Source organism: Suncus etruscus, chromosome 3, assembly GCF_024139225.1.
Source record: "Suncus etruscus isolate mSunEtr1 chromosome 3, mSunEtr1.pri.cur, whole genome shotgun sequence".
In the NCBI taxonomy this organism is placed as follows: domain Eukaryota; kingdom Metazoa; phylum Chordata; class Mammalia; order Eulipotyphla; family Soricidae; genus Suncus; species Suncus etruscus.
In genome coordinates, this window is record NC_064850.1 from 145,139,240 (window position 1) to 145,283,418 (window position 144,179).

General features: G+C 41.6%; 1 protein-coding gene, 1 non-coding gene and 1 pseudogene across 2 annotated transcripts; 2 read left to right on the forward strand and 1 right to left on the reverse strand.

The window, feature by feature from the left end:
* Positions 1-6,526: 6,526 nt before the first annotated feature.
* On the forward strand, positions 6,527-6,632 carry LOC126004717 (U6 spliceosomal RNA). The gene has a single exon (XR_007493979.1). It is a non-coding gene; the product is annotated as a U6 spliceosomal RNA (small nuclear RNA).
* A 12,031-nt stretch (positions 6,633-18,663) lies between these two features.
* Positions 18,664-89,934, reverse strand: YES1 (YES proto-oncogene 1, Src family tyrosine kinase). Its single transcript, XM_049770070.1, has 12 exons — positions 89,713-89,934; positions 45,222-45,494; positions 37,653-37,752; positions 35,958-36,056; positions 33,772-33,875; positions 33,531-33,680; positions 30,453-30,608; positions 30,118-30,297; positions 28,271-28,347; positions 25,774-25,927; positions 20,611-20,742; positions 18,664-19,199 (listed from the first exon to the last, which is right to left on the reverse strand). The coding sequence occupies exons 2-12, from the start codon at positions 45,484-45,486 to the stop codon at positions 18,991-18,993; spliced, it is 1,626 nt and encodes a 541-aa protein (XP_049626027.1). The 5' UTR covers positions 45,487-45,494; positions 89,713-89,934; the 3' UTR covers positions 18,664-18,990.
* On the forward strand, positions 40,624-40,721 carry LOC126004899 (uncharacterized; annotated as a pseudogene).
* Positions 89,935-144,179: the final 54,245 nt, after the last annotated feature.

The following is a 144,179-nucleotide window of genomic DNA, read 5'->3' on the forward strand; positions in this document are numbered from 1 at the left end:
TGGGTCAGTCAGAAGCATTGTGGATATTTAAAGAACTTCAAACAGAAAAGAAGTAAAGGTCTAATTTGGATGAGCAAAGAGGCAGGCTTGGGCATGTAAAGAAGAAAGAAGGGGAATCCCAGAAACCTTTAGTGATGGTGAAGTCAAAGACCAGCAGGGCATCAGTTTACCATGGAATGAAGAAGAGATTAGGTAAATGGTATGGGGCAGATAAAGGAGACACCTCCAAACCAAATAGGTCTGAGTAAGTGAATAAGGAAAATACCTGAAGAATGGTGCTGTGACAACTTGTTATTCCTAAATAATTATCATTGTCCTATTATTTTGGTTGTTGTCTGGGCTCACTATTCAGCCTGTCTGGTGTGAAGCCTGGTGGAGGGGACAAAGCAAGCACTGCTGCAGAGATAAAGTGGGCTGCTGGAAGGCACAGATACTTCTGCTGCCCTGAGAATATTATAGTTTAAAGCCACTGTAACAAATGTTCTAATAATATGAGGCAGAACATGATAAGTTTTTGGAAGAGACAGAAAAGATTAAAGTCAAGCCACAAGCACTGTGAGTTGAACGCACACAGAGCTGAAGATAGATCCATAATAACAACAGACTAAGCTGGTTGAGTTTTTCCAATAGTGAGGATGGGGCAAGAGGAATTTAGGAGGAAAGTAAATCTTAGGTGAGGTGATAGTGTTAGTAAAGGGACAAAAATGGTAAAACCTAGAACATCCTCAGGTTTGGCAATCAATCACCTTGATCTAATTTAGTCCTTGGGTTCCTGAGAGGGAGAGTGGGGCATGTACATGCCATGATTAAAATTTATACAAGACAGTTTCTAGGCTTCATGGATAAGAAGCAAAGGAAAAGAGAGATCTTGCAGAGGAGCCTTTTATCAGGGTCAAAAGGAAGAAGTGAGTCCAATATGACTTATTGTTTTTTCTTTCTTCTTTTTTTTTTTTTTTACATTTTTTTGGGGGGGCACACCCATTTGATGCTCAGGGGTTACTCCTGGCTACGCACTCAGAATCGCCCCTGGTTTGGGGGGACCATATGGGATGCCGGGGGATCAAACCGTGGTCCGTTCCTTGGCTAGCGCTTGCAAGGCAGACACCTTACCTCTAGTGCCACCTCACCAGCCCCGACTTTGTGTTTTTTATTGCTTATAACAAACAATCAAAACTAATCCAATGGGCCGGAGCGGTAGGGTATTTGCCTTGCACATGGCTAACCCAGCACGGCCTGGATTTGATCCCTGGAGTCCCATATGGTCCCCCAAGCCAGGAGCGATTTCTGAGCTCATAGATCCCTGAGTGTCACTGGGTATAGCCCAAAACAAAAGCTAAAACAAACAACCAAAAACACCTAACCCAAATGGAATAATTCCTAAAGGATCAGGAGGGAGGGTAGGGAAGGGTATGGAAGGTAACAAGTTCAGATTTTGAAGGTCAGTGTTTGGCATGAAGGTGCAGAATCCAGTGGGAAATATCCAGGTGGCAGCTGACCTTAAGGTGAAAGGGAAGATTCAGAAGTTAATGAAAACACTGAGTAACAAAAACGCTTAGACTCAGTAAAAAAAATAGAAATTTTTATTGGAAAGTAGAAGATAAAGAAATTCCTCATGCAGGAAGGATCTTAGTATAGGAACAAGTTAAATATGGCTTGTTTGGGCCCGGAGAGACAGCACAGCAGTGTTTGCCTTACAAGCAGCCGATCCAGGACCTAAGGTGGTTGGTTCAAATCCCGGTGTCCCATATGGTCCCCCATGCCTGCCAGGACCTATTTCTGAGCAGACAGCCAGGAGTAACCCCTGAGCACCACCAGGTGTGGCCCAAAAACCAAAAAAAAAAAAAAAAGACTTGTTTTTATGGGGATTTTAAATTGGAAAAATGGATATTTGTATTATCTCTTGCAAAAATTGAAAGAATCATACAGACTGGTCTGTCTGATTTAAGTCTTTGGGGTTATCTATTTAACCATTTGTCGTAAGTATTGTCCATTATTTCTTAGTGTCTAGAAAGTCTAAGCCCTGGGGCTGAATTTATGATCTTGGGAAATTGCTAACTTCCCTTCCTCAGGAAGAGACCAAGATTTTGCAGGAATGTTTAAAGTGTGCAATGGAGACAGTTATAATGGAACTGTCAGCAGTTGGCAAGATGAAACGAAGGCTTCCTTTTTAGGACATGCAATGAGCTGGGAAAGGCAGTGAGGCCTGAGCTCTTGAGAAGAAATCTGAAAATCAGTACATAAAAGAGAAATCCAGGGGGCCGAAGAGATAGCATGGAGGTAGGGTGTTTGCCTTGCATGCAGGACGGCAGTTCGAATCCCAGCATCCCATATGGTCTCTTGAGCCTGCCAGGAGCGACTTCTGAGCGCAGAGCCAAGAGTAACCCCTGAGCACCACTGGGTGTAACCCAAAAACCAAAAACAAGTATATATAGCACTTAGTAATTCTATTACAAGGTTTGTTTTACTCCTAGAAAATTAAAAACCTTTGTTACCACTAAAAACCTGTAGAAAATGTTCATACTAGCTTTCTAGCCCCAAATTTGGAACTATCAAAATATCCACCAACTGGACAACAATCAGCTGTGAAATATTAGTTTAAAGAAGTGTTTCTGAATTATTTAAAGATTCACAAAAGCATGACAGTCAGAATTGAACAGGTGGTGAAGCACTTGCCTTGCATGCAGCCATACTGGCTGTGACCTTGGATCAAATCCCTGAGCATGACATGATATAGGTGGGGGTCACTCCTAACCAGAGAGCCAGGAATAACTTGTACATCACTACATATGGTCCAACTCTTCCCTTTGTCCTATCAATAAATGAAATCTTTTTTTTTTTTTTTGGTTTTTGGGCCACACCCGGTAACGCTCAGGGGTTACTCCTGGCTATGTGCTCAGAAGTTGCTCCTGGCTTGGGGGACCATATGGGACACCGGGGGATCGAACCGCGGTCCATCCAAGGCTAGCGCAGGCAAGGCAGGCACCTTACCTTTAGCGCCACCGCCCGGCCCCAATAAATGAAATCTTATAAGAAAAACCAGGAACACAAACTATGATTCCATTTATTTAGGAAGGTGTAACGTTTTGCTGTACAGTTTTTAGTGGTTGTCAGATCAGGAGTTGAGAACTTATTGACTACAGAGACAGAAGGGAACTATTTGGAAGTGATGGAAATATTCTATCATTATTTGGGTTGTGGTTTCATAAGTATGCATGCTGAATTCTACACAATGCACTAAGAACTTCCTTTTTTAATTTGTTTGAATTAGAATTTTTCTGTTTTCAGTTTCTCAAAATTTCTGCTGTACTAATGCCACCTTTTCTCATTTTTAGCAATAATAAGCATTAAAAAAACAAACAACATAAAAGAGAGAGATCAGTCAAAAATGACAAACAAAACAAACAACACCCAGATCTGGATCCTTTGAGATAAAAAGCATACTCTCTTATTCTATAGCAAGGGTCCACATGTGGCCCGCTAAGGATATTTATCCAGCCTGCCAGCTCTCCAGGCCAGCAGCTGCTTGTTATCATTATTTTTATTTATTTTATTCTTGGTTTTTGGGTCACACCCCAGAGTAGTCAGGGGTTACTCCTGGCTCTATGCTCAGAAATCGCTCCTGGCAGGCACAGGGGACCATATTGGATGCCGGGATTTGAACCACCGTCCTTCTGCATGCAAGGCAAACGCCCTATCTTCAGGCTATCTCTCCAGCCCCTGTCTTCTTTTTATTATTATTTTTAAATAGAAGTCCAGTCATCGGTAGGAGATGGGGCGGGGAATTATGGGAATCGACGTCCGGCTTTCGGGCAGTGAAAGGATCCGAACATCACAGCCAGACTACAACTACCCAGGATTCAGAGGGGAGAACTGCAATATCCCCCACGGGGTTCCTCAAAAGGCCCGTTGTGGATGTCTTTTTCCCCTTCGTGGATGGTTGAGGAATTTCCGAAGAGATGCTTGGCATTATCTCAGGCAAAATTGTGGCCTCTATCAAATAATTTGGCTCATAAATTCCAACACCAAAGATTACTAAGAAAAACCCTTTTATGGATATGTATAACCCTAAAAGTTCAGACTATGTTTCAAATATGTCTTTGCAGTTGTAGTTTCTGGTAAACAAGGGCAAAATTGACTGCTCAGAAAATAGGAAAACACATTTCAGGAGATTTGGGCTCTTCCTGTGCTTGACCCCAAAAACAATGGAGTCCAGCTCAGGAAGATCAAAGTTTCTAGATACTTCTGACCTCCTCCTAACTCTTGTTTTGCATTTGAGGATGGTTGTTAAAAGCTGCCCTGAGTGTTACCTTTTCTCTTGCAATAACCTTGCTCTGTTATTGTAAATATCCTTCTCTGCATCTGGGACTGGCTTACCCCTATGAAAACCCGTTTGGAAAATAAACTTGTTGCAGTCCTGCCAGAAGAGGATGTTGACCTCACATACTCTATGTGTGGTTTCATTTATTTCATATTTCTCATATGCCGGTCCGGGCAACCCACTCTCCCCGAAGTGAATTCATCGAAATCCCACTGGCGCTGCAAGACAGAGGCCGCTTGCTGCAGTGGGGAAAATGCATTGACCTAATCTCTAGTACTATGTGGTATGTCTGCACAATAAATCTTTAAAATTGCAGAGTGCAAAATTTCTTAAAGGAGCCTAGTCATTAAGGAGACAGAACTCTGCAAATGTCAAGTGGGTATTGGAACCTGCACAAGTGTGAGTGAGCCTGAGGTAAAAGCGGAGTTTCACCAATCATAATGACTATCACATTAGCCAAAAGAAGGCCCATAGTTCCCATTGAAATACTGGTAAATTTAATTTAATTTTACTTCATTTTAAATATCGTATTTGTTCCCATTTTGTTTCTTCACTTCAAAATAAGATATGCAATGTGCATAGGAATTAGTTCATAATTTGTTTTTAATACAGTCTGGCCCTCCATTGATCTGAGAGACAGTAACTGGCCCGTTTTAAAAGTTCTATAGGGTACTTACTGTTTTAAGATCAAAGATTTCGGGGCTGGAGAGATAGCATGGAGGTAAGGCGTTTGCCTTTCATGCAAGAGGTCATCGGTTCGAATCCCAGCGTCCCATATGGTCCCCCGTGCCTGCCAGGAGCAATTTCTGAGCATGGAGCCAGGAGTAACCCCTGAGCACTGCCGGGTGTGACCCAAAAACCACAAAAAAAAAAAAAAAAAAAAAAGATCAAAGATTTCATTAAACATTTGTAAGAGTGTAAAAGAAATTTAAATATTACTTAACCTTTAGAAGGAAGTAAAGCTGAATTTTCTTTTTTTGGTTTTCAGGCCGCACCCTGTGATGCTCAGAAATCGGTCCTGGCTAGGGGAACCATATGGAATGTCGGGGGATCGAACTGCCATCATCCTAGGTCAGCCGCGTACAAGGCAAATGCCCTACCACTGCGCCACTGCTCTGGCCCCAAAGCTGGCCAAAATCTGGCCCCAAAGTCTCCAAAGGATTTTCTACCTTTATTATTGTGTCCCTTCCAAATCTTTGAATTACTTTGGCACATCAATTTTCCTGTATCTACCCAATTTAGTTTCTGAACTTGCTAATTCTTTAATTTCCCCAGTTTCTTTTTTTGGGGGGGGGGGGAAGGGGGTTGTTGCTATTTGTTTCAGGGCCACAACTAGCAGTGCACAGGGGTTTTTCCTAGCTTTGCACTCAGGAACCAATCCTGGAGGACTCGAGGGCTCATATAGGATGCTGGGGAATCAAATCCAGGTTGGCTGCATGCAAAGCAAGCTTTTCCCCCCACTGAAATATCTGCTTTTTTTGTTTGTTTGTTTGTTTTTGGGCCACACCCGGCGGTGCTCAGGGGTCACTCCTGGCTGTCTGCTCAGAAATAGCTCCTGGCAGGCACGGGGGACCATATGGGACACCGGGATTCGAACCAATCACCTTTGGTCCTGGATCGGCTGCTTGCAAGGCAAATGCCGCTGTGCTATCTCTCTCCACGCCCCCCACTGAAATATCTGACTCGTCTGTTCTTTTTCTCTATTTGTTATTTTTTTTTCTTTCTTTACTTGTTTTTGGACACACCTGACATTATTAAGGGGTTATTCTTGATTCTGCTCTAAGGAATTACTTCTGGTGGTACTTCGGGTAACACATGGGGTACCGAGGATTGAACCTGGACACCTAAGAAAGCCTTACCCTTGGGCCCGGAGAGATAGCACAGCAGCGTTTGCCTTTGTAAGCAGCCAATCCAGGACCAAAGGAGCTATTGCTGAGCAGACAGCCAGAAGTAACCCCTGAGCACCGCTGGGTGTGGCCGAAAACCCAAAGGAAAAAAAAAAAAAAAGCTTTACCCACTTACCCACTGTACTATTATCACTCCTGCCCCTCCTGTTTTGGAGAAATCTACTTCTCCCTTTTATATCTTGTCAACTATTCCAAATTTCTTAGTTTCTCTATCTCCCTAAATGCTGTAACTCAGATTGTATAGACCTGAAGGAAGGTGTTTGATAACTGGAGTTGAACTGTCATCTTAAAATCAACTATCGTGCTCGCTTCAGCAGCACATATACTAAATTGGAACAATACAGAGAAGATTAGCATAGCCCCTGCGCAAGGATGACATGCAAATTCATGAAGCGTTCCATTAAAAAAAAAATCAACCATCATCACCTATTTCCTAAAAATCTGTGGGCTATTTCTACTTTTGAATAATCTAGTATAATTTTTTTTTTGGTTTTTGGGCCACACCCGGTGTCGCTCAGGGGTTACTCCTGGCTATGCGCTCAGAAGTCTCAGAAGTCGCTCTTGGCTTGGGGGACCATATGGGACGCCGGGGGGATCGAACCGCGGTCCGTCCAAGGCTAGCGCAGGCAAGGCAGGCACCTTACATCTAGCGCCACCGCCCAGCCCCAATCAACTTTATTATTTCATTGATTTTTCTAAACTTTAAAACATTTCTTTCATTTCACTTAGCACTCCTGTACCATTTTTTTTTTTGGCTTTTGGCTTTTGGGTTACACCCAGCGATGCTCAGGGGTTACTCCTGGCTCTGTGCTCAGAAATTGCCCCTAGGGGCTGGAGAGATAGCATGGAGGTAAGGCATTTGCCTTGCATGCAGAAGGACAATGGTTCAAATCCTGGCACCCCATATGGTCCCAAGCCTGCCAGGAGCGATTTCTGAGTATAGAGCCAGAAGTAATCCCCGAGCGCTGCCAGGTGTGTGTGACCCAAAAACCAAAAACCAAAAAAAAAAAAAAAGAAAAAAAAAGAAATTGCCCCTGCTGGCTCAGGATACCTGGCCACTTGCAAGGCAAATGCCCTATTGCTGTGCTGTCTCTGTCCCCCTCCATTTTCATTTTTATTCACTTTTCATTCATTTCTATTCATGAATCAATACTTTTTTGAAAAACCCCTGGCCTCACACATGAAAGGCTTATGCTTTACCTCCTCCTCCTCCCCCCTCCCCCTCCCTCTCTCCTCCGTTACTGCACTCAGAAATTGCTCCTGGCAGAAACGGTGGACCATATGGGATGCGGGGATTCAAACCACCATCCGTCCTGGGTCTGCTGCACGCAGGGCAAATGTTCTACCGCTGTGCTATCTCTCTGTCCAATTAACATTAATTTTTATGGTAATTTTAGCTTTAATACAAAAACTTCAACAAGCGCAGTCACCATGTCTGCATTTGGTCAGTTCCATACTCTCAGCTTTTGAAAGAGATGTATACCAAACTTTGAAAAATTATGAGTACACTGGCCACACAGTTAAAAACTAGCAGCTAGCAATCTTGGGAGGAGAGTATGGGCCAAGTCTCTGCCCTGCCAAAACCACATTAGCAGCACCCATCAACCACAATCCCCACTTTGCCAATGAATGGTCCAGCTTCACTTCTCTAGGGCTCTGCAGAGACACCACTGACCAAAACTCCATTTGGACTGACATCACCAGAACTTTTTTGGAGTGAGTGTGGGCACCCTCCCTCGGCATTATTCTACTTCCCAAAGTCCTGGTAACCAAAAATAAATTCCACAAGAGGTAGTATCAGAAATGGTGCTTGAAATTCCTGGACTATGTGGCTGATAACCCTAAGTTTTAAAATATTGTTATCCTTGTAGGAACATACCAATTTAGATACTCATGTGTATCTAAAGTCACCTAATGTTCAGAAACAGAAGAAACAACAATGATCAATAGCAATAAGAGCTTATTAAGCCTAACAATGAGTTAGTTACTCTAATTCTGAGTACAAATTTTCTTGTTGCTGTACTTTTCCTTTTCAAATTTATTTTGCTTTCACTTACCTGGAAACAAATGTATTATGATAAACTATATAAAAACATGATAATTTCTTTAAATAATTTAATTTAAGAATACTGCTATTTCATAAAAAATTTTTGGGCCACACCCGTTGATGCTCAGGAGTTACTCTTGGCTATGCACTCAGAAATCATTCCTGGCTTGGGGGAACCATATAGGATGCTGGGGAGGTTAAACCTCCGTCAGTCCTAGGCTAGCGCTTGCAAGATGCCTTACCTCTAATGCCACTGCTCCAGCCCCTCAGAAGATTATTTTAAAGACAGATTTCATTGGGCTGGAGCAATAGTACAGTGGATTTGGTGCTTGCCTTGCATACTACTGATCCAGGTTCAACCCTAGGCATTCCATATAGTCCCTTGTGCATTGCCAGAGTACAGAGCCAGGAGTAACTTCTGAGCACTGCTGGGTGTGGCCCCAAACCCAAAATACGAGTAACAGTTATAATGGGGCCAAAGTGATAGTACAAGGAATAGGGTGTTTGCTTGCACATGGCTGATGCAGGTTGGATCCCTAGTACCCTTTGAGGTCCACTGAGCATCGCCTGGAGTGCTTCTTAAGCTCAGAGTCAAGATTAAGTCTGAACACTATCAGGTGTGGCCCCTAAACAAAGCAGGTTTTATTTTATACCCTCCCTCCTTCTATTTGTTGTTATATTCAAATGGGGGCACACACACTGTGCTCTGGGGTTTACCGGGGTTGTTGCTTACACCCACTGTCCACAGTGCTTACTGAGGTTTGAGGTGTTTGTGTACAGCCTCATAGTTGAGGCAAATGAGGGCTGATATCTAGGATATACAAAGCACTCAGAAAGGTGAGCTCCAAAAATATCTAATAAAGCCATAGAAAAATGGGGAGAAGAAATGAACAGACACTTCTCCGAGGAAGACCGAGATGATCAACAACCACATGAAAACATGCTCACTTTCACTCATCATTAGGGAAATCTAGATCAACAATGAAGTACCACCTTACACCACTGAGGATGGCACACATCAAAAATAACGGGTCCAATCTGTTGGCGGGGATGTGGTAAGAAAGAACTCTCATCCACTGCTGGTGGGAATGCTGCCTGGTCCAATCCCTATGGAAAACTGTGGAGAGTGCTCAGTAAACTCAGAATTGAGCTCTCATACGACCCAGCAATTGCTCTCCTGGGTATCTATCCCCAAGTCGAAAGGACATTCATCCCAAAGTATGTGTGCACCCCACTATTTATCGCAGCACTCAATACAATAGCCAAGATTTGGAACCAACCTCAAAGTCCAATAACAGATGAGTGGATCGTGAAGATGTGGTATTTATACACAGTGGAATAGTACATAGCAGTTAGAAATGATACAATCATGGATTTTGCAGCAATATGGATGGATCTAGAAAATATTATGTTAAATGAAGTAAGCCAGAAGATGAAATATAAGTACAGAATGATAGCTCTTTTCTGAGGTACTTAGAATATATACCATATATACATATAATACTCCAAGAACAAGTAAAATGGTCTAATAGGGTAGAAACTCCAAGTACTGTGGTTACAGCATTTACTGGTGAGAAGTGTTCAAAACAAGTGGAAGAGGAACAACACAAAGCCTCGATTATCCATTATATCATAAAGAAACCAGCAAAAACAGTAACAACATTTTAGAGTGAAGAGGTTTATAATCAGCCTTTTACTACAAAGGTCTATAATAATGTCTTAGGGAGCTTAGATACAGATACAAGTGAAGAATATGATTGGAAGCCAGAGACTCCAGTGGCAGCGTTTCCTAACAATATGTTTTAATGCCTTAATCTTACTAGGTATAAAAGAACCTCTCAGCTTCTCTGACCGTAGGGATTCTTGGATACATAGGGTGGACACCCTAATTTGACACCTCAGTGCTCAGTCATACTAGAAGCCATATTGTTTACATTATGAAAATGTCTGAAAAAAATAAAAAAAAAAAAAGAAAATGTCTGGGTTTTTTTTTTTTTTTTTTGGTTTTTGGGTCACACCCAGCAGCGCTCAGGGGTTCCTCCTGGCTCTATGCTCAGAAATCGCTCCTGGCTGGTTTGGGAGACCATATGGGATGCTGAGATTTGAACCACTGACCTGCATGAAAGGCAAATGCCTTACCTCCATGCTATCTCTCCGGCCCCATGAAAATGTCTTGATAAAAAACTCCAATATACGCTTTTTCTCTGATTTATGTCCTCTATTAGGACCTGAAGCATATGATCATTCAGACCACTGAAACAGTCAATTGTGAACTACAGACTTATATTACAGGACCTACTTATCGAACATATTTGGGCAAATTAACATTTCCTTCCTTTCTCCCTAATTCTTTCCTTCTCCCCTTCTTCCTCTTCTTTCTTTTCATCAATTCAATCTGTCAAATAAAACCCAGTTAGTTTCTCTTTAGGAAAGGAACTTCGAAACATAATGTGCAGCGGACAATACTACATAGGGTAGCCACCTACATAGGTAGGCTTCATTAACACATTTTTTAGTACTCAAGATTTGACATCTATGTATATCCTAAACTTCTCTAGCCATTATCTAACCCTGAAACCTTCATTTAGCAAGGCCCAACCCCATCACTGATGAAATGCCCAGAAACTGGAACACCTCCCAACTCTGACACACTGACCCAATCTCTTTTATTACATTTTTTAAATTTATATTTACTATATTTACCTATTTTTCTGTTCTCTTATCTTTTGCTCTCCTTTCCTCTCTTTCTTAAGGTTATCCATTCTATTAGGGTCAAGCCTCTAACACCTTTAGAATAGATCACTACTGTATGTCTTTACGTGGGCATGAGTACATAGAGGACTCCTCTATGAGAGCCAAACCTAAATTGTAAACAGTCCATGCCTATAGTGTATATAATTCCCTCCTATATACCATTCTTCTTCCCTCACTTCAGAACTACTATCCCTTCAACCCCCAATCCCAATTGATATCCCACCTTATTAACGCTCTTTACTCTCAGTTCTTAACCCATTAGGTATCAAGATTGACCTCTTGTCTCAATAAGCCATCATCAAACTCCCAAGCGAAGGAACACCCACTCAGTCCCACATTTTGTCCCCAGGCAAGAAACTACAACCAACACTCCTTCTGACTCAATCTCTGTGGCACTATTAACCTGCTCCCCCCCACCCCCAAATGTGTACTGTTGCTTGATACCAGATTCAGCTCCAGAAGGATCCCCAGTGCAAGAACTCTACCTGAGCCCTTTGTGCTGCAAACCACTTCTCAAACTCAACAAGACCAGGGTGGGTGATGAAAATGTGCCCTGGATTCTACCCCTCACAAGAATATCTCAAAAGACAATGGGGAAGCCTATATTTCCTTTATAAGTTTAAGACCTCTATAATGCTACCTCTTAACCTGTTTATCCCCAAATGTAAGGTAGCTTCCTGCATCACTTTGTTCCCTTAATTACTTTTTAAAAACTCATTTTATATATATATATATATGTGTGTGTGTGTGTGTGTATCTCTATCTCTATCTATCTATCTATCTATCTATCTATCTATCTATCTATCTATCTATCTATCTATCTATCGAGAGTGTGTGTGTCTTTGTTTTATTCTCTTCCTTAACTTCACCTGTTTTGGTTCTGCTTGGTATAAAAATCTACAAGAAAAAGTCTTGCCTGGGATAAAATTATGCTCAGGTCAAAACCAGAGCACAGAGATGAGGAGATGATGGAGCCTGACACTCTCACCCCCAAATGCACCAGAAATATAGCACCATTTCTTCTCTCAAAGGCATATTAAAAAAGGGGAAATTTCATGTATAAAAACAAGTTATCTACAGATAATAACTCATACATTTTATTTTTTGGGCCACACCCATTTGATGCTTACTCCTGGCTAAGCACTCAGAAATCGCCCCTGGCTTGGGGGGACCATATGGGACGCTGGGGATCGAACCGTGGTCCTTCCTTGGCTAGCACTTACAAGGCAGACACCTTACCTCTAGCGCCACCTCGCCAGCCCCAAGAACTCATACATTTTACAGTACAGGGGCACCTTCCACCTTGAACATCTGTCATGTGGTCCCAACTTAGACTCTATATGATTAGACAGCGACTGTCCAACCCTGAACCCTAGCTCTCAGACATAAAACCGACACAGTTCTCTGCAACAGCTTCAGGAACCAATCTCCCGCTGGGACATTCTTAATACTGCTCTGACACCAACATGCTTCAGTTTTGATATGACATCCTGAAAATGAGGAAATGGCAAAACTTGATCTAAGAGCACATTTCTTACCTCACCACCTAATGATAAGATAAAATCAGAAGACACATCCTTTGAACTATGCAAAAGCCAAGATCGCTAACTACAGAAGACTGTGACAAACATGGCTGGGCAGAACTTATTCTGGTACTAATATAAAAAGACCCTAGTCTAAGCTTTGGCCTATGATCTGTACAACAACCAAGATCTCGAATTCCAGAGATCTGACGAGACAATTGCAACTGAGCAGAACTTTTTTTTTTTTTTGGTTTTTGGGCCACACCTGGCGGTGCTCAGGGGTTACTCCTGGCTGTCTGCTCAGAAATAGCTCCTGGCAGGCACAGGGGACCATATGGGACACCGGGATTTGAACCAACCACCTTTGGTCCTGGATCGGCTGCTTGCAAGGCAAACACTGCTGTGCTATCTCTCCGGGCCCTGAGCAGAACTTCCAGAAACATAATGAAAGACTCTATCCTAGGCTTCATCCTAGGATCAGTGTAAAAACCAGTATCGCCAATTACAGGAAATTGAACAACAGTGATGAATGGGAACTTCTAAAACTGTAAAGAAAGATTCCATCCATGATTGAGTGAAAAGTCTCCAGACACCACAAAAGCACCTAGGGGAGAGTAAAAGAGCATGTACAGAGCCTGTAGTTATTCCCATGACAATACTTCAAGGATGGAGAAAGCCTGTATCTCTTAGGCCAAGGGAATTCCCTTTCTAATTTCCCCAATATTTACTGTGCTGATGCAAAAAAAAAAAAAAAAAAGCAGCACAAATTAATTTTTTTGTCATTGTTATTTATTTGTGTTGTTTTGTTTTTATTTCGGGACTGGGGTTGTTTGGTTGTTGTCTTTATTGCTATGGTGCTTTTCGGGTTTTTTGATTTTTTGTATTGTTTTTCTTCTTTTCCCTTTCTTCTCCAAATTGATATTTATAGGCTGTAGAAGAACTCCTGTTTTTTGCTTGATTTTACGCCCCCCCCCCTTTTTCTTTCCTTCAAACAGGACAACATAATTTGAACCATCTTGTTCCACCTCACAAATTGAGGAGAAAATAATGAAGTGTACCAAGATCAGTCGTATGAACATTGAGTAGAAATAAAAAATGATCAGACTTAAACACCAAATGCAAAGCCAACGACAACAGAATTGATACCTAATCTACAAGCTAGACACAGAGGGGGCCACTTATATTAGCAGCCCAAGGGGCAAAGGAGGGATGCATGCTGGGAACTGGTGGAGGGAGGACTATACTGGTGGTGGGAATGCCCCTGATTTAATGTACCAATGTACACTATGTACCTAAAATATTACTGTGAAAGATTTGTAATCCACTTTGGTCAAAATAAAAATTATTTAAAAAAAAATGAGCAGGAGGTGACCACAAAGATGAATGCAGTCGCTGGTTAGTAGAAAAGACATAAGGGATGAAAACTGTGACCCAGCCTAAAAGGAACCTTTGGTTGATGGACATAGGACCTCAGAGGTAGGAAACCAGGGGAACCTTGGGGGGGGGGGGCAGGGAAGGGTGACACGCAATGGTGCTCTGTGCTTAGGAATTATTCCTGGTGGTGTTCAAGGGACCATATGAAATGTAAAATCAGGGTCAGTTGCATGCAAGGCATTTAAATGCCCTACTTATTGAACTACTACTCTGGCCCCAATACCTCAACCTCTTTGAGATAGCTTACCTTTTACAATCAGCTCAGTCCCTTGCAGTTAATGAACCTTGATCATCACCAGGAAAGATATGTGAGCATCACACTGGGATTAGCCCTCACATGCTACCAGATGTGGTTGCCCCTCCCCAAAATCAGACACAAAAGGCCAGAAAAAAAACAAAAAATACCCCACAAAAGGCCAAACACCAAAAACTGAATCCCGGCTAGATAGATAAGCCTTTAGAGTATGGAACAGTAAACTTCTGATCTAAGCATGTATCACTTATTTTAGAAAAGTTAAAAAAAGAGTTATACCTTTCTGTATCAATGTTAGGTCAGAATGTTTCAGGTAATAAAAACTCAATTTGGTCTAATTTAAATGAGGGAGAAAGGGCAGAAGATGGGGCTGGAGCTATAGCACAGCAGTAGGGCATTTGCCTTGCATGGAGCCAACACAGGACGGACCCTGGTTCGATTCCTGGCATCCTATCTAGTTCCTTTCCCTGAGCCTGCCAGGAACAATTTCTGAGCGCAGAGCCAGGAGTAACCCGAGTGCCACCGGATGTGACCCAAAACCCAACCACCCCAAAAGCAGATGTTAGGGTAACAAATGCTATGTAGCACACATTCTCATCAGCATACTGGTTTTTAGTTTGTTTGGGGTTCACAACCAGTGATGCTCAGAGGTTACTCCTGGCTCTGCATTCAGGTATCACTTCTGTAGGCCTTGGGAGAACCATTGGGATGCCAGGGATGGAACCTTGGCTGGCCATGTACTAGGCAAACACTCTGCCTGCTCTACTATATCTGGCTCCTTTTTTTTTTTTTTTTTTTTTTTTTGCCACACCCGTTTGATGCTCAGGGGTTACTCCTGGCTAAGAGCTCAGAAATTTCCTCTGGCTTGGGGGGACCATATGGGACGCCTGGGGATCGAACTGTGGTCCTTCCTAGTGCAAGGCAGACACTTTACCTCTAGCGCCACATCACTGGCCTCATCCTTAATTATTAAAACACCTACCAAGGGTCTAGGGAGATAGCATTGGGGCTAGGGGGTCTATTCCTTTTCTGCATGTTTCCAGTTCTGAACAGTGATGTAGGAGTGCGGTGGGTCCTGCAGCTGCAGGGTTAAAACAGCATCAGAGCAGTGCTGTTTCCTTAGGCCTCAGCATGAGTCACACTGTTCAAGGGTAGGGCTCATATAGTACAGTCAGAGTGGCCTCTGAGCCCTCTGAACACTACTAGGAGACCCATCCCAAACGCATAACAAATAACTAATAATGATAATATTTATAGAAGGCAAGTTATTTGGAAAAAAAATCAGATGTGTCTATGTACAGAAAAACCTCAAACTAAAAGGGTGGGCTAACCATGGATCAAGCAATAAATGGTGAGAAAATGAATTATTTTTGGGGAAAATCATACTGATATTACACTTCATACCCAAATTAAAGAGAAAAGTGAAGGAGAAAAGTCATTACATAGAACAAATGAGATGAATATTTAATTTGGGGGTGCAAAGAACTTTTTTAAGCATAAAAAAATCTCACATCATACAAATGTATAACTTAGATGTCAAAAATTACACGTAAAAATCAAAAGATAAACAGTAAAATAAGAAAACACTTTAAAAACTTATAAAGTATAAAAATACTTAAATGTTTACTACAAGATGTTGATTAAAAGTCATTTTTCTAAAATCATTACAAAAACTAACTTAAGTAGTAAAAGGCAAGTAACATTACCTATTGAAAAATAAATGCTTTCAACTGGCTATTTATAACTTAGTTTAATTTTACTTTCATTATACTCATATAACAGAAATATAACAAACATAGACATAAGGCTCATATATTATTCACTTTTAGAAAATTAACCACTATGGTCAAATGTAGACATCTTTTCTATCTTTCTTATTAGTGTCTGAATAGCATCACTCATCAGTCATATAATTTCCTGTGTATAAATCATTAACTGTAGTGGCTGATACAAAACTTAGAAAAATGTCACTAACATTTAATGGGAAGTTAACCACAACAAATGTTCTAAAATGCTTTGATTTAATAGAGAATTGGCTCAATTCTGTTCCGGATATAATTAACCACTATTTTTTTTAATACTGGAAGAACAAATTCAGTATATACTAAAATACAAATTTTAAAAATTTGATTAAAAAGTATGAGTAACGGCTATAAAGATAAATAGATACATTCAAATGAACATTTTATTTCAATTTGACAAAGTAACAATTCTTATAAAAATATTAAGTTTTAGGCTACCATTATTCATTTTAAAAAATGTGCCAGATGATTGTTTATGCCAACTTCACTTTTTGGTAAGGGTTAAGTTCCACATTTATATATTAAAGATGAAAGCTGTTGGAAAAAAAATCTTCAAATGTACAAAGATGTTTATTTTTCTTGGCAATTCAAAAATACATAACCATTTAAAATGAATACACATTAAGTTAGTGTTTTATTTCCTTACTATACAAATAATATGAGAAACTGGTCTATTCTGTTAAAACCTCATGAATACCATCAACTGTCCCTGGCTTCTTTTAATGAACAGAATTAGTACATAAACAGAATGTTGTTCTTTCTAAAATGTTTACAAAAATTATAATATCAAAGTTCACAGAAAGCCCAAAATTTGATGTCAATTAAGGGCAATTGATAATGGCAGTCTTCTCAGGATGATCTTCTTGGAAGAGATAGTCAATACTAAGTAGATTACATAAACATAAGAAACCACCATAATTTTTAGTACCAAATTGTTGCCAACTTGCCATGAAGTTCATTTGTTACACTGAAAATTTTGAACTGTAAAACAATACAATGGTCCAGGAATTGTAATCGAATGATTAAGTCAGGTAAGTGATGGCAGTTAAAAATTATATTCTAGGGCCGGAGAGATAGCATGGAGGTAAGGCATTTGCTTTTCATTCAGAAAGACAGTGCTTCAAATCCCAGCATCCCATATGGTCCCCCGAGCCTACCAGGGGCGATTTCTGAGCATGAGCCAGAAATAACCCGAGTGCTGCCGGGTGTAACCCAAAAACTAAAAAAAAAAAAAAAAAAAAAAAAAATTCAGAGCACAAAAATTATATTCTTAAAATATGGGGACCTGGTACATTAGTTTTTTAAGTATGATAGAAATTCTTAAAAACAGAAATACAACAGTTGTCAGATTCAGTTCTTTGTTAGACACAAACCACTAATATTGCTATTCAAAATCATAAAAAGGTTTTTCCCTAGTATCTTTCTTTTCAAATGGAGTATATTCTACCCCATTATTTTGAATGTATCTTTCCCCCAAATCAACTAAATTATAAACGGAAACAATGATCACCATTACATACATTATTTTAAAAAGTGAAGTAGATTCAAATCTGGATTTGAAAATCAGAGTTCTAAAACTGCTTTGCAAAAAAACTATCACTGAAATTAGTAGGAAGTTTTAAGAGTTTTTCTGAGGTTGAGGTTTTAACACTCATTTAGTATTTATGTTACTAAAGGTTAGTTTTACAGTTAGACTTATAACTCCTAACATTTCAGAAAATAGATAAGTGAAGAGCTTTGAGTGCCAGCAAAGCCATTTTTGTCACTTCATAAGATCAATAATAAACATAACATTTCATCCTTCTGTTAAACTTTCACATTTTCTCAGTATTTCTTTTAAATATTTTTGTTATTCTATATTCAATATGGGCAAAAGTGCATACAAGTCCCTGATCCAGTGGTATTTTATATTTGTGGCACCCATCACCATCAGTACATACAGTAATATATCAGTCTTTTTTTTTTTTAAAGGGACTGCTTAAATGATGGGTCTTGTAGTTTCATGCAATCTAAAGGTGAAAAGATTTCTCCTTGAAGAGTACAACTTTAATTACATATCATCTTCTGTTAAACAAATCAAGGAAACCTTATAAAAACCAACTCACTTTCTACTTACCTTTCTTTAAACTGAATTATTTAGAAAACACTAAAATGAAAATTTCTGCTACTTTTCTGTTCCATTAATTTTAGTTTAGTGCACTTACTTTCAATTCCATTAGAGGTCTAATATTTAATTACATTTTAAATGTTTATTTTCCTCTTTGAGTCTAAAAACAGCCCATTTCCATGCAAAAGGAGGCATTTATTAAGATTGCATATTTCTGCTTTTGACAATGAATTTACATTCATTGTTTTAAAAACTGGAATGGAAGTGTTTGGTCCCATAAAGTTCCTTAATTTGGGGCCCGGAGAGATAGCACAGCGGCATTTGCCTTGCAAGCAGCCGATAAAGGACCAAAGGTGGTTGGTTCGAATCCCGGTGTCCCATATGGTCCCCTGTGCCTGCCAGGAGCTATTTCTGAGCAGATAGCCAGGAGTATCCCCTGAGCACCGCCGGGTGTGGCCCAAAAACCAAAAACAAAAACAAAAAGTTCCTTAATTTTAGGTATATTCTCATATATTAAATATTTACTCTTAAGAAGTCTAGATTTGGGGGTAAGAGTGATTAATAAAGAGTTGTCTTATCTTTGCTTTCATTTTCACTATTATCTAATTCTTAGCTATACTTTCTTTGGACCCTGAAATAAGTAGAAAAATTCATCACTGGTGCTTCAGTTTAACCCTTGGGGGGAAAAAGTGGTTTTGTGCAACCAATCTGGTATTCCAGTTTACCATTAAAAACATGCAGAATGAAGATTTTTCTTCTTTTGATTCCTGGATGCATGTAAGACGACGACAACACAAGGTCTTTACATTTTGGCAGATCTGTGCATAGAAAATAGGCTACTTGATCTATAAATTTTCTCCTGGCTGGTACTGTGGCTCTGTAGCTGTGAAATAGTCTTCCAGGAAGGACTGGATATATTCAAATGTTGGTCTTTCATCTGGGTCCCTCTTCCAGCAAAGATTCATCAATTCATGAAGGGATTCTGGACAACCTTGAGGGCAAGGCATCCTGTATCCGCGTTCTACCTGTTCCAGCACTTCACGGTTGACCATGCCTAACACACAAGATTTAAAGTGTATTTTTTACATGATGCCAAATACATAATCAAAGCAAAACAAATTGCCCACATACTGACATGAAACAGAGTAGTTTTGTGAGATAAATCAAAGGTTATTTTTAATTTTTTTTAAATTAGTTTTGGGAGATTTTTTTGAGTCATACCCGGCAGTGCTCAGGACTTATTGCTGGCTCTGCACTCCCATTGGACTTGGGGAGCATATGGAGTTCAGGAACCAAACCCAGGTCAACTGCATGCAAAGCAAATGCCTTCTTACTCACACTGTAATATCTCTCTGGTCCCTTCAAAATTTATTTAAATGTCAAAATATCTCCACAAGAACATGAGAAAAAGATAACACGTTTTAACTATTTAATTTTCTAATTCCACCTAACATCCTACTTTTAACACGAATGTTCTCATAAGGCAACTCCATTTAAATTTGAGATTTTAGAGTACTACTACTTAGCTCAAGAGGAACATCATAACAAGGTATCATTACGAAAAAACTTTCTAAAATGTTAGAAGGGTCTTTGTCATTTCTGCCCAAAATAATACAAATGAACCTGTATCACTTCACTTCTCTGAGTTTCCTTATATAATATTGTCTGTTAAGCTTTCAGGCTATTGTACAGTTTCTTCTTGTAGTTTTTTGTAACGCCCTGCTCCACCATCATCAGTGGCTCCCCCTAGATTAATCATAAAAATAGTACACACCTAATTACTAGGGGGAAGGTTGTATTGGGGCTAAGGAAGAAGAACCAAATATTTAAGATATTTGAATACTATTATCTGATAGAAGACTCTATTGGGGGGTGTGTGATAGAACAGTGGTAGGGCATTTGCCTAGTATGTGACCCATTCTGGATGGACCGGGGTAGAATCTCTGGCGAGCCTGCCAGGAGCGATTTTGAGCGCAGAGTCAGGAGTAACCCGAGCGCTGCGGAGTGGGACCTAAAAACCAAAACCTAAAAGGCTTTATGGGAAAAGGCCTGTGGTAGAAAGTGGAAGTGAATGCATTATCACCATGTGTACCTGTCCCTGTCCCTGCCTTAATGATGATCATAGGCTGCTATCCATCCAATGCCAAATTAAAAAGAGGAAAGAAAATGAAAGATGGAGACATAAAGAAGAAATAAAGCGGGGCCGGAGAGATAGCATGGAGGTAGTGCATTTGCCTAACAAGCAGAAGGATGGTGGTTCGAATCCCGGCAATCCCATATGGTCCCCTGAGCCTGCCAGGAGCGATTTCTGAGCATAGAGCCAGGAGTAACCCCTGAGCGCTGTTGGGTGTGACCCAAAAACAAAAACAAAAGAAATAAAGCCTATTCCCTTCTCCTCTTATTTTTGTTCCTATTAAGTTCAAGTTAAAGTCACTAAAGGGCTAGCTAAGCATTATAAAACTTACCTGGATATGGCACTCGGCCCTTGGTTACCAGTTCTGTCAGTAGAATCCCAAATGACCATACATCAGACTTGATTGTAAATCGACCATATAGTGCAGCCTCAGGAGCTGTCCATTTAATTGGAAATTTTGCACCTAAAATAACATAGATAATTTTGTATTAAAGTGACTTTAAAATCTATAAAAAGATAGTCTAACAGGGTTAACCTTTTATAAATATCCCTATTGTATGTTTGATGTAAAATTCCTTAAAAAAGTAAGATATATATATAAAAAATTCTTTAATATTTAAACCATGTTAGAATAAATTAGTCTTTCTAAGAAAATATTTAATAACTTAAGAAAAAGATAGAAATGAAAGAAAATACAGGTTAAGGGCTAGAGAGTACAGCAGGTAAGGTGCTTGCCTTGCACACTCCTGACCTGGGCTTGATTCCTTGGCACCCTATATTGTCCCCTAAGCATCAGGAGTAATTTCTCAGAGCCAGGACTAATCCCTGAGAATTGCTGAGTGTGCCCATACACATCCAAAAATCAAAAAGAAATACAGTTTGCAACCAGAATGTGATCTATATATAGTCTAAACTTTTGAAGTCAGTCCAACAACAGAGTCTGGTGGCTGTATCTGCTGCTGATGGCATATTCTGGTGTATTATCTACTGGTTGGTAGTATTCTCTCTTTTTTTGGTTTTTGGGTCAAACCCGCGGTGCTCAGGGGTCACTCCTCGGGGGACCATATGGGATGCTGGGATTCGAATCACCGTCCTTCTGCATGCAAGGCAAATGCCTTACCTCCATGCTATTTCTCCGGCCCCTATATTCTCTTTTTTATTTCATGGCATCTCTCTGGAAAATTTTATTGTATTAAACTTTATAAACATTTCTTATTAGTAAAATAATAAGTATATGTATGCTTTTAGTGTAGCAGAAAAAAATTTTTTTTGTGTGTGTGGTTCCATTTGTTTTTTTTTTTTTTTTTTTGGGTCACACCTGATGGCTCTCAGGGATTACTCCTGGCTCTGCGCTCAGAAATTGCTCCTGGCAGGAATGGGGAACTATATGAAATGCTGGAATTCAAACCACCATCCATCCTGGATCGGCTGTGTGCAAGGCAAACACCCTACTGCTGTGCTATCTCTCTCTGGCTCCTGGTTCCATTTTTTAAATGAAAACCAGGGAGCCACACCAGGGGTTACTCCCAGCTCTTTGTCTGGGGTATTCAAGGAACCATGTGGAGCTGGTGACTGAACCAAGAGTTCCTACTTGTAAGCTTATGTTCAGCCAAAAAGCATTTTGTTTTGTATTGGGGCCATACCCAGCAATGCTCAGGGGTTACTTTTGGCTCTGTTCTCAGGAATCATTCCTGGTGTTGCTCAAGGGACAATTTGGGATGCTGGAGATTAAATCCAAGTTGGCTACATGCAAGACAAGATCCCTCCCTGTTGTGCTATCTGCAGCCCCAAAAGCATACTTTTTTTTTTTTGTGCCACACCTGACAGCCTGGCTCTGCACTCAGGAATTACTCCTGAGCCCACTCCTGGGAGGGCTAGGGGGACCATATGGGATGCAGGGGATCAAACCCAGGTTTTCCATGTGCAAATCAAAGGCTGTACTATTGCTCTAGCCCCAATCATATTTTCCTCTAATGGGGTCCTTATATCTAGCATTTGAGACTACAATGTTTGTCAAAGAGAAAGTAGAGCATAGAAAGCAGCCCAAAGAGTATATACTGAATGCCAAGAATTTTAATGGGCCACTCATAGAAATGCGTGGGTCCAGCAGTGCAATGATCAAGCCACTAAAGCCAATCAGACTCTAGGGATCATGCACACCAGGAATTGAACTTAAGGCCTCAAAAATTCTATGCATGTGTTCCAACACTGGAGCCATCCCTGACACTAATTTTGTTCTCTTTACTTTTGTAGATGTGTTGATTCACTATAGGCATCATGCAGGATGAACAACCTATAATTTCTGGGGCCAGGGAGATAGCATGGAGGTAGGGTTTTTGCCTTGCATGCAGAAGGACGGTGGTTCAAATCCTGGCATCCCATATGGTCCCCCGAGCCTGCGAGGAGCGATTTCTTTTTTTAAAGCATTTATTTTTTTATTTATTTTTTAATTTTTTTTTTTTTTGGTTTTTGGGCCACACCCTGTGACGCTCAGGGGTTACTCCTGGCTATGCACTCAGAAGTTGCTCCTGGCTTCTTGGGGGACCATATGGGACGCCGGGGGATCGAACCGTGGTCCGTCCTAGGCTAGCGCAAGCAAGGCAGGCACCTTATCTCCAGCGCCACCGCCCGGCCCCCGAGGAGCGATTTCTGAGTGTAGAGCCAGGAGTAACCCCTGAGCGCTGTCAGGTGTGACCCAATAAAACCAAACCAAACCAAAAATCTTTAATTTCTTCAAAGTTCTGCTCTTTGATTTTGTTGTTGTTGTTTTTGGGCCACATCTGGTGATGCTTGGGGTTACTCCTGGCTATGTGCTCAGAAATTGCTCCTGGCTTGGGGGACCGTCGGGGACCTGGGTCAGCTACATGCAAGGCAAACGCCCTACTGCTGTGCTATCACACAGGCCCCTAAAGTTCTGCTCTTTGAAACATCAGAGAAGCACAGAAGCTACTATTTCTCTGTAACATTCCTACAGTACTTTCCAAATACTTTTTGTCACTACATAACAGGTGCTTCTTACAGTTGTTTAGAGTTATCAGGAGCCAGAGCGATAGTGCAGTGGTAGGGTGTTTGCCTTGCATATGGCTGACCCAGGACGAATCTGGGATCAATCCCCGCATGCCATATGGTTCCCTGAGCCAGGAGCGATTCCTGAGAGCATAGCCAGGAGTAACCCCTGAGTGTCACTGGGTGTGACCCAAAAACCAAAAACCAAAAAAAAAAAAAAAAAAAAATGTTATCACTCTGCTTATAAAAATAGAAGTCCTGGGGCCGGGTAGGTGGCGCTGGAGGTAAGGTGTCTGCCTTGCAAGCGCTAGCCAAGGAAGGACTGCGGTTCGATCCCCTGGCGTTCCATATGGTCCCCCCAAGCCAGGGGCGATTTCTGAGCACATAGCCAGGAGTAACCCCTGAGCATCAAACGGGTGTGGCCCAAAAACCAAAAAAAAAAAAAAAAAAAAAAAATAGAAGTCCTACTACCTACTAAGTAATAAATAGATAATGCCAAGCAATACACATTCATTACTTCAAATTTCACAATAGTCTTGCAAAGAATTATTAACTAACTAGTCTTTTGGTATTTAATAAGGAGACTGAAGTAAAATCTAAAAGATAGAATTTGGTTGAATTTCTGGGTCAATAATATATCAGTATTTAAAAACCCATACTTGGGGGCCAGACAGATAGCATAGTAGTAAGGCATTTGCCTTCCTTGCATGCAGCCGACTGAGAGGAACCCGGTTCGATTCCTGGCATCCCATATGGGCCCCCAGCCTGCCAGGGGTGATTTCTGAGTGCAGAGCCAGGAGTAACCCGAGGTCTGCTGGGTGTGGCCAGTACTACATGTGGGGTGGATGCCTTGCAGATGATAGGCTCAGGTTTAATTTAATCTATGGCATCCCATATGATCTCTTGAGCATCATTAGGAAGGATTCCTTAGTACAGATCCAGGAGTAGTCCCTGAGCACTGCCAGGTATGGCCCAGCCCTTTCTCCGCCCCTCAAAAAGACAAAAAAGACCCAAAATACTGTTGGGATTGGAGAAATAGTACAGGTAGGGTGCTTTCCTTGCATTAAGCCAACCCAGGTTCAATCCCTGGCAGCCATATGGTCTCTGAGCACCATCAGAAGTAATTCTTTTTTTTTTTTTTTTTTTTTTGTTTTTGGGCCACACCCGTTTGACGCTCAGGGGTTACTCCTGGCTATGTGCTCAGAAATCGCCCCTGGCTTGGGGGGACCATATGGGACGCCGGGGGATCGAACCGCGGTCCGTTCCTTGGCTAGCGCTTGTAAGGCAGACACCTTACCTCTAGCGCCACCTTCCCGGTCCCCAGAAGCAATTCTTGAGTGCAGAGCCAGAACTAACCCGAGCATTTCTGGACGTGCCCCCCCCCCCCCAAAAAAAAAAAAACCTAACTAAATGTAGCAGCTTACAATCTAGGACTAAGAGCGATAGTACATAGAGTAAGGCACTTGCCCTGCACATGGCCACCCCAGGTTTGATGCCCAGCACCTCATATGGTTCCTTAAATATTGCCAGGAGGGCCCGGAGAGATAGCACAGTGGCATTTGCCTTGCAAGCAGCCGATCCAGGACCAAAGGTGGTTGGTTCGAATCCCGGTGTCCCATATGGTCCCCCGTGCCTGCCAGGAGCTATTTCTGAGCAGACAGCCAGGAGTAACCCCTGAGCACCGCCAGGTGTGGCCCAAAAACCAAAAAAAAAAAAAAAAAATATTGCCAGGAATGATCAAAGCGCTCAACTTGGTGTAAGCCCTAAGTACCACCAGATTTTGACAGTACCCCTGCCACAGCCAAAATAAACAATTTTGTTTATCTTATGTTATATAAGATATATAAAATTTCACATTATATGAAATATATAGCATTATATATATCTTTTCTGGTTCCAGCATGAATGAAATCTGCAGTTTTAAACACTGTCACAAACATTTATTTTTATTATGGTTTGGGTGCTACATCCGGTGAATATCAGGGTTTACTCCTGTTTCTGTGCTAGGGATCAAACCAGGTTAGTCACATGCAAGGCAAACATCCTACCCACTGCACTTTGCTCCAGCACCACAAACTATTTTTTCTATAAATCTTTTACTTTTCTTTTTTCTTGTTTTAGTTTTTGGGCCATATGGGTTACCCCCAATTCTGTCTCAAGAAGCCTATGGTGCTAGGGATCAAACTTGGGACTCATGAACAAAAAGCATTCACTCCTGTCCCTAGGTTTCTTATTTATTGACATATAAAAAGGAACTTAGAGCAAAGTGAACTGCTTGCTATAAATATAGTGTAAAAACACCAGTCAAGTTCTTCTTTGCAGAAAATCATACTAAAATTCATGCCTAATTTTACTGATCCAAATCAATGTTTCTATGATTCTTCTGAGTCAGTATAAGGCTATTCTTATTCTGTATAATCCTATATTCAAAGAATGGTAAAGTATGTTGAACATTAGATTACAAACATTTATTAAAAAGTGATTTTACCTTGTCTTGCTGTATATTCATTGTCCTCAATTAACCTTGCTAAACCAAAATCTGCTATTTTGCACACAAGATTTTCTCCTACAAGAATATTAGCAGCTCGAAGATCTCGGTGAATATAATTCATTCTTTCAATATATGCCATTCCATCAGCAATCTTGGGAGAAGATATGATACAAAGGAGGAAGAAGACAATTTTGGTTAGTGCTCAGTCAGATCTATGAAATTCATACATCTTGGGCAAGGACGAGGCTTGAGGTCCTGGGTCTGCCCTCCCTTCTCAGTAGCATGTGTATGGTTCTGGTAGCTTCTAAGTACTACCAGGACTGGCTCCGAACAATCAAGAAAGAAACAAAAAAATAAGTCATATTTTTTGAAAAAAAAAAAAAATGATATTAATAAGACACTGTCAGGCAGATAACAAAAAACTAAAGCATTAACCTGGAGGAATGACATAAGAGGAAGAGAAATAAGAGATGTATACACAAAGCTTAAATATGGATCTGTCTCTTTACCATAAAAGCAGTTTGTAAACTAAGTTTTTGTACCACTGAGTTTTTTTTTTTGTTTTGTTTTTTTTTTTGTTTTTGGTTTTTGGGTCACACCCGGCAGTGCTCAGGGGTCACTCCTGGCTCTATGCTCAGAAATCACTCCTGGTAGGCTCGGGGGACCATATGGGATGCTGGGATTCAAACCACCGACCTTCTGCATGCAAGGCAAACGCCTTACCTCCATGCTATCTCTCCGGCCCCACCACTGAGTTTTTAAGAGTCTTAAAGTCATGAGCATGTAATAGGTTGGCACAGCTCCTAACAAGCAGTTTCTTGGCATAAAGTTCTAAACAGCAAGATTCCATGGACACCCAGATGCTAAGAGTGCAATCTTAGAATCAACATGTTAATAAAAAACAAATAAATAAATGAATAAATATCTATATAGAAACTATAGATACATCTAGATTTCATTCAAAATATATCTAGAATTCATCTAAATAGAAACTTTTTTTTTTTTTTTTTGGGTTTTTGGGTCACACCCGGCAGTGCTCAGGGGTTATTCCTGGCTCCAGGCTCAGAAATTGCTCCTGGCAGGCACGGGGGACCATATGGGACGTCGGGATTCGAACCGATGACCTCCTGCATGAAAGGCAAACACCTTACCTCCATGCTATCTCTCCGGCCCCTTGATTTGTTTTGACTTCTGGGCCACACCCGGAGGTACTCAGGGGTTACTCCTGACTCTGCTCTTAGGAATCAGTACACGCTGACCTAGGATAGACCTTGGTTCAATCCCCTGGCGTCCCATATGGTTCCCCAAAGGAGGAACAATTTCTAAGCACATTGCCAGGAGTAACCCCCTGAGCGTTACTGGGTGTGGCCAAAACCAAAAAAGGAATGATATATTTTAGAAACTGACCTTTTTTGTTTGTTTGTTTGTTTGTTTGGTCACATCTGGCAGCACTCAGAGGTTACTCCTGGCTTTATGCTCAGAAATCGCTCCTGACAGGCTCAGGGGACCATATGGGATGCCAGGATTCAAACCACTGTCCTTCTGCATGCAAGGCTCACGAAAGCCTTACCTCCATGCTATCTCTCCGGCCCCGAAACTGCTGACCTTTAAATACTAAATTAAATTATAACAGAAGATCAGATTAGGTATCTCTGATGTTCCGTTCAGCTCTAAAATTCTATGATTTTAGGGGCTGGAACAATAGCACAGTGGTAGGGCGTTTGCTTGCATGCGGCTGACCCAGGGTTTGATACCCAGAGTGCCATATGGTCCCCCGAGCCAGGAGTGATTTCTGAACGCAGAGCCAGAAGTAACCCGAGCCAGTGTGGCCCCAAAGCAAAAACAAAAACTAAAACAAATTCTATGAATTTGGAGCTAGAGAATGAGCACAGAGGGTAGGGCTTTTCCTTCATCAGGCCAACCCGGGTTCTGGCCCATTTGGTCTTCTGAGCCTGAGAAGAATAATTTCTTTTTTTTTTTGGTGGTTTTTGGGTCACACCCGGCAGTGCTCAGGAGTTATTCCTGGCTCCAGGCTCAGAAATTGCTCCTGGCAGGCACGGGGGACCATATGGGGCGCCGGGATTCAAACCAATGACCTCCTGCATGAAAGGCAAACGCCTTACCTCCATGCTATCTCTCCGGCCCCCGAGAAGAATAATTTCTGAGTACAGAGCCAAAAGTAGGCCATGAGAGGCACTGGGTGCCCTTCCCCCAAATCCTATTAATTATGTTATATAAATAATAGTATTCTATTAAGATGATGATTTGCTTTGGTGGCATACCTGGTAGAGCTTAGAAGATGTACCTAGCTTGGTGGTCAGAGGTCACTCCTAGCTATACTTGGGGTACAATGTGGTGTCAGAGGTCAAACTTGAGGGCTCCTGAATGTGAAGCAAGAGTTCCGCCCTTTAAGTTCTCTCTCCATCCCTATCTTACAATTTTAATATTCCATTTCAATTCAAATTTCATCTATGTATCATCATCATTAAAGTACCTGAGCAGCCATATCAACCAGTTGTGGGAGCTTCAAATATTTTCCATCTCCTTCCTTCAGGAAATCTAACAAACTCCCTATAAAAAAATCAAGACATTCAAGAAAAATCAGAAGTCTTAAAATTGGATTACAACATTCTCCCACCTCCAGATCATTGCATCACAATTAAAACAGCTCTTTATCCTTTTATCCTCCCTCCCTCCCTCCCTCCCTCCCTCCCTCCCTCCCTCCCTCCCTCCCTCCCTTCCTTCCTTCCTGGTTTTTGTGTTACACCCAGCAGCGCTCAGGGGTCAGTCCTGGCTCTACGCTCAGAAATCGCTCCTGGCAGGCTCGGGGGACCATATGGGATACCGGGATTTGAACCACCGTTCTTCTGCATGCAAGGCAAATGCCTTACTTCCATGCTATCTCTCTGGCCCCAGCTCTTTATTCCTTAAAAAAAAAATTTTTTTTTTGGTTTTGAGCCACACCCAGCAGCATTCAAGGGTTACTTCTGGCTCTCTACTCAGAAATCACCCCTGTCAGGCACAGGGGACCATATGGATGCTGGATTTCAAACCACCATTGGTGCTGGGTTGGCTGCTTTCGAGGCAAACACTACCATTGTGCTATCTCTCTGGCCCCTATTCTTCAATATCTTTGCAGCTCTTAAGATTCTTATAAAAGAACATAGCCTGAAGTTTTAGACACTTTTAATAGCATCTAAAAATTATGTGAGGCACTGTGCTTTAGGCCATTAGTATGTTTGGCCATCAATATATATATGCACCTTAAAAAGTTATCAACTTTTGGCGGGGGTTCTTGTGGAAGAAAAAAAATTTCTTTAACAGTGCATTGTAGTTGGCCCTGTTACCACTAGATGGAACTACAGTTAGTGAGGAAAGTCTACTAAAGAGAGGATGTAATTATCACTTTAAGAGGTAAAAAAGAGGGCCCAGAGATAGCACAGGGGTGTTTGCCTTGCAAGCAGCCGATCCAGGACCAAAGGTGGTTGGTTCGAATCCCGGTGTCCCATATGGTCCCCCGTGCCTGCCAGGAGCTATTTCTGAGCAGACTGCCAGGAGTAACCCCTGAGCAACGCCGGGTGTGGCCCAAAAACAAACAAACAAAAAAAAAACAAACAAAAAAAAGGTTAAAAATGAGTAGATAGGAGGGAAATAGAGGGGGAAGAAGGGACCACTCAGGACAGCTCAGCTGTAGACTGCCTACTTTGCAGTGAGAAGTCAGTGAGGCTGCAAGTTTAATTACTGCTATTGCCTCACATTATCCCAGTTGGATCCCTTTAGTGCTATTTGAATTCTGAAGTACTTCAACCAAACTCATTCGCAACTAAAGTGTGCAACATTTAGCACTACACTCAAGTGTACAAGTACTGCAAGGCCCTGTAACTTTCATGCTCACAGAAACAATCAAGAAGATTAGAGCTGGAAAGATAGCACAGAGGTAAGGCGTTTGCCTTGCATGTGGCTGACCTGAGACAGAACCAGGTTCGAATCCCAGCATCCCATATGGTCCCCTGAGACTTCCAGGAGTGACTTCTGAGTGCAGAGTCAGGAGTAACTCCAGGGAGACACAGGGTATAACTAACTCAAAAAAACAGAAAACAAAAAAACAAAACAAAAAAGAAAGAATAGAGGAAAAAATGATGAAATGTAAGAGCGTTATTGTCAAAAAATAGTTGATGGCTCACTGGTTCCTGGTGGTGCTATAGCAACTGGGTATAGAACAAAACCAAAAATAAATAAAATATTTCATTTTAAAAAACTGTATGTATAAAGTAGAAATAAAGAGAGGTTTCCCCTAAAATTTATCAATAGAATACCCTAAGAATTACAAAACACACATACCTTTTGACATAAATTCAGTGACTATGTAAATTGGTTCTTCAGAAACAACAGCATACAGAGGAACAAGTTTATCATGTCTTAACTTCTTCATAATCTGAGCCTCTTGAAGAAAAGCTTCTGGCATCATTGTGCCTGGTTTTAGTGTTTTGATTGCTACTTTTGTCGTTCCATTCCACGTTCCTAGAAAAACGACATTTATATTACCTTTTAAGATTTTTTTTTGAGAAATTGAATAAGTAGAAATTACCTTAAATATTTCAAAATATTTTATCATAAACTATGGCACTAACTTACGACTAATTAAGAACAACCAAAACAAAATTCAGTATTCTTACCCATCCATACTTCTCCAAAACATCCTTGTCCTAGCTTAACCTCTAGTCGCAAAGATTCTCGAGGAATTTCCCAAGCATCTTTTGCCAGGCCCTGAGTCTGGGGTTTCACAGTTGGACACACAGTTGTTAACTTATGACATAAGCCATCAGCATGTTCTAGATGAAGGAATAGGTACACTTTAAAATTACTTATAAAAGGACTGTAAATACTTTAAAAAAGAAATGTAGAGAGTGAAAACAAAAACAAAATATCATAGGGAGCATAAACCAAAATAAAAGTGACTAGATTTATTTAAAAGTAAAAACAGAGAGAGGAGGGGGATTGTGTATTAGAAGCAAAGCATACCATAAATCAAACAATTTTTGGGGCCACACTCGGTGATACTCAGGGGTTACTCCTGGCTATGTGCTCAGTAATCACTCCTGGCCTGGGGGAACATATGGGACGCCAGAGGATCGAACCTCGGTCTGTCCTAGGCTAGCGCATGCAAGGCAGATGCCTTACTGGTTGCACCACTGCTCCGCCCCAAATCAAACAATTTTTTTAAACACATTTGTAAAAGCTTTTTTTTTTTTTTGGTCCTAGCTTTTGTGCTAACAGTATAACACCAAGTATCTTTTTATAAACGAGTGTTGAAAAACTTAAGCCAACTTTCTCATGTCTCAGTTAAAAATTATGGAGATGAAACTAAAAGCCTGTTTCTAAGTTCTGCTTTTGGGGCTGCGGGAGTTAAGGAATTTGCCTTGCACATGGCCAACTCTGGTTTAAACATAACATATGATCACCAGGCAAACCAAGAGTAAATCCAGGCATAAAGCCAGAATTAGCTCCTGAACTGTGCAGGTATACCTCCTTGCCATACCCTCAATGAAATTATTTTTTAAAAATGTTTTGCTTTTAACAACTGTGTATTGGGCCCGGAGAGATAGCACAGCGGCGTTTGCCTTGCAAGCAGCCGATCCAGGACCAAAGGTGGTTGGTTCGAATCCCGGTGTCCCATATGGTCCCCCGTGCCTGCCAGGAGCTATTTCTGAGCAGACAGCCAGGAGTAACCCCTGAGCACCACCGGGTGTGGCCCAAAAACCAAAAAAAACCCAAAAAAAACCAAAAAAAAACAAAAAACCAACTGTGTATTATTTCTTTCCAAAGAGAATGATTGCTATTTCTTTTTGTTTGTTTGTTTTTGGGTCACACCCAGCAGTGCTCAGGGGTTACTCCTGACTGTGCTCAGAAATCGCCCCTGGCAGGCTCGGAACCATATGGAATGCCAGGAATCGAACCACTGGTCTGTCCTGGGTTGGCCGAGTGCAAAGCAAACACCCTAACACTGTGTTATCTCTCTGGCCCCAACTGCTATTTCTAATACCCACTATTACATATTAAAAAAAAAAAAAGTCTAAAAAAAAATAGTCTTAATTCAGAACTAATAAAGGACATACACCCCTAATTTAAAATGACAACTTGTGAACTCTGCTTATATAATCTTTCTTACTGAAAATAAGACATGTCCCTTCCCATTCTTAACAAGTGACCACACAAATCAACATTTTAACAAGCACAATCACAACTGATGCTCATGTTTGGTACACTTTTGGATCAAGACTAGTGGTTGATTTTGATACTTTTTGCTACCAATAAAGAGAATACAATTTTAGGATAGTAGACTATCACAATGAATACCTTTCAATTGTCCTAAATGACTAAACAATGTCTACAATTTGGGGCCGGAGTGGTGGCACAGCAGTAGGGTGTTTGCCTTGGATGGACCGTGGTTCAATCCCCTAGCACCCCATATAGTGCCCCCCAAGCCAGGAGCAATTTCTGAGCGCACAGCAAGGAGTAACCCCTGAGCATCACCAGGAATAGCCCCAAAAGCAACAAACAAAACAAAAAACAGTAAACCAAATGACACCAGAAATAGCTTCTTCTTTTTCTTCTTTTCAGAAATAGCTTTTTTTTTTTTTTTGGTTTTTCAGGCCACACCCTTTAGATGCTCAGGGGTTACTCCTGGCTACGTGCTCAGAAATTGCCCCTGGCTTGGGGGGTCCATATGGGACACCGGGGGATCGAACTGTGGTCCTTTCCTTGGCTAGCGCTTGCAAGGCAGACACCTTACCTCTAGCACCACCTTGCCGGCCCAAATAGCTTTTTTTTTAATTTTTTCTTTATTTACACATCTTTTTTTTTTTTTTTTTTGGTTTTTGGGCCACACCCAGTGACGCTCAGGGCTTGGCTATGCACTCAGAAATTGCCCCTGGCTTGGGGGACCATATGGAATGCTGGGGGATCGAACTATGGTCCGTCCTAGGTTAGCATGCACAAGGCAAATGCCCTACTGCCTGCACCATTGCTCTGGCCCCTAAAATATGTATTTTAGTAACTTAAAATTGTTAAATTTTAATAATCTACCTTTGGATTTAACTGTTATAAAATAAAATGTTAACAAAGGCACTATACCAAAAGAATATAAGGATTCAAATCATGGTAGTAATTTGAGCATATATGGGGATCAGAGATTGAATAGTGTGTAGGGCACTTGTATTTGTCTGACCCAGGTATGTTTCCAGTCATCCCAAACGGTCCCCTCAGTGCACCTGGAGTAATTCCTGAGTGCAGAGCCAGAAGTTACCTCAGGGCACCACCAGGTGTGGCTCAAAACCAAAATAACAACAACAACAATAATAATAACAACAAAATTTTAGAATATAATCTAGTTCAATCGGGTAACAGTATAATCTATTTGTCATTTGAAATCCAGAATAAACAGACATCAACTAAGCACATACTGCTGTGTAAAGTAGTACAATAAACCTTAAGAAATATGAAGACCAGGGGCCGGAGAGATAGCATGGAGGTAAGGCGTTTGCCTTTCATGCAGGAGGTCATCGGTTCGAATCCTGGCGCCCCATATGGTCCCCCGTGCCTGCCAGGAGCAACTTCTGAGCCTGGAGCCAGGAGTAACCCCTGAGCACTGCCAGGTGTGACCCAAAAACCACAAAAAAAAAAAAAAAGAAGACCAAGATTCTATTCTCATTATACATGAGTAAATTACCCTCATCTTTGAAATATTCACATACCTGTGTAGTGTTTTACCAGTTTCTGCAGGGTTTCAAATTGTGCTCTGGTTGTGATATAGTAACCACCATTGTCAAGTTTCCTAATTTTGTAGTGTTTCACATTGTCGCCCCTTACTTCATCCCAGTCACGAATAGACAGGGAAAAAGCACCTAGGGGAAATATTAATTCTTTTACTGTCTCTGTACCAAAAAGTGTATCTGAGAAGAATTTAAATTAAGATCAACATAACAATATCAATACCTTTAGTAGTTTCGCTTTCTCTTACTAAGAAAATACCTCGTTGATTCCCTGGATTTAGAAGTAACCTTTCGGCATCTTTTCTCCCCATTTTGCCAAAATACCATCTGGAGAAAAAATAAAGAATATTCTGAATTAGAATATGTCATAAAATTCATACATATATAAGTATTAATAACAATGAGCAAAAGAAGATAAAAAATAGCTATAGATAAAACGAAGTAAAATAATGAATCTACTTATTAAATAGAAACTTTATAGATATTGCTATCAAAATATACTATGTCAGGACAAGAGTGATAGCACAGTGTTTACCTTGCACATGGCTGACCTGGGAACCAACCTGGGTTTGATCCCCAGCATCCCATATTGCCCCCTGAGCCTTGCAATTTCTGAGAGCAGAGCCAGGAGTAACCCGAGTGATACCTGGGTGTGTCCACACACACACACATGTATATAATATATATTTATGCATATATACACACACACTATGTTATAGTAATTCCATACACTGGCTGCACAGTATGTCTCTTTACTTCACTTGGCTGTCACAAAACCAGTAAGTAGAATAAAGAAAGACAATAATAATGAGTCTTTCAATCAGCAGAAGATAAAAATACTGAAACCTGAATAGGAAGAACAGAAATGGCAGAAGTTCTGAGGCAGTAGTGTGATCATTAGTGTTCAGTAAGATGCAAATAAACTATAATACATTACTGGGAATTCTAAATTAGGCTGGGTTTGACTCAATAGGGTTTTCTGAATAAAAGTCTTTTCTATGGAAGAGCTAACCAAATAGTGAAGTAAGGTAAAAAATAAAAGCACCAAAGTAGAACATCTTATGAATACAGGCAAAAGGATAAACTTAAAACTAAAGTAGTATCACTGAGGGTAAACTTTATCTTTTTAAAAGTCATAAGAATTGTATTCTTGGGCCCGGAGAGATAGCACAGCGGTGTTTGTCTTGCAAGCAGCCGATCCAGGACCCAAGGTGGTTGGTTCGAATCCCGGTGTCCCATATAGTCCCCCATGCCTGCCAGGAGCTATTTCTGAGCAGACAGCCAGGAGTAACCCCTGAGCAATGCCGGGTGTGGCCCAAAAACCAAAAAAAAAAAAAAAAAAAAAGAATTGTATTCTTGGGCCTGGAGAGATAGCACAGCGGCGTTTGCCTTGCAAGCAGCCGATCCAGGACCAAAGGCGGTTGGTTCGAATCCTGGTGTCCCATATGGTCCCCTGTGCCTGCCAGGAGCTATTTCTGAGCAGACAGCCAGGAGTAACCCCTGAGCATCGCCGGGTGTGGCCCAAAAAAACAAAACAAAACAAACACAAAAAACAAAACAAAACAAACAAAAAAATTATATTCTTCCTAAAAGAAAATCACAAAAATCTACAAATCAAGCACATAAGTTAAGAAATTAATACTGGGGACTAGGAGATAGCTTAAATAGTGGAACACATGCCTGAATTTACAAGGCCCTGAGCATTCAATCCCCAGGATGGCATGGTCTGCCCAGAAACACCAGGTAGCCTTGGTGGGCCTTGAGCACCAACGGATGTGGTCTTGTTGGCCCAAGAGCTGAACTGTAGCTTGAAATGCCTGGAACCAAGTATCAGCAGGAGTGGCTTCTGGGGATCCCAGCATTGCTGGGAATGGCACCTCTCCTTCTTTCGCTCTCTCTATCTTTTGGTATATATAGATTAAGAATTAAGGGTAAATTTCTGAAGAGAAACTGAATAATATAAAATGCTGATAAAATAAAAGCTGTAGGGATCGGAAGAGTGGTGCTAGTGGTAAGGAGCCTGCCTTGTGCGCGCTAGCCTAGGACAGACAGTGGTTTGACCCCCCCCCCCCCCGTTGTCCCGTATGGTCCCCCAGGTTAGGAGCAATTTCTGAGCGCATAGCCAGGAGTAACCCCTGAGCGTCACCGGGTGTGGGCCCCCCCAAAAAAATTAAAAATAAAAGCTTTAAAACAGGCGTAATGTAAAATTATTAATACAGATTCATTTCTAATCCTACTGTGAGTACTATGTCTTCTATTATTAATTTTTAAGTAACATCTATTAATATGCTACATTAGCTGTATTAAGACTGGTATATAATTGTGTGTACAAAGTTGTGGTTATGTAGGATATGCATCAAAATGCTTTTAAAATCAGTATTATTAATAAAATATGAAGTTGTGCCATACTCTTCAGCCTGAATGGAATCCGCAGGGGCTACATAATTGCTAGGGATATAGCCATTCTTTCCTGTGGCAATTGATCTTGCTTCCCACCAGTCTCCTTCCCTGTAACACATAAAACAACAATTACCACAGCTCAGGATATATTCTACTGAAGGGTTGTTTTATATCTTAAGTAGTAAAAAGTTTTACTTCCATTTTTTATTTATGCATTCATTTGCTCATGAATCAAATTTAAAGATAATTTTTAAAAACAGGCTACAGGCTACATCAATTAAAGGAGTAAGACTGAGCAAAAGTAATACTGCACATTCCTGCTCCAAAATAGTATAATTCTAGATTAAAACCTTTGTGATACGTTTTTTAATTCTTTCAAACAAGGCAATAAATGACAAAGAAGAAAACAATTTGAGGTAAATCTTCTGAATTTTTCAGTTTCAATTGACTATTAAAGTTCTACTGAGACAATTTGCATACCGTAAAATCCTAATTTAGATATATAATTTAAGGGCTTAAGAGATACTACAGCAGGTAGGTAGGTGCTTGCTTTGCATACATTTGACCCAAGTTCAATCCTTTGAGTTGCATATGATCCCCCACAAGTTCCATCAAGAGTGATCCTTGAGTACAGTGCCAGGAGTAAAGCCTGATAATGCCAGGTGTACATCCCTCCACATATATTCATATGTGCATTTTCATTATCCATATATAAAAAAACCCTCATAGCCTTAATTCATCCCCATCCTTCTCACTTCCTATCCCCACCACTGTCAACCACTGATTTTCTGTTTCTATAGATTTTCTTATAACAGGCACTTCATAAAAAGTAATCATATAAAATGTGGGATTTTGACTTTCTTTGCTTGGCAAAAATTTTTGAAGCTCATCTATGCTGCAGCATAATTTAGGACTCTCTCTCCCCCTTTTTTAAGTGTCAAATGATTTTTCTCTTTACCAGTATGTCCAATATAGGTAGAAGGCAAATGAATAAAAAGGGGGAAGAAACTTAATGATAATTTGTTTGTTCTCCTATTATGTTTTGCTTTGATCTTGTTGGCAACTGGTAGCCACTGAAAAATTTGAAAGCAAAGGAACATGCTCATCCTTAAGCTCTGGAAATATATACAGCAAACTGAAATAAGGAGGAAACATTATTGAAGCTAAAATACCATAAACATATGAGAAGCTACAAGTGGTTATTATGCCTGCTATTGAAATTATGGTATATATCTTCAAGAGAAGCCCTATGCTTTTTATGGAGAGCCATATAAATGATTAAAGGTTAAAAGTTTCGTAAGAAAAAAGCAACTTCACCTGGTCAGTTTGAGAATTCCTTTTTCTTGTTTAAAAGACAAAAAAAGGTCTTTAAATCATCTGGTACTCAACTAATTAAGAAGTCAGAATTCACTATATAAAGATTAGGTTTTTTGTGATGTATTTACTTGTATATATTCCCATAATGCTAGTTCTTAAATCTCTAACACTTATTGTAGGACCACAGCAGCACTTTTTGGGGAGTACTTGTAGCTATAGCAAAATTAGCCCATGTTTAAAGAAACCAAATGCATAATCCAATCCAATGGGCAAAAAATATACAAACCAATTTTATTTTTGAATGAATCGCACAATTAGTTCAGTGATTTCAGTACAAAGAAGTGGTTTCTTCCAGTATTTCCTTCATAAAATATCTGCAATACTTACGTATTGTTAATTATTTGAAACCTTTCACTCTTCTTAAATGAAAGATCCTCTGTGGTTCTAGCTTCATAATCATATAAGGCCACAAATATAGTAACACCACCTATTGTAGAAAAAGTTAAATTATAGATAAATTAATGAAAGAGAAATAAATCATTTCCAGCAAAGCCATAACTTTCTTTCTAGTCTCCAGAATCTAGTTTTAAATATTAGAGATTTGGTCAGTTGATGTTTTAAGAGTATTTAGGTTGCCATAGCGATAAGCACTGTGATAGGGAGTTTGCCTTGCACACAGCCAACCTTGGATGGACCCAGTTCAATTCCCGGCATCCCATAAGATCCCCTGTGCCTGCCAGGAGCGATTTCTGAGTGCAGAGCAAGAGTAAGCCCTGAGTGCTGCTGGGTGCTTTTGGGTGTGACCCAAAAACAAACAAAAAGTATTCAGATGTTTTAAGACCTTGTTCTAGACTTAACAAGAAAAAAACATCTAACCTCATCAAAAAATGGGGAGAAAAATGAACAGACAATTCCTCAAAGAAGAAATACAAATAGCCAAAAGGCACATGGAAAAATATGCTCCACATCACTAATCATCAGGGAGATGCAAATCAAAACAACTATGAGGTACCATCTCACGCCACAGAGACTAGCACATATCACAAAGAATAAGAACAATCGATGCTATGTGGTCCATCCTAGGCTAGCGCTTGCAAGGCAGACAACTTAACTCTAGCATCACCTCTCTGGCCCCTAAATAAAGGTATTATTATAAATAAAGACCGTGTTCTAGGGGCCAGAGATTGTACAATGGGTAAGAAGCTTGTCATGTATATAGCTAACTTGGGTTCAATCCCTGATAACCTATATGGTACCCAGAGCTCACCAAGAGTGAACCCTGAGCACAGAGCCAAGAGTTAGTCCTGAGTACTGCGAGTTGTAGCCCCAAAACTAAAAACAAGACCTTGTACTGAACTCTATGAATTATGAAGTCTACAGATCCGGTGAAACAATCTAAATTTTGATTCATAGCATCACCATTTCAGGCTTAAGAAAAGCCTTAGTTCAAACCCATGCCTTGCCAGAAAAAGTACAAACTACTATTGGCACTGATCATCAATTTCTCACAAACAATGGGTGAGCATTTTAATAAGGTTTTTAGTAAGATGATTATTTTAAAAGGTGATGTTTCCTTAGAAAATAAGTGATATAGTTGATATTAATTTTAAATTCCAATAAAAACTCATATATGGTATTACACTTGAAAATGTAAGTGATTAGAACCCTAAATAAACTTACCTGCCCAGGAATAAAACATCTCCTTTATCATGCATTTCTATGAGTTCCAGTCATTTATTTATGGTCTACTTGATCTATTTGAATGTCTAATTTTACATTTTACTCTAATTATCTTTAAAATTTAAAACCTTGGTACAAAACACAAAAATGTTTCTTTTATTCTGCTAATGCATATAACACCTAGGTCTTTCCTATGCAAAAGATATTACTAGCTACTTAAGTACTTAAGCCAAGTATGTAACTGGTGCAGTCAGTTCTCTCTACAAAATATTGCTTTCCTATTTCTGTCAGCCTAATAAAACCTTGCTATTTTTTTAAGTAGGAGCCTCCTAATCACAATCTATATCTACTTCCCTACATTCACATCCATTTCCCACAAAACTGCTGGATTATAATTTTTGTTCGTTTTGGGCCACATCCAGCAGTGCTTAGAAGTTACTACCATTTTGGTGCTGGAGGATCACTCCAAAGAGTGGTCAAGAAACAATGTGGTGCCAAGGATCAAACCTGTATTTTCTACATGCAGACCATGTGGGCAGTCTGTTATCTCTCTGGCGTATTTTTTAAAAGGAAATAAAAGTGAAATTCCTTTATCTCTCTTTGATTCCAGGAGCTGCTCTACAGGGGGTGGTCCTTACCCAACACCCCCCCCCCAACTGTAAAAATAGTTTTGGTGCTGGAGCGATAGATAGGACAGGGTTAGGGTATTTGCCTTGCATGCAGCCAACCTGAGACAGACCTGGGTTTGATCCTTGGCATGCCATATGGTCCCCCGAGCCTGCCAGGAGCTGATTTCTAAGTGCAGAGCCAGGAATAACCCCTAAGAGCCACTGAATATAACCCAAAAACCAAATACCAAAAAAAAAAAAAAAAAAAAAGTTTTGCTTTGGCTTTTAATAAATCCTAACCTTTTTTTTTTTTTGGTTTTTCGGGCCACACCTGTTTGATGCTCAGGGGTTACTCCTGGCGAAGTGCTCAGAAATTGCCCCTGGCTTGGGGGGACCATATGGGACGCCGGGGGATCGAACCACGGTCCTTCCTTGGCTAGCGCTTGCAAGGCAGACACCTTACCTCTAGCGCCACCTTGCTGGCCCCAAATCCAAACTTCTTACTATAAGGTTACAAGATTGTAAGTATTCTGATTTCAATTCTGTATCATACATATTATCTCTGCCCAAACTATACTCCTGAGTAGTCCTCAAAACTGCTTAAGTGATGGGCCAGAGATAGCAGCACAGTGATAGGGTGTTTATTTGCCTTGCCTGTAGCCAATCCAGGACGGACAATGGTTCAAATCCCGGTATCCCATGTGGTTCCCCCATGCCTTCCAGGAGCAATTTCTGAGCCCAGAGCCACGAATAACCACTGAGCGTCGCTGGACCCAAAAACAAAAAACAAAAACAAGCAAAACAAAACAAAAACTGTGTTAAGTGAATTTGGACCTCCTAAATTTAAAATGTATTTTTTTTCTTTCCTTTTTATGGGTGTGAGTATAGGGGCCCAGAATCCAGAGGTTCTCAGGTATTACTCCTGGCTCTGCACACAAGAATTACTCCTAGCAGTGCTTGAGGTACAATAAGGAATATGGGATGCTAGGGATTCAATTCAGGTTGGCTACATGCAAGGAAAGTGCCTTATCTGCTGCTGTACTATTGCTCAGGCCCTCATAATATGTGTTGTGCTCACTTCAGCAGCACATATAATTAAAAATTGGAACAATAAATAGATTAGCATGGCCCCTGCGCAAGGATGACATAGTATGTGTTACTTTCTTTCCTCAGAAACTCTTCTTAGTTCTGCTCACATTAGGCTATTCTTATCAAATTGCAGCCCAAATAATTACTTCTCATAATAGTTTTCCTTGGCCTATATCAGTATTTCTCACCTCAAAGTCATATGGCTCCTTGGAGCTGAGAGTATTTCAATAGATGAGCAATAGATGGAAACCAAATAAATAGGGGTGCAGGACTGGACAGCACAAGACTAGATGGCCAAATGGTAGGACAGGGGAGCGACAAAAAGAAAACACAGTGAGATGAGGTCATGGTCAGAAAACAGATTGAGAAAGAATGACCTAAAGGACCATCTTCAATCATTCTGACTAGATAGATATCCATAACATTTTTAAAGGCATTAAGTCATCCATCTGGTTGTTTATTCACTATTGTTCAGCCTTCATTACTGTTACCTCCATTCAAATAGAACTGAACTTTTTCCTGCATATAGCTCTAGATCTGGTACACAGACAGTGCATGTTTGTTAATGAATACCCGAACAAGCTATTTCACATAAGCAATCTGCTTTAGGTAATTATATGTATGTCTTTAATTATCAACATGTATTTTATTTTGCCAAATACATAATCCTGATAATAATAAACTTTTGATGATGACTATATGGCCATCCAATTAAGTATTTATAAAGTTAGAAGGTAGAATTTAGATTGCAATTGACTCTGAGGTCCATACCACTCCAAATGAACAATTTAATAGAATAAGAGTACATCATTATGGCCACAGTTATTGGTATGGAGGTGAGGACTCTAATGAAATAATTTATAGACAGGCCTATAAAGCAGACTCCTCTTTTGCCCTCACCAGTTTTAAGAACATCATATTGCTCAATTTTATGCTGGTAGCTGTTTTGCCAAGCCTAAGGATGAAATGGACACTACAGGGACTGCAGAAAAGAAATAAAAGAAAAACCAAAAAAAAAAAAAGGTAGAAAAGGGGCCGGATGGGCCCGGAGAGATAGCACAGTGGCGTTTGCCTTGCAAGCAGCTGATCCAGGACCAAAGGTGGTTGGTTCGAATCCCGGTGTCCCATATGGTCCCCCGTGCCTGCCAGGAGCTATTTCTGAGCAGACAGCCAGGAGTAACCCCTGAGCACTGCTGGGTATAACCCAAAAACCAAAAAAAAAAAAAAAAAAAAAAATAGAAAAGGGGCCCGAGAGATAGCATGGAAGTAGTGTGTTTGCCTTGTATGCAGGATGGTGGTTCGAATCCCGGCATCCCATATGGTTCCCCAAGCCTGCCAGGAGCGATACCTGAGCTTAGAGCCAGGAGTAACCCCTGAGCGCTGCTGGGTGTGACCCAAAAACTAAAAAACAAAACAAAAAAAGAAATAAAAGAAACAAACTCAAGAAACTGCCATATTGAGGTCCGAGGTAACTAACGTACAGAGGGTAGAATGATCCTCAGAACCCCAATGCCAAGCAGAACCCCAAGCACTGTTAAGAGTGATCCCTAAGCACAGAATCAGGAGTCAGCCCTGAGTACTGCCAGGTATGGTCCAAAAACAAACAGAAGTCTGCCATATCAATGAATCTTGGAGTTCCTTCTATTTTGTAAAGCCAGTGTGTTTTTTGCTACTTAAGGGAACATACTGATATGTGATCCTTCAAAGAGATGCTTCAAAATTTCTGATTACAGGACGGGAGCAATGGCACAGTGGGTAGGGCATTGGCCTTGCACATGGACAACTCAGGTTCAATCCCTGGCATCCCATAAGGCCTCCAGGCCTGCCAGGTGCGATTTCTGAACACAGAGCTAGGAGTTACCCCAGAACACCACTGGGTGTGGTTCAACAAAACAAAACAAAATTTCTGATTACTTAAAACAATAATTTTTTTGAGGGTACAGTTGTGCTCAGTGCAAGTGCCCTTGCTCTGTGCTCTGGGGACCATATATTGTACAAGGGAATCAAATCTGGGTCAGCTGTCAGTGAAGTACCCACATACTGTACTATATTTCTCTGGCCAGTTCCTGACTATTTCTTTTTTTTTTGAGCCCCCTCACCCCCCAGTTCCTGACTATTTCACATACTTTAATTTTGGGTTTTTGGCTGCACCCAGATGTGTACAGGGCTTCCTCCTGTCACTGTGCTGCTCAGGGATCACTCTAGGCAGGATAGGGAACTACATGTAGTGCCAAGGATTAAAGCTGGGTCAGCCACATGCAAGACTTCTTCAATTCCTAATTATTTTGTTTTTGAATTATATCCAGCAGACTTTAGGACTTATTCCAGCTCTGCTCTCACAACTCACTTACTGGTGGTAAGGGGTAAGGAATTGAGGTAGGGGAAGTGGAGAGGAACTTATGTGGTAATCGGTATAGGAAATTGAATGTGGACGAGGCTTATGCAAAGCAAATGCCCTGCCCACTGTACAATCTGTCCAGCCCTTGAGAATCTGATTTTTTTGTTTGTTTTTTGGGACACACCCGGCGGTGCTCAGGGGTTACTCCTGGCTGTCTGCTCAGAAATAGTTCCTGGCAGGCACGGGGGACCATATGGGATACCGGGATTCGAACCAACCACCTTTGGTCCTGAATCAGCTGCTTGCAAGGCAAACACTGCTGTGCTATCACTCCGGGCCCGAGAATCTGATTATTTTAAAGCACTATGGTTCCATGAAAGGTTGCCAGCTATCACTTCTTACTGTTCTCTAAAAGTTTATCATAATATACCTATATATTCGAGCATAAGCCGAGTTTTTCTGACACAAAATTTGCGCCAAAAAACCCGAACTTGGCTTATACTCGGGTCATACAGGTTATTTGATTCGATGCACATGCACTAAATTAAATGCACGTAGTCATCTTCTGCCGTGTGCTGGAGGGGGCGGTGCTTCAGCTCAGTCCACAAGTCGCAGCTGAGCTGAAGAGGGAGGCAGCTGAACTGAATTGGATGCCACTGAACTATTTAACCCACAACATTCAATAGCACATTTAATTAAGTGAAAAACCCATTTAAGGCAGTAAAGTCATGTAAATGTTTATACATCCTGAATCCTTATAATCAGGGGTTTTTCAGTATAAGGATTCAGGATTTTTAACCCCTTATTTACAATGCTTTACTGTCTTAAATATTTTATTCACTTTATTAAAGTTGCCACTGAATACTATGGGTTAATGTGGCATGTTAATGGTATATAGTATATCAAATAATCATGTATTGTAAATGCAATAAAGTATTTAATTATTTATTTATTGATTCCTCAATCATAATTGTTTTGGGTATATATTTTTATTTTTTATTTATTTTTTATTTTTGTTTTTTTTTGGGTCACACTCGGCAGCGCTCAGGGGTTACTCCTTGCTCTATGCTCAGAAATTGCTCCTACAGGCTTGGGACCATATGGAATACCAGGATTTGAACCACCGACCTTCTGCATGCAAGGCAAACGTGCTATCTCCATGCTATCTCTCCGGCCCCATATTTTTATTTTTGAAGTTTACCAGTGACTGCTGCATTTTCCACCTTGGTTTATACTTGAGTGACTAAATTTTCCCAGTTTTTAGGGTAAAATTAGGGGGGTTGGCTTATACTCGAGTATATATATATGGCTATATACTTGAGTATATACGGTAATAAAGGTAGTTCTGGAATAAATGACTAATAGGAACTCTCAGGCTTATTATCTGTGACTGGAAAAAAAACCCCCCAAAACAAAAAAAAAAATAAACACGGGGCCAGAGAGATAGCATGGAGGTAAGGCATTTGCCTTTCATGCAGAAGGATGGTGGTTTGAATCCAGGTATTCCATGTGGTCCCCTGAGCCTGCCAGGAGCGATTTCTGAGTGTAGAGCCAGGAATAATCTCTGAGCGCTGCCAAAAAACAAAAAACAAAAACAAAACAAAACAAAACAAAAATAAAAACACTCCACCAAAATTTGGGAATGTAGCCCAGCATTTAGATAAGGCTTCACATGTGTTGGTTTGATCTCCAACAATAGAAACACTAAACTCTGAGCTTCAGAATAAAAAAAAAAAAACTTAACTATCTGGCATATTTTTATACCTCCAGTATCTGCCACACAGGATGCACTCAATATTAAAACAAAAAATAGAGTAAAGAAAACATTTAAGGGTGTAGCCCAGTATATGTTTACCATCAAATTATTACCTAATTTCCTTGAACAGTATCTATATATACAATGACTTAATTTTTAATTATAGACTTAATTTTTTTACATAAGATTGACCTTAAAAGTTCTTGACTGTTGGGGCTGGAGAGATATCATGAAGGTAAGGTGTTTTCCTTGCATGCAGAAGGACGGTGGTTTGAATCTCGGCATCCCATATGGTCCCCCTGTGCCTGCCAGGAGCGATTTCTGAGCATGGAGCCAGGAGTAACCCCTGAGCGTTGCCAGGTGTGACCCAAAAATCAAAAAAAAGTTCTTGACTGTTATTTTTCTTGCAGCAGATAAATCTTATATATACAATACCAAAGGTGAGATTTGCAAAGTGATACCAGAACTGATCATTTCAATCTCACCTGTTAAACCAACAGGATATGAACTTGGCACCGCTGAAAATGATGAAGATGCTCCTCCAAAAGGTGTTACCCCTGAGGATCCTCCAAATGGTGTCATGGAAAGACTGCTAAAATTTACAGATGTTCCCTTTGTTGAAGATGACGGTGTCACTGTTGTGTGTTCTGTTCCATACTGGTTGATGCTTGGACTGACAGGTTCTGGTGTATTTTCAGTTCTATATTTAATGGAAGGACTTTTGTTCTCTTTACTTTTAATGCAGCCCATTATCAAATCTACAGAGGAGATAAGGCAAATATTTTGAGGTTAATATAAATGACACTTCCAAATGGCCCAACTCTGTGACCGAAATCAAATAATATGTGCAGACAAATCCTCTCAGGTGAGATCAAACTACAGGGCTGAAAACTGGGACTTTTTTTCTGGAAATGGAATTGGGCCAAGCCTCCATGTACCCACCCCGCTATGAGAAAATCCAGCATTGCCCACAGCCACCATTTCCCAGCAGAAAAATGGCCTACCTCCTCTACCAAGCTCCAAATGAAAATAATGGCCACTGATACGTCCTAGGCAGGCTGATCATGGCTGATATCTCTGTGGGATTCTCTGAAAGGGGTGGGGAGCACATGACCCTTTCTGCATGAACTACTGTAGTCCAGTGTCATTCCCTAAGCCCTCCAACTGAAATGGCCCAGCCAAAGCATTTGTTATAGAATTAAAAAAAAAAAAAAATCAGGGGCCAGGCGGTGGCACTAGAGGTAAGGTGCTTGCCTTGCCTGCGCGGTTCGATCCCCCGGTGTCCCATATGGCCCCCCAAGCCAGGAGCAGCTTCTGAGCGCATAGCCAGGAGTAACCCCAAAATCGGTTTCTCAAGTTAAAGACCATTACCAGGACACATGTGAGAAAGGACAAAAGCATGAACACAGGGATCACAGGTGAGTGGGGGATGAGAGATTAAACACAATAATCAGGTTTGGATGATCAGTAGAATATTGGTAAAGGTGACATGAAGAATAAAAAGTCATCTCCCTGGTATTTACTAAATTCATTAAGCAGTTTCCATGTGTGTGTGTGAACAAATTCAAAGTTTCCAGTTTCAGATGATGGAAAATAGTCACAATTGAGGTATTTAGAAAAAGTATTTTTTCTGGACCAGTGAGCTTTGTTTCAGATTTTACTTTTCAATACTGTGAGACTTTATGCTTAAGTCTACAAGGGATTTGATAATAAAATGAAAAGCTCAGTAAAAGGTAGAAAGTAGAGAGATTAACAATTATTTCACAGTTTAACCATACCAACTAGAGGTATGGCTTTGGCCTGTTCTCATCAGCCTCCTTCTATACTCTGGCTCAGAAGAGAAAGACCATCACCTTTTCTTCCTCTTTTTCCACCTTCCCCTCCTCTGTGGACGCCTCCATGGAGCCTAAGAAACCAGGCTGTGGCCAGGGTGCTGCCCAGAACACTGTGCCACCACCCACCTCTGCTGAACATGGTGTTGGAAGGCACCGCAGGCCAGGAAGCATCCCAGAGGCACCTCAGTAGCTGCCATCAAGATCTATATCCTGGGCCCGGAGAGATAGCACAGCTTGCCTTGCAAGCAGCTGATCCAGGACCAAAGGTGGTTGGTTCAAATCCCGGTGTCCCATATGGTCCCCCGTGCCTGCCAGGAGCTATTTCTGAGCAGACAGCCAGGAGTAACCCCTGAGCACCGCTGGGTGTGGCCCCAAAACAAAACAAACAAACAAACAAACAAAAAAAGATCTATATCCTGCACAACTACCCAACAGTGGATGTGATTCAGCTCAAATACCTGTTGAAGCAGTGGCCTCCTCACCCAGCTGGCACACTCCAAGGCAAAGGGTGCCACTGGCAGCTTCAAACTAGTCCCCAAACCCACAAGGAATGTCCAGTCCAAGAAGACAAATCCCAAAACAGTCTCCAGAAATCCAGGGGGTGCTGTGGGGCAGGGGTCCAAGAGACCTGGCAAAGCCAAGAAGGATCTCCTAGCCAATGCCAGGCCAAGAGGAACCCCAAGACCGGTGAGGGGAAGATGGTGAGGGCCAAACCGGGAGCAGCCAAGGAAAAGCCCCCCTCCCCTCAAAGGTCAACAAGACCAAGAACCTTCCCAAACTGGGCTAAGTAAAAAATGGAGTGCAGAAACCACAAGGGTGAAGGCAGTCCAGCCTAAACCAAATGCTTTCAAGGAGAAGCCTCCCAAAAATGGCTGCCTGATTATGGACCCCCAAGGCCAAGAAGACCATCTCACGGCCCAAAATTGCCAGAAAGGCCCCTCCCAGCGGGAAGCCAAAGGCCATGGGAGGGAGGAACAAGCCAGCAGTTATGCCTGAGGTAGGCCCTTTCCTGTGCCTTCCCCTATCCCTTGGCATATCCCAAGGCTGAGTCAGAGCTGAAAGACCAGGGTAACCAAGACCAAGCCAGAGTTCAAAGCCCAGAATCACCAAGAGCTAGAAGAGTACAGCCCCCCACTCCAAAAAGAAGGCAAAAGTGAAGACCCTGGGGGCTGGCAAAGCCCTGCCTCCTCCCAATGGCAGTGGGGCCCAGCATGAAGCTGCACCTACACTACTGACCAGGTACAAGAGACTGGACATGAGCCCCAGGGTCTCCATATCCACAGCAGTGGGCAGGAAGGCAGACATCAAGAGCTCGAAGGAGAGAGGCTGAGAGTCTGCAGGAGCTTTTATTCTCCACAAACCAAAAACTGTTGATAAAGTGATGTTTCTTTTCTAAAAAAAAAATAAAATGAAATAAATAGAAAATAAAATAAAATTCATCCAAGAAATCTAAAGTGTGAAGAATGAAAACAATGTAGCTATATGAATTTGGCCTATCCCCATAAATATAAAAACATGGTTGGAAAATAATCCTCAATTTAAGATTAGATTCATAGTGGGCATACGAGGATAGACTTTCAGGAAGATGATTAACTCTGATGAAGACTGTACATCATGAAGCCCAGTGGCATTTACACTGAGCTTAAAAGGCAAACTGATCAGTAATTAGGAACTGAATAATTAGGTAACTTGAGCAAGACATTTATTAAAATTTATTATTAGTATCATGTAGATAAAAGCTAAAAGGCAGTAAGTTAAACAACTTAATGACTAGGACATGAACGTAAGACTTTTCAGAATCTAAACTAAGTTCAGAATATACTTATATTAGGACATTTTTCTATTATTTATCTAATTTGCTGACCTCTATCACAGTTCTCGGTGTAAATTAGTACACTTTGTTACTCAGTACCCACTCTCTTGTTGATAAAGAACTCAGACTCTGTTTACCTTCCTCAAATTTATCCAAGCCCTTATCAGTCCAATTCCAGGCAAAGGCAAGACTGACTTTTACTCCCTTCGTTTACCCACTGTATGTTCCATGAACATCGACAGTTTTCACATTTGTAAAAAATCTGAGTTATGAATACTGTTTTCCTTCACTAGATGCCTAAATGTGAAGCAGGTTTCCCTAAGACTAGATCAGATTAAGCAGCTTTTAGAGGGCCCGGAGAGATAGTACAGCAGCGTTTGCCTTACAAGCAGCCGATCCAGGACCAAAGGTGGTTGGTTCGAATCCCGGTGTCCCATATGGTCCCCTGAGCCTGCCAGGAGCTATTTCTGAGCAGACAGCCAGGAGTAACCCCTGAGCACCGCCGATATGACCCCCCCCCCCAAAAAAAAAAAAAAAAAAAAAAAGCAGCATTTAGATAGGTGGATACCAATATACTCAAGAGTGGTAGAACAGAAACATAAAAGACCCAGGAAATTGGATCTTTACTGCTCCTATTTAGGTATTAAGTCACATAACGTAACTATTCTATACTAAAACTTCAGTCATAAAAATTTATTAGATGAGAAAAATGTATCTACTGCATAAACCAGATTTATTTTTTTTTTTTTTTTTTGGTTTTTGGGCCACACCCGGTAACGCTCAGGGGTTACTCCTGGCAATGTGCTCAGAAGTTGCTCCTGGCTTGGGGGACCATATGGGACACCGGGGGATCGAACCGCGGTCCGTCCAGCTAGCGCAGGCAAGGCAGGCACCTTATCTTTAGCGCCACCGCCCGGCCCCTAAACCAGATTTATTTTACTTCAATGTTAATTGCAGCTATAAGGATCATAAATAATAAACACTCCAGTCAGAAGACAATAATATTAAATTCCTTCAAAGTGTTTTTCTAAGCATAAACAAATCTTAAAAATGTAAAGTACATGGTCTAAGATAAAATTTAAAATGTAATAAAAACTATCATACTGGGCAGGGGCCAAGGTAGTGTAGCACAGTGGTAGGGCATTTGCCTTGCACATGGCTGATCCAGGATGGATGTGGATTCAATCTCCGGCATCACATATAGTCCTCCCAACTGTAGCAATTTCTGAGTACAGAGCCAGGAGTAACTCCCTGAGCACTGCCGGTGTGGCCCAAAAAAACAAAACAAAACAAACAAACAATTTTTTTTTTTCTTCCATAAGGGGATATTTGGTTGAGTATAAGGTACACTTGAATTTAAAATCAAAATTATAAAAGTTTCGGGCCCGGAGAGATAGCACAATGGCGTTTGACTTGCAAGCAGCCAATCCAGGACCAAAGGTGGTTGGTTCGAATCCCGGTGTCCCATATGGTCCCCCGTGCCTGCCAGGAGCTATTTCTGAGCAGACAGCCAGGAGTAACCCTTGAGCACCACCGGGTGTGGCCCAAAAACCAAAAAAAAAAAAAAAAAAAAAAAAAAAAAGAAAAAAAAAGTTTCATAATTTAAAAAAATAAAGTTTTAGCATTAGATATACTTTCCTAAAGTTTTTGTTTTGTTTTGTCTTGTGTTTTTTTTTGTTTTTGTTTTTGGGCCACACTCTGTGGTGCTCAGGGGATACTCCTGGCAGTCACGGGGGACCATATGGGACACCAGGATTTGAACCAACCACCTTTGGTCCTGGATCGGCTGCTTGCAAGGCAAACGCCGCTCTGCTATTTCTCTGGGTCCTTGTCTTGTGTTTTAAATGAGTATGGAGGTAGGGCATTTGCCTTGCATGCAGAAGAACGGTGGTTCGAATCCCATCATTCCATATGGTCCCCCGAGACTGCCAGGAGTGATTTTTGAGCATAGAGCCAGTTGTGACCCTGAGCGCTGCTGGGTATAACCCAAAGACAAAGAACAGGGGCCAGAGAGATAGCATGGAGGTAAGGCGTTTGCCTTTCATGCAGAAGGTTATCGGTTCGAATCCCGGTGTCCCATATAGTCCCCCGTGCCTGCCAGGAGCAATTTCTGAGCATGGAGCCAGGAGTAACCCCTGAGCACTGCCGGGTGTGACCCAAAAACCAAAAAAAAAAAAAATTAAATAAATTGGGGTTCCCGCTTTTTCACAGAACCTTGGGACATAGGCTACTTTATTTTACCACATATTCCTACATTTTTCTACAAAACTAAGAAGGAGTCCAGAGAGAGAGCATGGAGTTAAGGTGTTTGCCTTTCATGTAGAAGGACAGTGGTTTGAATCCCGGCATCCCATATGGTCCCCCGAGCCTGCCAGGAGCGATTTCTGAGGGTAGAGCCAGGAGTAACTCCTGAGCACTGCTGGGTGTGACCCCCCCCCCAAAAAAAAACTAAGAAGAAAGGAACAAAGAAAGGCTGGGGGCCAGGGACCAAGTGGTCTTGGATGCATTGGCAGGGAAATAAATAAGAACAGAACTAAATATCCAAGCCAAAGTCAACAATAATAGAATCAAGGGATCTAAACTTTAACAATGTAAACTTAAAGGGGCCTATTATATTGGCAGGCAGGGGACAAAGTGTGGTGGTATAGGATGTACTCTGGGTCCATTCATTGGTAGAGGTAGGCTGACACTGGTGGTGGGAAGGGTCTGACTCATTGTATATCTCAAATTCAACTATGAAGGATTCTGCTGATCACAATTGTTTCAATAAAATAAAATAAAAAGATAGTAGGATCGGAGCAATAGCACAGCAGTAGGATGTTTGCCATGCGCGCAGCTGACCCAGGATGGACCCGGGTTCAATTCTGGCATCCCATATGGTCCCCCGAGCCTGCCAGGAGTGATTTCTTTTTTTTTTTTTTTTTTTTTTTTTGGTTTTTGGGCCACACCCGGCGGTGCTCAGGGGTTACTCCTGGCTGTCTGCTTAGAAACAGCTCCTGGCAGGCACGGGGGACCATATGGGACACCGGGATTCGAACCAACCACCTTTGGTCCTGGATCGGCTGCTTGCAAGGCAAACGCCGCTGTGCTATCTCTCTGGGCCTGCCAGGAGTGATTTCTGAGTGCAAAGCCAGAAGTAGCCCCTGAGATCTGTTGGGTGTGGCCCAACCCCCCCCCCCCTTCCCTCAGCTCTAGGGTGGGAAGGGTACAGGGTGTAGGGAGGGCAGATCCTGGCTTCCGGCTCTCTCTCAATCCTCTCCTGAGCTGGAGGCTAGCTTTAGCAGGCATGGAGTTGGGGGAGACCCCATGTGGATGGCTTTCTCCCTAACTCGGGTGCGCTGGAGCCTTGATAGGCCCTCAGCCTTCCCCTCTTCTGCCCCCGGCCTCCAGGCCTTCTGGGGTGGCAGCCCAGGCGGCCACCAGAAATGGTTGGTCCTAACTTGGGGTGTTCTGAGATTTGCTCGGTTGTGCTAAGTTTGTCCCTGGCAATTTCTGACCACTCTGCATATGGAAAACTGCGCGGGGGCTAGTGCCCCCGCGCGCACTGCATTATTAAGAGTATTCCTTATCTTTATGCTATGTTTTGCGTATTCAGAATGTCCATTTTTGTATTCTGCCCTTTCCCACACCCCAACAAAGCTCATTTTTACTCCTTAACTCTCTCACCCTTCCAAACATCACTAACCCACATTACTCTTTTTAACTTCAGTATTGCACAATCCTAATCACAGACCAAAGCCATGCATTGTGTGTAACAACCCCAAACTGTTTCAAAAGACATAAAGTGTCTGGACACGTATTTCTTTAGAATATTTTGTGTTTTTTTCTCTGACAACTGTAAGTATTACTAAATATTTTCTTATATAGTGACGATTCTAACCACTTTTTATCTTCTCTTTATGAGCTGTTCAACAAGGAATTTTGGTGAAAGAGTCCCCCACTTTAATGCTTATGATTGAACCATGTCATGGGGATTGTTGGACTTGTTCTTATGGCCCCCATATGCACCAATAAAGCCACGTGGCATTGCTCCTTTTTTGCATAGGCACATTAAAATGGGAAAATACTATACATACAAATTAGATCCTATCTAATAGAGATTGGAATACACAAATCTTGTAGTGCAAAGGGACCTTACACCCTGAACATTGACATAATGACCTGGCACAGGCCTCAGAAGAAAGGGTATTTTCCATTCACCCTTGAACCAGGGAAGCCATCCACGAAACATCCAGGTTTGTCTATAACATCACCTGGAAGCAATCCTCTACTACCGAAGACCCTACCACTGCTCAGACATTGACCTGCTCAAAAGAGTCTTCCCTTAACACTGAGAAGACTTAACAACAACAGCGACCTGCTTACAGGACAGGGCTTCCTGCATTACCCTTTAATGGTGAGGTGAAACGAGAAGGCACTCCACACATCTTGACTTCACTGTAGGATATGCAGATTCCAGGATCTTTAATACAGAAACATGATATCAACAACAGAGACTGTGTGAAAAGTGTGTTGGCACTACGGACAATGTCTTGGATTGGACAATCTAACTTGCCTGGAGCCTAGAGTTGGTCTTATGTCAGAAAACTTCAGGGGTAGGGTCTCTTTATATTTAGGCCAAGATTATTCCTTTCCGGGCCCGGAGAGATAGCAGAGCGGCGTTTGCCTTGCAAGCAGCCGATCCAGGACCAAAGGTGGTTGGTTCGAATCCCGGTGTCCCATATGGTCCCCTGTGCCTGCTAGGAGCTATTTCTGAGCAGACAGCCAGGAGAAACCCCTGAGCACCGCCGGGTGTGGCCCAAAAACCAAAAACCAAAAAAAAAAAAAAAAAAAAAAAAAAAGATTATTCCTTTCCATGCCCCTCATATTTTGGTGGGCCTATGCAAACAACAATTGCCACTCTAACACCGTTTTTACTGTGCTCCTTTGACTCTAATCCTTAAAAAAATCCATTTAAAGTTTGAGGTTAACTTAAGCTAATATGCATGTACATGGAAATGTAAAAAATACTATGCCTCTAATGTTTAAGGAGTTACATAAGTTTTATGGCTTTTGATTGCCTTGTGTGCTGTTAAGAAATATTATAATATGTTACAATCTGGGGACTTGAGGGACAAAGTAATTGTACATGGATTCTGTTTTATTTATATTAATGTTCTTTGGCTGAAAGTTCAAAGTTAAGATATCAGCAAGGGGACTTCTTCTGAGAATTATGTTATGGGTGATTGTCCTTCCACTGTAACTTTACCTTGTCCTCTTTCTTTGCATCTTTGTTCTCATAATTCAAAATAAAAAAATAAAATAAAAAAACAACAACACCCAAACCAAAACGCCCCTCATAAAATCAGTAATTACAGAGCAATCTGATCTGATCTCCCACAGCTACTGCCTTATTTATTTTGGAATTTGAGTTGACCTAAACAAAGTCAAAACAGAAAATGCTAATTACCCTAATTTGCCAGCCAGTCACAGCTTATCAGGCAGTGCTCCACCCGTAGGTTCCTTAAGAGACATTTGGCCTAGAAGGTTACTGAGAATTCTTTATTTATTTAGGGAACAAGAATGGGCCACACCCAGCAGTGCTTAGGTCTTGCTTCTAGCTCAGAGATCATTCTTGGAGGTGCAGAGTGTACTATAAGGGGTGCCAGGTATGAATTCAGGTTGGCAGGGTACAAGGCAAATGGGGTATATGTAAAACTATCTCTCCAGCTCCTTAAAAGTTGTCACTTTACAAGCCAGTAATAGCTATATATCTTAGCAAAATGTACTAAAAAAGAAACCCTTCCAAACTGAAATGAATTTCTTTTCTTTTTGCTCTTTTTGGGCCACACCTGGTGACACTCAGGGGTTAATCCTGGCCAGGGGGACCATATGGGACGCTGAGGGATTGAACCATGGTTCGTTCCAGGTTAGCATGTGCAAGGCAAACGCCCAACTGCTTGTGCCACTGCTCCAGCCCTGAAATAAATTTCTAGGCTAGTCTTTTTCTTTCTACTCAAATGAAGCCAGAGACTCAAACGATTAATACAGAATGCTATGCCTCAGGGACTCACCTGCAATTACTAGAACAAAGTTAGGCTAAGACGTGATGTTTACCTTGCCCTGCATCACATCTAACCTACTTTTTCTCATCTTCCTAGCCTCTGATTCATCTTTTAAGTATTTACTCAACATCCCTACTAGCATAAAAGTATCTGAAATCTCATATTTGAGGAACTTCTCCAAAACAGATCTTCAAGATTCCTTATCTCAGTTATATGTTAACACAATTTCTCCAATTCAGGTGAAGAACTGAAGCCATCCTTATTTCATATCCTATATCCAATTCCTCAGCAAATGCTTTGGTTCTATTTTCAAAATGTATTCAGCACCTGAAAACTTTACTCCATCTTCACTATCACCCTAGTCTAAATCACATTATTTACTTATTTATTGATTGATTGGTTTTTTTGGGTCACACCTGACAGCTCTCAGGGGTTCCTCCTGGCTCTATCCTCAGATATCGCCCTTGGCAGGTTCAGGGAACCATATGGGATGCCAGGATTCGAACCACCGACTTTCTGCAGACAAGGCAAGCATTTTACCTCCATGCTATCTCTCCAGCCCCTAAATCACATAATTTATTACAATAATTCAGTAGCCTAAATAAGACATTCCAAAACTTACTTGTGCTGCTCTCCCCTTTCAGGAAAAATAGTGTCCTTCCAAATTCAACTGTAAGAAAACTAACTGAGGGGCCCGGAGAGATAGCATAGTGGTGTTTGCTTTGCAAGCAGCTGATCCAGGACCAAAGGTGGTTGGTTCGAATCCCGGTGTCCCATATGGTCCCTGCCAGAAGCTATTTCTGAGCATACAGCCAGGAGTAACCCCTGAGCACCGCCAGGTGTGGCCCAAAAACCAAAAACCAAAAAAAAAAAAAAAAAAAAAAAAAAAAAGAAAGAAAGAAAGAAAGAAAGAAAACTAACTGAAAGTGACTCCCAGTCCCCCAACTGCTCCTAAACTTGACAGGATAATTTCAGCAGCACTTCTCAGGGACATCACTTTGGGACATACTTGCCCAAATACTTGTTCCTACCTTTTCATCCTGTATAGGCATTTTTTGAGGTATTGGAACTATATATACCCTTCCAATATAAACCTTTGCAAAGTCTCCTTAGCAAAGTCACTGCTTTGCTATAATCTTCAAAGATTACAGCACCTGTATGGCTCATCCACCTCAGCTTATTTCAAAAGGTTTGCATTATTATCACCTTTTCTTTATTTAGGGGAGTCCTCCAACTACTACTTAGGATCCCTGGGGGTGGGGTTCTCCAAGTGATTCTTGGCCAATCAGACCTGTGGTTCTTGCAGTTCAAGGACTGGAGAATGTGGTGCTGCCTAAACCTAAGCCTAAACTACCCTGGCAGTTCTTGGAGGTCTCCAAGGTTTCCCCATCAATGCTCAGGTGATCATGAGGAGCCAGAGTCTAAGGCATGCAAGGTGTGAGCCTTAATCCCTGAACAATCTCTCTTATGACTCTGTCACTGACACCATCCTATTTAAAGCAATTCCCCTTTAGCCTGTTTTTCCTTGATAGCATTTATTACTACATAAAACATAGAGCTGAGAGTTTCTCAACTTTACCCTATAATGGCAATTTATTGTGTTAATCAATCTCAGATAGAACCAAAACAGGCTTGGAGATGAAGACAAAAAAAAAATCTATTAGGGCCCGGAGAGACAGCACAGCGGCATTTGCCTTGCAAGCAGCCGATCCAGGACCAAAGGTGGTTGGTTCGAATCCCGGTGTCCCATATGGTCCCCTGTGCCTGCCAGGAGCTATTTCTGAGCAGACAGCCAGGAGTAACCCCTGAGCACCGCTGGGTGTGGCCCAAAAATCAAAAAACAAAAACAAAAAAACAAAAAACTATTAGATACTGCACCATCAGGAGGCAGAGAATGTTTTTTTTTTTTAAGCATAACAAGGGAATATGTGTTAGGATTCGAGTTGACACCCATGTCAGCACTGAGAGTCAAAGACAACTCCAATAATACAAGGTACAAAAGGAAGTTTATTCGGTTAACCGAGGTCCGAGCCTCATCCAACTAAGGGAGTCTTTGGCAAGGACCCCGGGTCAAACTTTCAAGTGGTTTATATAGAAAATATTTGTTTTGAATATCACACTACTTTGAATGCATTTTTTTAAACCTTTTAAAAGGTAGTCATAGTCTTCTGGAGTATTTCAGCTGGAGGTGACATTTGGGAATGTTAAGAACACCATTATCTGAGGTTCTTAACTGGGATAGGGGGTGCTAACCACTCTAGGTGGACAGAGGTTAGGGATGCTCTTAGCCATCGGACAAGTATCCAGGTCAGCCCCATAACAAATATTATTTAGTTTTGAAAGGCAATGGTATAGAAGTTGAGAAATTCTTTTTTTTTTTTTTTTTTTTTTTTGGTTTTTGGGTCACATCCGGGCGGTGCTCAGGGGTTACTCCTGGCTGTCTGCTCAGAAATAGCTCCTGGCAGGCACGGGGGACCGTATGGGACACCGGGATTCGAACCAACCACTTTTGGTCCTGGATTGGCTGCTTGCAAGGCAAACGCCACTGTGCTATCTCTCCAGGCCCAGAAGTTGAGAAATTCTGTTCTTGAATCTAAATGTTGCTGCCCTCATTTTGGGTACATTTTAAGAAGTATTTTAGTACTTGATTTTTTTGTTTTTGTTTTTGTTTTTGGGTCACACCGGCACCGCTCAGGGGTTACTTCTGGCTCTACGCTCAGAAATTGCTCCTGGCAGGCTCGGGAGACCATATGGGATGCTGGGATTCGAACCAATGACCTTCTGCATGAAAGGCAAACTCCTTACCCTCCATGCTATCTCTCTGGCCCAGTACTTGATTTTTTGAGGGGCCATACTTAGTTGAGTTTACTTCTGACTCTGTGCTCATGGATCTCTCCTGTTGGGTATTCCAGGTACCATATGGGGTGCTAGAACAATCATTTCACTGTATAGATGTCTTTTTTTTGGTTTTTGGGCCACACCCGGCAGTGCTCAGGGGTTTACTCCTGGCTGTTTGCTCAGAAATAGCTCCTGGCAGATATGGGGACCATATGGGACACCGGGATTCAAACCAACCACCTTTGGTCCTGGATCGGCTGCTTGCAAGGCAAACACCGCTGTGCAACTCTCCGGGCCCACTGTATAGATGTCTTACTTAACTCAGTAATTTTTCTGGCTCAATTTTAGTTGTCTAGGTATATTCTGATTCAAACCCTGGTTGTCAAGGGAGCCTTATCAGATAGAGCACTCCAAGATCATCAACCCCTAGTTTCTTATTCCTGGAGGGCACCAACTTTGGTTTTATTTCAGAGTTAACTAACTCTCTCTATGCCTTCAGCTAGGAGTGGAAAAGTACACTAGTAGGATTTGGGGTTGTCTTTTTTTTTTAATGTATAAACACCCCCCTTCACCAGTGCAACATTCGAACCATCAATGCCCCAACCCTTCTTCCCAACCCTTGCCTGTATTTGAGATAGGTATTCTACTTCTTGTCTAAGTGTAGAGTTCCCTATCATGGACTTAAGAGGGGGAATAGAGGTCTTTACATATGAAAAAGTTCACAAACTACTGTAGTCATTTTATATTGAAGTACAACATAAAAGAGTAAGCAAGGGAAGGATGAGAATAGTGAGCAAGGGATCAGTGGTAGAACACACACACACACACACACACACACACACACACACACACACACCTTTGCTTGAGATTTGATTTCTCACAAGAAGAGGGGAATAATAGATAGCAGAAGAATAGTGTCTAGGCCACAACGATCTTGTATTTCCTTCTACTTAGCTATAATTGCTCAGTCATTATAAGTGGCTTTAGCTATATTTGTACTCATTTAATATTTACTGATAAAAATCACTGTGTTGTAATATGATTCTGATTAATTCTATCTAAAAAATATGCCTAACTTTTCCTTTCTATTTTCCCCATATTTTGCTGGGCCTAAGCAAACAACAATTGCCACTCTCACACCTTTTTTTTTTTTTTTTTTTTTACTGTATTTAACTCTTATCCTTAAAAAATAAAAACAACAAGAGCTTACTAAACCTTCTGCTATTGCTTTAATGAGTTCATTGGTGATACAATAATTTTTACAAATATACTTGCTACTGAACTTTTTCTTCTTTCCTTTTGCTTCCATTTTTTTAGATTTTCTATCTATTTTCTATTTTTTAATAATTTTGCTTTTGGTCATCTTGAAACAAACCTATTATGATCAGTTATGTCAACTATGTGATGCATTTTCTTTAAATAAATTTATTAAATAAAAATATGCCTAATAAATGTCTCCCCACCCCCCAGTTCCTAGAAATCAGGGCCAAAGAGATAGTAAAAAAGATAGGCAACTTGTCTTAAATGCAGACAACCCAGGTTCAATCCCCAGCACCACATATGGTCCCCTGAGCACTGCCAGGAGTGATCCCTGAGCAACCCAGGCCTGGTCCAAACTCTAATCTACTTTCTCTTTTTCCTCTCTATCTCCCCCACAACTCTTTCTTTCACTCTTTCTCTCCTTTCCCCTCCCTCCCCAGAAATACTCAAAGGTTTATCAATTCCATAAATCAGATACAAGTTTTCAACTTTATTTCAGGTGTTCATTGCCTATTTTGTTTCAGAACCTGCACTGATACAGTATGTTTAGTAGAACAAATGTGAAGTTATTTTTAAATACATCTGCCTCTGTCACTAGCAGTTAACATTTCAATTTTACTAGTTATTGACCATGCTATACATTTCCATTTTATCACTATTTAATTTAAACCCATAACAATCCTAATAATCTTACCAGAAAAGAGTCAATACCACAAATGTTATATCTGAAGGACCTGATACCTACAAGGTTGTGATTTGCTCAAGGAGATGAGGCTGAAAGTGAGCACAGCTATAGACTGATCTTCGGAGCCGAGACCTGTGTTGCATTTTTTACTATCCACAGTCTCTAGGGAAGTTCTATGCTTAACACTTGCTTTTCTTTGATAGGTTATCAAAATGTTAAAAACATGGTAACTTTGGCAGTAAGCTTACATACATTACCCAAATCAGCCAAGTCTGAAAATGGGATTCTCCCACACTTCAAGACCCTACTGCCCTTACTATTAGTAACAGTAAGGATTTAAAACAGATTTAGTCGGGGCCGGAAAGATAGCATGGAGGTAGGGCATTTGCCTTGCATGCAGAAGGACGGTGGTTTGAATCCCGGCATTCCATATGGTCCCCTGAGCCTGCCAGGAGCGATTCTGAGCACAGAGCCAGGAGTAACCCCTGAGTGCTGCTGAGTGTGACCCCAAACAAACAAACAAACAAACAAACAAACAAACATAAAGTAGATTTAGGGGCCGGAGCAATAGCACAGTTGGTAGGGCGCATAGTAGGTAGGGCGTTTGTCTTACACAGGCCGACCAGAGATGGACTGGGTTGGATTCCTGGTATCCCATATGGTCCCCCAGCCAACCAGTAGTGATTTCTGAGCGTAGAGCCAGGAGAAACACAAGAGAGCCACCAGGTGTGAACCAACAACCTCCAAAATAAAGATTTAAAATTCTCAGATAACGGGGCTGGGAAGGTGGCGCTAGAGGTAAGGTGCCAGCCTTGCAAGCACTAGCGTAGGACGGACCTCAGTTCGATCCCCCAGCGTCCCATATGGCCCCCCCAAGCCAGGGGCGATTTCTGAGCGCATAGCCAGGAATAACCCCTGAGCATCAAACGGGTGTGGCCCAAAAACCAAAAAAAGAAAAAAAAAAAAAATTCTCAGATAACTTATACTTTTAGACTTTTAAAAATACCTTTAAAGGTACATTAGTTCTATAAAAACAGATGCTAACCAACTGACACTGCATCCAGCAAGAGGGTGGAATGGGAAGCCACAACTGGGCAATAAACCCAGAGGGTTCCAGTTCACAACTAACCATTTTAAATGCTACAGACTTAATTTCTGGGACCATGCTTTTCTTGCATGAGGTCCACCTGGGTTTGATCCCCAGCATAACACATAGTCCTCTGAGCCCATCAGGAGTAATTCCTGTGTGCAGAGCCAGAAGTAAACCCTGATCATCACTGGGTGTTACTCCTACAAAAAAAAAAAAAAAAAAAAGAAAAAGAAAGTAACAATAGCACGCAGCCAAACCAGGACCGACAGTGGTTCGAATTCCAGCATCCCATATGGTCCCAGAGCCTGCCGGAGCGACTTCTGAGAGCAGAAGTAACCCAAGCACTGCCAAGTATGACCCCCCCCCCAACAAAACAAAACACCACGTTATAAAAGAGTAATCAGTGTCCACAGTCCATGATGCTCAAAAAGCCATTAACAAAGTCCATGTAGTTCTCTTTTGTTTTCAATCCCTTCCACTTAGCATGAAACACAAAACACAGGTAGGAACATGAAATAACAGAGAATGAAGCAGCACAACTTAAAAAGGATGCACTTTACGTGACAAATTTATGTGTAAATTCATTTACATGTAAATGCAAATGAGTTAATTTGCTAAGAGTAAAAAGGAGAAAATGAGCAATGAAAACTAAGCTTAAACTTTCTCCCTCTCTTCCTTCCGCCATACTCTGTGGCACTCAGAGGTTACTCCTAGCTCTGTGCTCAGAAATCACTTCTGGCAGGCTCAGGGGACCATATGGGATGCCAGGAATTGAACTCCAGTCCATCCTGGGTCGGCAGCATGCCGGTGAGGTGGCACTAGAGGTAAGGTGTCTGCCTTGCAAGCGCCAGCCAAGGAAGGACCTCGGTTTGATCCCCCGGCATCCCATATGGTCCCCTCAAGCCAGGGACAATTTCTGAGCACAAGATACATTAATAGTACTCACTATCATTGAATTATGTTTTTATGTATGCAGAAATAGCTCCTGGCAGGCACGGGGGACCATATGGGACACCGGGATTCGAACCAACCACCTTTGGTCCTGGATCGGCTGCTTGCGAGGCAAACACCACTGTGCTATCTCTCCGGGCCCCACCTTCCTTTTTTCTTATGCACAGTTTATGACTACTCAATTTTCAGGACTTAGTTTAAATGGTCAAAGAATCCTAATCTCTCTTTTTAATTCTTGGGGCCACACCGAAATTGCCAGAAATTGCTCCTGACTTGGGGGACATGAGATGCCGAGGATTGAATCCACATCATGAATCCACATCCGTCCTGGGTCAGCAGCATGCAAGGCAAAAGCCCTAACACTGTGCTACCACTCTGGACCTATTTATAAATTTATTTTACTTCTTTGGTTTTTGGGCCACTCCAGCCAAATCCTAATCTCTTGTGCTTTCCTACATTTTGTTCCCTCCTCAGAGCATCTACTAAACATTACTTTTATTATCTGGTTTTTTTTTTTTTTTTTTTTGGTTTTTGGGCCACACCCGGCGGTGCTCAGGGGTTACTCCTGGCTCCAGGCTCAGAAATAGCTCCTGGCAGGCATGGGGGACCATATGGGACTCCGGGATTCGAACCAACCACCTTTGGTCCTGGATCGGCTGCTTGCAAGGCAAACGCCGCTGTGCTATCTCTCCGGGCCCTGTTTTTTTTTTTTTTTTTAAGCAGTTTATTTATTGATTGGTTTGGGGCACTCCCAGCTCTCAGGGATTACTCCTGGCTTTGTGCTCAGAAATCGCTCCTGGAAGGCTCAGGGGACCATATTGGATGCCAGAAATTGAACCCGGGTCTGTCCCAGGTTGGCCACATACAAGGCAAATGCCCTACCATTGTGCTATCTCTCTGGCCCCTCTCTGTAAACTTTGTGAAGCATAAACTTTAGGAAAACAAAACATGCCGTGTACTATAGTTTGGCTTAGTGTTTAGCTGCATATTATTTCCCCATAAGGGAGATATGGCAAGGCACTAGGGTGCACTAGGACAGTTCAGAGGGCAATAACAGCCACAGATACAACTGGGAACTGTTTATTCATTGAAGAAAAAAGTAAATTTTCCAGGGGTTGCTGAGTTATTTTCTTTCTGGAAAGAAAGTGGTAGCCAAATAAGTTTGAGAGTCTGTTTAACACACAGTAGTTATCTAATTTTTTAGAGTGGGTGAATAAGAACTAACTTTGGGTTAGACATACCTTTCAATACTATCTCTATCATTTATTAGTTTCTGTAACCCTTGATCTGGGCCAGGGTGATAGTACAGTGGGTAGGGCATTTGCCTTACATGAGTATGACCTGGGTTCAATTCCCAGCATCCCTTATGGTCTCCTGAGCCCTACCAAGAGTAATCCCTGAGAGCAGAGCCCTGTGTACTGCTGGGAGTGGCCCCAAGACAACAAAAGAGGAAATGAACTGTGATCCTTGATCCAATTACTAATCTCCCTTAAGCTTTGATGTTGTAGAGAAGGCATTGTAATATCATATCTTGCAGCTTGTGAGAATTCCTGATGATGTAATAAAGTGACTAACATATACCCTAACAAAGAAACATTGCTTTAACTCTCTTCTACAAGAACAGAATAGAGGGACTGGAGAGATAGCACATCAGTGTTTGCCTTGCAAGCAGCTGACCTGGGACCTAAGGTGGTTGGCTCGAGTCCCAGTGTCCCATATGGTTCCTCGAGCTTGCCAGGAGCTATTTCTGAGAGATAGCGAGGAGTAACCCCTGAGCACTGTCGGGTGTCCCCCGCCCCCCCCCCCAAAAAAAGAACAGAATAAAGGGACCAGAGGTAGGGCATTTGCCTTACATACAGCTGACCCAGGACCAAACCCCATTTTGATCTCTGGAATCCCATATGGTCCCCCAAATCTGCCAGAAGCGACTGCTGAGCACTAAGCCATGAGCGACTGCTGAGCACTGAGCCATGAGTAACCCCAGTGCAGCTGGGTGTGGCAGAAAACCCTCCCACCAAAAAAAAAGAATGTAAATGAGAAAACGTAAGCAAAAAAAAAAAAAAAGAATTTTAAAAAGTTTACAGTGCTGATGAGCCAGAGAGATAGCACAGCAATAGGGCTTGCCTTGCACACAGTCAACCCGGGATCGACCCAGGTTCGATTCCCAGCATCTCATATGGTCCCCTGAGCCTGCCAGGAGTGATTTCTGAGGGCAGAGCCAGGAGTGACCTCTGAGCCGCTGGGTGTGGCCCAATCCCCCACCAAAAAAAGTTTACAGTGTCTCATGAAAGACAAAGACCTGGACCCGGAGAGATAGCACAGTGGCGTTTGCCTTGCAAGCAGCCAACCCAGGACCAAAGGTGGTTGGTTCGAATACCGGTGTCCCATATGGTGCCCCCTGCCTGCCAGGAGCTATTTCTGAGCAGACAGCCAGGAGTAACCCCTGAGCACCGCCGGGTGTGGCACCCCCCCCCCAAAAAAAAGAAAGAAAGACAAAGACCTAAGAAAAAACTAGAAACAAAACATAAATCATAGAAACTTAGCTACTTTTTTTTTCTGGTTCATCTTACTGATCTTCTTTTCTTTCCTACCTCCCTCCTTCTCCACTTCAATTCAAAAAAAATTTTAATAGGGGCTACGCCAATCAGAGCTCAGCCCAAGGCAGTGCTCTAGACTGCCAGGGCCACACCTAGCACTGCTGGGGGTGGAGGGTCGAAGGAGCATGTACTTGATTTGTCTTCCAGGGCTCCAGCTTCCCTTTTTAAATTCCACTACCTCCTCTATAACCCACCATTGGTGGTGTGTTTTCTTTTTAAATCTCCATCATCTCTGCTACTCTGTTCCTCTATCTTATTCATTACTATGTCAGAATGACTCTCTTAGCTCTTTAATTTCACATGGCAAAACTCAGCTGTCAAGAATTGCAAAGTTAAGACCTTCATTTTAGAGCAATTCAGAGGGTTCTTCAGTCAATCCCAAATTCCTAAAGGACTTGCTCAGATTAAGCCAGCTGCTCTACTTCTGGGTCAATCTTCTCTAGCCAACAGGTGGGATCATGGCTGCAACATGCCTATATTCAAAACACACACACACACAATTCTGATATATATATATATATAAAACCGAAAGTTAAATTGATTTCTTATGGTTTAAAATCTGTATTTTCAGCTGAAAATGTCATGATTAAAGCTTTATGCTACTATAGCTGCTAGACAACATAATGCAATTAAATTATGAGAATGGCTTAATTGATTTAACTTACAAAGTAAAATAAGGTGGTTAGCAATTACTAGTTAGGTCTCAGGGAAATAAATAAGCCAGTATGTGATACATCTTCCTTTTTTCTTATCAATAAAATTACTAGTATCTTTCCTTACCAAATTTTAAAGCATCAGTCTTAGGACAATAAAGAGGAAAAGAAAAACTCATTTTGTTTTAGGTGGCTGGGAGGAAAGAGAAGCACTAGAAAAGGACTGCAGGCTGATAAGACACATAAGGACCACCTTGCTCAAGTTGACATTCTGAACCTAACTATTCTTTTCTTGCACTGAGCTCAAAGGGGAAGCTGGTTGATCTCAGCTAACAGAAATCATGAGAATTTAAAGAAAGAAGACTGTAGAGAAGCCATAGCTGCACTGAACCTGGCAGGCACCGGTAGGTCTGGTCTCTGGGCTCAGACCAAGGAGCATTCCTTGGATGAAGGTGAAATCCCTGCCCTGTTGGAGGGCCCAGCGCTCTATCCACTCATTTAATGACTTCCACTCATTTAAATGGCTGCCCCACACTTGAAGATTATCTGTAAGTCAAACTGAACCAGATAAGCTGAGCCACCATGCTACTAAATTATCTTAGTGACACAGCTGCTGAAGTGTGTGACCACAAATGCAGCTGTGCAACATCTCCGAAGTTCACAGTACTGACAACCCAGAAATAGTACTGACATTCAGAAATGTAGAAAATTAGAGATGGGGCTGGAAGTGGGTTGGAGCAACAGTACAGGGAATAGGGTGTGTGCCCAACCCTGATTCTATCCCTGGCATCCCTTAGAGTCCGCCATCAACTTCCAGGAGCAATTCCTGAGTGCAGAGCCAGGAGTAACCCGTAAGCACTGTCAGGTGTAGGCCAAAAAGAAACAAATGCACCAGTTAAATGGAAAAACTGCGTAGAAGCCATCTAAAGGCAATGAGTGAAAACATGAACATAAGGCTCAATTAGCCTCTAACAGTTCAAAATCCTCACACAATAACTTCAGTAACACCATTCTGAAATATATGATATATGAAATATATCTTGTAACAAGCAATAAAAAATAAATTACTTTATGCCTGCTAAGAGGATAGGCTGGAAAGGTGGGTGATAGCTTTGGACACTGGTGTTTGGACTGGAGTTATTTCTCCATTTCTTTTTGTGATTAACTTCTATTTTCAGTGCATCATGGTCTCAGAAGATAAATGATACAATTTCTATTCTCTTGATTTCATGGAGCTGTGTTTTGTTTTGTGGCCCAACATGTGAGCTATCTTGGAGAATATCCCATGTGCAATGGAGAAAGTGTATTCAGCTTTTGGAGAGATAAAAAGCCCAATATTTATCTACTAAACACCTAGCTTCCATTTCTTCCTTCAAAGCCAGTATTTTCTTGTTGAGCTTTAGTCTGGTTGATCTACCAAAAGGCTACAGTGATGTTGACGTCCTCAACTACTGTTTTGTTGCTATCAATGTCTTTCTTCAAGTCTATTAGCAACTGTTTCTGTGTATGTGTGTGTGGGGTTATATTGGGGGCTGCAATGTTACTTATGGGTTACTCTTGGCTCTGTGCTCAGGGATCACTCCTAGTGGTGTTTGGGGGACAATATGGAGTGTCCAGGATCATACCTAGATTGGCTGCATTCAAGACAAATGCCTTACCAGCTGGACTATTTCTTCGGCCCCATTAGTCATTTTGTTTTGAGGATTTTGTCTGTCCCTCATTAGGTGCTTATGTTTAGGAGCATGAATTCTTCCTGGTGCATGTATACCTTGATCATTAAGAAACATACTCTCGGGGACCGGAGAGATAGAATGGAGGTAAGGCGTTTGATCTGCATGCAGAAGAACGATCGTTCGAATCCCAGCATCCCATATGGTCCCCCGAGCCTGCCAGGAGCAATTTCTGAGTGTAGAGCCAGGAATAACCCCTGAGCACTGCTGGGTGTGACCCAAAAACCAAAACAAAAAACAAACAAACAAACAAAAAAAACAATAAAAACCCAGCCTCTCTGTCTCTTATATATATTTTTGAGCATGAAGTCAATGTTGTCTGATATACGGCCATCTGGCCTTTTTGAAGAAGTTGTTTTAATTTTTCTTTTTTTTCCCCCATTTCTTGCAGAATCTCATGTTTTGTGGCACAGAATTTCTCAAATTAGCTTCTGATTACCCTTTGTATCCTGTACTATCTGTGGTGATCTCCCCTTTTTCATTTCTAATCCGGTTTATTAAATTTTGTACTCTCCCTTTATTTGTGAGTTTTGCTAGTGGTTTATCAATCTTGTTTATTTTTTCAAAGAACCAACTTTTTCTTTCATTGACAACTTTTTCTTTCTTTGATCTTTCAGATTGTTTTTTGGGTTTCCACTTCATTAATTTCTGCTCTAAGTTTTGTTATTTCCTTCTGCCTACTTATTTTGGGTTCACTTTGTTGATTGTTTTCTAATTTCATAAGCTGTGTCATTAAGCTATTTATGTAGGCCCCTTCTTCCTTCTGATGTGTACTTGCATTTTGATTCTGAGACTGTGTTTTTCTGACTATTCAGATATATTTTTTGTAGGCAGAATGTTGGATTCAGCATTTTTTTCGGGCCACACCCATTTGATGCTTGTGGGTTACTCCTCGCTTAGTGCTCAGAAATTGCCCCTGGTTTGGGGGGACCATATGGGATGCCGGGGGATCGAACGGCGGTCCTTCTTTGGCTAGCGCTTGCAAGGCAGACACCTTACCTCTAGCGCCACCTCACTGGCCCCGGTTTCAGCTTTTTGATCCATTTTGTCGATCTGTGTCTCTTAACTGATGCAGTTGGCTATGTGACGGTGAGAAATAATTGTCATAGGATTTAGAGGCATCTTTGTGTAGAAGTTTGGTGTGTCTTTAGGCCTGTCTTGTCTTAAAGCAAACCTATCAGTTTATCTTTTAAGGCTGGTTTTGAGTTTGTAAAGTTTCTGAGCCGTTGTTTATCCATGATGCCATGTATACTTCCTTCAAAACTGAAAGTGAGTCTGGCTGGGTGCAGTATTTTAGGAGAAGCATTCATTTCATTGAGTTTTTATCACTGTATCCCACCACTGCTTTCTGGCCTTGAGGGTTTCTTGTGACAAGTCTGTTGTAAATCTTAAGGCTCCTTTGAATGTAATTTCCCTTTTTGATATTGCTGCATTATTTTATCCCTATCCATGGGATTCTTTTTTTTCCCTTTGGTTTTTGGGTCACACTCAGCAGCACTCAGGGGTTACTCTTGGTTCTGGGCTCAGAAGTTGCTCTTGGCAGGTTTGGAAGACCAAATGGGATGCTGGGGTTCGTTCAAGGGTCTGTCCTGTGTTGGCTGCATGCAAGGAAATGCCTTATCGTTGTGCTATCTTTGGGATTTGTCATTGTGACGAGGATGTGTCTTGGGGTGTTTTTCTTCAGATCTCTTTTAGCTGGTATTCTTCAGGCATGCAGAAGTTAGCTGCATGCAGTTTTTAGCTCTGGGAATTTCTCTGTAATGGTGTCCTTCACTGTTGATTCTTCCTGAGTCTCTGGGACTCCAATGATTCTTATATTGTTTCTGTTGAATTTATCAAAGACTTCTATTTTCATCTGTTCACATTTTTTGAGTATTTTTTTCCATGGTCTGATAATTTGCTTTAAGGTTCTTTTCCAATCTCTTCTGCTGTATGGAGTTGTTCTGCATCTCATCTTCCAGCTCACTACTTCTGTCCTCAGCTGCTGTTATACTCTGTTGGAGAGGCTTTCTACTGAGGTTTTCATTTTGTCTATTGAGTTTTTCAATTCCTGTTATTTCAGTTTGGAGTTTTCTGATTTCTATCTTTGTGTTTTGTTCAGCTTGATCTATGCTTTCTTTGAGTTCTATGAACATCCTCCATATTTCTACTCTAAGCTCCTTATCTGAGGGGCTGAGTAGGTGGATGGAACTTTTTGGATCATCAGAGATGCCATTTTCATTGTCTATGCATGTTGTCCTGCATTGTTTCCCCATTGACATGCTTGTAGTATGGTTTTTAATACATGTTGTGGTCCTGAAGAGATTATGTTCGCTGTTGTCTTTTTGGCTGCCTCACACTGGAAAGCAGGCAGGGAGTGAGGCAGCACCCTTTTATTGAAACAGTGATTTCTAAAATTCAAACACAGTGGGTCCAGTATTGCTTCTTAATTAACAGAGTGTAAAAACAACAACAACAACAACACACTTTTCCACTTTTCTTTTTTTTCCCCCTTTCATTATTAAGTACTCTTACTGGTGCTTAAAGGACTCGAAGCAGCAAAACAGAAATCTTCTAGCTTGTCTTTGTAAGGAGCAACTGGAAACACACTTCACAGGTATTTATTATGTACTTGCTATGCCAGTTATGCTATGCTTCATGTTGAAGAGACATCTGATAACACAAAATGGATAACGCTGCCATTGTCCAACTCCAGAATTTCACTCTCTACTTCCTCAACTCCGAAGTCTGGCATCCTACTCAGTCAGGTCTCCATGTAGTGCTACAGATTGTGTACTCCTGCAGCTGGATGGGGTCTGAACTTGGGCCCAGAAGCTGCAGGCAGGAAAACACCCCTGGCTGCTAGTATTTCCATTTCTTTGTGTCATTTTTTTATTTCTTGAAATAGTGTTTTGTAGTTTACTTTGATTGGCTCTTTCACCTCTTTGGTTAAGCAGATTCGTAGGTACTTCATTTTCTGAGGTACAGCTATGAATGGGATTTATTCTTAATTTACCTTCGATTTTGTTACTTGCATACAGGAAAGACATTGTCTTTTGCTCATTAATTTTTATAACTTGCCACTCTTACTATAAATATCTATTGTTCCTAGGAGCTTTGTGTATAGTCTTTAGGATTTCCTAAGCATGTCATCCACAGTGAGAGCTTGACTTCTTCCTTTCCTATTTGAATTTCCTTACTATCTTCTTTCTTTCTTTGTTTTTGGGTCACACCCGGCAGCGCTCAGGGCTACTTCTGGCTCTGCACTCAGAAATCGCTCCTGGCAGGCTCTGAGGACCATATGGGATCCCAGGATTCGAATCACCGTCCTTCTGCATGCAAGACAAATGCCCTACCTCCATGCTATCTCTCTGCCCCCCCCCCCACCTTACTATCTTTTTGTTTCCTAACTGCCAAGGTAAGTACTTCCATTACTATATGGAATAGAATTTGGGGAATGGGAAACCTTGACTTGTACCTGATCTTAGGGGGGAAGGCTTTGAGTTCCTCCTCATTGGGTATAATATGTCTGCTGTAGGCTTTGACTACATTAAGAAAAATCCCTCCAATTCCCATTCTATTTATTTATTTATTTATTTATTTATTTATTTTTGGTTTTTGGGCCACACCCGTTTGACGCTCAGGGGTTACTCCTGGCTATGTGCTCAGAAATCGCCCCTGGCTTGGGGGGGGACCATATGGGACGCCGGGGGATCGAACCGCGGTCCTTCCTTGGCTAGCGCTTGCAAGGCAGACACCTTACCTCCAGCGCCACCTACCCGGCCCCTATTTATTTTTTTTTAATAAATTTTTTTTAATTAAATCAAATTAAATTTTTTTTTGTTTTTTTTTTTGGGCCACACCCGTTTGATGCTCAGGCTAATCACTCAGAAATTGCCCCTGGCTTGGGGGGACCATATGGGATGCGGGGTGGGGGGGATCGAACCGCTGTCCTTCCTTGGCTAGCGCTTGCAAGGCAGATCTTACCTCTAGCGCCACCTCGCTGGTCCTTCTATTTAGTTTTTATCATAAATGAAACACATGCTTCCATTACATCTACTGATATATTTATATGGCAATTCCAACTTCAAATTGCTCTACCAAGCAGTAATAATTAAAAATTGTCCCCAGGTGTTTGTTAGTGCAGAGGTGCTTTCTAGTGTACTTAAGCATAAAGCAGCTATGATATAGCTTACAAGAAAAAAAATATATGTCAAAAATAACCTTCAGGGTTGGGATATAGCTCAGCAGAAGAGTGCATCCCTTGCACATGTGAAGCCCTGGGATCAAACCCCGGAAACACTAAGTAAACAAACCTCAGTCAGGCATAGGCTATGGTACTGTTTATGAATTCAATGTTGACAAATCAGTAATACCAAATAAGGTGTCTATACAGAAATAAATATACACAAGCCAAGAATATTGTGGGGCAATTCTAGGGCTCACTGGTTGGATAGTTTCCCAGGGTTGATGGCTGCTGTCTGCAGCTTGCTTTCAGTGGCTGCAGTTTGCAGTATTCATCATGTTCGTGTTTGTTCTGACCCTGGAATAGACAGGTTGGCAGCAAGGGCATTGCACAAGACAGACAGTCATGGGAGAAAGTGCCAGAGGAGTTGAGCAGCCTCTTGAATCTTACTGAGCCAGCCATGCTTCTAGATCTCTACTCCTTTCCCTGCCACTTTTATTAGAGTTTAACATAAATCACAGTTAACATAAATCACTGGAGGGTCAGGATTGATATAATTAAGGGTACTTATACTAATTAACTCAGAAAAGGTGAAAGGAAAAAGTAAAATATGATTTTACAAGGTGTATGACAACAAATATGTAGTTAACAGAAGCTCACAGGGATCTAATCTATTTTCTCTAGGAACAGTAAGAATAAGAACACTTATTCTGGGGCCGGAAAGATAGTACAGCAATAGGGCATTTGCCTTGCAAGCAGCTGATCCATGACGGATGGTGGTTCGAATCCTGGCATCCCATATGGTCCCCCGAGCCTGTCAGGATCGATTTCTGAGCACAGAGCCAGGAGTAACTCCTGAGCGCTGCCCGACTGTGACCCAAAATCCAAAAAAAAAAAAAGATCACATTCTGTGTTCCTGGTGACTTCCCAGAAGATAACTATAGCAAGTAATGAGAAATGTCAATAGATATTTCAATTTATAAAGATCCCTATAATTCAGTTATGGCTTTAAAATCTCTGATAGGGGCTGGAGAGATAGCACTGTGGTAGGGCGTTTGCCTTGCAAGCATCCCAGCATCCCATATGGTCCCCTGAGCTTGCCAGGAGTGATTTCTGAATGCAGAGCCAGGAGTAACCTCTGAGCACTGCTGGATGTGGCTCAAAAACCAATCAATCAATAAATAAAGTTTAAAGAGTTTATTTATTACATTTTGTATTTTCTCAGGAAACAATCAAGTTTCCAAGAACAGATAAGAAACAATGGCACATCTACCAGGAATTCTCAAACTTTAAATAGGGGGCCAGTGAACTGTTCCTCAGATAAGGCCAGTCTATAGTTTAAAATTCCTACGCTCACTGCACATACCTCATTTTGAAGTTAAAATAAAATGACAATACAATATTTAAAATACAGAAAAAGTAAAGTGAAATCAACAAACTTACTAGTATTCAATGAGAACTATGAACCTGCTTTTGGTGGGCTGTAGTTTGAGGACCCCTGCCTCAGACTGAGAGAAGTCAAGAGACAGAGAGAAGGAGGGGAGGAGTTGGGGAGTATGATGCACATCCCACACATGTGCACTGCAGCCTTGGGACAAATCCAAGTCCGATGCTAAGCAGGACAGGCAATGGCAGCAAAAACACCCAGAGGATGGCTGGAGCAATTGCACAGCAGTAAGGCATTTGCCTTGCATACCACCAACACAGGATGGACAGCGGTTTGAATTCCGGCATCCCATATAGTCCCCCGAGCCTACCAGGGACAATTTCTGATAGCAGAGCCAAGAGTAACCCCTAAGTGCCACAAGGTGTGACCAAAAAAACAACAACAACAACAACAAAGAAAAAGACCTGGAGGGCTAGATACATGTCCTCAGTGGGTTGCATGTGACCTGGGAGCTGTAGTTTGAGGACCCCTGATCTACACAATGAAATATTATACAGCTGTTAGGAAACATGAAGTCATGAAATCTTATATATGGATGAATATGGAAAATATTATGCTGAGCAAAGTGAACCAGAGGGAGGATATACATAGAATAATTGCAGTCATCTATGTGACATATTGAAAAATAAAGATATAGTATGGTAATAATACCCAAAGACAATAGAGAGGGGAGCCAGGAGGTCTGGTCTATGGTAGAAAGCTTGCAGCAAAGAGCAGCAGGGGGTTGCAGTTAGGGCAGAATATGGTTCACTGTGACAATAACAGTTGAAAATGATCATACAAAGAAGAACTGGGTGCTGAAAGGATGTAGACTGATATACATAATCCTGGTTCAATAAATGTACAATTACTCAACAGTTGGCAGTACATTTATTGAACCAGGCATAGAGCACAGCAGGAGGTCATTTGCCTTGCGAGCGGACTCAGGACCAATGGTGGTTCGAATCCCAGCATCCCAATATGGTCCTGTGCCTGCCAGGAGCGATTTCGGAGTGCAGAGCCAGGAGTATGACCCAAAAACAAAAACAAACAAAAAGATCAAGAAGCTCCAAAATGAGGAGGAAACTGCTATAAAACAACAGAAGGTGGAAAGTAGTCTGAAAAGAAATAACAGCATATCAGAGAATACAGGGATGAATTCAAGAGGAACAATATTACAGTCATCAGGAGTCCCTGAAGAACAAAAAATGTGATGAAGAAACAATAGCTAAAGAAGTCACTGATGAGAATTTCCCAGAGCCTTGGAGACCCAAAAAGCCCAAAGGGTTCCAAGCAAATAATCTCCAAAAAACACTGCAGTCAAAATGACAAATGCTGGGCCGGAAAGAGAGCATGGAGGTAAGGCATTTGCCTTGCATGCAGAAGGACGGTGGTTCAAATCCCATCATCCCATGTGGTCACCCAAGCCAGCCAGGAGCGATTTCTGAGGGTAGAGCTAGGAGTAACCCCTGAGCACTGTCGGGTGTGACCCAAAAACAAACAAACACAAAAAAAGACAAATGCCAGGGGGCCAGAGAGATACCATGGAGATAGGGCATTTGCCTTGCATGCAGAAGAATAGTGGTTCAAATCCCAGCATTCCATATAGTCCCCCAAACCTGCCAGGAGCCATTTCTGAAATAGAGCCAGGAGTAACCCCTGAGGGCTGCTGGGTGTGACCCAAAACCAAAAACAAATTAAAAAACTTCAAAAAGCAAAATGCCAAATGCCAAAGATAAAGAAACAAAACTGAAAGCAGCATGATCAAAAAGGAGCTTACACACAAAGGAAAGCCCAAAAGATGTAGTACAGCAGATCTATCAAATAAAACCTTGAGGGGCCAGTAGGGAGTTTGCACAGCCAGTAGGGAGTTTGCCTTGTGCACAGCCAAACCAGGGTTGATCCCTGGCATCCCATATATTTTGAACTTAAGCTAAATTTAGGATGAATGAATATAGGTTAGATTTAGGAAAGGATTAGGGTTAGTTTCTTTAGGGTAGGCTAGGTAACTAAATTTTGCCCTTTTTTTGTTTTATTTTATTTATTTAAAACAAAATATCCTTATTTTATTCTTCCAGAAAATGATTATTCACACACAGTGATTTACAAAGTTGTTCTTTTTTTTTTGTTTTTTGGGTCACACCCGGCAGCGCTCAGGGGTTACTCCTGGCTCTACACTCAGAAATCACTCCTGGCAGGCTCAGGGTACCATATGGGATGCCGGGATTTGAACCACCGTCCTTTTGCATGCAAGGTAAAAGCCCACAAATAAAGGGGGGGGCCGGAGAGATAGCATGGAGGTAAGGCGTTTGCCTTTCATGCAGAAGGCCATCGGTTCGAATCCCGACGTCCCATATGGTCCCCCATGCCTGCCAGGAACAATTTCTGAGCATGGAGCCAGGAATAACCCCTGAGCACTGCCGGGTGTGACCCAAAACCACAAAAAAAAAAAAAAAAAAAAAAAGCAAGGTAAAAGTCTTACCACTGTGCTATCTCTCCGGCCCCACAAAGTTGTTCTTAATAGAGTTGTTTCAGACATATAATATTCCAACAGCATTTCTATCTCTAACCTCTTCTCTCTACCAGTATCCTCTGATTCCTTCCCATTCCCCAGCCTTCTCCCTCAGCAGGTATATAACAAGGTAATTTTATATTACTTCACCCAATAAAACTTAAAGAAATAGTAAAGAGGTTTATCAGAAAAGTTAATCAAAAAATGTCACTTTGTGATAAACAATTGCTCTGTTTTTAACCTTTCTTAATCTAGAGGACAATCACATGTACCATTAGTGAATGCCATACTCAAAGCTACATGTTGGGAAGTTTGTCCTGTTTTTATAGAATGTCTTTTAATGCTTCTTGCCAAACTTGTTTCAAGGCTTTTAATTCAAACTGTTACCTATCCATGAAGCTCTATACAGTTTCTTCAAATCTGAATGATAATCTAGCTCAGGGGTGAAGAACAGGATTTTTACCCTCACTCAAAATGGCAAAATGCAATATGTTTAATATATTATTGTTAAAATTATATGCTTTTGTGTGTCTGTCTGTTTTGGCAGGTCACTGCGTGGTGTGGTTCTCTGACTCTCACAGTTTAAAATTTTCGCTCTTTGTGTCGAAATTGTTCGCTACCCCCGATCTAGCTGAATAAAGTATTTTTGATGAAGTGTTCATCTCATTGAGTTTTTGTACTATATCCTTCCATATGCTTCTGATTCAGAAAAATAAATAAAATACTTGATAGATCTACTGTTCATAATGGGCTATCTTTGTATATAAGTTTCTTTTCTGATCTTGCTGCTTTCAGAGACAGAACATTCTGTCTCTATCTCTGGACTTTGTCATTTGGAGTTTCTAACTGGGTCAATTTTCACTGGGACCCTTAGGCCTTTTGCATCTTGGTGCCTATAATCATCAACTCTGGGAAGTTCTTTTTTTTTTTTTTTTGGTTTTGGGGCCACACCCAGTAATGCTTAGGGGTTACTCCGGGCTATGTGCTCAGCAATCACTCCTGGTTGGGGGACCATCGGGGGATGCCGGGGGATTGAACCACAGTCTGTCCTAGGCTAGTGTGGGCAAGGCAGATGCCACCCCCCATTTTTTGGTGGGAAGCTCTTTTTTTTGTTTTTGGGCCACACCCAGAGGTGCTCAGGGGTTACTCCTGGCTGTCTGCTCAGAAATAGCTCCTGGCAGGCACAGGGGACCATATGGGACACCGGGATTCGAACCAACCACCTTTGGTCCTGGATCGGCTGCTTGCAAGGCAAACGCCGCTGTGCTATCTCTCCGGGCCCTGGTGGGAAGCTCTTAATGATCATTTTTTAAAATTGTTTCATCATCACATTTGCCTTCCTGATCTTTGGGACTCCAATGATTCTTATATTGTTCCTCTTGAACTCATCTCACAGTTCTCTGATATGCTGTTCATTTCAGAGTATTTTCTACCTTCTATAATTTTCCTAGATCCTTCAATCTTTTACTCAGCTCTGTTATTCTGTTCACAACTTCTATTGATGTTTTATATTCCGACAATGGTCTTCATTTCTCATTCTGTTTTTTTTTTGGGGGTTGGGGGGCTTTTGGGCCACACCCAGCCGTTACTCCCGGTTCTGCACTCAGAAATTGCTCCTGGCGGAGTCGGAGAGATAGCAGGGAGGCAAGGCATTTGCCTTGCATGCAGAGCAAGGGTGGTTCGAATCCCAGCATCCCATATGGTCCCCTGTTGCAAGTCAGTCCCTGAAGAGGTTGACTGATGGAGGGATGGAGGATGAGGTCTTTCCCCTCCAGCTCGGAGAACGCGTCTGCCACCCTGTCCAGCCGACGGTTCTGAGGTGAAACGGCAGGTAAACAGCTCGCAGACAGTCAGGCTTGTGGAAATATTAGCTTTATTTGGTGGACAAGACTGAAGTCCAAAGCCTCAGCATCAGTTCCAGCCAAAAGCCTCTGGCCTTCCACAGACCCTTGTTTTTATCCCCCAGAATCAGGTACCACCCAATGGTGGGATCAGATACCACCCAATGGTGGAAGCAGAATCAGGTACCACCCTAGGGTGGGGGCAGAATGCCAGGTCACACCCTAGGGTAGAGCACAATCATCGATCAGGGTAGGGTCAGTAACATAATAATCCCATAAAATATTTACATATACAACAGTCCCCCGAGCCTGCCAGGAGTGGTTTCTGAGAGTAGAGCCAGAGAAATTTCTGGACCCTCATTTCACATTTCTGACTGTAGTAGTTTTTCATTTCAACACTCATACTTCCTTGTGATTTGCTGACTTCCTGTGCTATCACTTCTGTGAACTCATAGGATACCCTTATCACAGTGTCACTAAAGACACTGGGGATTTACTGGAGTTGTCCATGTCCAGCTTGATAGGCCTCTGTGTATTTTTCTCATCGGCTTCCTAATGTCCTTACTAGACACTGAGGGTGTTAGGGGTTAGTCTTTGTACTTAATTAACAACTCTGGAAGATACTGAGATATTAAGCTGGAGGGTGTTCTCTGTCATCTCTGCCTGTCTTCACAGAATGACAGGAAGAACAGTTTCCCTCAGCACATAATTTGCTTAGTAGTTCTGGGCCCCTAATACAGAACAAGTCAGTGTGTGGAGGCTGCTGAGACCCACCCAGTAAGGAAGGACTTTGCCTCCTGGTCATGAATAGGCCCAGTGATGAAAATCTGACAACACATGGGCAGTGAAGAAACTGTGTAGTGATACGTAATGGGAATTGTACTGTAGATATTCTATGTAGGACAAAAGTGCTATAAACAGTATAGAAGAGTAGTCCTACCAGAAAACTGCTCCATCTTACTAGAGAGGACAAAGCTTTGATATAACTGAAGAAATAAAAGGAAGCCAAACAAAAGGTCTTAAAAATGAAGGAAATAACTGTCACTGGAAGAACCTGACACAACAGCAAAAGAATGGCTATTAAATTTCCATTTGGAGTTTCAGATGAGAATTTAGTCAGTGTGAGGAACCCATGTTAAAATAAGATTTATAGGGAACAAGTTAGTGTGGAAGAATCCTGCAGTTTCCTCCATTAGGAACTGAGGATTTGAATGGCTGATGAGCATGTATCGATAGAGAGAGCAAGCATCCCACTGGCTGACAAATGAGAAAGCAAAATCCTGCTTTATTTCTACAGTTTCTTCAGAAGACTCAGATTTGAGCACAAAGAATACAGAAATATATCTGTAGAGATTTCTATAGAGAATTTTTGACTATATACATAGAATACATACAGTTTACAAACCAAAGTTACAAATAGACAACATTCGTTACAGTTTAATTAGTGCAATAACCCATCTGTCACATTTTAAAATAAGACTGAAAATAACACTGGATTTGACATTTATTAAATACTATTAATTTGAGCTGAACCTTTATTTTCTAGAAATATATACAATACTTTGAAATTAGTATCACTTTTCCTTTATAAATCCAAAACTATTGAAGTGCCAACAGAAATTAATGGCTGCTGGGGCCAGAGAGATAATACAGTAGAGAGGACGTTTGCCTTGCACACAGCTGACCTGGATCTGATCCCATATGGTCACCAGCACATCACCAGCAGAGACTGCAGTGTACAGAGCCAGAGTAACCCCTGAGCATTGCAAGTTGTAGTGCTAAAACAAAACAAAGGCAAAATGGGGGGGGGGGTTGCAAATTTGCAAATTCTGCATTGATATCTCAATGGTATTCTCAAAAAGGCGTGGGAGTGATGTAAAATTCCCCTTTCTGCCTGAACTACAGCAGCCCAATGCCTCACTCTACACCAGGGGTCTCAAACTCAATTTACCTGGGGGCCCGCAGGAGGCAAAGTCGGGGTGAGGAAGGTGAGGAAGGGCCGCGTAAGGGATTTCGCTTACTGAATATTCGCAATAAAAAATTGCATTAGTAAGAAAAAAAATCACAAAAAATTGCCTTAAACATTTGCATACCCCAAACGGAACTGCTTGGGGTATGCGAATGTTTAATGCGACTTTTTTCTTACTAATGTGGTGTTTATTGCGATTATTCGATAAGCGAATACTTGCAAATACTGCGATATTTGAAGGCTGGCCGCAGGCCACAAAATGTTGTACGGAGGGCCGCGAGTTTGAAACCCCTGCTCTACACCCTCCAACAGAAACAGCCCACCTTCACAATTTAACCTTTCCAAACTGCCAAGCCACCAAATTTGTTTCAGATCTATAAACCCTGAACACGTCAATATTTTACAGTACTGTCAGCCCAGTAGTATCACAGGAAATTTGACGGGAAAGTTAGAAATCAGTGAATCCAAACAGTTACAAAGAAGGCTCAACTAGCACCAATCACAGCTCAATAAATCCTTGGACACTGACTTTAGTAAATGTAATAGAGAGATAGGACAATTATTTCAAATTGACCCTTGTTCATCTATGTTTTGATTAATTCCATTTACCTTTGCATGAAGTAACAAACAATATGAAATAAATTTGTTTGTGCCTGCATGAAATAAGGCTAGAGTGGTAGATGGGAACTTTGGAACACTGGTGAAGGGAAGGTCACACAGGTAGTGGGCTTGGTGTTCAGCCATTTAATGCCTGAAACAACTGTATTATTCATGGTGTTAAAATAAAAAATAGGGTAATAAAAAAACCCAAACCTATCAAAGGAAAGCATTCCCTAGAGTCTGGTATAACAACTCAGTTTTTCTTTTCTTTTTGGTTTTTGGGCCACACCTGGTGGCACTCAGCGGTTACTCCTGGGTCTGCACTCAGAAATCACTCCTGGCAGGTTCGGGGACCATATGGGATGACAGGGATCAAACCCGAGTCTGTCCCAGGTCGGCTGAGTGCAAGGCAAATGCCCTACCGCTTTGCTATCCCTTCGGCCCACAACTCAGTTTTTTACTCCATAATTAATATGGCACACCTTGAAACCTATGTGAAAGTTACGAGAAAGGTCCTTCCATTACACATATTAAGCAAGATCACCTGCTTAATTTTGAGGCTCAATTCAAATGTATATTGTACATTTGAGAGATATAGTACAACAGATAGGGTGCTTGCCTTGAGAGCTGATGTGAGTTCCATCCCCAGTATTCCATTATGGTCTTCCCCAGGCCATCAGGAAGAACTCCTGAGTGCAGAGCCAGGATAACCCTTAAACAGAATAACCCTTAAGCATCACCAAAAAAATAAATAAGTACTGGTAAAAAAAAATAAATTCTAATGTGTAGTTTAAGGGCAAAGAAAAAGTTAAGAAAATCACTATTCATTATTATTCCTTAGCCCTTGAGAACAGGCTTGCTATCAGTCCTAAATTCAACCCATCAGTATTCATGTGCATTTTCAAATTACATATACTTTCTGATCCTGTGTTTTCAAATGTAAGCAATACGTATTTCATTCATAATTTTTCTGTATACCTTGAAAAGGCATTAAAAACGTGTAGGTTGGGGATAGAGCGATAGCACAGCGGTAGGGCATTTGACTTGCAAGTGCCAACCTGATTGATCCGGGTTTAATCCCTGGCACCCCATATAGTCCCCCGAACCTGCCAGGAGTGATTTCTGAGCGCGAAGCCAGGAGTAACCTGTGAGCGACATCGGGAGTGCCCCCCCCAAATAAAAACACCACTTAGGTTAACTGTGATCATACTGGGTAGTATAGCAATATGTATGTATGGGACCAATTGGGATACTGGGGATTGAACCTGGGTCGGCTCACAAAACAAGCTGACTTCTTTAGCCAACACAAGGAGTAAATAAATGAATGGGTAAAGAATGTTAAAGACACGAAAGGGAAAATCATAAACTCCATATTACATTCATTATCTCTTATCTCATCCTCTAATTTTCCTCATATTTATTTCTTATTCACAATCTTTTGAAGCTTTTCTATATTCTTTATACTATCCATAGGAGGCAGTTTTCATGGTTTCTAAGTCACAAAGGGGAGAAATATGGGAAATTTCTGTACTTAAATTGCTGATCAACAGCAAGGGTGAATTCTAACATTCTAATATGGAACTCCTATGAGTGATTTTAGGAGGCGGAGGGGCTATACTTGGCAATGCTCAGAGATTACTCGTGGCGATTCTATATGCAGTGCATGTAACTATAACTAAATGATGTTTTAAAGAGAGGCAGAAGAGAAAGGGAGAGTGACTGACAAAAGTTGTCACCTCCAAAAAAAATCGTCACCTTCAATGTTATAGGTTGGTTGATCTTAGATGCTATAGGTTCATCCACTATATAAACAGAGCACTTAGTAAGGAAAATATTTAACCCAGAGTCCAACAGATAAAAAAATAAATAAGGCCAGGCTGAAAATCCATTAGAATACATTTACCACTAAAATATTGGTATACCTGCTTGTTAGGTTTTACAGGTAAACTGTCTAGACTGGAAAAGTAAACTGTCTAGAAATCAAAACCAAAGGCTAACAGAAAAGAATATAGAAAAGTATTTTTCTAAGAAAAGATTCTGATTTTTCTTTTATTGATTTTTAGTTTTGGGTCACAACCTACTGTACTCAGGGCTTACTCCTGGCTCTATGTTGAGGGATCATTCCTGGCACACTCAGAGAACAGCATGGGGTGCCAGGGATCCAACCTGGTTTACCTGTGTATAAGGCAAATGCTATTTCCTCACTCACTGTACATCTCTACCACTCCAAGATTCTAATTTTCAAAGAACCAACTGATAAGCTTTGGAAACACATGCTACTTAAAATTTTAGTGTTTTTTTTTAAAAGAAACTATTTTGCAAATTAAAAACAATTCTAAGCATCTTCTAATGGACATGCTTATTTTATCTCAATGTTATTTATGTTAAAGAAGATCTAATATAATAAGTCTGATAGGACCGGGGAAATAGCACAGCAGTAGGACATTTGCCTTGCATGCAGCCAAGCCAGGATAGACCCAGTTCGATTCCTGGCATTCTATATGGTCCTGGAAGCTTTCCAGGAGCAATTTCTGAGCAAAGAGCCAGAACTAACCCCTGAGGATCACCGGGTGTGACCCCAAACCCAATAAAGTAATAAATTAATTGCTTTAAATAAAAAATAAATAGGGGTCGGAGAGATAGCATGGAGGTAGGGCATTTGCCTTGCATGCAGAAGGATGCTGGTTCGAATTCCATATGGTCCCCCGGGCCTGCTAGGAATGATTTCTGAGCATAGAGCCAGGAGTAACCCGAGTGCTGCCAGGTGTGACTCAAAAACTAAAAAATAGTAATAATAATAAATAAATAAAATAAGAAGTCTGAGCTTTTATCAAGTTAAAATTTATGTCTTGGGGCCAGAGCAATAGCACAGCAGTAGGGCTTTTGCCTGGCTCGTGGCCGACCCACGATGGACTCAGTTCAATTCCCAGCATCCCATATGGTCCCCTGAGCCTGCCAGGAGCAATTTCTGAGAGCAGAGTCAGGAGTAACCCCTGAGCGCCATCAGGTATGATCCCCCCCAAATAAAAGAAAATAGTATAGTGGGCAAGGTGCTTGTCTGGTACTTCACTGAACAGGGTTTGATTCCTGGCATCCCCTATGGTTTCCTGACACCACCAGAAGTGACCGAGTGCAAATCCAGGAATAACCCCCAAGCACTTTTGGGTTTGACCCAAAAACCAGGAAAAAAAAACCCTCTAAATAATGTGTTTTACAACAGTGATATATCTTCACATGCCAGTGAGAATGGCATATATCAATGAGGTTGGGAAGCAATACAGAATGCTCTCAAGGTGGAGCAGAGCGATAGCATAGTGGTTAGGGCATTTACCTTGAATGCAGCTGACCCAGGTTAAATCTCTGGCATTCCATAGGTCCCACGAGCCTGACAGGAATAATTTCTGATCATAAGATCAGGAGTAACAAGAGTGCCATCAGGTGTGGCACAAAAAAAAAACAAAACAGAAAAGAATAAAGAGCGATAGGGCATTTGGATTGTACTTGGCCAACACAGGTTTAATCTTCAGCATTTCTAGAGACTGTTAGGAGTAATTCCTGAGTGTAGAGCCTGGAGTAACACCTGAACATCACTCAGTGTGGCCACCCAACCCAAAAAAAAAACTCCTATACAAATGTCCCAGCAATATCACTTCCCGGCATCTACCACCCATAAGACACACACACACACACACACACACACACACACACACACACACACACACACACACACACACACACACACACACACACCTGGAGTAACACCTGAACATCACTCAGTGTGGCCACCCAGCCCAAAAAAAAACTCCTATACAAATGTCCCAGCAATACCACTTCCCGGCATCTACCACCCATAAAACACACACACACACACACACACACACACATTCTCTCTCTCTCTCTCTCTCTCTCTCTCTCTCTCTCTCTCTCTCTCTCTCTCACACACACACACACACACACACACACACACACACACACTCTCCACATTAATTTGAAAGGACACATGTAAATCCATGTTCAATGAATCACTTAGCACAATAGTTGAGATATGAAAACAACCCAAACACCCAATTATGGATGAAGAGATCAAGAAAATGGAGAACTACACAGCTCTGAGAGCAAACACAATTTCCTACAACATGGATGGAACTAGAGGTTATACAATGAAGTCAGTCAGAAGGGATAGATACAGAATAATCTTCCTTATATATAAGTGGATCTTAAGATAATTAGTAAAGTAGCAACAAAGGACCAAAGACAATAATGGGAAAGTTGGTTCAGAGTGGATGGGGCAGGGTGAATTGAAAGGGAGGGGCCTTGGGACTTTGGGGGAGAGAGGCAGATGATATGCAATAAACCATAATTACATAATTAACAGTTATTGGGGCAGGAGAGATAGCATGCAGGTAAGGCATTTGCTTTGCATGCAGAAGGATGGTGGTTCAAATCCCAGCATCCCATATGGTCCCCCGAGCCTGCCAGGAGCAATTTCTGAGCACAGAGCCAGGAGTAACCCCTGAGCACTGCCGGGTATGACCCCCCCCCAAAAAATTAACAGTTATTAGAAATCATAGAATTGCAATCAATAAAGATTTAAGAAGCTTTTTGAAAAAAAGATGTTTATTTTATTTATTTTTGGGAGGGGGGTTTGGGCCACATCTGGTGGTGTTCAGGCATTACTTCTGGCTCTGTGTTCAGAAATCTCTCCTGGCAGGCTTAGGGGACCATATGGGATGCCGGTAATTGAACCTGGGTCCATTCAGGATTGGCTGTGTGCAAGGCAAATGCCCTACTCACTGTGCTATCACTTTGGCCCCTAAAAAAATGTTTAACTTTAACCTATTAAAAAGAAGGTAGATTTTTTTAAAAAAAGATATTAATAGATAATGCAAAGTAATAATGTGTTTTGTATGGAAAAAATCCACATATAAATATATATAGATTCAAGGGACTGGAGCGGTTGTGCAAGCGGTAAGGTGTCTACCTAGGACAGACTGCGGTTCAATTCCCCGGCCTTCCATATGCCCCCCCCCAAAGCCAGGAGCGATTTCTAAGCGTGCAGCCAGGAGTAATCCCTGAGCGTCACCAGGTATGTTCCAAAAACCAAAAACAAACAAACAAAACATATATATTGTTTGTTTGTATGTGTGTGTATATATATATATATATATGTATATATATTATCATGTCCCTGGGGCCAGAGTTATAGCACAGCAGTAAGGCGTTTGCTTTGCACGAAACCAACACAGGACGAACCTGGTTTGATTCCCGGCATCCCATATGGTCCCAGAGCCTGCCAGGCCAGGAGTAATTCCTGAGCATCACTGGGTATGACCCAAAAAACAAAAACAAAAAAAAAGAATAAAGAATCATGTCTCTGTATACAACTCAAACTTTACTCAACTTATTTCCAAGAGACTCCTCAAAGTTTCCCATAAAACAGTCCAAACCCAGAGACTGGAGAGATAGCACAGCGGTAGGGCGTTTGACTTGCAAACGGCCGACCCAGGACCGCGGGCCGACCCAGGACCGCGGGTGCCCCGTACCTGCCAGGAGAGATTTCTGATCATAGAGCCAGGAGTAACCCGAGTGCTGCCAGGTGTGATCCAAAAACAAACAAAAAAATAAAATAAAAATATAATTGTGGAAAACTTGTAATTCACATTGATCTCAATAAAAATTATTTTAAGGGCCCGGAGAGATAGCACATCGGTGTTTGCCTTGCAAGCAGCCGATCCAGGACCAAAGGTGGTTGGTTCGAATCCCGGTGTCCCATATGGTCCCCCGTGCCTGCCAGGAGCTATTTCTGAGCACACAGCCAGGAGTAACCCCTGAGCACTGCAGGGTGTGACCCAAAAACAAACAAACAAACAAACAAAATTATTTTAAAAAAAGTTTAGTCACAGTAAGCACATTCCATATACATTGCTCATGAAAAAAAAAGGCAAAATGCAAGAAGAAATATGCTTTGATAGTAGGGTTTTTTAGAAGCACAAAAGGGTCAACACACCAATATTTTACTCTGAACATGTGCCACAATAACTGTTACTGTTCTACTGTACAGTCTTCAGATATTTAGAAACTGAACACTTCAGAGCTAACAAAATATGGCTGGTGGCATCTTTCAGTTTGGAAATCACCATGAATAGTTGATGTTATTTCTGTTTCTGGTCATCTTCCCAGACCTCAGGAATAAAGAAATGACAGGAAAACAAACTAAAACCAAAATGAATCGAGCTACCTACTTGCAGAACTTAACTGTCACAGATAAGCTCTATGCAGCCAGTTCTATTAATAATGTTCCCTGAGATTAAGTAAGGAGTCCAAAGTACCATACAATAAGCCCTGCCTGCCCCCAGTCAAAATAGCATTTCTAAGAACACAGCTTCAGAGAACCTAGAATCATAGATGTATACTCGAACAAGGGGAAATGAAGAGCATTCTGGGGTGCGAAAGAGGTGGAAGGAACCCGAGCGTAACTCACTCTGCAAGTATCTTCTTGGTACACTAAATTCTACTTGAAATTAAGGGATTTTTCTCTTTCCTAGAATAAACTCCAAGACCTTCAAACAGCAACAATCAGGTAAACCCTATACAAACTAGGACATGTTGCCATCAAGTCTGCTAGTTCTAAGACAACAGTAGTAGTACTGCAGCCAATGATTCCTTGGCATACAGACATGTTAAAGTGATATTGGCAGCAAAACCAGCGCTTCTCTTTCACCCTCGGCTGTTACTATAGCTCCTTTTGCTAAATCTGCCTCAGAGTTTAGACAGGAGCTGGATGGTTCATAATAACCCAGCAGCTGCAGCTGAGCAATACTCAGCCTAAATGTGGCACTGGAGCAGCTGAGGGGAAGAAAGGAGACAATACAAACCCTACCGTAGCCCCACACATACAACCAATAAGATACCAAGATATTTTAACAGAGTACTTCCTTTAAAGAAAAGCAGTTGCGCCTCACAGGCCTGTCTTTGTATTGGAGACCCGCTTACATGTGAACTGAAGGTGACCTAAAACCATGTACGATTCAGAACAATGAAAGAGCTTTACTAAAACTTCCTGTTAATATTCACACAACAAAGCCAGTGCCACAAACATCACCTTTATAAAAACATAATTGAAAGTTTCAGTGATGTAAGATTGGGAATAGATGACAACCTCTTCTTTAACTCGACATTACAATGCAAAACAACTATATAAAACAACAAAAACAGCATAATGCAATGAGTCTCAGAATGTTTTGCTCCACACCACAGTATCATTTGCTTTCTTTTGAAACATATGATTGCTTTCCTTAGATTCTATTGACCTGTCTTCATAAAGCACAAATAAATACTGATTTTATGCTGAGAATTTCACTACCATCTTTTTAATCTTTAAAAACACAAAATTAGGGGCCGGCAAGGTGGCACTAGAGGTAAGGTGTCTGCCTTGCAAGTGCTAGCCAAGGAAGGACAGCGGTTCGATCCCCGGCATCCCATATGGTCCCCCAAGCCAGGAGCGACTTCTGAGCGCATAGCCAGGAGTAACTGCTGAGAATCAAACGGGTGTGGTGCAAAAACCAAAACCAAAACATCCCACATAATTAAACTAGAAACTGTTAAAGAAAACTGAAAACAGTTAAAGACTTATTATCTTTATGCTATACCTAAGCTCTGAATGCTAACTGATATATTACATAATTCCCTCCCCCCAAAATAAACTCATTATTTTATACTTGATGAGAGAACAGTGCCCAGGTTAGGATTACTACTTCTGAAATATAGAAGCTGAATATTAAAACCTAACCTATTCCCTCAAGATATTAACAGAATAAAATTGCTACTTATATGGCAAAAATTTATGACAACTATATCTGAATAAGTCTAATCCTGTTTGCAAAGGACAGCCCAAGCCACCAAATAACTTGCATTCTTTATCCAAGTACCTTACAAAAAGTATTATTTGTGGTTTCTTAAAAAAAAAAAAAAGGTTTTATATAAACTAAAAACAGAAATACAGAAAAACACACAAGGCAAATGTATGGATTAATGAATTACACTAAGGCCAACACCTTTACAACCCCCACCATCAGACTGAAAGAACTTTGCCACCAGTTTATTATAGGCCCAATCCAATCCCAACGTCCTCTGTCCTTTCAGATCCTTATTTTTAAAGCAAGATAGATGTACTGAATGAAAGTTAGAGATGAAAGGGGAGAGAGACAAGTTCAAGAGAAAATCTGGGCTTCTCCAGATCCATATCTTTTTATAAAAATTGCTCTCTGAGACAAGATTTTTTAGAAATACTTTTTTTTTTTTTTGGGTCACACCCGGCGTTGCTCAGGGGTGACTTCTGGCTGTCTGCTCAGAAATAGCTCCTGGCAGGCACGGAGGACCATATGGGACACCGGGATTCGAACCAACCACCTTTGGTCCTGGGTCAGCTGTTTGCAAGGCAAACACCGCTGTTCTATCTCTCCGGGACCTTTTAGAAATACTTTTATCATTCTTTTATATTTCTCAACACCAATTTATGCTTTATGAAAGTTTTGGATTAAAAGCTAAAGTTAAAAATTTGTTATTACAATTATTTTTAAACATATTGATAATAGGAACTAATGAAGCTTTACTGAACTCTCACTAAATTAAAATATATACATTAAGAAAAACTGCAGTGAGGGTGGAGAGAGAGCACAGCGGTAAGGCGTTTGATTTGCAGGCAGCGACCCAGGAAGGGTGATGGTTTGAATCCCGGCATCCCATCTGGTCCCCCAGCCTGCGAGGAGTGATTTCTGAAGCAGAGCTAGGAGTAACCCCTGAGGGCACCATGTGTGACCCAAAAGTAAAACAAACAAACAAACAAACAAAAACCCCTGCATTAACAATTTTAAATTGTATGAAATCTTTACATCTGCATTGCTACGCAAACTAGGTCATTAATATTCACTATTCTCTTACATAGCATTAAGAAAGTTTGAGGGGCTGGAGAGATAGCATGGAGGTAAGGCGTTTGCCTTTCATGCAGGAGGTCATCGGTTCGAATCCCGGTGTCCCATATGGTCCCCCGTGCCTGCCAGGAGCAATTTCTGAGCCTGGAGCCAGGAATAACCCCTGAGCACTGCCGGGTGTGACCCAAAAACCACAAAAAAAAAAAAAAAAAAAAAAAAATTTATTTGCACAGATATTGACTGTTCAGCTTGAGAATTTCCTAAATTATAACTAAACTTAAACCAAGTATTAACATTATATTTCAAACCCATAAGACAAATTCCACCTATCCCAGGATGATAGGTCAAAGCTGTAATTTCACTTTCAGCTGAACAGAAAGGAATCAATTTTGTGGTTTATGAAGTCAGCAAAAACATAGTGCAAAATCAAAGCTATTATAACATCATGGTGGTTACAGCAAAGCATGCTATTTTAAGAGTCCTGTTATCTTTCATTCTGGAAAAATGAATATGAACTACCTTGTATGCAGATTTAAAGACAAAATCTTCTCAAAATTAGTACCTTGTGAACTATCAGCCAGCATTTAAAATCTCTACTGAAAGGTTAATGAATGTCCAAAACTTAAAAAACTTCGTTTTCCTTGTCTTAAATACCAAGGGTCATTAATGAAGATACGTGTAAACACATACATATTTAATTCGCATATCCATATATGTAAAGCTTAGTGAAATGCTTTCTTCGGAGTAATATATATATACATATATGTATAAATATATGATGGATATAAGATCCCTTGCTTCCAAAACATTGTCCATTCAGATGTCCTGTGCACTTTGTGCCTACTAGCATTGTGCTCCTTACTAAGTTAGACCTGTTACATACTATCTGCCTTGAATACCTACAAGTAGCCACTTGATACTGTTTTCCTTAGAGGATAAGTTACTTTCAGAACTTCACATAAAAGTTGAGATCTATTTAGAACTGTCAAGATTGGTGACCGGTAACAACGCCTGGAAATACGAGAGAAAAATCGTACACGAATCGTCCCAGTGTGAATCATCTCTTTGAAAAAAACAAAACAAAACAAAACAAAACATACAGGCAAATAAATCCTGAAAGCGCGAACAGAAAAAGCTGACTCCGTCAGATGGAACTTTTCGTGATTTTCAATCATTCCTCCATCGTGAGATCGTGTGTGTGTGAGTGTGAGTGTGAGTGTGTGAGTGTGTGTGTGTGTGTGTGACGAATTCCACGCCGGTTGTAATTATTGCAGAAGAGAAATGAGACCAAAAATCCGAAATGGATTGGGGTCTCCCCTCACTTAACACACCCAGACTGGAAAGCCGTTCCTACCTCGGGTTTGAGGTTTGAAAAGGCAGGCGAAGTCCGATGCCCAATGAAGGAGGAAGAAAAAAAAAATCCAAAAACCTGGAAGCAATTCTAAGACGAAGCACACACTTGCAAAAATCGTTCGGGCACCCTAAAAGCCACCGCCTGGGAGGCGGAAAGAAGTGGCAGGATCCGATCCCAGAGGCTCCAGCAGGGCGTAGTTCCCAACCCCCCAGCGCAAAACAAAGGGAAACTTTAAGCGTGTGGCGGGGCTCGATTCAACCTGGAAGACGCGGGGTCGGCCGGACACTCGCTCCCGGACAGCCTCCGGGTTGGGCCGGGCGCCCCGGCCCTGGGCGACCTCGAGGCCGCCTCTCCCGAGAGGGGCCGCCGCTTCGCCCCTCGCTCGGCCCGCTGGAGCCGGGACGAAGCGGGGCGGGGCGGGCGCGGCGGGGTCCCACGCAAGCTCCTCCAGGACGAGGCGCGGGGGCCCGGGGCGGACCAGGGTGGGGACCCGGGGGGGGGGCGAGCGAGCAGGTAGCGCGGGAAGGAGGCACGCCCGCCCGCTGCGGAGCCGGGGGAGGGGAGAACTTTCTCCCCAACTTCCCGACTCGCCCGGGGGGCGGAGAAGTGCGGGCGCTTGAGGCGCCGACGGCCCCCCAGCCAGGCCGAGCGCCGCCCGGAGCCCCGCGGGGTCGGGTCCTTACCTCACCTGCCCCTCGGCCGCGCTCGCCGGAGCCGGAGCAGGAGCCGTCGCTGCGGTGGCGGAGCGGGGCGGAGGCGAGGCCCACCCCCGCGGCCCCTCTTCCTCCTCCTCCTCCTCCTCCTCCACCTCCACCGCCCGGGCGCCCGGCAGCAGCAGCAGCAGCAGCGACGACGCGCACAGCCAGCCCCGGCCGGACGCCTCGCTGCACTTGGGGAGGAGGGAATTCCCGGGCTCCCCCACCTCCCTTCCCCTCCCCTCCCCTTCCCTCCCCACCCCAGCCCGCGGCCCCCAAACTAGGCCCCGCCCCCAAACCAAGCCCCGCCCCAAATCCTGGCCCCGCTCGCCCGGCTCCGCCCCAAGATAAGCCCTGCCCCAACCCAAAGCCACACCCCCAAAACCAGGCCCATCCGGCTCCGCCCCAACCCAAGCTCCGCTCCCAAGCCCAGGCCCCGCTCGCTCCGGCTCCGCCCCCAGGGTAAGCACCGCCCCCAAACCTAGGCCCCGCTCGCTCCGGCTCCGCCCCTAGGATAAGCACCGCCCCAGCTCAAGCTCCGCCCCCAAACCCAGGCCCCGCCCGCTCCGGCCCCGCCCCCAGAATTAGCACCGCCCCAGATCAAGCTCCGCCCCCAAGCCCAGGCCCCGCTCGCTCCGGCTCCGCCCCCAAGATAAGCACCGCCCCCAAACCGAGGCCCCGCTCGCTCCGGCTCCGCCCCAATAGAAGCTCCGCCCACCGGACCAGCCCCGCCCCCTTGGCTCGCCGTCCGGCTGGCGGGGGCGGGGCGCGAGATGCTGCTCTATACCTGAGCGCGCGCGTGCGCGTACGCAGACGCCTCGTCTCCCTTCCCGGGCTGAGGCGACGCGGGGCCTCGCTCACCTCGGTGCCCCCCGGGCCGGGGGCTTCGTGGGCGTCCGTCCCCCAGTCACTTCTCCCGGCCCAACATGGCGGCGGGGTCCGGGCGGCTTCCTGAGGCGGCGTGAGCTGAGGGGGCGTGAGGAGCCGGAGGAGCAGGAGGAGGAGGCGCTTCTGCGGCCCCACAGCGCCCCCTCCTCAGCCGGGGAGGGGAGAGAAGGGGAGAGGAGGGGAGAGGGCGTCGTCGGGGTGCAGATCCCGCCCTGGAGACCGACGGCGTCCTTTCCCTTCCCTCCCTGCGCCCCGAAATCAAGGCTTTGTGTAGGGCTGCGGGGCACGGATGGAGGTCTTTTGGGGTGCAGTTTTGTTCCTCACTGCACGCGTAGTGAAAACGAAATCTCTGACTCCCTCACGTCCCCGGGAGCGCCCGGCCGCTTTCCTTCCGAGTCCCGGATCCAAGCTCGGCCCGCGAGCTTCCTGTTGACGCCCGGAGGCCGGACTGGAGCGGGACTTGGGGCTCGGCGGGCGAGCGAGCGAGCGAGCGAGCGAGAGCGGGGTCCTGTCCTGTCCCCTCCCCTCCTCTCCTCTCCTCTCCTCTCCTGCCTGACAGCTGTGGGGACGGAGCACGCTCACTTGCCCAGCCACGCGCCTTCCCGCGGGCAAGAAGGAGCAAAACCCCAAGGTTGGGAGGTGGGCTGAGGGGGCCGCAGAGATGAGAATTGGGCCGGATGCTGAGACTCACGACGAGCGCCCGCAGACGCTTAGATTTCCTTCCTCTTGGGGATTTCCTCTTCGGGAGTCACTAGAACCACGAATGGGGAGCTCTTGGTTTCCTTTGTGGTTGGTTTGGTTTTGTAGTTTTCTCTCGAATTTTAGAATCGTTGACGACAAATCAGATAAGTTGTGCTGATCTTCTAGCAACTTGGGAAATAAATGCATGTAACGATTTGATCTTTCCTTTTTCTTTTTGGTTTTGGGGTTACAACCAGCAGCGCTCAGGGGTTACTCCTGGCTCTACACTCAGGCTCGGGGGACCAGATGGGATGCTGGGATTCAAACCGATGACCTTCTGCATGAAAGGCAACCGCCTTACTTCCATGCTATCTCTCCGGCTCCACGATTTGACCTTTTCAACCCCCTTGAGCTCTATAAAAACAAAAAACAAAGGTGTGGACATAGATGTGTATCTTCATAGGTGCTTTACTACTTGATTTAGCTACTAAAACTTCATTTGCTATAGACAACCTTAGGCGGTACGGTTTTCATATAAATCTATATTGAATTTTTCGTTAATTTAAACTCGAAAATTAGATGCCTTGAGCAGTTTCCGAAATGAAATAGATTTTTTTGTTGTTGTTGTCCAAAGCAAGCCTGACATAAAATGATGGATATATATGTGTGAAGCCCTGGCTGGAGCAAATCAATAATAACTGGGGGCCAGAGAGATAGTACAGTTTTGCCTTGGTTAGGGCTCACCCAGATTCGATCCTCTACACCCTTAAGTCCAGCCTGGAGTTAGCTCTAAGCACTGCTGGGTTTAGCCCCAAAGCAATCCTCCAGAATCAATGAACTGAAGTACTAGTTTATCCCTACCCCTCAGCTTTAGTGGTAAAATAGCTTCAGAGATGTTATATATAATATGGATTTTAAAGGTGGGAGAATATGTAAAAAAAAAAAAACTCCTAGCTGTTTAAGTCATATTAACTTAGATTGAGTTTTGTTTGTTTGTTTGTTTGTTTTTTTGGTTTTTGGGCCACACCTGGCGGTGCTCGGGTTACTCCTGGCTGTCTGCTCAGAAATAGCTCCTGGCAGGCACGGGGGACCATACAGGACACCGGGATTCGAACCAACCACCTTTGGTCCTGGATCGGCTGCTTGCAAGGCAAACACCACAGTGCTATCTCTCCGGGCCCACATTGAGTTTTCTTAATCGTCATTTGAGGATTATTTCCCTAATTCCCCTCCCCTTTTCAGAATATTTATCGATCTACTTCCAAGAATAGCTAAAACAGAGACCAGAACACACATATGAAAGAATGCTGGATTTCATACTGATGTAAGTACATAGAAATTGCTTTTAAGTGAGAATCTGTTCATTTGAGAAATGGAGAAAGGAAGCAGCTCATTTTTGTGTTCCACCCAGAGGGTGCAGTCTGGCTTAATTGTGTATGCTAGGAGTGATAAGGGACCGAAGCAAGGAATGCCTGAGAGAGTGCAAAAACAAAATAAATAAAATATGTTAAATCCTTATAAAAGTCAAGTGTAGTTAAATCGATTAATGCTTACAATTATTTGCAAATATGAAAGATTAGGAATTCACCGAGAAACACTCACTATCCCCCTGGATCATGTGGTTTTGCCAGGAAATGTTTGTGCTCAGGATAAACCTCTCCTACCTGTTGTTCATAATCTGCCTCAGCTTCTGTCTTTGAGGCTATGCTTATGATTTTGCTCTCCTGTTATTTAGAAATCCTGCATGGAGTACAAGGCACTGGTTTCTGGTCTCTTCAGAACCATCTGCTACCAACCCCCTTAAATTACCACCCACCAGATGGTGCTAACCACTGGAGGCCTGGATCTCTTCAGGTCAGATTAGTGCCTCTATTGTGTGTACTGTTTTAGCCTTAACCTCTACCATCAGGTGAAATCTACTCCTTAGCCTATAGAAAGAAAACATCCAGGGGCCAGAGCAATAGTACAGCAATAGGGCATAGTTCGATGCCTGCATCTCATATGGTCCCTCCAGTATGCCAGGAGTGATATCTGAGCTCAGAGCCAGGAGTAACCCCTGAATGCTGCTGGGTGTGGCCCCAAAACAAAAACAAACAAAAGCCCATCCAAACTTCTCTAAACAAAAATATGATTAGAATACAGTATTTGGGGGGCCAGAGAGATGGCATGGAGGTAAGGCGTTTGCCTTGCCATTAGAAGGATGGTGGTTCGAATCTCAGCATCCCATATGGTCCCCTGATCCTGCCAGGAGCGATTTCTGAGCATAGAACCAGGAATAACCCCTGAGTGCTGCCGGATATGACCCAAAAAACAAAAAGAATACAGTATTGGGAGGGGTGTCGAAGTGATAACACAGCAGGTAAGGTGCCTGCTTTGATGCAGCCAACCTTGACTCTATCTCCGTCATCCCATATGGTGTTACGAGCACCACCTGGAGGTGTAGCTCCTGAACACCACTGGGTGTGAAGCCAGACACACACACACACACACACACACACACACACACACACACACACACACACACACACACACACACACACACACCAGGTGCAGCTCCTGAACACCACTGGGTGTGAAGCACACACACACACACCAGTATTCGTTCTGGAATGTTAAGCCCACTGTACAAAGGTTAGTAAGTGGAGAGGTACAGTAAATTCTCAACCTAATTTCTGAACGTTCTTCAGGAAGAGGATCTTGTATTGCAGTTTTATTTTATTTTATTTTTCATTTTTTGGATTTTGGGCCATACCCAGTGATGCTCAGGGGTTTCTCTTGGCTATGCACTCAGAAATCATTCCTGGCTCAGGGGACCATATGGGATGCTGAGGGATCAAACCCAGGTCTGTCCTAGGTCAGCCACATACAAGGCAAATGCCTACCACTGCACCACTGCTCTGGCCCCTGTATTGCAGTTTTATATTTCCCCCAACTGGGCCTGAGTGATCTAAGATCTATCTTCTTAAACAGGGCTGTACCTCCCATTGGATTCTATCACTAAATGTGAGAGTCACAAAAACATTTGTTTTAACATAAACTTACGATTTTATAGTAAATATTTCATTTTCTGTACCTCTTTCACATGCCCAGGGTCATATAAACCATCCTTCAGGTAAAAGGGATTGTGTGTGGAGAAAAAAAGAATCAATTTTCTCCTCTCGCAGTCCCTTTCATCCAAGAAATGCAACATGGGCAATCACTGCCAGAAACACCTCAGATTCATTACACGTTTGCTTTTTAATTAATTTTTGACATGTTCTTAATGTGGGGGTCTTGGAAATTTTGGCAACAGAAAAAATTTCCGATTCCATACCAAGAATTAATTGAGGAGATGAGTGTCTAGGGCTGAATAAAGTTAATCTGAAGAGATGAGTGTCTGGGGCTGAGTGTGCTTAAACTAAGTAGACCATTTCTTTACATTTCTTGGTTCCTGCCTGAATCTGCCACACCAATATTTCTATCCATTCTCTGACATTTTTCCATTAAATTATCTTTCTGCCTAAGTTGAGAGCTTCCCTATTCCTTGCAAATAAAAACCACTGATTAGTCTAAACTACTGACCTGGACTGCTGATGGTAAATGGGTGTTGAGGGGAGTTTCTCCTGCATCTTCAGTGCTGTTATGTGGGGTAGATATGGGATAAAATGGAAATTGGGAGAGAGAAGAAGTTTTCAGAAAGAACATGAAGCAGGTGGTTAGGGAAAAGGTATAAAGAATACAGCTCTCTCCCCAACATAAGTATTTGCCCTTAAATAGATGACATGGTCCCAGACTTTGAACAGAGCTGGCTATTAAGTCCCTACCTCCTGTTGCTAGGGCAGGCATTGCTTTTAGATAGCAGCAGAGACCTTTCAGAGCATTACCTGTACTGAGTGTTTTTCCAATATGGGGACTCACCTCCTGAAATTGACATTAGATGTTGAAACCCGTTTCACATCACTGCTTTATAAGCTTGTAATTTCCTCTGTAGAAAAATCTATATTTGCAATTCCTGTAGCAATTACCAAATGTTTAGTCTTTTCTGATATATTAAACTAATATGTGGTCACAATAATGTCAGTGTCCTTGACATTGAGCTTAAACACCATTAAAACTGCTACCAGATTGCTACTTTCTGGAAATCTTTACAAATGGGTTAAGTAAAGTAGAACATGACTTTGCTCAAGGCAAGATTTTAATGGTAGATTGTTTACCTACACCAAAGGTTTAGAAATAAAATAACAGACACATTATTTTAATTTAATTGACTTTACATAATGAAACATAAGGGTTGATATGGAGGATCTTTTTATATTAGTTGTAATATTATCAATTAAGCTTAAAAATATGTTCAGAATAATATGTTTTGAAAATCTGTTTTAATTTTTTTGAGGCAAAACTATTTGTATTTTTGGTGACATATTTTTCAGTTTGTGTCAGAATAAATTAAAATCAGACCAAATGTTATTGTGTGCACTTGTGCCTCTTTGACTTGCATGCGAATGCATAATTATTTGAAATAACTGCCTGATTTTTTTCTTTCCCAGAAGATGAAAAACTTAATAAACAAAGCAATTTAATTTAAAAAATCAAATATCATATAAAATACTTTTGCTAAAGGCTTAGGTCACTTAAATGAAATAATTAGATTGATAATGAAGATGCTTAAGATTGGTAACAATTACTATGTCAGTTCTCATTATTGTTTGGTGCTTTAACCACCTGATTTATGGACTTAAAATCACCCTGGAGGTTGAGAATGTTGCAGGCAACCAGGTTTAGAGATCCTGGAGATGTACTTTAGGGAAATAATAGAACTTAGGAAGACATTGCCTACCGCTGACATAGCCCAAAGACCCAGAGACCACATCCCTTTGAAATTTAAATTCTGAGGGGCCGGGAAGGTGGCGCTAGAGCTAAGGTGTCTGCCTTACAAGCGCTAGCCAAGGAACGGACCGCGGTTCGATCCCCCGGCGTCCCATATGGTCCCCCCAAGCCAGGGGCGATTTCTGAGCACATAGCCAGGAGTAACCCCTGAGCGTCAAACGGGTGTGGCCCAAAAACCAAAAAAAAAAAAAAAAAGAAATTTAAATTCTGAGAATTTGGAGAATTGGAGAGAAGATGAGGTGCACTGCACAGATGTAGAAATTAAGGGTGAACCTCCTCAGAAAAGGAGAAACTACAGATAAATAAGAGATTATGAAAACAGCATAAACAGTGCAAACTTTTCCCTGGAAAACAATAAGATTGAATTTTTTTTTTGGTTTTGTCTTTTTTTTTTTTTTTTTTTTTTGGTTTTTGGGCCACACCCGGTAACGCTCAGGGTTACTCCTGGCTATGTGCTCAGAAGTTGCTCCTGGCTTGGGGGACCATATGGGACACCGGGGGACCGCGGTCCGTCCAAGGCTAGCGCAGGCAAGGCAGGCACCTTACCTTTAGCGCCACCGCCCGGCCCCTTTGGTTTTGTCTTTTGTTTGTTTTGCTTGTTTTGTTTTGGGGCCACACCCAGTAGTGCCCAGGGATTATTACTAGTGGTGTTGAGGGACCCTATTGGTGCTGGAGATCAAACCTGAGATGGCAACATGCAGGGCAATTGGCTTACCTGCTGTACTATATAAATACCAGTTCCAGCCTGGTATTTTTTTTTTTTTTTGGGCCACACCCGGTAACGCTCAGGGGTTACTCCTGGCTATGCGCTCAGAAGTCGCTCCTGGCTTGGGGGACCATATGGGACGCCGGGGGATCGAACCGCGGTCCGTCTCCTAGGCTAGCGCAGGTAAGGCAGGCACCTTACCTCCAGCGCCACCGCCCGGCCCCAGCCTGGTATTTTTTATTTTATAATTTTAAGTCCCCAAGAATAGGTTGGGGCAAATTAAAAAATATATAATACTAGCCTAAAAATAATTAAATAAATTCAGTTTAAATAAATTCACTAAATTAATTCAGTTTTTTACCAAAACCAACAACAAAGCAGCATGGTACTGGAAGACAGCATAAGGGGTGGTGCGGATGTCTTGTACATGAAAGGGTCCAAAGTGTAATCCCTGAGTCCCTGTGTTGTCGCCCTGTTGCCTCCAGCACTGCCAAATGAAACAGCATCTCATGACTCAGCCTGAGTACTAGTCAGACCCAGAATAGCTAGTTTGAGAATTATTAGGAGGGGCCACTAGGTTACCAAGCACAGCCCGGGAATCTACCTCCCTACACTCCTCCAAAAACTCATAGAAGTCCAGAGTTGTAATAAATATACCTTTCTAGAGATTAGTAATTGGCACTTATCAAATCAATCTTCCAATACGTAACTATTTCCCCCAAAAAACATGGTTTTCAAAAATAAAACTACCCAAAATTTTTTGTGTGGGGTGTCACACCCAGCAGCGCTCAGGGGTTACTCCCGGCTCTACGCTCAGAAATCGCTCCTGGCAGGCTTGGGGATTCTTTTTTTTTTTTTGGGGGCCACACCCTGTGACGCTCAGGGGTTACTCCTGGCTATGCGCTCAGAAGTTGCTCCTGGCTTCTTGGGGGACCATATGGGAGCCGGGGGATCGAACCGCGGTCCGTCCTAGGCTAGCGCAGGTGGCTTGGGGATCTTATGGGATGTCGGGATTCAAACCACCATCCTTCTGCATGCTATCTCTTTGGCCCAAGACAAATATTCTTTAAGTCCAAATGAATAACCAATAAGCTTACAAATTTATTAAAGAATATATTCTTTGGGGCCGGAGAGAGCATGGAGGTAAGGCATTTGCCTTGCATGCAGAAGGATTGTGGTTCAATTCCCAGCATCCTTTATGGTCCCCTGAACCTGTCAGGAGCGATTTCTGAGCGTAAAGCCAGGAGTAACCCCTGAGCGCTGCTGGGTGTGACCAAAAAAAAAAACAAAACAAGAATATACTCTTTGTTTGGTTTACATTCAATATTTTGTATGTTAGTCATAGTTACCACATAAAATATTTCAAAATGTTCCTTTCTTAAAATTTAATATTTAGTCTTAGATATGAGGCTCAGTGATAGAGTGCTGTTTTGCATTTACCATTTCCTGCATACATCAATTCCTGAATTTGATCTCTGAGGCCATATGGCCCCCACCAAGCTCTATAGGGAATAACCCTGATGCCCCTCCCAATTAAAGGATTGTAATTTTGTCAGAAAAACATTTTTTTAATTTCCTAATTAAATTACATTATATTTTAATTTTTACTATTTAGAGAATGTTAAAAAGCACATTGTTTTTTTTTTTGTTTTTTTTTTTTTGGTTTTTGGGCCACACCCGGTAACACTCAGGGGTTACTCCTGGCTATGTGCTCAGAAGTTGCTCCTGGCTTGGGGGACCATATGGGACACCGGGGGATCGAACCGCGGTCCGTCCAAGGCTAGCGCAGGCAAGGCAGGCACCTTACCTTTAGCGCCACCGCCCGGCCCCAAAAAGCACATTGTTTTGCTCAAAAGAATTGGCTGCAAGTGCAGGGGCTATAGTACAGTGGGTATTTCTATACAGGTTCAATTCCTGGCACCCCATATGGTTTCCTGACTCCATCAGGAGTGATCCCTGAGTACCACTCAGTGTGGCTCAAAACCCAAAACAAATAAAATAATTGACGGCTACTGAAAAATGTATTTCTTAGTTCTATTATCTGTACCAATCTACAAACATTTCCCATTTGAGCCCAGAGTTATGGTCATTAACTTGTATGGGCCAAAGTCCTCACAAATACTTGAAATCATGTTTACAAAAAAATCAACAACCATACACTGAAGAATCAAAGTGTAGATGACTCACACTAAGGATGCTATTTAAATAATACAAATAGTTGTTTGTTTTTCATTAAGACCTGTAATTTTGGCATAGAAAATAGAAAATTAGTACTCATGCTTATTTTATATAAAACTAAGTCCTACAAGTTAAAATAGAAGCAATCCAAAGAATAGATGTTTTGAAAATCAACTAAAACATGTGGTTTATATTATGGTGAAGTACTTAAAAAATAAATTTAAACTACTCAGGAAAATATTTATACTCACCATACATCTCTTAAGAATCTAATGCGGGGTCCAGAGAGATAGCATGGAGGTAAGGCCTTTACTTTGAATGCAGAAGGTGGTTTGAATCCCAGCATCCCATATGGTCCCCTGAGCTTGCCAGGAGCGATTTCTGAGCATAGAGCCAGGAGTAACCCCTGAGCGCTGCTGGGTGTGACCCCATCCCCCCAAAAAAAAAGAATCTAATGAGTAGGGACCAAATAGGGTGATTGCCTTGCATGTGGCTGATCCAGGACCGACCTTGGTTCGAACCCCAGCATCCCATATGTGATAGCACAGCGGTGGGGCATTTGTCTTACATGTGGTTGACCCAGGATGGACCTGGGTTTGATCCCCAGCATTCCATATGGTCCCTCTTGCCTGCCAGGAATGATTTCTGAGCACAGAGTCTGGAGTAACCAGTGAGCGTCACCGGTTGAGCCCCCCCCCCCCAAAAAAAAAAAAAAAACCAGTATCATTTCCTTTGAGATAATGAGCTTTCTAGAAAAATAACAAAGCATTTTCTTGTCTTTTTAGAGTGGTTTATTTTGTTATTGTTTGTTTTTTTGGCCACACCTGGCAGAGCTCTGTGCTCAGGATCATTCTGGGACGGCTCAGGGTACTATATGGAGTGCTGGCAAGTGAACCTCAGATTTGTCATGTAAAAGTCAAGTGCCTATTATTTTAGCATGTTTCTAAGAATTTAATTCAAGACAGTCAATTAAAATGTTATAAATGTTGTGGTCGGAGAGATAGCATGGAGATAGAGCATTTGCCTTGGATGCAGACTGATGGTGGTTCGAATCCCGGCATCCCATCTGGTCCCCCGAGCCTGCCAGGAGCGATTTCTGAGTGTAGAGCCAGGAGTAACCCCCGAGTGCTTCCGGGTGTGACCCAAAAAACAAACAAACTAAGTTATAAATGCTGAGATGGTTAAGAAGACAGGATAATGCAAATATTTAGCGAGTTTTTGTTAAATTTGGTTATTTGTAAAACTTTCTTACTTTAAAGGTATCAGTTTGAGATTCCATATAAGAGCTATGAAAGTAGAAAGAGGGGCCACCTGGAGAGATAGCACAGCAGAAGGGCATTTGCCTTGCACACAGTCGATTCAGGACCAACGATGGTTTGAATCTTGGCATCCCTTATGGTCCCCAGTGCCTGCCAGGGGAAATTTCTGAGTGCACAACCAGGAGTAACTCCTGAACACTGCAAGTGTGACCCCAAAACAAACAAAAAGAAAGTAGAAAGAACCTTGGTCTTGAAGTAAATATTAATTCTGGTCCCACCATTAGAGTTTGGAGCTTATATGGGGTGATGTTGTTCTACTTTGCTTATATGGTAAAAATGATTGAATTTTATGATGTAATTTATATATTGATTAAAAAATTCAGATCCCAGAATTTATACTCTGATAATGTGACTATGTAATTTTTATTAAGATATAATTTATATATAACATCATGTACATTTAAAGTACACAGCTTGATAATTTTATATAGAGAGAAATGATTGTCAGCATAAAGTTAATTAGTAAATCCTTCACCTAATTAGAATTCTTGTGTTATAAAAACAGTTGTGATCTATGTGCTGTGAATTACATAATTCACTTTACTAGACTTATTGAACTTAATCATCTTATGCAGGGGTAGCGAACAAGTTTGACACAAAGAGCCAAAATTTTAAACTGAGAGTCAGAGAGCCACACCACACATTGACCTGCCAAAACAGACAAATACTCACACAAAGCATGCAATTTTAACAATAATATATTAAACACATATTGCATTTTGCTATTTTGAGTGAGGGTAAAAATCCTGTTCACCACCCTGATCTTATGGATGGACTTATGTTTATCTTATGTTTGTACTCTTTTTTTTTTTTTTTTTTTTTTTGGTTTTTGGGCCATACCCAGCAGTGCTCAGGGGTTACTCCTAACTGTCTGCTCAGAAATAGCTCCTGACAGGCACGGGGGACCATATGGGACACTGGGATTCGAACCAACCACCTTTGGTCCTGGATCGGCTGCTTGCAAGGCAAACACCGCTGTGCTATCTCTCCGGGCCCCATGTTTGTACTCTTGAACCAACATATTCTCATTTATTTCCAACTCTTAGTAATCACCATCCTCTTCTCTTACTGTAAGTGTGATTTATCAAGATTCCATATGTAAGTGAAATCAGACAGAATTTTTCTTTTTCTGCCTGACATTTCATTTTATTTAGCATAGTGCCCTCAAAGATCATTCATGTCATCACAAATATCAAGATTTTGCTTCTTATTGTTTTGTTTTGGGTTCATACACGGCAATGCTCAGGGATCACTTCTCTCTGTGCTTGCTTGGCTTGGGGAACATTTGAGAGGCCGGAGATCTAACAGGGTGGGGGTGCAGGTGGGGGTGGATGGGCTGAGTACAAGGTAAATGCACTCCCCTGCTGTGCTATCTCTCCAGCCCCTGCTTTTGTTTGTTTGCTTGTTTGTTTGTTGAGCTACACCTACTAGTGCTCCTGGGTTTCGCCTGACTCTCTTCAGGCATTACTTCTGGCAGGCTGCTTATGGGATGCTGGGGATGGAAGTGGGTCGGCCACATGGAAGGCAAATTCCCTACCTGCTGTGCTCAGGCTCTGTCATTTATGTTTTATGTTTTTTTGTTTTGTTTTGGTTTTGATTTTTGGGTCACACCCAGCAGCGCTCAGGGGTTACTCCTAGCTCTACGCTCAGAAATTGGTCCTGGTAGACACGGGGGATCATATGGGATGCCGGGATTCGAACCACCGTCCTTCTACATGCAAGGCAAATGCCTTACTTCCGTGCTATCTCTCAGGCTCTTATTTTTTTGTTTTGTTTTGTTTTGTTTTTTTGTTTTTGGGCCACACCCAGTGGTGTTCAGGGGTTCCTCCCGGCTATCTGCTCAGAAATAGCTCCTGGCATGCACGGGGGACCATATGGACGTTGGGGATTCAAACCTACCACCTTAGGTCCTGGGTCGGCTGCTTGCAAGGCAAATGCCACTGTGCAATCTCTCCGGCCCCATGTTTTGTTTTTAATGGCTGATTACATTCCATTAAACACATATACACACCCACACTCAGAGTTAAGTCAGTAATATTGACTATGATGAATAATGATGAAATAAATATGAAAATGCAGATACCTCACCAAATGCTATGCCATAGTTTTCTATTCTTTTTTTTTTTTTTTTGGTTTTTGGGCCACACCCGGTAAAGCTCAGGGGTTACTCCTGGCTATGTGCTCAGAAGTTGCTCCTGGCTCGGGGGACCATATGGGACACCGGGGGATCGAACCGCGGTCCGTCCAAGGCTAGCGCAGGCAAGGCAGGCACCTTACCTTTAGCGCCACCGCCCGGCCCAGTTTTCTATTCTTGAGCATGAGTAGAGTGACTTGAATAACAAAGTAATATTGAACTCATCAGATGACAGCATTTTCTCATACTAAAATCAATCTTGAGTTTGACATATTTGCCTTTTTGTATTAATGTAGTATATTTCCCTTAAGCTCATTTAAAAAATTTTAAAATATGGGGCCAGAGAGATAGTACAGCTGTAGGGTGTTTGCCTTGCACACAGCCAACCTAGGACCCAGAATTCACTGTGGTTCGATCTGGGGCATCTCATATGGTCCCCTGAGCCAAGCCTGCCTGTAGCTATTTCTGAGCCCAGAGCCAGGAGTAACCCCTGAGTGTCGCCAGGTGTGAATCAAAAACCAAAAACCAAAACAAAACAAATAAAAATACTTTAAAATAGGGGGCTGGGAAGTTGGCGCTAGAGATAAGGTGTCTGCCTTGCAAGCGCTAGCGTAGGATGGACTGTGGTTCGATTCGATCCCCCGGCGTCCCATATGGTCCCCCCAAGCCAGGGGCGATTTCTGAGTGCGTAGCCAGGAGTAACCCCTGAGCGTCAAACGGGTGTGGCCCAAAAACCAAAAAAAAAAAAAAAAAAAAAAAAAAAAACCCATAAAGAAAAAAAAACAAAAAAACTTTAAAATAGGACTGTATTCTTTCTTAGAGTAAATGACTAGAAGATATTAATTTTTAACTATATTAAAATTGCCCTGTTGAAGAACTTAAAAAAATAGGACTGTAACAAGATTGCTGTAAAGTAGAATAATTTTTGTACTTGGTGTAGATTTGGGTTTGGGGCCACACCTATTGGTGCTCAGAGGTTACTCCTGGCAGGCTCGGAGGACGATATGGAATGCTGGGGATTGAACCAGCATTGGCCATGCATAGGCAAATACCTTTCCAGCTGTGCTATTGCTCTGACCCTGGTATAATTCTTTTTATCCTGCTACCAAATCATATCTATCATTTTGATGGTGTAATTCTCTTTATATCAGTGCCTTATTTTCTCATATTTTATCCCCTCTTAGGGTAAGTTGTAGTTGGTTTCTAAAAGTCCCCTACCAGAGTGATATTACAGCAGGTAACATCCTTGCCTTGCATGAGTTCAATTCCTGGGACCCAATATGCCACCCTAGCCCAACAGGAGTGACTCCTGAGCCAGGAGTAAGGGAAAGATTAAACAAACAAACAAACAAACAAAAACCCCAAAACGGGGTTTTCACTTCTTTTGTTCCTTTTCTACAATATCCAGAATAGTGCTAGGCAGGCAGAAGATGCTTAACATGTTCTTGAGCCAGGTATCTCAAAGAATAGTTGTTTGGAAGGGAAGTCTGGGGTAGAGGAAGGGGACTTCTGTGTTAGAAGTAAGCCTGAAAACAACTCAATATCGTCATCAAAAGCCACTATCCACTAGCCAATATCCATCAAAAGCATATCCTGCAGTTGGTGAGAGGCAGGATATGAGGGGAGAGTGAAGTAGAAGCCAGCACATGGGCAGTGCGGGGAAATGAAAGCAGACTGTGACAATAAGACCGAAGACAAGAGGTAGTGAGGGAAGGGGATGATGTCATCAGAGCAACAACAGAGGAAGACAGTTTGGCAGCAGCTTTTGAATAGACTTTGAAGAAAAAAATTAGAGAGAGGGGAAAAAGGAAATAGGAAAGGGAAGTCTGCTCCAAACTCAGCTTGACATTTGCTGAGGGTGGGGAGCTTCCTGCCACAGCTTGATGTCTGAAACATCTGGTCACCTTTTATAATAGTGAACCCTTACAAACTTCAGTTTTTTTGAGTGACCAGAGTAGAATATTAGAATGTGTGTGTGTGTGTGTGAATTCTATGGTCTCAAGGTCATTGCTGGTAGACAGGGTTATCTGAAGAAAGAAAAATTATTATTATTATTATTGGTTTTGGGGTGGGTCACACCTGGAGATGCTAAGGGGTTACTTTTGGCTATGAGCTCAGAGATTGCTCCTGGCTTGGTGGACCATATGGGATGCCCGCAGATCGAATAGTGGGCTGTCCTAGATCAGTTGCATGCAAGGTAAATGCCCTACCACTGTGCCACCGCTCTGGCCCCTGAAGAAAGAAAAATTATAAAGACAAAATTAAATCTCAGGCTGAAAACACACCCTACTTCTTCTAATGGAAGTATTTAGATATGCATATGCTTTAATGTTTTGGAAAATGTTTCCTTTAAAATGAAAAGGAGAAAAAAATGAAAAAGAGTCGTCAATTCTTTGAATTCAATGATGTCAAATGGTGAAAGGGAGCTAAGAAATTTACAAAGAAATTGGGGCCGGGAAGGTGGCGCTAGAGGTAAGGTGTCTGCCTTACAAGCGCTAGCCAAGGAACGGACCACGGTTCGATCCCCCGGTGTCCCATATGGTCCCCCCAAGCCAGGAGCGATTTCTGAGCACATAGCCAGGAGTAACCCCTGAGCGTCAAATGGGTGTGGCCCCCCCCCAAAAAAAAGAAATTTACAAAGAAAGCAGTTGTTTATAAAGCTAATACTTTTGCTATTTATTTTTCCATTTTTTGATGCATTCTTTAAATTTTGTAAGGTTCCAGGTCTTTTACAAACTAGGCCAAAATTTTCCACAACACAATTGTGCCCTCTAGTGTTTTTTCAGTATTCAATGAAGATTACTCTGGATGTCTAATGGTATTTAGTGGTCTCTTTGGCAGTGAATAAACCCTATATTCAAAGCATGTACTCCAGCCCATTGTCTGGTCTTACTTTTTTGAAAGTTTTAAAGGTAGTCACATGGTGCTGGAGAGATAGATCAGTGGGCAAGGTGACTTGCATGTGGTTGACCAGGGTTTGAATCCCAACACCACTAAGAGTAATTCCTAAACACAGAACCAGGAGTAAGCCCTAAGCATAGCTAGGTGTGGCTGGAAAATAAAAACAAACAAAAGGTAGAATTCTTTTATAGGCACTGAAGCTAAAGTGGTTCTCTTTACCATCTCTGGGTTACCTGCTATATTGTGTAAGACAGTTCTGTTTTGGTAATACATAAACACCTAGATCTTATCACTTAAATAACAAGCTTATTCTCACAGAAGTTTCAGTGTAGGTTGGCTAAACTGTCTACAAGCAATATCTTGGAGATCCAGACTTCCTGCATGTTGTGTTCTTTATTACTTTCTCACTCGCTAGAACAGGAAACTAAAGAGATGGAGACACTATAGCCTTTAATGCTTCAGCATGGAAGTGATACATCACCCTGCTATTTTCTACCAGCTAGAACTAGACACCTGGCTCTATCCCAAAGTCCTGGAGGACATAAGTATTTGGATGCTTTGGTCAGTGACATTTCCACAAGAGAGGGTCAAACATATTGGCTGTTCTAGTCTTACTACTTGAGGAGGTCTTTTTGTGTCTAATGCCAGGGCTAGAATGTAGGTCTCATATATATAAGGCTGTGTTTTAATATTTACCACCGAGGTTTCATTGCTGGTCACTTGGAAAATATTTTGGCTTGAAATTTTACAATAGGACATTTAATTGAAAGAAAATAGCAATTTAATATGAATAATCCTTCATTTTCAATATGAAACAAACGTTGCCATTTGCTCTGTGCTCTGGGATCACTCCTGGTAGGGTTAGGGGACTATATGTAGTGCTGGGGATCAAACCCGAGTTAGCTGTGTGCTAAGCAAGCGCTCTCCCTGTTGTAGTGTGTTTGGCTCTTATGTAAGAATTCTCTTGCTAATGATAGCACTAACCCTCATAATAGAAGCTACTAGGCATACTATATATGACGATGCTAGTTTAAAAACGGAAAATAGGGACCAGAGCGAGAGCATGGAGGTAAGGCGTTTGCCTTGCATGCAGAAGGTCATTGGTTCGAATCCTGGCATCTCATATGGTCCCCCGAGCCTGCCAGGAGCGATGTCTGAGTGTAGAGCCAGGAGTAACCCCTGAGTGCTTCCGGGTGTGACCCAAAAATCAATCAATCAATCAATAAAAACGGAAAATACAGGAGCTAAGCAAGGGTAGAGAGGAAAATTTGTAACTTAACTTTGGGTTTGGACATGTTGCATTTGAGAGGTCTGAGAAAAATTGTAATCTTGTTAAAGGTAGTGAGAGAAATTCAAGTCTAAAATTAGAGAACTTATAGTGTGAAGGCAGGTTGGGAATAAATGAATGGGTAAGAGCTGCAGGAAATGAAGGAGAATATTTTTTGGGGGGGCACACCCAGTGACATTTAGGGGTTACTCCTGACTATGCACTCAGAAACAGTTCCATATGGGATGCCGAGGATCGGTCAGTCCTGGATCAGATATCGCTCTGGCCCCAATTAAGGAGACTTTAAGGGAAAAGGCTAAAGTCTATCAGCACCAGTCCTGAGCTGAGTCTGAGGGGTTGAGTAAGGACTGATGAGGCAAAAGGAATATTTTGGGTAATGAAAGAGCAATGACATGAAGCCTGTGCTATGCTCCATTTTACTCATATCTTCCAACAATTTGACCATTTAGGTGGTCATATAAAGTGGATTTATGCAGGTTTTTCTGTTGAGTCTGGCTGATTAGGAGAAGTGATTGTTTATTTGGGGGGGGGGCTTATTTTGTTTCTGTTTTTGAGCCACATCTGGTGATGCTTAGGGGTTACTCCTGGCTCTGCATTCAGGGGTTACATCTGGTATGCTAAGGGAACCATATGGAATGTAGGGATCCAGCCTGGGCCAACTACATGCCAAGGCAAATGCCCTAGCCACTATACTATCATTCTGGTCAGATGCTTAGAGGAGTTTTGAAAAACCCAGAAAGGGCTGGACCCAAAACCAGCAATGCCACGCACATGGCCTGCCTATTCCTTAGCCTTCTGACATGGATACTGGCAAGAGAATGAACACAGACCAATGTTGTGCCCAACAAGACTTTATTCTTCATGCTGAGTATAAAGGGGGTGGTTTCCAAATTATAGGGATCTTACTTTGAAGCTTGGCAAGCAGTCCATTCTCTGCACTCTGTCCCCACCTCCAAATCCATTCTAGTACTTGGAGACTGTGTACTTGCATTGTATGGTATCATGCCCTCACATGGACTGCATATTTCATTAGTAGGTTAACTTTCCACCAAAAATGATTTTTAAAATTAAAGTGAGGGGAAGAGGACTGAAGCAATAGACAGAGGGTAAACACAGCCTACCTAGATTGGATTCTTGGCACCCCATGTAGCCATTTCTACCCCCACCCCAGCACCAGTAGTTCCTGATTCCTGATTTCTGAGTACAGAGCCAGGAGTAGCCCTGAGCACTGCATGGTGTGATCCACAAATAAATAAATAAAAAGAAAAATAAAACGAGGGGAAGAATTATTGAATCTGTTTTTTGTTTGTTTTGGGGCCACAGCCAGCGACAGTTCTCAGGGGTTACTCCTGACTCTGCGCTCAGAAATTGCACCTGGCAGGTTCAGGGGACCATTGAGGATTGCCGAGGATCAAACCCAAAGTTAGCCCCTGGTCGACTGCATGCAAGGGAAATCCCCTATCTGCTGTGCTATTGCTCTGGTTACTGAGGGTAAGAATTATTAAAGGTCGGAAAAGGGTGTATCTTGGTAATAGCTTCATGTTCTTCACCCACCTCCACCCTGACCTCAAAAAAGCATGCGTGCATGCACGCGCGCGCGCGCGCACACACACACACACACACACACACACACACACACACCCCTGACCTCAAAAAAGCACACATACACACATCCCTGACCTCAAAAAAGCGCGCGCGCGCACACACACACACACACACACACACCTGGAATATTTGCCTCAGGCCTCCTACATAGTTATAGATTTTCTCTTTGCAGTTTTTTCCTTCCTTCCTTCCTTCCTTCCTTCCTTCCTTCCTTCCTTCCTTCCTTCCTTCCTTCCTTCCTTCCTTCCTTCCTTCCTTCCTTCCTTCCTTCCTTCCTTCCTTCCTTCCTTCCTTCCTTCCTTCCTTCCTTCCTTCCTCCCTTCTTTCGTTTTTGGGCCATTCCCGGCAGTGCTCAGGGGTTACTCCCAGCTCAATGCTCAGAAATCGCTCCTGGCAGGCTCAGAGGACCATATGGGATGCAGGGATTCGAACCACCATCCTGCATGAAAGGCAAATGCCCTACCTCCATGTTATCTCTCCAGCCCCTCTCTTTGCTGTTTCTGTGCAGGAGTGGGATGGAACAAGTGGCTCCTCACTTTATCCTTTATAAGCAAGGCTTTGAGACCAAGGCTCCTCCAAGTGTCTTCTACCTCAACCCCGCAAGTATTTGCATTGAAAAAAAACCACGAGAGAGCATGTGCCATGGAAGGAGATAGAGCAGGAAGCAGCCACTGGGTCTGGCAAATAAGTCATTTTTGTTTTTGTTTTGCAGTGTCGGGATGGAATCCAGGACCTCATGCATGAAGACAACTGTACTTCTGAGCCACAGTCCTAGCCTGCCAAGGAAGGTTTCACCAGAAGTTTTAATAGAATAGTGTCTTTAAAAAAAAAAAAAAAAAAAAAGAAGGAGAACAAGGAAGAATTTCTGATGGAGCAAATCCTCAGGGATACTGAAGAAACAGCAATGAAATATGAATAAAAGGGAAGGATTTAAATGTGGATGCAGATATATTCTTGGGAAGGGGGATGGAAATGGAGGGAAGAGACCAGTGTTTAGTGTTCAAAGCAAAGCTGTGGACATAGTTATCATAGGTCACATAAGATGGGGTTCAGAGAACAGGTAAATTGAGTTTTTTTGTTTTGTTTTTGTTTTGGGGTCACACCAGGCATCGCTCTGGAGTTACTCCTGGCTCTGCACTCAGAAGTCGCTCCTGGTACGTTCGGGGTACTACATGGGATGCTGGGATTCGAACCAGGGTCCGTCCTGGGTTGGTCGTATGCAAGGCCTTACTGCTGTGCTATCTCTCTGGCCCCTAAAATGAGGATTTTAAAAATACTGATTTTGGGTTGGGGGATATGGTTTAGTGGTAGAGCAATTGTCCTGCATGTAAGAAGCTCCTGGGTTTAATTCCCAGCGCTGGGTTTAATTTTGAGTACCAAGAGTATTCCCTAAAAACTACCAGGTAAGGGGGCCGGAGAGATAGCATGGAGGTAAGGCATTTGCCTTTCATGCAGAAGGTCATCGGTTCGAATCCCGGCGTCCCATATGGTCTCCCGTGCCTGCCAGGAGCAATTTCTGAGCATGGAGCCAGGAATAACCCCTGAGCACTGCCGGGTGTGACCCAAAAACCACAAAAAAAAAAAACAAAAAAAAAAACTACCAGGTATGGCTTCCAAATGAATCAATACTACCTGTTTTTTGGGGGAGGAAGGAGTTCATGCTATAATGATTTAGGTCGTGTGGATAGCACCTGGGATGAGTGGAGAGTGGGCTTGGCAAGTTAGCCAACGTAGACGGAAGTGGAAAAAGAAGCCAATTGTAGCCCAAAGGGGGTTGCTAAGCAGTATCTGTGTCCCAGCCAAAGCTGGAATCCATTCATTTGTCGCAGAGCCTATTAAGTCATTGTTTGTGGTCCTTGGAGGAATTTAGTAGGCGGACCATGAAAAGGTAGGGAGGTCATCAGCAGGGGGAGGGCTAGGAGGCTTAGGCTGGAGGACTTCAATGACCCTGGTCAAGGCTGATGAGGAGGAGGTGATGGTGAACAGATATCTAGAGTCTTGTGGGAGTCCAAAAGGAGGTTCAGGTACTGCTAGAAGCAGGGGAGGGAGTTATAGTAAAAGAGAAAGCCAATACAAGGACCTGCTTTCAGGATTAATCATCTCCCATCCGCACTCTCTTTTTTGGGAGTTCACACCCAGCTCGCAGAGGGCTTAATCTGGGCTCTGTGCTCAGGGATCACTCCTGGCAGGGTTTAGGGATATGGTCTCTGGATTGAACCCGGGTCTGCCGCTTGCAAGGCAAGTGTCTTCCTCTCCCTAGGACAAATCCTTATTCTATTTACTCCACCCAGTCAATCATTTTCTTTCTTTCATTTTTTTTTGTTTGTTTTGTTTTTGGGCCACACCCGGCGTTGCTCAGGGGTTACTCCTGGCTGTCTGCTCAGAAATAGCTCCTGGCAGGCACGGGGAACCATATGGGACACTGGGATTCGAACCAACCACCTTTGGTCCTGGATCAGCTGCTTGCAAGGCAAACGCCTCTGTGCTATCTCTCCGGGCCCCAGTCAATCATTTTCAAACTTGTCTGCGGAGTCCAGTGGCTCTTCACAGACACCTCTGGGACAATTCTTTCAGTGACAGGAACTCCATTTTTATTTGTTCGGACATGGGGGGAAATAAATATTCTTGTAAAATTTGGTAAGCAAAAAAAGGTGTTTTGTTGTGACTTGTTATGGTTTGAAAAGCACTGCTTTTGGCTACAAGCATTTGACTGAGATCCTGGCCTTGCCACTAGAGCTGCTCGTTTGTTTGGGATGGGTCGTTTACCTACCTTTGGTTCAGTTTTTTGCTTTGTGAACCGAGCAAGTAGGTGTTCTTTGAGCCTACACCTACAGCCTGCCCCAAAGTTCTAGGCTGGCATTCAGTAGTGCAGCCTAGAAGCTTAAAGATACGCTTGCGCCGCCTGGCGATAAGAAAGGAGAGCAGCATCAGCAATCTTGGCGAGATGCCAACTCCCAGTACAGTGTGTCCTTGACCTTTCCTTGACGTACAGAAAAATTTCTTCAGGGAACAGAACACTACCCCACTCAGGGTTAATAGTGAGCTTTTGTTAGAATAAATTGAGGATAATCTGTACATGCCAGAGTAGCCGGATCTCATCAAGACAACCAGAATAACTTCTCAGCACATGTGAATAATTGATAGTAAGTATAGCCTTTTGCAGAGACCAGTAATACGAATCAAAAACTTAAAAACTTGGAATCCATTTATTTCAGTTTGCATTTTTTTTTTGGTTTTTTGGGCCACAACCGTTTGATGCCCAGGGGTTGCTCCTGGCTAAGCGCTCAGAAATTGCCCCTGGCTTGGGGGGACCATATGGGACGCGGGGGGTGGGGGGGAGAAGAGGGGATCGAACGGCGGTCCTTCCTTGGCTAGCGCTTGCAAGGCAGACACCTTACCTCTAGCGCCACCTCGCTGGCCCCTTGAATTTTCTTTATTGAAAATGGGTTCGTCTGGACCAGAGAGATAGCACAGATGTTAAGGCATTTGACATGCTGGGGGTAAACCTTGGTTCAACAATCCCCAGTAATGCATATAATCCCCTTTAGTGATTCCTGAGCATAGAGTCAGGAGTAGCTCTGAGCATCTCAGAGTGTGGTTCCAACCCCATTTTATATCTTCTCGGGCACGCCTAGTTTTCCCAGTCTAATGGTCAGACTGCTGTGAGCATGACCTTGTGGAAGTCAAGGTCATTCTGCAATGATTCACTATAGCCTTATTTGTCATAGAAGAATAAAAAAAACAAACCTAAACCCAAAATTGCTTAGTAATATTGTGTATGACTCAGAAAGGTTCTTGGAACAGAAAGCTTTTGCGAATGAGTTTGGATTATGAATCTCCTGCCCATGGGCAGAGAGGGTAAGGACAAGGACCATCAGTAAACAAATACTAGAGCAGAAGGAGGGATGGTTTTCTTTCACTGTGCTAATCCTTGAACCTGAGGAATCCTGTGCTTCCCCTGGGTTTTGACTGCAGAATACAACCCTCCCAAGCCCCCCTGTCCCTGCCTCAAATTTAATTTCATTTACTCTTTTAGGCAAAGGTTTACATGCAAATTTTTCTCCAAAGAATGAGCTTCAGAAATTCTCAACACTATTCTGTTCCTTTATGTTTAGAGGAATTCATTTGTCCACTATGAAAAAAAATGTGCATAGAATTATAATATCTAAATTGTATTTTGTGCTGATATCAAGACAGTTAGCCAACTTTATAATTCTATAGGTGATTTGCCTTTCTAGTCTAAGAAACAATATTAATACTGCAAATATGGGCAGGATATATTCTTTATTTTTTTAATTTGGTTTTTGGGTCACACCCAGCAGCACTCAGGGGTTACTCCTGGCTCCATATTCAGAAATCACTCCTGGCAGGCTCTGAGGACTATATGGGACACCGGGATTCGAACCAATGACCTTCTGCATGAAAGGCAAATGCCTTACCACCATGCCATCTCTCCGGCCCCAGGATATATTCTCTATCTGCATTTCCTTCCTGCCTTTCATTATTACTTTCTTTCTTCCTTCCCCCCTCTCTCTTCTCTTTCTATTTATTTTTTTGGGGGGACACAACTGGTGACATTCAGGGGTTACTCCTGGCTCTGCATTCAGATGCTCGAGACGAAACTTAGGTCAGTCCTTGGTCAGCCACATGCAAGGCAAACACCTTACCACTGTGCTATCACCCTTCCTTCCTTCCTTCCTTCCTTCCTTCCTTCCTTCCTTCCTTCCTTCCTTCCTTCCTTCCTTCCTTCCTTCCTTCCTTCCTTCCTTCCTTCCTTCCTTTCCTATTGCTTAGGGGCTTTTTCTGGATTCTATGCAGGAATAACCCTTGGAAGTGCTTGGGAGATATATGTGGGTCAAATGGGAGCTTAATTTCCAGTTTTTTTTTTTGAGGAATATTCATATTGTTTTTCATAAGGGCTGGACTAGATGGCATTCCCACCAGCAACGAATGAGAGTTCCTTTCTCCCCACATCCCTGCCAGCATGATTGTTCTTGTTCTTTGTGATGTGTGACAGTCTCTGTGGTGTGAGATGGTACCTCATTGTAATTTTGATTTGCATTTACCTGATGATTAGTGATGTGGAGCATATTTTATGTGTCTTTTGGCCATTTGTATTTCTTCTTTGAGAAAGTGTCTGTTCATTTCTTGTTCCCATTTTTTGATGGGGTCAGATATTTTTTCTTGTTAAATTCGGTCAGTAACTTGAATATCTTAGATATTAGTCCCTTATCTGATGGGCTTTGGGTGAATAGCTTCTCCCATTCTGTGGGTGGTTTTTGTATTCTAGAAATTATTTCCTTTGAGGTGCAGAAGCTTCTCAGCTTAATATAGTCCCATTTGTGTATCTCTGCTTCAATTTGTTTGGCGAGTGCTATTTGTTTCTTCCTTGAAGATGCCTTTAGTTTCAATGTCCTGGAGTGTTTTATCTACGTGTTGTTCTATATACCTGATGGTTTCAGGTCTGATATCAAGGTCTTTAATCCATTTGCATTTGACCTTTGTTTGCATGGTGTTAGCTGGAGATCTGAGTTAATTTTTTTGCAAGTGGCTGACCAATTCGCCAACACCGTTTGTTGAAGAGGCTTTCCTCACTCCATTTTACATTTCTTGCCCCTTTATCAAAGATTAATTGATTGTATATCTGGGGAGCATTCTCTGAATATTCTAGCTTATTTACTGATCTGAGGGTCTGTCTTTATTCCCATACCATGCTGTTTTAATGACTATTGCTTTGTAATACAATTTCAAGTTGGGGGAAAGTAATGCCTCCTATATTTCTTTTCCCAAGGGTTGATCTAGCTATTCTTGGGCGTTTATTGTTCCAGATAAACTTCAGGAGTGTTTTGTTTGTTTGTTTGTTTTTGTTTTTGTTTTTGGGCCATACCCGGCGGTGCTCAGGGGTTACTCCTGGCTGTCTGCTCAGAAATAGCTCCTGGCAAGCACGGGGGACTATATGGGACACCGGGATTCGAACCAACCACCTTAGGTCTTGGATCGGCTGCTTGCAAGGCAAACGCCGCTGTGCTATCTCTCCGGGCCCAAACTTTAGGAGTGTTTGATCCACTTCTTTGAAGAATGTTATGGGTATCCTTAGAGGGATGGCATTAAATCTGTACAATTCCTTGAGGAGTATTGCCATTTTAATGGTGTTAATCCTCCCAATCCATGAGCGGAGTATATGCCTCCATTTTTGTGTATCCCCTCTTATTTCTTGAAGCAGGGTTTTGAAGTTTTCTTTGTATAAGCCCTTCACATCTTTAGTTAAGTTGACTCCAAGATATTTTAATTTGTGTGGCACTAATGTAAATGGGATTGTTTTTTGATATTCATTTCTTCTCTATCATTCTTGGTGTATAAGAAGGCCATTGATTTTTTTGTGTGTTAGTTTTGTAGCTTGCCACTTTGCTATATGAATCTATTGTTTCTAGAAGTTTTTTTTGTAGAGTCTTTGGGGTTTTCTAAATATAGTATCATGTCATCTGCAAACAGTGAGAGCTTTACTTCTTCCTTTCCTATCTGTATGCTCTTGGTTTCTTTTTCTTGCCTAATCGCTATGGCAAGAACTTCCAGCACTATGTTAGATAGTAGTGGTGAGAGGGGGCAGCCTTATCATGTATCGGATTTTAGAAGAAAGGCTTTTAGTTTATTTCTATTGAGAATAATATTTGCCATTGGCTTGTGATAGATTGCTCCTACTATATTGAGAAAAGTTCCTTCTATTCCCATCTTGATGAGAGTTTTGTTTATCAAGAATGGATATTGTACCTTATCAAATGCTTTTTCTGCATCTATTGATATGATCATATGGTTTTTCTTTTCTTTTCTTTTTTTGTTGATATAGTGTATTATGTTGATTGATTTATGGATGTTAAACCATCCTTGCATTCCTGGGATGAAACCTATTTGGTTGTGGTGAATGACCTGCTTGATGAGACATTGGATCCTGTTTGCCAGAATTTTGTTGAAGATCTTTGCATCTGTGTTCATCAGGGATATTGGTCTGTAGTTTTCTTTTTTTGCAGCATCTATGTCTGGTTTTGTTATCAAAATGATGTTAACTTTATAAAAACTATTTGGGATTGTTCTTGATTCTTCAATTTCATGAAGAGCCTAAAAAGGATTGATAGAAGTTCCTCTTGAAAGGTTTGAAAGAATTCATTAGTGAATCCATCTGGGTGCTTTTGTTTTTGAGAAGACCATTTTAATTTGATGACCATTTTAATTTCTTCAGTAGTGATGGGTCTGTTTATATATGCAAGATCATCCTGACTTAATCATGGAAGACTAGAAGAGTCCAAGAATTTATCCATTTTCTTCAGGTTTTCATGTTTCGTGGCATAGATCTCAAAGTAGTCTCTGATGATCCTTTGAATTTCTGCAGTATCTGTGGTAATCTCCCCCTTTTCATTTCTAATATAATGTATTAGCTCTCTCTCTCTCCATTTCTTTGTGAGTTTTGCTAGTGGTTTATAAATCTTGTTTATTTTTTTCAAAGAACCAACTTTTGCTTTTGTTGAGCTTTCAAATTGTTTTTTGGGTTTTCATCTCATTGATTTCTGCTCTAATTTTTATTATTTCCTCTGCCTACCTATTTTTGGTCCCTTTTGTTGGATATTTTTTAGTTCTAAAAGCTGTGTCATTAAGCTCTTTATATAGGCCCCTTTTTCCTTTCTGATGTGTGCTTGCAATGCTATAAAATTTCCTCTTAGTACTGCTTTTGTTGTGTACCATAAATTCTGACAATTTGTGCCTTCATTGTCATTTGTTTCCAGGAATGCTTTGGTTTCCTCTTTGATTTCATCCCTGACCTACTGTTTGTTCAGTAGTGGACTTTTTAGTTTCCAGGTGTTAGTTTTTCTTCTGTATTTCTTTGTAGTTCACATCTAATTACAGTGTCTTGTGGTCAGTGAAGGTAGTTTGTACAATTTCTATCCTCATGACTTTATGGAGATATGTTTAATGGGACAGAATGTGGTCTATCCTGGAGAATGGCCCATATTCATTGGAGAAGAATGTGTATTCAGGTTTCTGGGAAGGAAGTGCCCTATATATATCTACTAGTCCACTTTCTTCCATTTTTCTTTTCAGAGCTAATATATTCTTGTTGGGTTTCAACTTGGTTAACCTATCAAGGGGTGTTAGGGCAATGTTGAGATCTCCCACTATTATTGTGCTGGTATTGATATCTTCTTTAAGGTTTGTCAAGAGTTGTATTACATATTTTGCAGGTCTATAATTGGGTGCATTTATGTTTAGGAGTGTGAATTCTTTTTGTACATATCCTTTCATTAATACAAAATGACCACCTTAGGTCTTAAAATTTTTTGAGTCTAAAGTTTGTTTCATCTGATACTAATATAGCCACTCCGGGTTTTTTAAGAGTGTTGTTTGCTTGGATGATTTTTCTCTAGCCTTTGAATTTGAGTCTATGCTTGTTTTGATTATTCAAATGTGTTTCTTGCAGGCAACAAAACTTTGGATTCAGCTTTCTGATCCATTTTGCCACTCTGTGTCTCTTAACAGGTGCATTTAGTCTATTGATGTTGAGAGAGAGAATTGTCATGGGATTTAGTGTCATCTTAGTGTAGAAGTTTGGTGTAACTGTTGGTTTTTCTTTCTTTCTTTCTCTCTTTCTCTCTCTTTCTTTCTTTCTTTCTTTCTTTCTTTCTTTCTTTCTTTCTTTCTTTCTTTCTTTCTTTCTTTCTTTCTTTCTTTCTTTCTTTCTTTCTTTCTTTCTTTCTTTCTTTCTTTCTTTCTTTCTTTCTTTCTTTCTTTCTTTCTTTCTTTCTTCCTTCCTTCCTTCCTTTCTTTCTTTCTTTCTTTCTTTCTTTCTTTCTTTCTTTCTTTCTTTCTTTCTTTCTTTCTTTCTTTCTTTCTTTCTTTCTTTCTTTCTTTCTTTCTTTCTTTCTTTCTTTCTTTCCTTCCTTCCTTCCTTCCTTCCTTCCTTCCTTCCTTCCTTCCTTCCTTCCTTCCTTCCTTCCTTCCTTCCTTCCTCTCTTCTTTCTTTCTTTCTTTCTTTCTTTCTTTCTTTCTTTCTTTCTTTCTTTCTTTCTTTCTTTCTTTCTTTCTTTCTTTCTTTCTTTCTTTCTTTCTTTCTTTCTTTCTTTCTTTCTTTCTTTCTTTCTTTCTCTTTCTTTTCTTTTTCTTCATCCTTGCTTCTTTCCTTCCTTCCTTCCTTCCTTCCTTCCTTCCTTCCTTCCTTCCTTCCTTCCTTCCTTCCTTCCTTCCTTCCTTCCTTCCTTCCTTCCTTCCTTCCTTCCTTCCTTCCTTCCTTCCTCCTTCTCCTCTTCGTCCTCCTCCTCCTTCTCCTTCTCTTTCTTCTTCTTCTTCTTCTTCTTCTTCTTCTTCTTCTTCTTCTTCTTCTTCTTCTTCTTCTCCTCCTCCTCCTCCTCCTCCTCTTCTTCTTCTTCTTCTTCTTCTTCTTCTTCTTCTTCTTCTCCTCCTCCTCCTCCTCCTCCTCCTCCTCCTCCTTTTTAAAATTTCCATCTCCTCAGAGAAACTATCTCAATTGTATTCTCTATGGAAGCAGTTAGGACAGAAAAGGGATCAATGTGACAGTAATAGTTGAGAATGATCATTTTGGACAAGAATGAGTGCTTTAGTAGCCATATTACAAACCAGCATTTAAAAGAGAAAAAAGGAAGACCTAGAGAGGGAAAACTGAGGGGTGGGGTGGAATGGGGATATGTCTGCTGCCATATCGGCAGGCAAGGAAAGGTCAGGGGGAATGACAGGAAACACACTGGGGACATTGGATTGGTGGTGGAAAATGTGCATCAGTGAAGGGATGCTTGTTGGACATTGTGTAACTAAAACTCAATCATGAACACTGTATCTCACAGTGACTCAAAATAAATAAAAAAAAGTTTCTCTGTCTTTATTTTTTCTCTGATGTTGTCATAGGGAATGATCACTTTGTACTCTATAAATAGCTGTGCTTACTTGAATTTAGATTACTTTAGGTCAGCATGATCATAGGTATATATTGTCAACAGTTCAAGAGTGCTTAAAAGCAATGTGAGTGAGTGAACTAAATTTTAATCTAACATCTCTTCACCATCAGAAGAAATAACATTTCAAAAGTTGTTCAGTGGTATCAACCATGCTGCCAGTGTACATGGTTTTCTGTCTCGCGAGTTTACAACAGTAACTTATAGATACTGGACTCATAAAATATTAATTGAATAAATGGAAGAGAATAATCTACTTGCAGGATGGATTTGTATGAAAAAATAATAAGAGTTCTTTCTTAAATTTTATTTTATTGAAACCATTATGATTTACAAAGTCCGTCATAGTTGTGTTTCAGATATATAATGAATCAGGGAAGAGGTCTTAATATTTAAAAACCTTTTATTTATTTATTATTTTTCTTTATTTTTTTTATTTAAACACCTTGATTACATACATGATTGTGTTTGGGTTTCAGTCATGTAAAGAACACCACCCATCACCAGTGCAACATTCCCATCACCAAAGTCCCAAGTCTCCCTCCTCCCCACCCAACCCCTGCCTATACTCTAAACAGGCTCTCCATTTCCCTCATACATTCTCATTATTAGGACAGTTCAAAATGTAGTTATTTCTCTTACTAAACTCATCACTCTTTGTGGTGAGCTTCCTGAGGTGAGCTGGGACTTCCAGCTCTTTTCTCTTTTGTGTCTGAAAATTATTATTGCAAGAATGTCTTTCATTTTTCTTAAAACCCATAGATGAGTGAGACCATTCTGCGTTTTTCTCTCACTTTCTGACTTATTTCACTCAGCATAATAGATTCCGTGTACATCCATGTATAGGAAAATTTCATGACTTCATCTCTCCTGACAGCTGCATAATATTCCATTGTGTATATGTACCACAGTTTCTTTAGCCATTCATCTGTTGAAGGGCATCTTGGTTGTTTCCAGAGTCTTGCTATGGTAAATAGTGCTGCAATGAATATAGGTGTAAGGAAGGGGTTTTTGTACTGTATTTTTGTGTTCCTAGGGTATATTCCTAGGAGTGGTATAGCTGGATCATATGGGAGCTCGATTTCAAGTTTTTGGAGGAATCTCCATATCACTTTCCATAAAGGTTGAACTAGACGGCATTCCCACAAGCAGTAGATAAGAGTTCCTTTCTCTCCACATCCCCGCCAACACTGTTTATTCTCATTCTTTGTGATGTGTGCCATTCTCTGGGGTGTGAGGTGGTATCTCATTGTTGTTTTGATTTGCATCTCCCTGATGATTAGTGATGTGGAGCACTTTTTCATGTGTCTTTTGGCCATTTGTATTTCTTCTTTGTCAAAGTGTCTGTTCATTTCTTCTCCCCATTTTTTGATGGGATTAGATGTTTTTTTCTTGTAAAGTTCTGTCAGTGCCTTGTGTATTTTGGAGATTAGCCCCTTATCTGAATGGTATTGGGTGAATACATTCTCCCACTCAGTGGGTGGCTCTTGTATCCTGGGCACTATTTCCTTTGAGGTGCAGAAGCTTTTCAGCTTAATATATTCCCATCTGTTAATCTCTGTGTTCACTTGCTTGGAGAGTGCAGTTTCCTCCTTGAATATGCCTGTAATGTCCTGGAGTGTTTTGCCTATGTGTTGTTCTATATATCTTATGGTTTTGGGTCTGATATTGAGGTTTTTTATCCATTTGAATTTAACCTTCGTACATGATGTTAGCTGGGGGTCTAAGTTCAATTTTTTGCAAGTGGCTAGCCAGTTGTGCCAACACCACTTGTTGAAGAGGCTTTCCCTGCTCCATTTAGGATTTCCTGCTCCTTTATCAAAAATTAGGTGATTGTATGTCTGGGGAACATTTTCTGAGTATTCAAGCCTATTCCACTGATCTGAGGGCCTGTCCTTATTCCAATACCATGCTGTTTTGATAACTATTGCTTTGTAGTACAGTTTAAAGTTGGGGAAAGTAATTCCTCCCATATTCTTTTTCCCAATGATTGCTTTAGCTATTCTAGGGTGTTCATTGTTCCAAACGAATTTCAAAAGTGCCTGATCCACTTCTTTGAAAAATGTCATGGGTATCTTTAGAGGGAAAGCATTAAATCTGTATACTGCCTTGGGGAGTATTGCCATTTTGATGATGTTAATCCTGCCAATCCATGAGCAGGGTATGCATTTCCATTTTCGTGTGTCCTCTCTTATTTCTTGGAGCAGAGCTTTATAGTTTTCTTTGTATATGTCCTTCACATTTTTAGTCAAGTTGATTCCAAGATATTTGAGTTTGTGTGGCACTATCGTGAATGGGGTTGTTTTCTTTATGTCCATTTCATCCTTATTACTATTGGTGTATAGAAAGGCCATTGATTTTTGTGTGTTAATTTTGTAGCCTGCCACCTTGCTATATAATTCTATTTTTTCTAGAAGCTTTTTGGTATAGTCTTTAGGGTTTTCTAAGTAGAGTATCATGTCATCTGCAAACAGTGAGAGCTTGACTTCTTCCTTTCCTATCTGGATTCCCTTGATATATTTTTCTTGCCTAATTGCTATAGCAAGTACTTCCAGTGCTATGTTGAATAGGAGTGGTGAGAGAGGACAGCCTTGTCTTGTGCCAGAATTTAGAGGAAAGGATTTCAGTTTTTCTCCATTGAGGATAATATTTGGCACTGGCTTGTGGTAGATGGCCTTAACTATATTGAAAAAGGTTCCTTCCATTCCCATCTTGCTGAGAGTTTTGATCAAGAATGGGTGTTGGACCTTATCAAATGCTTTCTCTGCATCTATTGATATGATCATGTGGTTTTTATTTTTCTTGTTATTGATGTTGTGTATTATGTTGGTAGATTTATGGATGTTAAACTATCCTTGCATTCCTGGGATGAAACCTACTTGATCGTAGTGGATGATCTTTTTAACGAGGCATTGAATCCTATTTGCCAGGATTTTGTTGAGGATCTTTGCATCTGCATTCATCAGCGATATTGGTCTGTAATTTTCTTTTTGCGTAGCATCTCTCTCTGTTTTAGGTATCAAGGTGATGTTGGCTTCATAAAAGCTATTTGGAAGTGTTTCCGTTTGTTCAATTTCATGAAAGAGTCTTGCCAGGATTGGTAGTAGTTCCTCTTGGAAAGTTTGAAAGAATTCATTAGTGAATCCATCTGGGCTTGGGTTTTTGTTTTTCGGCAGACATTTGATTACCGTTTTAATTTCATTAATGGTGATGGGGGTGTTTAGATATGCTACATCCTCTTCCTTCAACCGTGGAAGATTATAAGAGTCCAAGAATTTATCCATTTCTTCCAGGTTCTCATTTTTAGTGGCGTAGAGTTTCTCAAATTAGTTTCTGATTACCCTTTGAATCTCTGTCATATCAGTAGTGATCTCTCCTTTTTCATTCCTGATACGAGTTATCAAGTTTCTCTCTCTCTCTTTCTTTGTTAGGTTTGCCCGTGGTCTATCGATCTTGTTTATTTTTTCAAAGAACCAACTTCTGCTTTCATTGATCTTTCGGATTGTTTTTTGGGTTTCCACTTCGTTGATTTCTGCTCTCAGCTTTGTTATTTCCTTCTGTCTTCCTATTTTTGGGTCCTTTTGTTGAGCACTTTCTAGTTCTATTAGCTGTGTCATTAAGCTACTCCAATAAGCTCCTTCTTCCTTCCTGATGTATGCTTGCAAAGCTATAAATTTTCCTCTCAGTACTGCTTTTGCTGTGTCCCATATGTTCTGATAGTTTGTGTCTTTATTTTCATTTGTTCCCAGGAACCTTTTGATTTTCTCCTTGATTTCATCTCGGACCCACTGGTTATTGAGTATGAGGCTGTTTAACTTCCAGGTGTTAAAGTTTTTCTTCTGAGTCCTTTTGGAATTCACAAATAATTTCAGAGCCTTGTGGTCAGTGAAGGTAGTCTGCAAAATTTCTATCCTCTTGATATTATGGAGGTATATTTTATGTGCCAGCATGTAGTCTATCCTGGAGAATGTCCCATGTACATTGGAGAAGAATGTGTATCCAGGTTTCTGGGGATGGAGTGTCCTATATATATCCACTAGGCCTCTTTCTTTCATTTCTCGCCTCAGGTCTAGTATATTCTTGTTGGGTTTCAGTCTGGTTGATCTATCCAGTGTTGACAAAGCTGTGTTGAGGTCCCCCACAATTATTGTGTTGTTATTGATATTATTTTTCAGATTTGTCAACAGTTGTATTAAATATTTTGCTGGCCCCTCATTCGGTGCATATATGTTTAGGAGAGTTAATTCTTCCTGCTCTATATACCCCTTGATTAATATAAAATGTCCATCTTTGTCCCTTACAACCTTCCGGAGTATAAAGTTTGCATTATCTGATATTAGTATGGCCACTCCAACTTTTTTATGGGTGTTGTTTGCTTGGATAATTTTTCTCCAGCCTTTTATTTTGAGTCTATGTTTGTTCTGACTATTCAGGTGCGTTTCTTGTAGGCAGCAGAAGGTTGGATTGAGTTTTTTGATCTATTTTGCCACTCTGTGTCTCTTGACTGGTGCATTTAGTTCATTGACATTGAGAGAAAGAATTGTCCTGGGATTTAATGCCATCTTTATATCGAAATTTGGTGTGCCTTTTGGTTAGTCTTGTCTTAAATTAGGTCTTTCAGCTTTTCTCTTAAGACTGGTTTTGTGTCTTTAAAGTTTCTGAGCTGTTTTTTGTCTGTGAAACCATGTATTCTTCTGTTAAACTGGAAAGTGAGTTTTGCTGGGTATAGTATTCTAGGTGAAGCATTCATTTCATTCAGTATTGTCACAATATCCCACCACTGCTTTCTGGCATTGAGTGTTTCTGGTGACAGGTCTGCTGTAAATCTCAAGGATGCTTGCTTGAACGTAATTTCCCCTTTTGATCTTGCTGTTTTCAGAATTCTGTCTCTATCTGTGGGATTTGTCATTGTGACTAGGATGTGTCTTGGGGTGGTTTTTCTGGGGTCTCTTTTGGTTGGTACTCTTCGAGCATGCAGGATTTGATCACATATATTCTTTAGCTCTGGAAGTTTCTCTTTAATGATGTTCTTGACCGTTGATTCTTCCTGGAAATTTTCTTCCTGGGTCTCTGGGACTCCAATGATTCTTAAATGTTTCTGTTGATCTTATCATAGACTTCTATTTTTATCTGTTCCCATTCTTTGACTAATTTTTCTGTTGTCTGTTCATTTGCTTTAAGTTTTTTTTCCAATCTCTCCTGCTCTGTATGGAATTGTTATGTATCTCATCTTCCACAGCACCAAGTCTATTCTCAGCTTCTGATACCCTGTCCCAGAGCTTATCCATTTTGTCATTCACTTCGTTTACTGACTTTTTCAGGCCTGTTAGTTGACATGTTATTTCAGTTTGGAGTTTTGTGATTTCTGTCTTCATATTTTCTTGTTTCTTATTAGTGTTCTGTTCAACTCGATCCATGGTTTCTTTGAGTTCATTGAGCATCTTCCATATTGCTAGTCTAAAGTCCTTATCTGAGAGGTTGATTAGTTGGTTGGTCATTATCTGGTCATCAGAATTGTCATCTTCATTCTCTATGTCTGATGCTGGCCTGCGTTGTTTCCCCATTGTCACACTTGTATTGTGGGTTTTTCTACATGTTGTGGTGGTATTCTTTGGCTATATGATGCAGGCAGCACACACCTCTGGCTCTGCCCTTTCTGGATGGGCTGACTTGCCTCTGAGGGAGGGTAGTCCTCCGTGGATGAAGCCTCACACTGGATCAAATCTTAGGCCCGAGCATGCAACAGAGAAGACAGTCCGGAGAGAGATGCTTGCTTCTGTGATCCAGCACAGTTCTTAGTGTGATTTTTTCTTCTTGTTGCGATGGTGTTCTTCTCTTAGAAAGAGCGCATGGCCGCATAGCGAAGCTGAGCGGCTGTGCTCTGCTGGAGCCTCTTTTCGGCCCACTCCCAAGAGGTTCACCCAAGAGGACAGTAGACAGACATACACAGGTAGTACTCACAGTTTTTCACAGTCAGGCCCCACTGGGCCGGCATAGTTTCGTGGATTTTCCCAGCCTGATGTCACAAACATGGGACCCGGCTTCTGCAAAGCCTAGCCGGTTTTTATGTTCTGGAGTCCTGCCCTGGAAATGGCCTCTGGGAGAGTGAGTTTTCTGGAGCCTCTTTTCAACCCACTCCCAAGAGTTTCACGCAGGAGGACAGTAGACAGACATACACAGGTAGCACTCACAGTTTTTTACAGTCAGGCCCCACTGGGCAGGCATAGTTTCGTGGATTTTCCCAGCCTGATGTCACAAACAGGGGACCCGGCTTCTGCAAAGCCTAGCCGGTTTTTATGTTCTGGACTTAAAAACCTTTTAAAGGAAATGAAAAAAAATAAAAAACCTTCTAAAGGATTCCATTATGCATAGAATAAATAAATAAATTAAAAAAATTTTTTTTTGCTTTTGAGTGACACCTGGTGATGCTTAGGGGTTACTCCTGGTTATGCCCTTCGAAATTGCTCCTGGCTTAAGAGACCAACCATGTGGGGCAGGAGGGGATCGAACCACAGTACGTCCTAGGTTAGCAGATGCCCTACCGCTTGCACCATATTAAAAATTCTTTACATGAGCCATTGGGCTGGGTGTGGCCTCTTTTGACCTCTATCCACAGGCTCACTCAGTTTACTGTCCATGATTACTCTCATAGAGTGCTATGATTCTCATAATCACCCAGACATTTTTTTTTTTGGTTTTTTGGGCCACACCCATTTGATGCTCAGGGGTTACTCCTGGCTATGTGCTCAGAAATCATTCCTAGCTTAGGTGACCATATGGGGTGCCGGGGGATCAAACAGCAGTTCGTCCTATGCTAGCGCTTGCAAGACAGACACCTTACCTCTAGTGCCACCTTCCCGCCCTCCCTTTTTTTCAAAGTGTAGGGTTCGAGTCCTGGGTTCAGATCCCACAGCTCGGGGAGGCACCGAGCAGTGCTCAGGGGTTCCTTCTGGCTATGTGCTCAGAAATTGCTCCTGGAAGGCTCAGGGGACCATATGGGATGCTGGGATTTAAATCACCATCCTTCTGCATGCAAGGCAAACACCCTGCCTCCATGCTATCTCTCTGGCCCGTATATAACCTCCTTAATGAGTTGTTGGATTCTATTTGCTAATATTTTGTTGAGAATCTTTGCATTTGTGTTCATAAAGGAATTGTATAATTCTCTTTTTGGGTGATGTCTGAGGAATTACTCCTGGTGGGCTTGGGGGACTGAACCCAAGCCCTTGCATTTGGCTGCATCCTTATTCTTATAAGAAAGTTGTAGTGGGGGATGACTGGTTCTTGACTTAAGTGAACATCAAGAATATACTACTTCTTGTCCAATTTGCCTAGTGTTAGCATACACGTATCTCTTATTGCTGGGCATTTAGCACCCTCTGATCTCTGGAACAAATGTGACACCTTACTTTAACAGCTTGCTTAGCAATTTTAGAAACTTAAGCACTGGTCTGCTCTAAACTTCAACCACAGAAGCTTGGTGTGGAGAAAGGCTTACGTAGCAAAGGATTTCTGCAGAAATCCTTGCCAAAGCCAAATTAGAAACATCTGTTCAAGTGAGTTTATTGCCATGAGTTAATACACTATATAGCTACATGTAGATTTAAGGAACTAGGCTATTGGAGAAAGAAATGAACATGTTTCATTCAGTGAATTCTTTACCTTATTTTTTTTCTGTAGCTCTAACAGAAGGTTTGAATATTACATGAAAATAATTTATTTTCACAGTTATTTCAGTTTCTGTTAACTTTAATCTTTAAAATCATTTTACTATCCAACTATTCTTTACATATTTTAATAGGAGGAGGTCATCTATTCTAAATTAAAAATGGCCTTTTTTTTTTTCAAAAGATATCCTACCCTCAATATTGTTGATTTATTTTAAATAGTGAAATGATGACAAAAAGAATAAAGAAAAAGTGGGTATTTTTTCCGGTCCCAACAGTAAATTTTACTAGTGAGCAATTTTGGCAGAGAAATTCATTTTATCTAATAAGAAATTTGTAACAGACCAGAAGCATTTTAGAAAAGTTGATAACGATTATTATTCTGATAATAATAACCAATAATATTAAGCACAAAATATAGTCAGTTAAACATATATGTTAAGTAATTTTTTTATTTGTTTTTGTTTTGGGACCTCATCCAGTGATGCTCAGGAGTTACTCTGGCTCTGCATTCAGAATTACTCCTGGTGGTGTTGAGGGGACCATGTGCAATGCCAGGGATTGAAACGAACTGGCTATGTGCAAGGCAAGCACCCTACTCATTGTACTATCACTCCAGCCCCAATATATGTTAAGTAATTTACATGTGTTGTATTTAATTAATTTTTATATTATATACAATGTAGCTATCAGTTTTATCATATACATAAGAATGTAAAATCAAAAGGAAAGTAATAACTTGCCTAAGTTATTATGACAGGTGGTAAGGTATAGAAGCTTTGTCTGGTACAAAAATATATACTATGGTAATGGATAATTGTACTTATTTATTTTCCTCTTTTTTTTTTTTTGAGTTTTTGGGTCACACCAAGCAGCTCTCAGGGGATACTACTGGTTCTACCCTCAGAAATCACTTCTGGCAGGCTCGAGAGACCATATGGGATACCAGCATTTGAACCACTGTCCTTCTTCATGCAAAGCAAATGCCCTATCTCCATGTTATCTCTCAGGCCCCTATTTTTCTCTTGATTAAACTTCCAGGGAGAGAAAATAATTTTCATTTACATGATAATTTGTCAAATGAAACAAATTCAATAACACAAAGTTATTAAGTTCTACTCTATTAAAAATAGCATATTCCTTTGGAAAATTAGGGTTAGGCCTCAATTCTTGTTTGATAATTATTTTAAATATTTAGGTGATTGTGTCTCATGACCAGGTTAATTTAGGAGGAACTGTAGAAATGCAAATCTCTCTCCCATTTTTTTTTTTATTTTTGGTTTTTGGGCAACACCCAGCAATGCTCAGGGGTTACTCCTGGCTGTCTGCTCAGAAATAGCTCCTGGCAGGCACGGGGGACCATATGGGACACCGGGATTCGAACCAACCACCTTAGGTCCTGGATCGGCTGCTTGCAAGACAAACACCGCTGTGCTATCACTCCAGGCCCTCTCTCGCATTTCTTTTTTTTTGCCCCATGTGGTGGTACTTACTCTTTGCTCAGGAATCACTCCTGGCAGGGCTCAGGAACCGTATGCAGTGCTAGAGATTGAGGTTGGGTTGGCCACATGCAAGATATAAACCCTAATGCAAATCATTTTGTGGTTTTTAGGGTTCTTTGATGATCACTATTATTATTTTCATAGTGCTAGAGAGAAAACTTTGGAACTGATATATGTAAAGCTCAGCTTCTGAAACATCCCCAGCCCCTCTGTGATCTTCAGAAAACTCATAAACTTAAAAAAAATATCAATATCAATTATTTGGAGACCCAAGCAATAGCAAAGCAGGTAAGCATTTACCTTGCATACAGTCATCCCATATGGTCCCCCTGAGCCTGCAGGATTGATTTGAGTGCAGAGCCAGAACTAGCGTCTGTGTGTTGCCCGTTGTGGCTCCTAAACCCCCAAAATTATTACCAATGATTGAGATTTAATGAAATTCAAATATTAGCCTGGACTCTATGTTAAATAAAATAAAATAAATATATAAATGAAATAAAATATAAAATAAAATAAAAATTAGTTTATATTAGCCAGACTCTAAATTAAGTATTCAAATAGACTTGAAGACTTGAAGAATATATATTTCAAGGCTGTTGGAGCTGGGCAGGATTTTTAATTGACCTCCAAATGAATGGTGGAGCTGGAGAGGTTTTGGGGTCTTCAGTGGAAAATATTGCTAACATGTCTCAAGAATGAGAAAGGTGAAACCATTGGAAGGTTCTGTTGCCCTCCAGTTTAACAAGTTCTTAGGAAGATCTTTGCTTTGCCTTGTTCTTTTTTCTTCCTGGCATGGAAGGACCAAAGACCTGTCAGGCTTGTGGGACATGCCACTTTTTTGTCTATGCCCACTCCTCCCCAAGAGGAACCAGGAGAAACAACTTGAAAAGACAAAAGCAAGAGCACTGACATTGTTTAGTATTACACAAGATTTCTCAAAACTTGGGGCCGGAGAGATAGCATGGAGGTAAGGTGTTTGCCTTTCATGCAGGAGGTCATCGGTTCGAATCCCGGCGTCCCATATGGTACCCCATGCCTGCCAGGAGCAATTTCTGAGCCTGGAGCCAGGAATAACCCCTGAGCACCGCCGGGTATGACCCAAAAAAACCTACAAAAAAAAAAACTTAGCTAAACAGACATAAAGACATACTTTCTATATCTTTTCTTTTCTTTTTTTTTTTTTGGCCACATCCAGTGATGCTTAGGTGTTACTCCTGAGTATGTGCTCAGAAATTGCTCCTGGCTTGGGGGATCATATGGGATGCCAGGGATCGAACAGAGGTCTGTCCTGGATCAGCTGTGTGAAAGGCAAAAGCCCTACTGCTGCGCTATTGCTTGGGCCCCCAGACATAATTTTTTTAATTTATTTATTTTTATTTTTTGTTTGTTTTTGGGTAACACTGGCAGCTCTCAGGGATTACTCCTGGCTTTGCGCTCAGAAATTGTTCTTGGCAGGCATGGGGATGCTGGGATTCGAACCACTGTCTGCCCTGGATCAGCTGTGTGCAAGGAAAATGCCCTACTGCTATGATATCTCTTGCCCCCAACAGACATAATTTCTTTTTCTTTCTTTTTTTTTTAGATATAATTTCTTCAGAGAAAAATTTATAGAAGGCCTATTTTTATAGAACAGAATCAATTTGTAGAATGGGCTATGCAAAGCTCTCAAATAAACAAGTGCAAGGTCTCAGAGGCTCACAACATTGAAGACTGAACTCTTCCTCATATTCTATGTTGTCTTTTAGGGACCCACCGGAGTCTGGGTATTAGCACAAGGAAAGTAAGGAAAGTGAGTTTTAAAAGACTAGAGTGCTGAGATATGCACTGGAAAAAGAGTAGAATAATTCTTCTTCTTTGTAATTTAAATTAAAAATGATATATTTTTAGATTTAACTGTTAATAAAATATGATGGATATAGCCCAAGTCAAGAAAATTGTAGTCGGGGGCTGGAGAGATAGCATGAAGGTAGGGCATTTACCTTGCATGCAGAAGGACTGTGGTTCGAATCCTGGCATTCCATATGGTCCCCTGAGCCTGCCAGGAGCGATTTCTGAGCATAGTGCCAGGAGTAACCCCTGAGCACTGCTGGGTGTGACCCCAAAACAAACAAACGGAAACAAACAGAAAATTGTAGTTGAAGCCAGAGTGATAGTACAGTGGGTAAAGAAGGTATTTTCCTTGCAAGTGGTTGACTTAGCATCCTATATGTGTCCCCCCAAACCTGCATGTATGATTATTGTGCACAGAATTGGGGTAATCCCTGCACCGCCTGGTGTAGCTCCCCACAAAGCCAAAGCATCACCTAAAAAAGAAAATTATAGCTAATTTGAACACTGACAATCCAATTATCACTAGGCTAAATGTTGTTTTCAGATTATAAAATATGTATGATTATTACTTAAATAGAAGACAGACACTAAGAATACATTAGACTTGTTCTTCTTGAACCAGTGTCCTGGAAGGGCAGCAATGAGTGTTTATTAGCCACTGTAAGCAAGATAACCTGACCATTAGTCTTGGTTCATAGTCAGGTATGGGAAACCTATCTGGGACTTTTGGAAAACCATACATGAGTTCTTTTTTTGGAGATAAATAACTGGTATAGTGTCTTGGGAACAAAGATGTTATATTCTGCCAAATATTCCTGGATCAGCCAACTAAAGTTCTTTCCCAAATGCTGTTAGCACTATTTTTTGAGGAATAGAGAAGTTAGCTAATTAATTTTCAATTTATGAAACAAGTTTAAACTTTGAAGAGAACAATGTTAATAATTACTCTTACCTCAGACATACTCAATTACTAAATAATTGTGATTAAATTCCCTAAGATACAAATGTACTAAACATCTGTATGTTCAGTAAAAATGTAGGGACTCTGGAAAATCAGCCTATAGAGATGTACCTATGTTTACTGAAAATAAACACTGACGACATCAGCACACTAATCTTTCCCCAGGTCTATAAGAATCTGAAGTTAGTCAGATCTATTGTAACAATTGTGTACCAGGAATATTTGCCAAGGCAGGTTTTTAATAGTGGGCTTTAAGGATTATCTGTCTTCTTCATTTTATGTTGTAGGAGTTCCTGTCAGAATCTCACAGATGAACGGTAAATTTCTCAAGGAGTGGGGTCTAGGTCAGAAGGAAAGTTGGACTCTTCCAAGTATGACACTGTTTGTTCAGCAGCAATTAATGCAATTTGGAGTTGTCTTTTAATTTTTTTTCTATTTTTTATTATAATACTATGATTTACTAAGTTGGTCATAATATAGTAGTTTTGGTCCTTAAATGTTCAAACACCAATTCCATCAACAGTGTGACCTTTCTTTCACTAGTATCTCTACTCTCCCATCTACCACCATAGCCTGCCTCCATGCAGGGACAAATTTACTTCATATTGCTTGTTGCAATTCAAAGCCAAATGGAATGACCAAAAGTTAGATTAACACAAGCCATTTTGAAATGATTGCTATATCTCTCCATGGTATTACTACAGTTTATGTCTAAAAATTTACTGGGCAGTGGCTGGTGCCAATTGAGCTTTCTATGTTACTGTTTAGGCTCACTGAGGTTGGTTGATTACTATATAACTTTCCCATTATATTTCCTCTGATACTACTGGGCTGGCACTATTACCTGGGAATTATTAGCAGCCATTATTTTCTTTTGGAGCTTGGTGGAGGAGCCAGGCCATTTTTCTGCCAGGAAGATGGTGACAGTGGGCTGGGGCTGCTGGGGCTGCTGTAGCTTCTATTTCTTTTATTTTTTTTTATTTACACATTTTCCAAGATTTTTTTATATCTTTATTTAACACCTTGATTACAAACATGATTGTTGGGTTTCAGTCACGTAAAGAACACCCCCCTTCACTAGTGCAACATTCCCATCACCAATGTGTCAAATCTCTCTCCTTCCCACCTCACCCCCACATGTACTCTAGGCAGGCTTTCTAACTTCCCTCATTCATTCATATTGTTATGATAGTTCTCAGTGTAGTTATTTCTCTAACTTCACTCACCACTCTTTGTGGTGAGCTTCATGAAGTGAGCTGGACCTTCCAGCCTTCCTCTCTTTGTCTCTGAGGATTATTGCAAAAATGTCTTTTATTTTTCTTAAAACTCATAGATGAGGGAGCCTATTCTGTGTCTATCTCTCTCCCTCTGACTTATTTCACTCAGCATAATGGATTCCCTGTACATCTATGTATAGAAAAATTTCATGACTTCATCTCTTCTGATGGCTGCATAATATCCCATTGTGTATATGTACCACAGTTTCTTTAGCTATTCATCTGTTGAAGGGCATCTTGGTTGTTTCCAGAGTCTGGCTATTGTGAATAGTGTTGCAATGAATATTGGTGTGAGGAAGGGATTTTTGTATTGTATTTTTGTGTCCCTATGAATGGTATAGCTGGATCATATGGGAGCTCAATTTTTAGATTTTGGAGAAATCTTCATATTGCTTTCCATAAAAGTTGGACAAGATGGCATTCCGACCATCAGTGAATCAGAGTTCCTTTCTCTCCACATCCCCACCAGCACTGATTACTGCCATTCTTTGTGAAGTGCACCAATATCTGTGGTGTGAGATGGTACTTCATAGATGTTTTGATTTTCATCTCCCTGATGATTAGTGATGTGGGGCATTTTTTTCATGTGCCATTGACCATTTGTATTTCTTGTTTATCAAAGTTTCTGATGGAGCTGCTATTTATTATGTAGAAACATTTTCTCCTGCCTGCCATTGAGTTTGCAGATCCCATGGTGAAATATGAGAAAGCAGTCAGGAGCTCCATGCCTAAGTTTCTTTTCCACTCTACATTTTTTTTTCTTTTTTGGTTTTTGGGCTACACCCAGCTATGCTCAGGGGTAACTCCTAGCTCTCCTCTCAGAAATCATTCCTGGCAGACTCGGAAAACCATTTGGGATACTAGGGATTGAACCCAGGTCATCTGCTTACAAGGCAGCTGATCAGCAGTGCTTTCACTCCAGCCACTCCCTTTCTACTTTTTATGTTAAAATTTATGATTTTGATTAATTTAACAAAGACATTGACAGCTATTCCCACTGCAAATACTCTATCAGTGAACCTCTGGGAAAGAGATTGAGTGTGGGAGTTCTGCAGAGAGGGCCAGAAAGGGGTACATGAAAAGAAGGGGTCATAAATGATGGAGAGGTTGAGAAGAAAGATAGGATTGGAGGGAGGATACATAGAGGGGGATTTGGGGCTGGAGACTATACATGGGTTAAGGTGCTTGCCTTACATGCAGCCAATTTCAGTTCAATCTTTGTCATCACATATGATTTCGAAAACCCTCCAGGTGTGATTACTGATAATAAAACTAGAAGTAAGCCCCAAGCACCATGGAAGTGAATCCCAAACAAATTTAAGCAAAAATAGGGGTAGCTTTAGGGTGGAGGGGTGCTGGGTATGAAGGATGTTGGAGAGATTGAAATTGATGTTGAAGAGATGGAAATTGAGGTTCCTTGTTCTCATTCTCCCAGCACTTTCAATTATACCATCTGTATGTCTGCAATTAAAAGCATATACATTTTTCTCACGTAGCAGTACAGAGACTGGAATTTTAGTCATTTATTGCCTGAGTTGATTGTAACTGAGCACTTACCAGAAGTTTTCTTGTGACATTTGATAGGAAAGAGAAAAAAAGAATGTGAAAAATATTTGTGGTATTAATTTATCTATTTTACACACATACATATGATATTTGTTTATTTGTGTGTTGCATGTGTGTTCATGTGTGATGATAATTCTCATAAAATATCTTGCTTGAATAACAAAATAGCTCAGTTAGGTTAGTCTGTCATTTTACTAATTTCTAGGGCTACTTTCATTTCATTAAGACTTCAGGAATAAGAGGTATCCTTTTTTTTTTTTTTTTTTAGAGCTAAGAGTCTTATAAAATTGGATGTTTGTTACTTTCTTTTTAGATACAGAAGGTTGGGTCTTCAGTCATATACATGTTCAGACTTTCATACTCATTTTGAATACTTACTGAGTAATGTATGTGTGTGTGTGTGTGTGTGTACATAATATTTTTCATTTCCTTTTGTTGGGGATTCTGAATTGATGCTCAGGAGGCCTGAGAGCATCAGTGGTGATTCTCTGCTCACCAGGCCAGTGATACAATGCAGGGACCTGAGAATTAAACTCTAAACCTTTAGTGCCAATTTACATGACCACCCCAGCAAAACTGGGATCTGGGCATGTTCAGGGGGTCTCAGGGCTACTCCCAGTGATGCTCTGGGATCAATGTGGTGCTGGGAATTGAACCCATATCAGGTACATGCAAGACCTTTCTACTACTATATCATCTCCCAGGTCTGAATGTGTGTGTGTGTGTGTGTGTGTGTGTGTGTGTGTGTATTTGGTTTGGAGGTATACCCAGCTGTTCTCAGGTCTGACTCCTGGCTCTGCACTCAAGGATCACTCCTGACAGGGCTGAGGGGACCACATGGGATGCTGAAGATCTAACATGGATTAGTATGTTAACCCCACTCAGGAAGGGCACACATCAGAAAAGTGTTGCACTTCTGAAAAAGAATTATTTGCCAAAAAGACCCGCTTAGAGCAGTCAAATCAGTTGACCCTTTGCGTGGATTGTTTGACTATAATTCTTTTCTTTGTTTTTTTTTTTTTTTTTTTTGGGCCACACCCGGGGGTGCTCAGGGGTTACTCCTGGCTGTCTGCTCAGAAATAGCTCCTGGCAGGCACTGGGGACCATATGGGACACCAGGATTCGAACCAACCACCTTTGGTCCTGGATCGGCTGTTTGCAAGGCAAACGCCGCTGTGCTATCTCTCCGGGCCCTATAATTCTAAAACATGGCTGTAACTATCTCTCTCTTTATTTTTGACCATTATTAGAAATCAGGCCTTAGTAATTCTTTCTAACAAAGGAGGACAGTACAAATCCCGCCAAAAGTCTCCCACTGACCAGCTCTCTGTGATCTCTGCTACCTTGGCGCCAAGATCATGTTTTTTCCCAAAACTTAGCTCATAGTAAAGCAATTTTCAGTTTTCCCCCAAACTCTAAAACATTTCTCTCTCTTCCCACTTCCCTGAAAATTACCTGTTTTCTCCTGCTTACTCAAAACAAAGCAAGCCCACAACAAAACTGCCTTTCACCTTCAGTATTGGTTCTTTAATATGCAGATTTTTTAAAAATATTTTTTTATTTTTAATAATGAGAACAAGGATGCAAAGAAAGAGGACAAGGTAAAGTTACAGTGGAAGGACAATCACCCATAACATAATTCTCAGAAGTCCCCTTGCTGATATCTTAACTTTGAAATTTTAGCCAAAGAACCAAAGAACATTAAGATAAATAAGACAGAATCCCTGTACAATTACTTTGTCCCTCAAGTCCCCAGATTGTAACACATTATAATATTTCTTAACAGCATACAAGGCAATATAAAGCCATAAAACTTACATAACTCCTTAAACATTACAGACATAGTAGTTTTTTACATTTCCATATACATGCATATTAGCTTAAGTTAACCTCAAATTTTAAGTGGGTTCTTTTTAAGGATTAGAGTCAAAGGAGCACAGTAAAAATGGTGTTAGAGTGGCAATTGTTGTTTGCATAGGCCCATCAAAATATGAGGGACATGGAAAGAAATAACCTTGGCCTAAATACAAAGAGACCCGACCCCTGAAGTTTCCTGGCACAAGACCAACTCTCTAAGCTCCAGGCAAGCTAGATTGTCCAATCCAAGTCTTCTCAGTGTTAAGGGAAGTCTCTTTTGAGAAGGTCGATGTCTGAGCAGTGTAGGGTTTTCCGTGGTAGAGGATTACTTCCAGATGATGTTATAGACAAGCCTGGATGTTTCGTGGATGGCTTCCCAGGTTCAGGGGTGAATGGAAAATGCCCTTTCTTCAGAGGTCTGTGCCAGGTCAATGTTCAGGGTGTAAGGTCCCCTTGCACTACAAGATTTGTGTGTTCCAATCTCTATTAAATAGGATCTTATTTGTATGTATAGTATTTTCCCATTTTAATGTGCCTATGCAAAAAAGGAGCAATGCCACGTGGTGTTATTGGCGCATATGGGGGCCATAGGAACAATTCCAACAATTCCCATGATATGGTTCAATCATAAGCATTAAACTGGGGGACTCTTTCACCAAAATCCTTGTTAAACAGCTCAAAAAGAGAAGATAAAAAGTGGTTAGAATCGTCATTGTATAAGACAACATTTAGTAAGAATTATAGTTGTCGGGGCCGGGCGGTGGCGCTGGAGGTAAGGTGCCTGCCTTGCCTGCGCTAGCCTAGGACAGACCGCGGTTCGATCCCCCGGCGTCCCATATGGTCCCCCAAGAAGCCAGGAGCAACTTCTGAGCGCATAGCCAGGAGTAACCCCTGAGTGTCACAGGGTGTGGCCCAAAAACCAAAAAAAAAAAAAAAAAAAAAAGAATTATAGTTGTCAGAGAAAAAACATAAAAAATTCTAAAGAAATACGTGTCCATTTTATGTGTCTTGAAACAGTTTGGGGTTGTTACACACAATGCACGGCTTTGGTCTGTGATTAGGATTGTACACTACTGAAGTTAAAAAGAGTAATGTAGGTTAGTGACTTTGGGGGGGTTAGAGAGTTAAGGAGTAAAAAAGAGCTTTGTAGGGGAGTGTGAAAGGGCAGAATAAAAAATGAACATTCTAGATATGCAAAACATACTCTCAATAAATGAAGTACGCGTGGGGGCATGAGTCCCCGCGCGGTTCTGTAGTTTTTGGATGCATAGGGAGGAATTTCTCATCCCCTCCCCCCAGGGCTCGATTAACCAGGCGTGGCCCTGAAGACCCGCCTGGTGTGGGGGGGATCTTGTTCCCCTGGACTAAGTGGTCAGCCCAGGGGGCCTATGGCTAGCTATCCTGCCCAGAGCCCCCAACATACCAGTCAAAGGCACCAGAAATCCTGGCATGCGGAGTGTTCTGAGCCCAGCCGTGCCTCTTAATATGCAGATTTTTGCCATGGTCTTTCAGTCTGTTTCCCTGACCATCTCCCACCTTCTTTGATCTCCAAAATTACACACCACATTCCAGAGCTCAACCCTTAAAAGTCACCCAGCTCAAAAAATAAATTTGTCTTCGTCTTTCTAGATGCAAGTCCCCATGCATTCTGTGTGGTCTCATTCATTTCATATTTAATAATTCATTATTCCATATTCGCCTCTTCGTGCTCCCACTTGACTCTCAGTGGGAAAATGAACTCACTAAGGTTATGCTTAGGAACTTTTTATCTCATCAGGATAAAACAGTCCACAGCATTAGTAGTGTTCAAGGCAAGTGTATTATCACTCTTATCCTTATCGTATATTTTTTATGCATCTCTGTTTGAAATGCCTGTGATGCTTGGATAGAGCTTAAATACTCAACTAAGTTTGTGTGGCACCTATTAATTGCAAGAACAATAAAAAAGGGGTTTGTTTGTGTGTGGGGATGGATAAAGGAACAAAAAAAATTAATAATCATTGAAAATAGTATGGACAAGTCTTTGTGTGTGTGTGTGTGTGTGTGTGTGTGTGTGTTTGGGCCATACCTGGTGATGCTCAGGGGTTATCCCTGGCTGTGAGCTTAGAAATTGCTCCTGGTGCTGGAGAGATAGCATGGAGGTAAGGCATTTATTTGCCTTTCATGCAGAAGGTCAATGGTTCGAATCCTGGCATCCCATATGGTCCCCTGTGCCTGCCAGGGGAGATTTCTAAGCATAGAGCCAGGAGTAACCCCTGAGCGCTGTCGGATGTGACCCAAAAAAAAAAAAAAAAAAAAAAAGAAATTGCTCCTGGCTTGAGGGAACATATGGGATGCCGGGGATTGATCCAGGTCTGTCCTGGGTCAAATGCATGCAAGGCAAATGCCCTACAGCTGCGCTATTGTTCTGGCTCCAGTATGGACAACTCTTAAAAAGTTAAAATAGAACTGCATTCATAATTCAGCAATTCCATTAGAATACTTAAATATTTAGTTAAATAATGCAAAACACTAATTAGAATAGATAAATGTATACTTACGTTCTCTAAAATTTTATTTACAATAGCTACATCTCGGAAACAACTCAACTGCCCAAACAAGTGGATGGAGAAGATGTGGCATATGTTCATAATAAGATACTATTAGTCATTGGAAAAATGAAATCTTCCTGTTGGCTACAAAACAGAATTGGAGGAGGCTGGGCTTGGTAAAATTAGTCAAAAGAAGGAGGACAAATATTAGATGATCTCATTTATGTATTATATAAAGAAACAAAAGGAATAGATTATGTCCAATGAAAGTCACCTCTTAGAGTCAAATCACAGAACTAAGGTTACTAAGGATGGGGGTAGTGAGTTGAAAGGGTCTAATGCAGGAGTCTGCAACCTTTAAGACATAAAGAGCCTGGGGCCGGGCGGTGGCGCTAAAGGTAAGGTGCCTGCCTTGCCTGCGCTAGCCTTGGACGGACCGCGGTTCGATCCCCCGGTGTCCCATATGGTCCCCCAAGCCAGGAGCAACTTCTGAGCGCATAGCCAGGAGTAACCCCTGAGCGTTACTGGGTGTGGCCCAAACACCAAAACAAAACAAAACAAAACAAAACAAAACAAAAAAACAAAAAAAAAAAAAACATAAAGAGCCACTTGGACTCGTTTCCAAAGGGGAAAAAACCTAGGAGCCACGAAACCATTGTGACATTTAAAAAAAAATAGCACTGCATACATTGTTTCTTATAGTAATGGTATATACAGGACCATGCAGTTAGCTGTCTTTGTCGGCTATCTCGGCCAGTTCCATCTCAAGATCAGGTTGACTTTCACCTGCAAATGCAGTCATAGTCAAGAAGAATGGATTGATCGCCAGGGGAGTAACAAGGAGGGATAATGTGGTTTTTCCTCTCTGAATTTACAAAATTGTTTCACGAACGAATTGTGCATTGTGGTGATTGCAGACTTCAAATAATCCAAATTTATCATATCATAACTTTGAGCTCTCTCAAAGAGGGAAAATGAGACAGGGTACCTCTCTGTAAATCTTTGAAAAACACTATCAATTTGCACTCTAATGTCAAAATCTCCTCTAGCATATGCAGGGCTATACTTCCTTTCCCCTGAAAGGTTGTATTTAGTGTGTTTAGATGTGCTGAAATGCAAATTTTCCAGCCACTCTGGTTGTTCCAATTCAGCAAAGGAGAGCTCTTCGTTGGCCAGGAAAAATTTTACTTCTAAACATGCAGCAAAGCGTTTTAGCACCTCGCCTCTGGACAGCCACGGGACCTTGTTGTGGAGCAGAAGGTCAGAATATGTGCTGTCCACGTCATCCAATAGCAAACAGAACTGGTGGTGGTTTAAACCCTTCACCATTATCTTTTTTTGGTTTTTGGGCCACACCCGGCGGAGCTCAGGGGTTACTCCTGGCTGTCTGCTCAGAAATAGCTCCTGGCAGGCACGGGGGACCATATGGGACACTGGGATTCGAACAAACCACCTTTGGTCCTGGATCGGCTGCTTGCAAGGCAAACGCCGCTGTGCTATCTCTCCCGGCCCTCACCATTATCTTATTAACAATCTGAATAACTACATCTATCATTTTTGTGCATTCCGGGGGGCAATGTTTGAGCATACAATGTCTCTTGGTGCAGGATGCAATGAAATGACAGCAGTGTTCTACCTAGAGCCTTCTGCAGTAGAGCAACAAAGTCCTTCTGTGCTCCTCTCATGCTCGGTGCCCCATCAGTAGCTACTGAGAACAGGGTTTTATTTTTTAGCTGCGAAGATAAGTGATACCTCTCCCCGCCCCCTGCTATCTGCCCTGCTGTCAGAGCCCCAGCAAAGCTTCAAAAGAGCTGCATGGGGTCTGGAACGGTTTCACAATGGTAGGGCATTTGCCTTGCAAGCGGCTGACCTAGGACTGACGCAGTGGGGGATTGAACCGGTATCCCCCCCGGCATTCAGTCAGTGGTTCTCAAACTATGGCCCGCGGGCCACATATTGTATTTGTATCTGTTTTGTTTCTTCATTGCAAAATAAGATATATGCAGTGTGCATAAGGATTCGTTCATAAGTTTTGTTTTCACTATAGTCAGACCCTCCAATGGTCTGAGGGACAGTGAACTGCTCCCCTGTTTAAAAAGTTTGAGGACCCCTGGATGGTCGTCTGAGCCAGGAGCGATTTCTGAACACAGAGGCAGGAGAAACCCCTGAGCGGCGCCAAGTGTGGTCCGAAAACCAAAATTAAACCCCCCCACCAAAAAAAAAAAAATGTGTGTGTGGGAGCTTACTGGTGGCGCAAGCAGTAGGGAATTTGCCTCGCATGTGCTAACCTAGGACGGACAGCAGTTCGATCCCCCAGCGTCCCATATGGTCCCCAAGCCAGGAGTGTTTTCTGAGTGCATAGCCAGAATAAACCCTGAGCGTCACCAGGTGTGGCCCAAAAACTAATACAAAAACAAACTAACAAAAAGATTACAAGAGCCTCAGGTTGCCTAAACCTGGCTAATAGTTTCTTTTTATTTTATTTATTTATTTATTTATTTTTGGGTCACACCCGGCAGCTCTCAGGGGTTATTCCTGGCTCTATGTTCAGAAATCCCTCCTGGCCGGCTTGGGGGACCATATGGGATGCTGGGATTCAACCCACCATCCTTCTGCATGCAAGGCAAACGCCCTGCCTCCATGCTATCTCTACAGCACCTGGCTAATAGATTCTGATGGAGGGATATTGGCACTTTAGTGATGGGTATAGTGTGGCAATTTATACTCTTGTAAATCAATGTTATCTAATAAAAAATTAATAAAAATTACTAATAGTAGGATGGTCAGTTGTTCTGTGGCTCATTATGTTTGCAATATAATGCACATTTTACCACTTTCTATAAATGTTAACCTGAATGAAATAAAGTTTTAAGTTTTACTTCCAGTTTCTGAAAATAGGAGATGGTGAAAAATGTTTAACAATAGCAAAAAGAAATAAAATAAAACTTATTGTACAATACAACTTTCCAGATTTCTTTTTTTTTTAATTTTTATTGTGGTCAAAGTGAATTACAAATTTTTCACAGTAATATTTAAGGCACATAGTGACAATGAATGAGGGCATTCCCAACACCAGTGTTGTCCTTCCTCCACCCCTGTTCCCAGCATGCATCCCACATCTCCCTCCTTTCCCCACCATAATGCTAGTGCAACTATTCCCCCTTGTACAGCTTGTTGTAGATTGGGTATAGATTCTGTTGTCGCTGATTTTGGATTTGGTATTCAAGTCTGATCATTTTTTATTCCCACCAAATGAACATACGACTGTCTGGTCTTGGTACTATCCATTTTTCCCCTTCCAATGATAAGGTTGATCAAGGTGATTCCAGTAATGTGGCTCTATGGAAGATATAAAAAAGACATGGGAGAAGAAAAGAAAAAAAGGCAAACAAAATAGAGAAAAACTAGGAGTAGTCTGTGTAGATGTTATAAATATTCATTAAGAAGAAAAAGGTAGGGGCCGGAGAGATAGCATGGAGGTAAGGCATTTGCCTTTCATGCAGAAGGTCATTGGTTCAAATCCTGGTGTCCCATATGGTCCCCCGAGCCTGCCAGGAATGATTTCTGAGTGTGGAGCCAGGAGTAACCCCTGAGCACGGCTGTGTGACCCCCCCCCCCCAAAAAAAAGAAGAAAAAGCTAACAAAACAAGACAAGACAAGACAAAAAAAAAAAAACAAACCAACAAAAACAAAAAACAAGAGAGTAAAAACAAAAGTACAAAAAGAATAGAAAAAGAAAAAACCAAAAACCAAAACCATCAGCAATGAAGAAACACACAAACAAAAACCAAAACAACAACAGTCAAAAAAATACTGAGACCCGCAACTTCTTAAAAAAGGGTTTTCTCGAGCCCAGAGAGATAGCACAGCGGCGTTTGCATTGCAAGCAGCTGATCCAGGACCAAAGGTGGTTGGTTCAAATCCCGGTGTCCCATATGGTCCCCCGTGCCTGCCAGGAGCTATTTCTGATCAGACAGACAGGAGTAACCCCTGAGCCTTTTTCTTTTTCTTCTTTCTTTCTTTCTTTCTTTCTTTCTTTCTTTCTTTCTTTCTTTCTTTCTTTCTTTCTTTCTTTCTTTCTTTCTTTCTTTCTTTCTTTCTTTCTTTCTTTCTTTCTTTCTTTCTTTCTTTCTTTCTTTCTTTCTTTCTTTCTTTCTTTCTTTCTTTCTTTCTTTCTTTCTTTCTTTCTTTCTTTCTTTCTTTCTTTCTTTCTTTCTTTCTTTCTTTCTTTCTTTCTTTCTTTCTTTCTTTCTTTCTTTCTTTCTTTCTTTCTTTCTTTCTTTCTTTCTTTCTTTCTTTCTTTCTTTCTTTCTTTCTTTCTTTCTTTCTTTCTTCCTTCCTTCCTTCCTTCCTTCCTTTCTTCCTTTCTTCCTTTCTTCCCTCCTTCCTTTCTTTCTTTCTTCTTTCTTTCTTTCTTTCTTTCTTTCTTTCTTTCTTTCTTTCTTTCTTTCTTTCTTTCTTTCTTTCTTTCTTTCTTTCTTTCTTTCTTTCTTTCTTTCTTTCTTTCTTTCTTTCTTTCTTTCTTTCTTTCTTTCTTTCTTCCTTCCTTCCTTTCTTTCTTCCTTCCTTCCTTCCTTCCTTCTTCCTTCCTTCCTTCCTTCCTTCCTTCCTTCCTTCCTTCCTTCCTTCCTTTCTTTCTTTCTTTCTTTCTTTCTTTCTTTCTTTCTTTCTTTCTTTCTTTCTTTCTTTCTTTCTTTCTTTCTTTCTTTCTTTCTTTCTTTCTTTCTCTCTTTCTTTCTCTTTCTTTCTTTCTCTCTCTCTTTCTCTCTCTTCTTTCTTTCTTTCTTTCTTTCTTTCTCTCTTTCTTTCTCTTTCTTTCTCTCTCTCTTTCTCTCTCTTCTTTCTTTCTTTCTTTCTTTCTTTCTCTTTCTTTCTTTCTTTCTTTCTTTCTTTCTTTCTTTCTTTCTTTCTTTCTTTCTTTCTTTCTTTCTTTCTTTCTTTCTTTCTTTCTTTCTTTCTTTCTTTCTTTCTTTCTTTCTTTCTTTCTTTCTTTCTTTCTTTCTTTCTTTCTTTCTTTCTTTCTTTCTTTCTTTCTTTCTTTCTTTCTTTCTTTCTTTCTTTCTTTCTTTCTTTCTTTCTTTCTTTCTTTCTTTCTTTCTTTCTTTCTTTCTTTCTTTCTTTCTTTCTTTCTTTCTTTCTTTCTTTCTTTCTTTCTTTTCTTTCTTTCTTCTCCTTCTCCTACACCTGACTAATAGATTTTTTGTTTGTTTGTTTGTTTTTGGGTCACAAAAACCTCCTCCTCCTGTTAGCACAGGCACAGTAAATATTGGGGGAAATTAGAACGAAAATTCCTGTGGCTTAAGAGATAGAGGGTTTCTCTGCCCTTGAAGCATACTGCCATGGGAACAACTACACTCATTTACACTCCAACGTCTTTTTTTTTTTTTTTGGTTTTTGGTTTTTGGGCCACACCCAGCGGTGCTCAGGGGTTACTCTTGGCTGTCTGCTCAGAAATAGCTCCTGGCAGGCACCGGGGACCATATGGGACACCGGGATTCGAACCAACCACCTTTGGTCCTGGATCGGCTGCTTGCAAGGCAAACACCGCTGTGCTATCTTTCCGGGCCCACTCCAACGTCTTTTTATGGTGCCAGAAAACTTTCTGCTCAGGTGTGGGTGATGACATCCCACCTCTGTAGCTTGGAGATCTTGTTATTTGCGTAGATCATAGGGTGAAGGCTAGGGGAGTTTTTCTTTACAGTCTAGGAGTTCTGTTCCATCACTGTTGTAATCAGTCTTCTGTAATTAGTGATCTAGGTTTTTGCTCAGATCCAAGGACAGAGTCTAGGTATATAATAGTCTTTCAGCATGGTTCAGAAGTTCTGCTCAGTCGCAGTTGTCAAAGCCAGACCTCTGGGATTAGAAATCTTGGATGTTGAAAAAAAAATCTTGGATGTTGTACAAATTCTAGGCCAAGGTCTAGTCTAGAAACTTTCTCATTGGTCCCTTGATAGGTTCTGTCCAGTCCATGTTTGTCAAAGTCAGTCTTCTGTAAATAGAGATTTTGAGTTTTACTTAGGGCAAAGGATGACATGTCTCCCAATTGTATCATAGTGTTAGGTGGTGAGATAGGGCAGCCCTCTCTTAGCTCAAGTTGTTGCTGTTTCCTCATGCCAGGCTGTCGGAATGTCAGATTTTTTTTTTTTTTTTTTTTTTGTGATTTTGGGTCACACCCAGCAGTACTCAGGGGTTATTCCTGGCTCCATGTTCAGAAATTGCTCCTGGCGGGCACGGGGGACCATATGGGACACCGGGATTCTAACCGATGACCTTTTGCATGAAAGGCAAACTCCTTACCTCTATGCTATCTCTCCGGCCCTGGGATGTCAGATTTCTTAAAAAAAAAAAAAAAAAAAAAAAGACTTCCGCCTGGAGAGATAGCACAGTGATGGGCCTGCCTTGCACACAGCCAACCCAGGACGGACAATGGTTCAATTCCCTGCATCCCATATGGTCCCCTGAGCCTGCCAGGAGTGATTTCTGAGTGCGGAGCCAAGAGTAACCCCGAACACAGCCGGGTGTGACCCAAAAACTAACTAACTAACTAACTAACTAACTAACTAACTAACTAACTAACTAACTAAAGACTTCATTTCAGGGACCAGAGTGATAGCACAGCAGGCAGGGCATTTACCTTGCATGTGGCCTACCTAGGTGGGTTTTGTCTCTGGCATCCCCTATGGTTCCCCAAACCTACCAGGAGTAATAGACTCTAACAAGAATGTCTTTTTAGATGAAAGGAAAA

Excerpts from the sequence above, each read along its gene's own strand:
- YES1 (XM_049770070.1), bottom strand. The coding sequence starts at position 45,486 with ATGGGCTGCATTAAAAGTAAAGAGAACAAAAGTCCTTCCATTAAATAT. Across the intron at positions 30,609-33,530 it reads ACTGGTAAAACACTACACAG|AACATGCTGATGGCTTATGT; the intron begins GTATGTGAATAT and ends TCCTTCATCTAG. Across the intron at positions 30,298-30,452 it reads TTTTGGAGAAGTATGGATGG|GAACGTGGAATGGAACGACA; the intron begins GTAAGAATACTG and ends TCGTTTTTCTAG.